The sequence below is a fragment of the Sorex araneus genome, chromosome 5 (genome assembly GCF_027595985.1).
Source record: "Sorex araneus isolate mSorAra2 chromosome 5, mSorAra2.pri, whole genome shotgun sequence".
Classification (NCBI taxonomy): Eukaryota; Metazoa; Chordata; class Mammalia; order Eulipotyphla; family Soricidae; genus Sorex; species Sorex araneus.
In genome coordinates this window covers 1,929,643-2,059,626 of record NC_073306.1, presented here as the reverse complement: position 1 = coordinate 2,059,626, position 129,984 = coordinate 1,929,643, and the positions used below count along the sequence as shown (strand labels likewise).

Below are 129,984 nucleotides of genomic sequence, written 5' to 3'. Positions count from 1 at the left end.
GTGAAGCCCTCCACAGCATACAGGGGGCGCCCCCACGACATCACGCGGCTTCTTGAAACACACCGGGGACAGCTGACCAAGGCTTCACAGGAGAAAAAGAAAGAAAACCACGGGGAAGCCGGGCTACTCTCAGCGCGAGCAGCGGCACGGGCAAATCTTTGGCAAACTCCTCTCCAACTTCTCCCAGGGGCTGTCGCTCCCAGCCTCCCCCGAGCTCGCTCAAGGGGGTCCCACAATGCAAGAGGCCTCAGGGACGATTTTCGTGTTAATATGACCGGAATTAAAACCAGAATCGAAGAAGGGCAGCTGGCCGGCCACGCCAGGATGACAGAGGCCCGGACTGGGCTGTCCCGGGCCAGAAGGCAGGTCCATTTCCAGTGCGCTGGTGAGGGGGCGCCCAGCACCGGTGCCTCAGGGAGAAGCCCCCACCCCCGCGGGGGAGGCCTGGGGGGGTCCCTTGGGCTTTCTTCCCTTCCCACGCGATACAAAGAACAGTGTCGAGAAAAACACACCTACTGATTCTACAATAAAAATACTTCTGAGAACAGGATTCTCGCCACTGGAGAGCGCGGCTTGAGGAACCAGGAACCCCAACACCCTCCAGGCCCCAGAACCACCTGTGTCCTGGGGCACCCTGCAGGGGAGAGGAGGGCGGGGGCTTCACAAGCAGCCCCCGAGACCTGTCTGGGTTAGGAAAAGTACGACCCAGCCCAGCGGCCCCCACCAAGGCCAAGGCGCCCCCAAACTCACCGGCTCCAACCAGGGCTCAGCTTGTGCCGCGGGTGTCTGGCTGAAGGGAGCAGACCCCCCCCCCCAGCAGAGGCCTGACCTCCTGGGCGGAAGGGGGGAGGCCAAGGGGCGCTAAAGTGCTCCTCTCGCTTGCAAACCGCCTGCCGGGCCCCGCCCGCCCTCCTCGGCCACCGGGGAGAAGGGGCACCGGGCAGAAATCTGCCAATACTTTTGGCTGTATCGTGCAAAAAAGACAGGTTTTATACATCGTGCAAAACAGGAAACTGAGTTATGAACAACACGGGGCCCCTCCGCCCTCCCTCCCCAACAACCCCCTTCTCCCAGAGCAGCGGCCAGCCGGTCCCGTCACTCTCACCGAGGGGGAAGCCGGGGCATCTGGGCGCGTCCCCGGGTGGGGGGCAGGCCGGGGAGGGGGGAGGTGCTCAGGGCAGCCCTGCGGCCGCGGCACAGACACTTATGGCAAAGACTGACACTCGAGAAAAAGCTCACAGGTATGGCTGTTCGTGGACGGGCCAGGGACACGGGACAGGGCCGTCCCCAACGACACGGCAGAAGCAGGAGTGACGACGAGCACTGGTTCCCCCCGGCAGGAATCTCACCACGAGCCAGAATGCGGACCGCCGCCGGCCCTCGCCGCACGGAAAGCGAGTGGCCGCTGCCCGGAGCGGCCCCGGCCGAGGAAGGTTTATTCAGTCGGTGGCGCGGACGGCCCGTCGCGTAGGCACCTGAAGGCAGGGTGGGCCCGCGGCCTGGCTGAGTCCGGCCGGCGCGGGGGCCCCCCCGAGCTCCCCGCCGCCGCGTCAGTCCAGGAAGAGCTTCCGGGAGCCCATGCGGGAGCGGCTGGAGCGGCGGATGTCGAACTTGGAGTCCCGGCACTTCTGGCACACAAACACTTCGGGCACGTTGGACTTGCGGATCTTGGCGCAGGACAGGTGGATCCAGGTGTGGCACTCGTTGCACTCGATCATGGGCCGGCCGGCGAAAGGCTTCATGCAGAAGCAGGTGACCAGGTCCCAGGAGTCGTCGTCTGCACGGGGAGGAGACCGTCAGCGGGGGAGTGGCCGCGGGACGACCCCCCGTGCCCCGCCCCGCCCCGGCCCGCGCACGCACCTGAGTCCACCATGATGTCCTCGTCGTTGCCGGTGCTGTCTTCGTCCCGGAACACCACCTGCTTGCCCTGCCGGACGATCGTCCGCTTGCCTTCCGTCTTGATCTCTTTGGCCTGGTCAGGGGACACGGCGACACCGGAGCCGCTGGAGGGCGTGTCCGAGTCCCAGCCCGAGCAGGGGTCGCCGGGGGCTGGGGGGCTGTCCTGGGGGGTCCGGGGGGGCTCCACGTAGGGGTCGGCGGCCTCCAGGTTCAGCAGGCCCTCCATGTACCCCTCCTGCACGGCCACGTCGCCCGCGCGGCGCTTCCTCTTCTTCTTCTTCAGCTTGTCCGGCTTCTTTCTGTCCAGCAAGAAGTCGCCGGGCTTGGCGCGAGGCAGGTGCCCAAAGCAGCGGTCCGAGACGGGCAGGGACACGGCGGCGGGGATGTCGGGGAAGCCCGGGTCCCAGCTGTCGCTGTCGACGGTGCCCGCGGTGCTGGTGGCGGGGCTGGGGCTGCTCCGCAGAGGCAGCTCCTGCAAGAACGGGGACGCCCAGCGTCAGGACGGGGTCACGGCCGGGCCAGAGCGACAGGGCAGCGGCGGAGGCACCTGCGCTGCACCGGGCCGACCCGGCTTCCGTCCCCAAACGGCCCCAAGCACCACTACGAGGAACTCCTGAGTGAAGGCAGGAGTAAGCCCTGAGCACCGCCAGGTGTGGCCCCAAAACCACACCTGGGAGGCGGGAAAGAAAGGGCCTGGGGTCACCAGGCCTCTAGCAGGCCTGCAGCCAGGAGCCTGAGCGGCGCTGGCCCCGCTCTGGAACCCGCTTCTCTCCAGGTCCTCCGAGGGGAGCTGTGGCCTTAATTAAGCAAACGTGAATCACTTGGAGAATTTCCTGCGGCTCTTTTAAAAACTCAGCAAGTGGGGGCCGGAGCGATAGCACAACGGGTAGGGCGTTTGCCTTGCACGCGGCCGACCCGGGTTCGATCCCTGGCATCCCATATGGTCCCCCAAGCACTGCCAGGAGTAATTCCTGAGTGCAGAGCCAGGAGTAACCCCTGAGCATCGCCAGGTGTGACTCAAAAAGCAAAAAAAAAAAAAAATTCAACATGTGGCCAGGGCGACCATACAGCGGTAGGGCGCCTGCTTGCTCGCGGCCACCCGGGCTCACTCGCCGGCATCCCGTATGGTCCCACCTCCCTGCCAGGAGTGACTCCTGAGCTCAAGCCAGGTGTGGTCCCCGCAAAAAAATAATTAACTAATTAAAAACCCCAGCGCATCCCCAAGTATTAGGAAGCCCAGGCCTCAGGGGCGGCCAGGCACGTGCCGGTGGCCACACTGTCAACAGCAGCAAGGACAGAGGCGGGCTGCGAGCTGCTCCCCGGAGCACTGGGCTCCTGAAGGCCCCGGGGCCTGCTCCGAGAAGAGCGTGGACGCTGCTGCACGGGCAAGCAGAAGGCCGCGGGCACGCAGGCCCGGCGCGGCCACGCTGACCCCAGAGCCCGGGCCGGCACGTCCCCTGTCCCCTGTCCCAACGGGAAGGCCCCGTGCAGACGGCCTGAGGGGGCACACGCAACATGAGGCCGAGCACTGCTGGGTGGAGGCCACCCCCAAAAACAAACACTCAGTCTCCACTGGGGACGGGGCCGGAGAGGGCGGGCACCCGGCCAGGCCTCTGAGCAGGCGCCGGGGCACCCTCACACACAGCCGGATGCAGCCCAAAACCCAGGAAGAAAAGTTAAAAAATGAAGTGGCGGGTCCAGGCGCAGGACACCAGGGCAGGTAGAGCGTCAGGGATCCGCCCTGCACAAGGCCCACCCGGGTTCAACCCCGGCTGCCCAGATGGTCCCCCAAGCCCCCGAGGAGTGACCCCTGAGTTCAGAGCCAAGAGTAAGCCCTGAACACGGCCAGATGTGGCCCCCAAACAGGAAAAATGTAAACGGAAACACGTAAGAGCACCAGCCCGAGGCCAGAAGGGCCAGGAAGGGGGCAGGAGGCAGCAGGCGGGGGCCACGCCTGCCCACGCCAAGGCCACCCTGACACGCAGATACACCGCGTCTGCCCCCACAGTGCTCACGGGCTACTCAGGCTACTTCACAGGCACCTGGACCCGTCCTTCGGCCCCAGCCCTTTCCTGGCCCGCCTGCCCCACCGCCCTCCTGCTTTAGAAGCCGCTCCCCAAGGGGCGCCCTGCCTAGCCCGACTCGCACCCCCCCCCACCCCGGCAGGCACCCCGAGACGCATTACCTCCTTCGGATAGGGGATGTAGCCGGCGTAGGCCAAGACGAAAGTGCAGAACTTGTTGAAATCCTCCACGGTCCTGCGCCTCTTGTACCCTGGGGAGTACTCCTGCGAGGGCAGAGACCGGGCGGTCGGCGGGCGCTCGCCCTTGGGTCCTCCTCCCCGCCCAAACTCCTCCCCGCAACACCCTGCAGGACTTCCATCCGCGCCCGAGATAAGGGCGCTGGGTCAGAAATCGGCCTCCAGAAGACAAAGAGGAGGAGGAGGAGGAGGAGGAGGAGGAGGAGGGGGGGGGCAAAGCCGAAAACGCTGGGCAGCAGCTGCCAGATGAGAGCCGGGACAGAAACTTGCCCCCGAGCTGCGGGAGCGGCCCCGGGCGCCGGCGCCGCGGGCCTCCCGGGGCTCCCAGCACCTTTGCAACAGATTTGCCATTTCGAAAACAAACCCCTGCACCGGCGCGGGCCGCAGATTGGAAGCGATTTCCCAAGCCTGGGGCCGCGCAGGGCTGCGCCGGGCCCCTCCTCCGCGCGCCGCCCCCCACTCGGGCCGGCGGACTGCCCCGGCCCGGCCCGGCCGCAGAGGGGCTGCTCCCCTGCCCGAGCCCCCGCGCGGCCGCCGCGCCCCTCGGCCTCGCAGCGAGCGGGCGGGAGGGGCTCGGCGGACACCCGGACCGAGTTTCCTTTAAGCGCGATCGCCCCACCCCCCCGCGGCCCCGAGGGGCGCCGCTACCCCCGGAACCCCGCGGCGGGGCCCGGCGGGGGGCGAGCGAGGGGCGGGCGGGTCGGGGCCGGCCCCCGCCGCCTTCCCCCTCGGGGCTCCGCTCCCCGCGCTCCCCGCGCGGGGTCCCGCGCCCCCGCCGACCCCCGCGCGCGCGAGACCCCGCGTGGCACGCAGGTGGCCGGGCGGCGGCGGCGGGGGCCCCGGGGACGGGGGCGCGGGCCTCGGCCTCCAACTCTCCCGCACAACTTTTCCGTGGGCGGCGGAGGCGCGGGGGCGGGGGTCGCGGCGGCGCCCGGGCCCGAGACCCCCCGCGCCGCGCCCCGCCCGGCCCCGCGCCCGCCCGGAAGGTGCGCGCCCGGCCCGCGGGGAGGGGGCGCGGGGCCCGGCGCTGCCCGAGACCCCGGGGGCCGGTCGGGAGGCCCCGGGGCCGATCCCCGGAAACGGGCGGAGGCGGGGCGGGCGCGGTGACCGGAGCCGCGGGCGGCGGGCGGGGGGCGGGGGCCCTGCGGGGGAGCGGAGCCCCCCGGGACCCGCCGGAGGGGGCGGGGGCCGCGCGGCCGGCGCGGGAGCTGGGGGGCGGGGCGCGGGATTCGGGGGGCCGAGTCCGGGTCCGAGGGGGGTCGCGAGCGCCCGGGGGGGAGGGGACGGCGACTCGGCCCGGGGGCGGGGAGCGGCCGAGCGCGCAGACAGGTCCCGGGGCGACCCGGGGCCAGGGGCCGGTGGGCGCGGCGGCCGGGGCCGGGGGTCCGGGTGGGCGCGGACGACCACGGGAGCGGCGGCGGGGCGCGGGCCCGGGTGGGGGGCGGGGTTGGGCTGGGGGAGGGGCAGGGCGGGGAGGCCGGCGCCGGGCCGCGGGGGTCCGGCCGCCGGGGGGTGGGGGGAGCGCCGGGCCGGGGGGCGATCGGGGCGCAGCCCCCACTCACCTCGGGGTGGAAGGCGGCGGCGCAGGAGTCGGAGTCCATGTTCGGGCGGGGGGCGGCGGCCGCGGGAGTGCAGGCGGCGGGCCGCGGCCGCGGGGCCGCTCGGGGCTGCGGGCGCCGGCGGCCGCGCAGGGGCGAGGGCGGACCCGGGAGGGGTCGCCCCGGCTGGAGGTGATGGGGGGCTCGGCGTGTCGCGTCCCGGCTCTCCGTCCCCGGGCCGGCGGCGCCGCGGCCGAGCGGAGTTGGCGATGCAGCTGCCGCGGCCGGCGCGGCGGGAGAGGCGGGAGAGTCGCTGCGGGGGGCGGCGGCGGCGGCGGCGAGCGGGAACCCGACCGGCTCCCCGACCTGACGCCCAGTTCGGCTCGTGTCTCGGGAGGGAGGGCGGGAGCGCCGCGAGGGCTGCCGGGAGATGTAGTCTGGGGGCGACGGGCGCCTACGGCGCGGGGGCGTGGCGCGGGGCATTGTGGGATTGGTAGTTCCCCGCTCCGCGGCCGGCGCGCGCGGAGGCCCCGCGAGGACTACAATTCCCAGAGGGCGCTGGGGCCGGCCGCCCGGTGTGCGGGGGCTGCGTCTCGGGGACCCAAGGCCGCGGGCGCGGGGGAGGTGCGGAGGCTCGCGCTGGCTGGGCGGTGGGGGAGGGGCGGCCCGGGCGGTCGGGGCGGGGGCGGGGCGGCCGGCGCGGGCGGCGGGGGCGCGCGGCGCCCTCCCTTTCTCCTTCGGAACCGGGGGCTCCGCGCCCCTTTGTGGGCCTGGCGAGGCGGTCCCCGCGGCCCGCGCGGGCGCGGGGGCGGCGGGTTCCACTGGCCTTGACGTCGCGGCCGCGCCCCCCGCCCCCGGCTCGGCTTCCCGCGCCTCGGGCCGGGCGGAGCGAACTTGTCCCGGCGGCCGCGGGTTTTCGGGCCGGCGGGCCGGGGCGGCGGGGCCCGCTGAGCCGGAGCCGGAGCCGGGGGTCGCGTCGCCCGCTCGCCGGCCCCGCCCCGGCGGCCGTCCCGCCTTGAATTCTTACCGGGAAGCGCGCCCGGCCGGCTGGGGCGGGGCGGGGCGGGGGCGACCCCCGACGGGGCGGCCCCGGCGCCGACGCGGCCCGGCGGGGTGGCTGTTGGGGCGAGGGGCGCGCGGCGGCTCCCGGCGACCCCGCGTTGCTCCGGCGCGGCGCGCGGTGTGCGGGCGAGCCGCGGGGGCGAGGCCGGCCGGGCCGCGCAGGGGGGACGCGGGGGGCGGCCAGCACCCCCGCGGCCGCGAGGACAAAGGAGCCGGCGGGCCGGGACGCGAGGGTCCCGCTCCGAGCCCGGCGTCCACGCCGCGCCCCCCGGAGCGCCGGCGCGCTGCGTCCGGGGCGGATGCCGCGTCCCGCCGCCGGGTGGGCGCCGCGCGGGGGGCTCCGGCCGCCGCCGCGCGGCCCCGAGAGGTGGGCAAACGGGACTTTTCTCAGCAACGCGTCTCTGGCCTCCGGAAAAGCAGTTTGCCGTTGCCGTTCCTTTTCCGGGTACTGTCTCGGGGGCGCGGGGGGTCCCCGTGGGTCTCGGCGTCTGGAACCACCCGGGCAGGTGCTTCACCCGGCTGGGTCCAGAGGTCAGACAGGAGGGACTCCCGTAGGTGCTCGGCCGAAGGGGAACCCGGCGAGGCAAGCGGAGGAAGAGGGCTTTCCTGGGCTTTTTTCTGGGCCTTTACTTCTTTATTACTCCCCGTGGTATGCCGTTCCCATAATAAAGGCCGATTTCCCTGCCCCGGTTACAACGGACTCACGTTGCAAATAAAGAACGTGCTCCCGTGCTCCCAGTACTGGACTTGGTGACAAATAGCTGAGCGTTCAGAGCTAGGGTAGGGGGTCTCCAAACCGTCTTCAGGGGGCCCTCCGCAGGCTCGTGCCCACCGTGCTGGTGGCTCTGGACGTGGTGTTGGGGACTAGCTGACGCCCCCGCAAGTGCCCAGGGGCCTGGGGGGCTCGAGCAATCGACCAGTGCCAGGTATTGAGCCTGGGCCGCCTTGCCTGGGCCCCCGGGCCTCGCGGGGACCGTGATCAATGCAGTCACCGTCCCGGGAAACTCTGGTTCCACCAGGCAGGACCCTTGTCTCCCTTCTCAGCAGTGCTCAGGACGCCGTACTGCGGAGCTGCTGGCCTGTCACTCCCGGGACACAGGAGACCTCTGTCCGTCCGTCCTTTGATTTCCTTTAGGGAACAAATCAAAAAGTCAGTCGGGGGGAATAAGAAGACAGGGAGACGTCAATGTTTGCCAGCCCTTTCTCTGGTCTCAAAAAGGCCAGCCGGGGCCCAAGGGACAGGACAGCCTTGCAGTGCACCCCTTTCCGCCCCCCACGCCCCTTAGAAGTGACTCTTGACTGCAGAGCCAGGGGTAATCCTTGAGCACTGCAAGGTGCCGCCCAACACAAAAAGCAACAGCCCGCAAAGTCACTGGCCTGCAGGCATGAGCGGTGCGGAGGAGGGGCAGGAGGAGGGGCAGGGCGCTGGGCTTTCGGGTGAACCTCCTCCTGGGCCCCTCAGCCCGCTGGGCTCCTCTGTGGCCTCTGATCCCAGGATTAAGGCCTCGACCATAGGAAAGTCTCGGAGTCTGTGATTCTTTGTTTTCTGCTTAAAAGGGAAAAAAAAAACCAACAACCTGCTGCTGGATGTTAATTCACAATTATAGTTTAACTAAGAAAGAGGTAAAAAAAAAAAAAACACCAGCACAGGTTGTGACAAGTCTAAAAATACTAAGAATACCATGGTTTCCCAGTAAGTAACTTGAGAATGTAGTTATTTTAATTGCGTTACCAAATATAGCTTCACCTTCCTAAATCTCACTGGCTACCCTCCATTCATGCAGAGAACATTCAGGAAAATCTGTCCCCTGTGCTAACTCTGCCTTGAAGTGTGTACAAACAGAACCAAAAAGTTCATTTTTCCTACAGCTGTGATCTGGTGTTTCAGCTTCAGCCTTTTTTTTTTTTTTAAGTTTTGGGGCCATGCCTGGCAATGTTCAGGGGTTCCTCCTGCCTCTGCACTCAGGAGCCACTCCTGGTGGTGCTCCGGGGACGGTGTGGGATGCGGGGGATCAAACCCAGGTCGGCCGCATGCAACGCAAGCACCCTCCCCACTGTACTACCGTCCCGGCCCTCAGCTTTATGTTATGACTTTTTCTTATCCTCAGTTGTTTTTTTTTTTTCGCTTCCATTTCCAGGAGCTGGGGTGGGGGGGCCGCGGGGAGTGAAAATTCCACAATATTCTATTCCTGTGTTAGAGGGTCTGGCCCACAACTGGTGGTGCTCAGGCTCTGCAGCCAGCTCTGCGTCTAGGTCACTCTCGGAGGTGCTCAGGAAACCGTATGCGGTGCCAGGGATCAAACTATGGTTGGCCGAGTGCACGGCCAGCACCCTACCGCCTGGACTCTCTGGCCCAACACCTTGTGTTCTTTTAAACTTTCAACATCTGACAACTGAATATGTGTGTGAATAGTTGTGAGGTATTAAGAATCTTTTATAAGAGGGCCAGCGTGTGGGGCTGGAGCAATAGCACAGCGGGGAGGGCATTTGCCTTGCACGCGGCCGACTCGGGTTCGATTCCCAGCATCCCATATGGTCCCCTGAGCACCGCCAGGAGTAATTCCTGAGTGCAGAGCCAGGAGGTAACCCCTGAGCATCACCGGGTATGACCCAAAAAGCAAAAAAAAAAAAAAAAAAAAAGGCCAGCATGATCATCCAGTGGGTAAATCTTTTGCACACAGCTGACCCGGGGTCGAGACCGGGCACTCCATCTGGTCCCCGAGCCCATCAGGAGTGATCCCTGAGCACAGAGGCAGGAGTAAGGCCTAAGCAGCACCAGGTGTGGCCCCAGGAGGGAGACGGAGTCTCATAGGGCCCAGAGAGCACAGCGGCTCGGGGGCTGTTTGCACACGGCTGACCCGGACTCAGGCTCTGGCACCACATACGGTCTCCTGAACATGGCAGAAGTGATCCTTGAGCACAGAGCCGGGAGTAAGACCTAAGCTTACTCCCAGCTCTGTGAGCCAAAAGTTTCCTAAGTTGGGTATCGTCGACTGTTCACCTGGTGAGGAAAGTAACCTATGGCTAGATGAACCAGGTAAATTCCTTATGTAGTGCTTTACATAGGTTAAAGAAAAATAGATTAAGGGGGGCGGGAGCGGTAGCACAGCGGGGAGGGCGCTTGCCTTGCACACAGCTGACCCAGGTTCGATTCCCAGCATCCCATATGGTCCCCGAGCATTGCCAGGAATAATTCCTGAGCACATGAGCCAGGAGTAACCCCTGTGCATTGCCAGGTGTGACCCAAAAAGCAAAAAAATAAAAAAGAGATTAGGGGTATTAGGGGCCAGAGAGCTTACAGTGGGTAGGGAGCTTGCCTGGCACACGGCAATCGAGGGCTTGATCGCCGGCATCCCGTTTGGTACTAGAGTACCACCAGGCGTGACCCCTGAGCGTTGCCAGGTGTGGCCCAAAAAGCAAAATAAAATTAAACTTTTGAAATTTCTTAATGTCATAATCTTGGACAAATCAAAAGATTTTGAGTGACAGCACAGCAGGTAGGGCTTCTGCCTTGCGCACGGCCCACCCGGGTTCGATCCCCGGCATCCCCTATGGTCCCAACACCTGAGTGCAGAGGCCAGAGTACCCCCTGCACATCATTGGGTGTGACCCAAAAAGCAAAAAGACAAGTTACATCAAGGACCCAGAGATAAGATGGGACAAGGAGACACAGCGGAGAGGCGCTGCCTCCACACAGCCAGGCCTGGGCTCAGTCGCCGAGTATATGGCCTAGGTGTGGCCCCAAAGCCAAAAACGTAAAGACTGATAGCTAACACTATGCAGTTTTTACTTTCAGCATGCCATTTACATGTAACCCTGCACTTCATGAGAATACTGGAACATCCCAAGGGGAAAAAGTTTGTACTTTTTTTTTTTCTTTTTGGGTTACACCCAGCAATGCACAAGGGTTATTCCTGGCTCTGCATTCATGAATTACTCCTGGGGTGTACATAATAATTAAAAAATATATAGTGCCAGGGAGATAGTACAGACAGTTGGCCCTTCTTGAGTATACTGACCCACATTCGATCCTGATACACTTAAGCCCCCTGAGCACCTTCAAGGGTTCGAGCACTGCCAGGTGTAGCCCAAAAAAACAAAAAGAAAAAAGAAATGTTTACATAGAGTGCATTACAGCCATACCTTAAACTGCCCGGCATCATTTCAAAAAAGAAAAAAAAAATCAGTGTGTTACAGGACAATAAAAATGCTTTATTTTGGACAGGACTGGGATTAAGGTAGGTGTTACGAAAAGGTTCTCAAAGAAAAGAAAAAGTATTAACAACAGCTTAATTACCTCGCTATCTCATACTTTCTACCTGAAACTCAAATCAAGATTAAGTATATTGAAGTGACTACTAGCCTTAGTCATCCTGCGATCGTAAAGCACTTTAGGAAAGGGCCACTTTTGTGACTTAAAAAAAATTTTTTTTCTTAGGGGCTGGAGCGATAGCACAGTGGATAGGGCGTTTGCCTTGCACCTAGCCGACCCGGGTTCGATTCCCAGCATCCCACATGGTCCCCCAGCACTGCCAGGAGTAATTCCTGAGTGCTGATCCCTGTAACCCCTGTGCATCACTGGGTATGACCCCCCAAAAAAAGCCAAAACAATTTTTTTTTCTTGGGTCACACCCGGTGGTGCTCAGTGGTTACTTACGTCAGGGCTCGGGGGACCGTATGGGATGCCCGGGATAGAACCCGGGGATAGAACCCGGGTGATTTTAGATGAGGTGAACCTGGGACCGGGGCCGTAATCGTCCAGCAGGTACTGCGTTTGCTTTGCACATGGGGACCAGATTTAATCCCTGGCACCCCTTGTGGTCTCCCAAACTCTCCAGGAGTGAACCCCGAGCACAGCGCCGGGAGTACTGAGCACTGCTAGGTGTGGCCCACAAATCAATCTCTGAAAAATGTAAGAAGTAGAAGAGGTGAGCCTGGAAGATCGCCCTGGCAGAGGCTGCCTGAAAGGACAGACCCCTGGCAAGGCTTCTGGCCGCTTGGCCACAGTTAACACCTTCCTGCCTGAACACCAGCTCCCGCCCTGAGGTGTGCGAGCAGTCCCCGAGCCCGGGGCCTCCCACTGACACAGTGAGCGGACACGGGTCCCGTGGCCCCTGGAGGGTGGATGAGTTCCACTGAGTCTGAAGTCCGGACACTGAATGGAAAAGAAAACGCCCGCTGGGTCGGGTCGGGAAGGCATCCCGAACTCAGAGCGCCTGACAGGCCTGAATTGGCTCTTTCTGACCACATTCCTTTACCAACTCCGGTGTGGACACGTGGTCTTCAGCACTGCCCTGTCGGGTCCGGGAGCTGGAGCTGCCAAAGGAACCTTCTCCGCAGAACCGGACCCTCCATTTTATTCGGATCATGCTTTTGTTTTCTTGTTTGGGGCCACACCCGGCAGTGCCCCGGGCTTACTCCTGGCTCCGCGCTCAGGCAGGCGCTCTGCTCAGGGGACTCGGGGGGTGGCAAACCCAGAAGGGTCACACGCAAGGCAAGCACCCTGGCCCCTGTCCGATCCCTCTGCGCCCCGGGTTGTGCATTGTTCAATGCACCGGTTTTGTAGGTTTAGTATGGAATGCAGGAAACACGGGCCAGCAGACAAAGCCAGCCTAACCACCTCGGGGGGAAAAAAAATGCCAACCTCATGCTTTTTTTCTGACACAAAAACACATCTAACAAATTGGGTCATACTACAGATAATCCAATTTTTTGCTTGCCACCGTAGGAGGACCCCTTCTGTTCTAGTAAACATTCTTCAGGCCGAAACTCCCGGTTTTTTCAAATAAAGCCTCATCGTTGTTAAGATAACTCAAAACTGGACTCTGGGGCCCGAGTGACAGGAGGGCAGGGGAGGTGCCTGCCTTGCATGCTGCCGCCGACGAGCGCTCCGTCCGCAGACCTCATGGGGCCCCTGAGCCTGCGAGGAGTGACCCCCGAGCACTGCTGCGTAGAGCCAAACAACAAAACTGGATTCCAAGTCTCACCACCACGTTGGCGTTTGAGTGACGCCGGCTGGGCGCTCAGCGGTCCCTGGAGGCTGGAGCAGAGCAGGGGACGGTGCCCTGGCCTGCGTGCGCCCCTTGAGCTACTCCCGGCCGGGACTCTGCGGCACTGAGAAACACGGGTGACTTAAAGAACTGTTCCTGCAAGGTGGCCGAAGGTTCCAGTGAGACCTTTCCCTACCCACATTCCACTTCCGGGCTGCTCAGGCCTTCCTGTCACTCAGCCTGTGCAAGGAAGCTATTGGCCCGGCTCCTGGGCCCAGGAATGCCGCCTCTGCCCTCGGCAGCTGCGCGAACAGTCCATCTATGGGCAACAGGCGGCTGCCCGGCACCTGCGCGTCCTCCTCCTTCTCCTCCTCCTCCTCGCGGGCTCCCTGCTGCAGGCCGGCTGCTGGACCGCGGGGTCTCGGGGAGGGACCCCCTGCAGCTCATTCCTGTGCAGAGCACGCTCCCCGGCAGCGCCGCCCCTCCAGTGCCCCGGGGACACACCACGTGCGTGCCAGGGTGCCAGGCAGGCATGCCCGTCACCCCGGCCGGGCCCCGCTGCCCAGGTTTCATCTGCAAAAGCCAAGCGCACTGGAGGTGCGGGGAGAAGGGCCTGGCCCGAAACCGCACAGTAATAAAGCCAACACGGGGAGACCAGCTTCCGGCGGGGTTTGACAGGGCCGCTGACATCACCGCTGGGCCTCGCTGCCTCCCTCCCCGCCAGGGCCTTGAAGGGCCATCTGGCCTGGCGCTGCAGGGGTCGGGCCTGACCTTGAGCCCGAGGCGCGTCCCCAGAGTGCCTCTCACGGAATAGGGACGAGGCTCTACCTCCAAATGCTTTTTTTTTTTTTTTTGCGTGGGGGTTGGGAGTGGGGCGAGCCCAGCTGAACCCTGCCTCCTGGCGGGGCCGGGGTACCCTCCCGGCGGGGGGGGCGGGCCGGGGACCGAACCTTGTGCAAGGCGCGCGCCCCGGCCGGTCTGCGATGGCCCGGGCCCCCTGCTAGGGTTCCTTCCCAAGTGCCGGGGGCCCTGCTCTCGGCCCTTCGCGTTTCCCCGGCCCGGGCGAGGAGGCGGAGAAGCCCCCCCGGGACGGGCGGGTGGAGGGGGGACCCGCGCCGTCGGTGAATCAGCCGCGACGCAGCGCCGCGCCCGGAGCGCTGAGTCAAGTTCACGCGCGCCCGAGTCTGGGGCCCAGGCCGGGGGGCGGGGACAGGACGCACCCGCCGAGCCCCGCGGCGTCCGAGCCCGTCCCGGGAGACCCCAGGGCGTCAGCGCCGAGCCCCCCGGGCCGGGCCCCTCGCCGCGCCGGGCGCCGGGCGGGGGACGCGGGCGCGGGGCCCGGGCGGCCCCGGAAGGGCGGGCGGTGACTCAGCCGCGGGGGCGGGCGCGCCGGGCCCGCGCGGGTTAAGTGGGCGGCGCCGCGGGGCCCGTCCCCCCGCCGCGCCCGCCCCCCGGAGGCCGCGGCGCGGCGCGGCCGTATTTAGCGCGGCGGGGCCGGGCGCGCCGCGTCTGTCCCGCCGGCCCCGGCCGCGGCGTCCCCGCCCCGCTCGCCCGGCGCCATGGAGCGGCCGGCGCCCCTGGCCGTGCTGCCCTTCTCGGACCCCGCGCACGCGCTGAGCCTGCTGCGCGGCCTGAGCCAGCTGCGCGCCGAGCGCAAGTTCCTCGACGTGACGCTGGAGGCGGCGGGCGGGCGCGACTTCCCCGCGCACCGCGCCGTGCTGGCGGCCGCCAGCCCCTACTTCCGCGCCATGTTCGCGGGGCAGCTGCGCGAGAGCCGCGCCGAGCGGGTGCGCCTGCACGGGGTGCCGCCCGACATGCTGCAGCTGCTGCTCGACTTCAGCTACACGGGCCGCGTGGCCGTGAGCGGCGACAACGCCGAGCCGCTGCTGCGCGCCGCCGACCTGCTGCAGTTCCCGGCCGTGAAGGAGGCGTGCGGCGCCTTCCTGCAGCAGCAGCTCGACCTGGCCAACTGCCTGGACATGCAGGACTTCGCCGAGGCCTTCAGCTGCGCGGGGCTGGCGAGCGCGGCGCAGCGCTTCATCCTGCGCCACGTGGGCGAGCTGGGCGCCGAGCAGCTGGAGCGCCTGCCGCTGGCGCGCCTGCTGCGCTACCTGCGCGACGACGGGCTGTGCGTGCCCAAGGAGGAGGCCGCCTACCAGCTGGCGCTGCGCTGGGTGCGCGCCGACCCGCCGCGCCGCGCCGCGCACTGGCCGCAGCTGCTGGAGGCCGTGCGCCTGCCCTTCGTGCGCCGCTTCTACCTGCTGGCGCACGTCGAGGCCGAGCCGCTCGTGGCGCGCTGCCCGCCCTGCCTGCGCCTGCTGCGCGAGGCGCGCGACTTCCAGGCGGCGCGCTACGACCGCCACGACCGCGGCCCGTGCCCCCGCATGCGCCCGCGGCCCTCCACCGGCCTGGCCGAGATCCTGGTGCTGGTGGGCGGCTGCGACCAGGACTGCGACGAGCTGGTCACCGTCGACTGCTACAACCCGCAGACGGGCCAGTGGCGCTACCTGGCCGAGTTCCCCGACCACCTGGGCGGCGGGTACAGCATCGCGGCGCTGGGCAACGACATCTACGTGACGGGTGAGTGCGGCGGGCGGGCGGGGGGCCCTCTGGGCCGGGCCGCGCCGAACCTGCCCGGGCACCGGCGCCCAGCGGGGGCGGGCGGGTGGCGGCGCCAGCCCAGGGACAGTCACACAATGGGCACTTTTCATCCCGGAGGAATCCAGGGGCCGCCCCGGAGGTGGCCGCCCCGTGAGCCATCAGCCCACTCTCCTTTTTGCCATCCTCCGCCGGTGACAGGCTGCTGGGGGGGGGGTCACATGGCTGCGGGTCTGCTGCCCCTGGCGGTATTGTAAACAGAGTCACATGCTGAGGTTTTCTTCCCGGCTTGGCCCCAGCCCCCAAACACTGCCGAGTCACGCAGGGCGGGCCCCACACCCGGCTTCTCCCACATTTTTGATTGCACAGAGATCCCCCTTGGGGGCTGGCGGCCGCCGCCTTGCGCGGGCGCCGGGGCGGGCGCTGCGGCTATATAAGGAGAGAACTGCACGAGCAGCTCCTGGCCCTGGCGGGCTCTTATCTGCAGGGGTGCCCCCGGCGCCCTCTCTCGGGCCGGTTCCGGAGATGCTCTGGGCTCCCCGGGGGCTCCTGGGAGCTGGCCAGGGCCTGGCTGGGCCCCGGGGGCCCGCAGTCAGAGCTGAACACCCCAGACTGGGGTCTCGGCAGCTGAGCTCCGCGGGTGGACAGGTGCTTTCGGGGAGGACAGGCGGCCCCAGGGCTTTGCCGCGACTCGGAGACGAGAGCGTGTCCAGTCTGCTCTGGCCTGTGGCGCCAGCCCCGGGGCTGGGAATGCGGCCCCGGATCCTTGGGGTTCCGACGCCCTGGCTAAGCCTGGCGCCGTTTACACTCACAGCTCTCAGCCGCGGCCCCCCCCCTCTCGCCCCTCCCCCGGAGGGCCAGGAGGGGTGGTCCCCTCCCCCACCCCTCCCCGCGGGTTCTCGGTTTCTAAACCAGGCTGGAAGGTGAGCGGCGGCTAGTGGCCAAGGCAAAGTGCTGACCACAGGCCCGGCCAGAGGCTGAGCGAGTGTGGCTCCCTGCGGCCCTTCTTGGTGTGACGTCTTCAGGGAGGTGACCGAGTGTCCCTCGTCCGGGGCCAGCTGGCATCTTTCCGAACTGAGCTGAGGCGGCCGGCGGCCGGTGGCTGGATCCCAGAGCAGACCCCTGGTGGCGCGGCCTGGCCCATGTCCCTCTCCCTACAGGCTCTCTTTGGCAGGGGGCCGCGCGCATGCGCGCGCGCGCGCGTGTGTGTGTGTGTGTGTGTGTGTGTGTGTGTGTGTGTGTGTCCGTCCTTGTTCTTTGACGTTGGCTGGGACCTGCTGTCCTCATGGACACTGGTCAGCGTGTGCAGGGTCCTTGCTCCAGGTTGCTGTTTGCCTAGATCTGGCCCCAGGGCCTTAGCTCCGCCGCAGAGATGGGGTATTCCTCCTGTGGCCCGCAGCCCCCGTCCGGAAGCCCCCCCAGATGTTTCCTGAGAACCTGAAGCCAGTGACTTTCCGGGGGTGCGGGTGCGGGGCGCCGCGGGGGACGTGAGCGGACGCATTTCCTTCCCGCAGGCGGGTCCGACGGCTCCCGGCTCTATGACTGCACGTGGCGGTACAACTCGAGCGTGAACGAGTGGACGGAGGTGGCGCCCATGCTGAAGGCCCGCGAGTACCACAGCTCGGCCGTGCTGGACGGGCTGCTGTATGTGGTGGCCGCCGACAGCACCGAGCGCTACGACCACGCCACCGACTCGTGGGAGGCACTGCGGCCCATGGCCTGCCCGCTGGACAACTGCTCCACCACGGCCTGCCGCGGCCGCCTCTACGCCATCGGCTCGCTGGCCGGCAAGGAGGCCATGGTGATGCAGTGCTACGACCCCGACGCCGACCTCTGGTCCCTGGTGGACTGCGGCCCGCTGCCGCCCTGGTCCTTCGCCCCAAAGACGGTGACACTCAACGGACTCATGTACTTCATCAGGTGAGTCCCGGCGACACGCGGCCCTGGCCCCCGGCTGCACGGGAGAGGCGCCGGGGTCCGGAACGCACGGCCTTGGCGGGCCTGGGGGGCTTCCTGCACCCCCGTTTTTGCTCTTTGCGTCATACCCGGCGATGCTCGGGAATCACCCCTGGTGGTGCTCGGGGGACCCTATGGGATGCCGGGGACTGAACCCGGGTCGACCGCGTGCCAGGCAAACGCCCTCCCCGCTGTGCGATCTCTCCGGACCCCCATTTCTCTTGTTGTGTTTGCGCCACACCCAGCGGTGTTCAGGAGCCACTCCAGGCTCTGTGCTCGCTGGCAGTGGTGGGGGACCCTCCGGGGACCAAACCCAGCTCGCGTCGTGCAGGGTGAGCCCCCACCACTAGGCCATCGCTCTGGCCCACTCCCGCTCTCTTCCGGGAGGTCGAGCCCACAGTGGTGCTTGGAGCTGCTCTCATGCTGAGGGGGGCGTGGGTGTGCCCCAGTAGTTCCCAGGGGTGGGTGCTCAGTGTAGCCCAGACCTGGCAGGCAGGGCCGCTGCAGCCTGACTGTGCCGGGGCAGCACCTGAGGGTGGGGGGTTGGAGCACACCCAGCAGTGCTCGGGGATCACCACTCCTGGTGGTGCCTGGGATCGAGCCTGGGTGCGCCCGAGGGTTGGGCCGGCTGTTGGCAGCCCCGGGGCCTGCTGAGTGCTGGCCTGGCTCTCGCTTGCTTTGGGCGTGGGTTCGGTTTGGTTTCGTTCATTCGAAGGTGCCGGGCTGCCCTTCTCGGCGTCACTTAGGGGATCAAGCCTGGGGCTCAGCGTGGCCCCCGGCTGAGCCTGGACACGCGCTGGGAGGGGCCTGCCCACGCGGACCCCTGCCGGGTGGCGCTTCCTGTGGACAGACCTTGGCAAGAGGGCCCCTCCGTAGCACACCTGTGCCCTGGCCAGCTGGGGCGGGGTCAGCAGCCTTTCTGAATGAATCCAGGGCCGGTGGACAGGGCCTGTAGCACGCGCTGCCCGTCCGGGACGGAACCAGGACAACCGCCCGGCCCCCTGCACAGGCTCACTCTGTCCCTAGGCGGCTCCGTGACCTGGGTGGGTCTGCTTGGGCATCCGAGGAACTCGGAGTGCTCTGTACAGAGCCTGCATGTGTGTGCGTGCATGTCTGTATGCATGTATGTTACATGTATGCACGTGTGCATGCACACACATGCATGTGTCTACCTGCATTTCCTCCCGTGTGTGTGTGTGTTTTGGGTTTGGGGCCACACCTGACGGGTTACTCCTGACTCTACGCCCGGGAGTTAGTCCTGGCAGAACTTGGGGGCCCTGTGGGATGGTGGGGGTGGAACAAGCGCCGTCCCCCCTGGCCATCTGAGCCTGCCCGAGGCGGTCCAGGAGGGCACTGTGTTGGTTCTGCGGCTGAGTCTCTGCCCCACGCGCCCAGTGCTCGGTCCCGGGGCTGGGGGGGGCTGGAACAGAGGGACTCAGTCCCGAGGGTCTGTTCCTAGGCTTGCCGAACTGCCCAACCACGCACGCCCCGCCCCCAGGCGCTGGGTGTCTCCTGCAGGGCCCCCACCCCCTCCCGCTATAAATAGCACTGGGGGGGGCTGGAGCGATAGCACAGCGGGTAGGGCGTTTGCCTTGCACGCGCCCAACCCGGGTTCAAATCCCAGCATCCCATATGGTCCCCTGAGCACGGCCAGGGGTGGTTCCTGAGTGCAGAGCCAGGAGTAACCCCTGTGCATCGCCAGGTGTGACCCAAAAAGCAAAAAAAAAAAAAAAAAAAAATAGCACTCGGCTCCCGTGTCCCTCCTGCCCCTGCGAGAAGGCCCCTGGCCTGCTCCCTTGTCTCCGGCCGGGCTGCCCCCAGGACCACCTACTGGATCTGCCCTCCCCGCCCTCCCACGCGGCCGGGCAGAGGGGCAGGCAGCGTGGGCCTCCTCTGACAGGTGCTGTGGTGGTGCCTCTTCCTGGCTCTGGGCTCAGGAGCAGCCTCTCTGGGGGCTTGGGGGGGCTTGGGGGGGCCTGTGCAGTGTAGACTGGGTGGGCTGTGTACAAGGCAGCTTCCTCGCCCACCGTCTCCGGCCCTTTGGGGAGGGGTGGGTTGACACATCCGGCCGTGCCCAGGACTGCCTCCGGGCCCTTGGGTCAGGCGTCACTCCCCGGGGGCTCGGAGACCGTCTGGGATGCTGGGGTCGAACCTGTGTCAGCCACGTGCCAGGCAAGCACCTTGCCCACCGTACTGTCTCCAGCCCCCGCTTTTTAAGGTCTCTGGCTCGGGTTTGGTTTGAGTGCCCCTGGGGGGGTGTCAGCGTGAGAGCCCCAGGGGGTTCACTGCCCCCCTCAGCGGCCTGACCCTCTCACCGGGCCAGGCTCGCTTCTTGGGGGACAGGTTTTGGAGCGACAGGGTGGGGTTCTGTTTCCTGGCACATGGGTGTTTCGGTGAGCCCCCATTTCTGCAGGGACGGCGGGCGCTGTCTGGGACCCCGTTCCCTCTCTCTTCTCTGGCACTTTGCGGGGTGCTGGGGGCCATGGTTGAACTCAGGGCCCAGCCACGCTGCACCCCTGGCCCAGCTGCAGTTTTGGGGTGCTGTCCTCCTTTGCAGGTGAGGCCTGCGCCCGGAGGGAGGGTCACGCCCAGCGATGCTCAGGGGTTACTCCTGGCTCTGCACTCAGGAGTTACCCTGGCAGCGCTGGGGACCATACGGGATGCTGGGGATTGAACCCGGGTCAGCCGCGTGCAAGGCAGGTGCCCTCCTGCTGCACCTCGCTCCAGCCCCAACTGATGGCTTTTCTGCCAGTGACCAAGGACAAAGACGTGGGTGGGACAGGAAGTAGGGGCAGGGACCCCCGGGACAGGAGCACGTGCGCCTGGGAGGGGCAGTAGGGCAGGACACTGCCCAGCCAGCTACGGGAGGGGCCGGAGCGATAGCACAGTGGGGAGGGCGTTTGCCTTGCATGAGGCCAACCTGGGTTCGATTCCCAGCATCCCATAGGGTCCCCCGAGCATCGCCAGGAGTAACCCCTGTGCAACACCGAGTGTGACCCCAAAAAGCAAAAAAAAAAAAAAAAATCAACCAGCTACGGGGGGCCATAGGGGTCCTGGTCGGATTTCCAGGGCACGAGTGTGGCCCCTGCGTGGGGTTGAAGGACCCAGGGAGCGAGGCCTGGGGCTGGCGGCTGGCGGGGGGCATCAGGAGAGGGGCGCTGCCCGGTACCCACTCTGCCTATTCCCCACCCCCAGGGATGACTCAGCCGAGGTGGACGTGTACAGCCCTGCCAAGAACGAGTGGAGCACCATCCCAGCCATGAACCAGGTGAGCACTGGGCAGCCACGGCTGTCCAGGGACAGTCCTTGAGGGAGGGCCACAGACAGACCCGTGTGTCCCTGGGGCACCTAGTGTGGCGGCCACAGCCCAGGCTTTGTGAGCTTCTTTGTGAGCCACGTTACACTGAGCATGTTGGCAGGTGCAAAGGGCCTGGGGCAGGGATGTGGTCAGCCCAGCTCACAGATGGTCCTGGGGAATATAGGCTCGGTGAGCACCTACCTTGCTCCGAACAGGAGCCCCACCCCCGGACAGTGGCCCTCCCACGGCCCACCAGGAGTGATCCCTGAGGATCACAGCCAGTGTGGCTCCAAAACAAATCGAAGAACACCCCGACTTGAGTCAGGGCCTGTTCAACTCCCTGTCGCCTTACGGAGACCTGTGGTGCTTAGGGGGGCGCCCGGGGCTGCCCCTGGCCTGCCCAGCCTGACACCCCCGAAGAAACCTCGAGCTCAGGCCACAGCCCTGCCCCCAGGAAGCACTTCGGGCCGTCCCTCTGGGGCTGGCAGGGCTGACTCCGGGGGTGGGGGTCCCTGGCCGCCCGCTCACGCTCTGTCCCCGGCCCACAGGTGCACGTGGGGGGCAGCCTGGCCGTGCTCGGGGGGAAGCTGTACGTGTCGGGCGGCTACGACAACACCTTCGAGCTCTCGGACGTGGTGGAGGCCTACGACCCCGAGGCGCGGGCCTGGAGCGTGGTGGGCCGCCTCCCGGAGCCCACCTTCTGGCACGGCAGCGTCAGCATCTTCCGCCAGTTCATGCCCCAGACGCCGCTGGGCGGACGCGGCTTCGAGCTGGACAGCGGCCGCAGTGACCTGGACCCTGGCCGGCCAGGGCTGCCCCGAGACCCACGCGAGCTGCACTAGCCCCGGCCCGGCCCGGGGAGGGCCTTGAGCAGGCGACGGGCGCCCCGGGGGCACCGCGAGCCCCTTCTCGGTGCGCGAGGCTGGGGGCGGCCGTGGGCCGGCCGCGCCTGGCGTTCCTGTAGCGCCCTCCCTGGGCCGAGGAGGAGCTGGATCCTGTGCTGGCCGGGAGCCCTCCTCAGCTCCGCTGCGGCCGGAGGGGCCCGCCCGGCCCCCCCTGGCCTCTGAGCCAGGACACGGCCCTCGGGCCACAAGGACCCGCTGTGAGATTCTGGCCCGGAGACCGGCTGAGCCCCAGGGACCCGCTGTGGCCGGCTCCACCCGGGCACTCGGGGCTCCTGCTGGTGGAGACCCCGGGTGGAGGCCGCCCACGACCCCCCAGCTCCCGGAGGCCTGCATGTTCTCTGGGAGGTGCAGGCATTTCTGTGGTTCGGGGGGTCTTACTCCCCCAAAGTCGCCTTTGCCCGAGCGGTGAGGGCGTCTTCACCAGGCGGCAGGAAACGGGGCCGAGCTGACCCCGCCGGGAGTGAGCAGAGTTTGCGGCCAGGACATTTTGGTGCCACCTCGAGATTGGCACTTGGGAGCCGCGGAGCGCATAAACGAAGACGCTTGCATGCAGCTGGCCCGGGAAGGAGAATCTCGCCCTAGGCGCGGTCCTCGCCGTCGACGAGGCGGTTGTGGGGAATCCGAGCTGCCCATCCCCCAGGATGCCCAGCTGTGGGGTAGTTCTGTCCCCTGGGGTGGCGTATCTATATCCAGGCCCCCTGCCCTCAGCCGCCGCGGCCCTGCTTTCTTCCCAGCCGGCTGGGCCAGCTGCGGGGTGACCAGGAGGCTCCCCTGTGGGCAGAGGTTCCGTGGGTGTGGATGGGACTCGGCCGGTGACCAGCACCTGGGTCCGGGTGGGGGCTCCTCCCCGCGGGCCGGCTGGCCACAGTCCGAGGCAGGACAAGCCCCGGGACGTCCCGTGGGAAGTGGGCTCCAGGGCTGAGGCCGGACCCAGTAAGTTATGAAGCGACGGCGCGTATTTAAGTGGCCTCTAGTGGATTCTGTATTTATGTGCCGGCCCAGGGCGGCATCCGCGCCCTGCTCGAGGCCACGGGCACCTTAGACACTTTTTGAAATAAAGCAATTTCCTAGACACGGGGTCGGCTTGCCTGCCTTCCTGCACAGTCGGGGGCCCTCAGAGGAGACTCGGAACGACACAGCTGCCCTGGTTGGCTGCAGGGGGCTACTCCGGGCAGGGCGCTAGGGGGCATACGGGGGTCTTCTGTCATCTAACCCGGGAATGCTCAGGAGGCACCTGGCCAAGTGCACACGAGGGGGGTTGCCCCTTGGCCCGAGAGCCCCTGCAGCTGCCCTGGGGGGTGGCAGCAGCTGCTGCTCACGGCCCCCCCTGCTCCCCGTTTCCCAGGAGGGATGGAGCAGCTGTCCTGGGCCTGCCAGCCCAGGGGAAGCTGCCCAGGCCGTGCCCAAGCCCCCAGAGGGAGCCGGCCGTGGGCCCTGGGCGGCAGCGGTGAGTTTCCCCTTAGTCCGGGTCTGTGCAGAAAGGTGCCCACCAACGCGCCCGAGACGAGGCGGCAAGACCCCCTTGGGGGAGCCCGGGTCTGGGGGTGGGGGCACTGCTGAGCGGAAGCCACAGGTTTATTGGGGGCGGGCTACGTGTCACAGTCCTCGGGGATGGTGGCCGTGATGAGGAGCGGGGGCACGGGGACACCGGGCTCCGGGAGCTGGGCCAGGCCGCCCTGCGCCAGGGACTCCACGATGACCTCGGCCGAGCCCACATCCAGCTCCGCGGGCGGCTGCAGCGCCACCACCACCTTCTCGTCCTCGATGACCAGGTTCCGGAGCTTGCGCTGGCGCGGGTTGTAGTTCTCCACGCGGTCGTGGATCTCCATGTGCCTCCGCAGGTGCGCCTGGCGGGGGTGGGGGGGGCAGGGGTGAGGGGCTGCGGGGCCCGCGGGGGCCGCGGGGAGGGCGCCGGAGAACACGGGGCTGCAGGGGTACCTGGCGGGTGAACTTGTAGCCACACTCGGTGCACTCGAACTTCCTGACCCCTTTGTGCCGCCGGACGTGGACGCGCAGCTGCTCCACCGCTGGGGGGGAAGCGCCCGTGTGAGGCAGGGGGGCGGGGGTCCCGAGTCCAGGGCTGGCCACGCCACCAGGCTGTCCGGCCCCCGCGAGCCCCCCGGGAGCCCCCCGCAGCGGCCACGGCAGCAGCCCGGCGGTGCAGCCCGCACAGAGCAAGGGCCTCACCTTTGAAGGTCTTGCCGCAGATCTGGCAGAAGTGGGGGCGGCCCTCCTGGTGGCGGCTGGCCACGTGCCGCAGCAGCGGCCCCTTCTCGGTGAAGCGCTGCTCACAGAACTCGCAGCCGAACGGCCGCTCGCCCGTGTGGGTGCGGTTGTGCTTGTCCAGGCTGGCTGCGGGGCGGGGCGGGGCGGGCGCTCAGCCTGGGTCCCGGGGGACCCCTGGGAGGGGGGACACGGCGGGGCCTGGCTCACCTTGGGTGCGGAAGGTCTTGCCGCACAGGTGGCACTGGAAGGGCTTCTCGCCCGTGTGCGTGCGCAGGTGCATGTTGAGGTTGGCCTTCTGCGTGAACGCGTGGCTGCAGAACTCGCACACGTACGGCCTCTCGTTCCTGCCCGGCGGGGAGCGAGATGCGGGCAGGGGCGTCACCCGGCGAGGCGGCCGGGAGCACCCCAGGAAGCCCCCCCCCCCTCCCGAGTACCACGTCCGGGGCTGTGCCAGCCGCCTGTCGGGGCCAAGGACTGGACAGGGCGAAGATCACCGGGGGGTCCCGGGGAGCAAAGCTCGTCCCGAGGTGCGGGAGCCACGGTGCAGCGGGGAGGGCGCGTGCCCCGCGTGCAGCCAGCCCAGGTCAGGTCCCTGTGCCCCTGGGCATCCCGAGTCCCCCGAGTGCTCTCCAAGCACAGAGCCAGGAGTCAGCCCTGAGCACCACCGGGCACGGCCCCGAAACAAAACCCAAAGTCCTCCCGGGAGACCCGAGCTGGCGCCAGCCCCGCCGCCCGCCGGCCACCTGTGCTTGGCCTTGATGTGCATCTGCAGGCCGTTGCGGCTCGAGGCCCGGTGCCCGCACTCCTCACACACGAACAGCTTCTCCCCGCGGTGCTTGAAGGCCTCGTGCAGCTGCAGCTCCGTGCGCGACAGGAAGCACTTGGCACAGGCGGGACACTGCGGCACAGCGGGCCGTGAGCGCGGGGCGGGGGGCGGGGAGGGCCCGGGACCCCTACCCTGGGCGGCCGGCGCTTACGGCGTGGGGCTTGGGCGCGCCGTGCAGCTTGATCATGTGGCTCTGCAGGTCCTTCTTCTGCATGAACTGCTGGGAGCAGGAGGAGCACTGCAGGACAGAGCCCGCCCGTCAGCCCCGGCCCCGCCCCGCCCCGCCCAGCCCCACGCCGGACAGCAGGCCCGGCCCGACCTTGTAGGGCATCTCGCCCGTGTGTGACACCATGTGCAGCCGCAACTCCATCCGGCGGCGGAAGGACTCCTGGCACACGGAGCAGGAGAAGACCTGGGGGGACACAGGGTGTGGGGGTGGGGGTGGGGGCGCCTCCAGCCAGTTCCTGGCTTCCCCACCAGCCCCAAGGCACCGGCCCGGGGGCGGCGGGAGGAACCCCCCGCCCGACCAGGCCCGCTCCGGCTGCCCGGCAGGAGGGGGTCCCACCGGGGCCCGCCCCTCCGCGCTGGGGCCCGAGTCCCCACCGGCCATGGCGTGAGCGGACTCTCGGACCCACCCCGGGACGGGCCTGGCCCACAGCGGTTCCCCCCGTACCTGTTCCGAGCGGTTCACGCAGTTCCGGGCCTCGTGTTCCAGGAGGTTCTCCTTCCGGAAGTAGCACTTGCCGCACTTGGGGCACTCGAAGGGCTTCTCCCCGGTGTGTTTCCTGCGGAGCCACAGGCAGTCTGGGGGCTGCAGAGAACCCGCTGCCCCCCACTCACTGCCCCCCATCCCGAGGGACGCAACACTGCCCAGGCCAGGAAGGTGGGGCGCGCGCGCACACACACACACACACACACACACACACACACGCACACACACAGAGCCCGGCCTCCTGCAGGACCCCGTGAGAGCCAGGGCAGCACACAGGGCCAAGGGCCGGGGCAACGGCACAGCGGGGCGGGCGCCTGCTTTACACACGGCCAGCCTGGGTCCCCGCACCCCAAAGGGTCCCCGAGTCTGGCGGGCGTGATCCCTGAGCACGGGGCCAGGAGGAGGGCCTGAGCACCGCCAGGTGTGGCCCCAAGAGCAAAACAGTAAGACAGTAGAGAGACACACTCTAGAGGCACGTGTGGCTTTATCTTACGCGGGGGCGGGCACACCAGCACCCGGCGGGACTCGAGGACTCTGTGGGGTGCCAGGGTGGGCCCTATGAGAGCCAAGTGCCCCCACGCCAGACAGGGCACCTGCCTCCGACAAGCTGACCCAGGTTCCACCGCGGCCCCTAATGTGCTCCCCGGGCACTAAGTGTGGCCCCTAAGCCACAAACTAAACGAGTGCACCAGGCCCCACCTGCCGGACCACACGCTCCCCTGCACCCCGAGGACGCAGGGCCCCTGCCCCGCTTGCCCCGCTCCAGGCCTCCCCCCGCCACACGGCCACCAGCTGCCCCGTGTCGGCCTGCACAGCCCAGGGCCCCGGCCAGCACCGCTCTGCCCATTGCCGCATCTCCGTGGAACCGCAGCCAGCTGGCAGGCAGCTCACGGCAAACAGACCCGGCGGCCCGACGGCGGCTCTTACCCACAGTGCAGCCTCGGCCGCTGCAGCAAGCACCCACCCCCCGGCCCAGGCGGCCACACACAGGCCCCGTCGGCCGGTGACCCGCGGCCAGGGCAGCCTGGAGCAGCGGTGCCCCGAGACGAGCATGCCCGGCGCGTCCAGGCCTGCCCCCCTCGGGGGCCAACACGCCGGACCCCAGCCCCTGGTCTCAGGAACCGTCTGTGTCTGCCGTCCCCCGCACGGGAGGCCCGAGCCTCAGCCCCGCCACCTTACAGGCAAGTGCCCGCAGCGGCCGGGAGACGCCGCCGGGAGACGCCGGGCCCGGCTGCAGCTCAGGCTCTGCAGGGGGCGGGTCCACGCCAGCACCGCCTGGTCTCCGGCTCACCCCAGAGAGTGGCTCTCTCGGCCGCTGAGCTAGGAGCAGCCCCAGGACAGCGACACGGAGGCTTCCGGGGCATCTGCTGCTTGGCCCAAACACTGGCCTCCGTGGGGCCAGACACAGCAGGGCGGGCGAGGAGCGCGCCTGGCGCACAGCTGACCCGGGTTCCATCCCTGGCACCCGATTTGGCTGCCAAGCTAACAGGAGTGATCCCTGGGCACCAGTGGGTGCCCCTCCAGCAGAAGGAAAGGCTGCACCTTGCAACTCTGAACAAACGATTTTTTCCCTTCTGAAGGGGCACACGTGGGTGTGCAGGGCTGAGGCCAAGCCCCCGCCCAGGGGCCATGCAACCGCACCCCTCCCAGCCACTGAGAGCAGCCGAGCAGCCGAGCCGCCACGCTCCGCCCTCCGCCTGCCCCTCCCACAAACACGGGTGGCACCAACCAAAAGTCGGCTCGGACCCTGCACCCAAGGCACCGCTCAGGGTTTAGGAAGTGCCAACGTCACGGCTGGCCCCACACGGGCCCCCGGGCCTCACGCCACCCACAGGCACAGAAGGCGGCAGAGGCCAAGGTCCCCGGGGGTGGAGCCGGCCAGCCTGACCGTGTCAGACCCACTCGCGCCAGCAGGTCCCGGCCACCCGCCGCCCCTGTGGGGACACAGCGAACAGGGCAGGGTTACCTGTTGTGGACCTTCAGGTAGTACTTGCTGAGGAACTTTTTATGGCACGTGGGGCACTCGACCGGCACGGCCGCGCCTCTGCCGCTGTCCCCGGGCTGGCAGAAGGCGTCTGCCTTCCTCCGGGCGGGCACCATCTCGGGCTCCGTCTCGGACACATAGTCCCCATCGTCGTCCTCCACCTGGACCACCACTTCCCACTAAGGCACAAGAGTCGGGGCAGGGGAAGCGCGAGGCCACCCGGTCACTGGCAGGCGGAGGACGTGCATTTCCCCAGCCCGTCCATCGGGGATCACGGCCCGGGTTTGACTGAAGGGGGCAAGTCTGGCCGGCTTCCATGCCCCAGGGGAACACCCACTTGCAGGGGGCTGAGCCGCAGGAAGGCTGGCCTAAGGCCCCAAATACTGCGGAAACCCCCTTCCAAGCCCACCGGCAGGGTTCTACCGAGGGCTGGAGCATCTCAGCAGTCCAGTGACCCTGCGGCAGGCAGGTTCCATCCCTGGCAGCCCACATGGTCCCCCGAGCGCAGAGCCAGGAGCAAGCCCTGAGCACTGCGGGGCGTGGCCCCAAACCAACCAACCCCAGGACCACCTAGCCAGCGGCACCCTGGCCCGTCACCTCGTTGCTCCCCCCCTGCAGCTGGGCATCTTCTGCCCCGAAGGGCCTCGGGGCCACTTTGCAATCCTCGGGCTCCTTGTCGCCATCGGGGGGACACAGCTTCAGGGCCTGCTTGAGCTTCCCGCGGAGGAAGGGGGGGTTCTCGCTCTGCACGGAGACGCCAGGCGGAGCCCGACCGCCACCCAGCTCCTGCTCCTTGGGGACGTGACCCAGAGTCCTGGCCACTTCCTCCTCCTCCAGGCCTGCCGGCTCCTGGAGGTGGCCGTGCCCGCCACCACGGGGCACAGGTCTGCCCAGCCCGCTCTGGCCGCCCGCTGCCTGGCCCGCGGGCGCGTGGGGCTTGAAGCTCTGACACAGTTCCACGACCTCGGGCACACGCAGCTCCCGGGCCGCCAGCAGCACCTGGTCCCGGTTCCCGGAGGTGAGGGCCAGGTGGCCCGTGTAGAAAAAGTCCAACAGGAGGCCGAAGATCTCGGCGAAGACGGCCGGGAGCACAACGCTGCCCCCCGCGCCCTCCCCGGACAGGCTCTGGAAGAAGTGGCTGCAGCAGGCAAGCACGCTCCAGTGGGCCTTGAACACCAGGCCCCCCACGTCCAGGGTGGCGTCGCAGTACTGGCCCTTCTCCCGCTGTTTGTTGAGCTCCTGCAGGACCCTCACGCTGTGCTGCACGAAGGAGCCGTCCATGGTCCCGGGGGGCGGCAGGCGAGGAGGCAGCAGCGGCAAGTCCTGCAAGGAGAGCAGAGGGAAAAGGTGCGTCCTTTGCACCGTCACACCGGGCTGGACAAGGGCTCGGGTCAAGGTTGGAGCGTGCACCAGGCGGCGGCCAGCATGGGGTGCAAGGCCCCTGGAGGAGGGGGCGGGAGGCGCAACCCCTCCCCCCCCCCGAAGATTTGGCGAGGGGCACGGGGAGCACGCAGGGCGCAAGCGCAGGCGGATTGGCAGGGAGCAACGGGGCCAGCGGGGCAGGGCAGGGCAGGCTGCATGGACGGCCAGCATGGGAGAGGACGGCGAAGGGACGCAGGGCTGGGAACCCGAGCACGGGAGGAGGGGCGAGCATGCACTGAGCGGGCCGGCGCGCCCCGGCCCGGCGGCCGACAGGTGAGCGAAGGGGCGGCGGGCACGCCGCTGTCAGCCGCCGCAGCACTCGCCGCTCCCCCTCCCCTCCCCTGCCCGCGCCCCCCGCGCCGCTCCTGCCCGCGGCGGCCCCGCGAACCCCGGGCCGCGCCCCCGGCACCTCCCCCCACCTAACTGCCCGGGCCGGACGCGCCCGCCGTCCGCGGCCAAGACGCCTTCGCGGCCGCCGCCGGACGTGACGTCAGGGCGCCCGGCGGGGCGGGGCGCCGCCGAGGCCGGAGGCTTCTGGGGCGGGGCCACAGAGACAATGGCCAATAGCGTGTAGGATCCAGTGGGTGGGCGTGGCCATTCCTCGCGCCGCGGGCCCGCCCTCTTTGGTTGCCTAGCGACGCCAAAGTGGACGCCGCATCTCCGCCGCGCTCGGCTCTGCGCCCTAGCCAGGAGGCTAGCGGCGCCGAGGCCCACAGTTCGCTTCTTTATTGGCAACCGGGAGCCCGGGTGGGCCCTCGTGAGCTTTCCCTTCCCACGCCTGAGGCAGTGTAAGCGCCACATAGGCCTCCCCAGCCCCTACCAACACCGCCCGGCCTTTGACCATCGAGGCCCAGAAAGCTTCCAGCCCGCCCAGTCTCGGTTTGGCGCTGCAGACCAGGGGTCAGGCAGAGCAGGAGAGGCACATGTGGCCCTGAGCGGGGGCCTGAGCACTCCGCCCGCACTGGTCGCGGGGGCGGAGCATCACCAGGCGATGGATTTACAGAGCCACTCTCTGCCCAGCGCTGCCCACACGTGGACCGCCCTGGTGGGCATCTAGGACTCAAGCAGGGAGCAGGCTGCAGGGGATGTTCCAGGCTAGGCCAGCATCCTTCCAGTGTTGGAGTCAGTTTTGTTTCAAATGGAGGAGTCATTCGCTGGCCAGCGACAGCTCTCAAGCCCAGCCAGACGAGAGAGGCAGTATCGAGAGCAACATCGAAGGCAAAATTGTATCCTGGGGTTTCACTTCAGTACACAAGTTGCAAGAAGCAAGCAAGGAAGTGGAGCAGTTGCTGAAGCTGCATCCTCCACGCCAACCCAGCCACAGCTAATTCCTGGGCCTGTCCTGAAAGCAGGCGCTGCAAGGCCTTAGTTGTGGGAATAGGGCCCCGTGTGTTAGTTTCCCCGCTTGTGTTTTTGTGTTAATTTCCTGTGCCTGCCATGAGACCATGAGGTCCCTAGACCGCAGCTGCAGACCGAGGTGTTTGCTGAGAGGGAGGCCTGGTGGTCTCAGGGGACCTGTAGGCCCGCATCCCACTCTGTTAGACAAACACCTGGGCCTCAGACACCCGGCGCCTGAGCGTGCACCCAGGCCCCAGAGTGTGGACACTCCGGCAGAAAGACAAGTGGTTGGAAGGAGCCGTTGCCATCAGGACAGATGCCAGCCCCAGGGCAAAGCTGCCCCCTCGGCAGCTGTGCACAGCAGCTGGGCTACCCAAACACACCCAGGACGTTGCAACCCAGTACGGGGTGCCAGCTGTCCCCAGGCGCCTCGGGTGTATTCAGACGGGCCGCGCCTAGGCAGAGAGCCTCAGAGTGGGGGAGGGGGCCTGGCTGCTCCCCTCTGCTTTCCAAGGCACCCCCAATGCTGGTGGCAGTGGAGCTGCCAGAGGGGTGCAGGCAAATGAGAAGGCTGTGCTGTGCAAGTGGGGGGGCACGGACTGGGCTCTGCCAGGTGGGGGGCCTCCCCGTGCTAAGCGCTTGCGCCCCACGCCCGTGTGTGTGAATCACAGGCACTGAGACACAGCAGCCTTTCCAGAACCTTCCTCCTGGTGGCCAGGGTGGAACTGGGCTCTCCCCAGACGAGGGGTACTCCACATGCTGCTTTCTCCCCGTGCCCGTGTGCGTGAACCACAGATACTGGGACGCAGCAGCCTTTCCAGAACCTTCCTCCTGGTGGCCAGGAATGAAGCTCAGTCACTTTGCATGCAGGGGATTTGGATAGGATGTCCCAACATGGCCCCCCAAATTTTATCTTTTTTTTTTTCTTTTTGGGTCACACCCAGCACTGCACAGGAGTTACTCCTGGCTCTGCACTCAGGAATTACCCCTGGCTGTGCTCAGGGGACCATATGGGATGCTGGGAATCGAACCCAGGTCAGCCGTGTGCAAGGCAAATGCCCTCCCCGCTGTGCTATTGCTCCAGCCCCGGCCCCCCAAATTTTAATGATAATAAAATAAAATCCAGAACTTTCCTCCTGGACCCACTGTCGTTATGTGCTTTATGATGGGGGTGGGACTGCCAAGTGGTGCTTGGGGGCCCAGGGATCACCCCAGTGATGACATGGGGGCTCAGTTCGAGGTCCAAGGACGAAGCCCATCCGCGTCCTGCAGGGCCAAGGACTACCTGCAGGTACTTGGGGGCTGCTCAGTTGGTCCTGTTTGGTTGGGGCCAAGGATGAACCCAGGTAGGGGGCGTGCAGCGCTGACCCCCTGACCGCTGGACCATCTCCTGGCCCCATCTCCCTCAGAGGGGACGCAATCACATCTCCCCAGGGTGGGCCTTCCAGGACCACAGCTCCGTCGCCGTCTGGGAGCTCGGGACTCTGCAGGAGAAAGGCCAGGCTTGCTAGATCCTGCGCTCCTCAGCAGCCAAGATGCAACTGTGTTATTTTTGTTGTTTTCCTTTTAGGACCTCGCAGACCGACCGGCTGGAAAAGGATCCGAGTCGGCAGCAGGAGCAGGGCAGGAAGGGCAGTGCCCTGGTGAGGGCAGTGATTCTGCTCAGTGTCAGTCTCAAAAGGGGGATCCTGGGGGGGACGGGGAAACAGCCCCCCAGATAATCCCCAGGGAGACTCGCAACGAACAGATCACAGATCGGGTCGTGGAGGCTACTAGCGGGCTGCACGGAGAGATTGTCCAGGTGGGCGGAGCTGCCCGCCCGCACTCAAGCTCCTGCGCACTGAAGGGCAAGGGGTGGCCTGCAGGGAGGGGGATTTAGGACTGGCCTTGGCCTCTGGGGCCTGTGGACTTAGGACCCAGGCAGGGGGGCAGAGATGCACACCAGGCCCTTCCTCTGCCCTGGCGCCTTCCACCTTCTTTGGTGCCTACTGCTTTAACTGGCACAGGCAGAGGAGCCCGGGCATTGATGGTGGAGGGAGAGGAAGGCAAGGACACCTCCTCCTCCTCCTCTTCTTCCTCCTCCTCCTCTTCCTCTTCCCCCTCCTCCTTCTGTTCTCTTTGTTTTGGCGCCACACCCCGAAGTGCTCAGCGCCGACTCCTGATCACTCCTGGCAGGGCCCGGGGGACCCGTATACCGGGCACTGGAGACAGCACCCAGGTATGCTGCGTGCCAAGTAAGCACCGCAATATCCCTACTAGCTGTCCAGCCTGGCCCGCGGGACAGTTCCTAGGCGGCCCCGAGGGGCGGCGGTGCCGAGGGGTGCTGGCTGCTCGGTCATTTCCTGGGCCTCTCTCGGCCGGGGCGAAGGCTGTGAGTCACACTCTCCCCCTGTCCTTGGCTTCCGACACTGACGCTCTTAGGCGACCCCCGCGGAGCCACACTGCCCGGGGTCGCCCCGCGCCCAGGCCGGGAGCTGCAGGCCGGCAGGTGCGGAGTCTGGGTCGCTTCGGCCGCGACCCCGGCGCCACCACCCCAGCGCGCGTGCTCAGAGCGGCGCGGTGGCCGCGCCTGGCGTGTCGGCGTCCTTCTCGGGGGGGGGGGGCTCGGCGGGGTCTTGCACCCACGGGCGCAGCGGGACTCCCGGGAAAGGCCGACTCCACCGCGCCCCGCCGCCAGGCGCCGGCAGGGGGCGCCCGCGCGCGCCGCTGTGGGCGGGGCGCCAGGGGCGGGGGCGCGCGCCGCTGTGGGCGGGGCGCCGCGATCTCGCGAGAGTCGGCCGGACGGCGCGGGGCGGCATGGCGGACTCTCCGCGGCGCGCGAAGCGGGGCTCGTGGGTGCGGGCGCGCAAGGCGCGACCCCAGCCGGCGCTGGGCCGCCGGCGCCGCCGCCGCCTCGAGGCGGGCCGCGGGGGGGGCCGGAAGCGCCTGCGGCGGCGGGTGCTGCAGGCGCGCGCGGCGGGCGCCGACTGGCGGGAGGGCGCGTGCGAGGGGCCGCGCGGCGCCGAGCCCGGCCCGGCCGCGGCCCCCGCCCCCGCCCCGGCCCCCGCCCCCGCCGCGGCCCCCGACCCCGCCCCGGCCCCCCGGACCCGCAGCCGCCACCCGTGCATCCCCGTGCCGCGCGCCCTGGGCCCGGACCGCGTCCTGCTGCTGCTGCCGCTCGAGCAGGTGGGCGGGGCGGGGGCGGGGCGGGGCGGGGGGCGCGGGCGCGGGCCCGAGCGCCTGACCGAGCCGCCCCCCCACCTCCCCGCAGGGCTACACGTTCAGCGGCACCTGCAGGCTCACCTGCGTCCTGGGGCAGGTGCAGGTGCTGGGCTGCACCCTGGGCCGCGGCCACGCCCGCGACCTGTTCTCCACCTACACGCACGTGCGCCTGACCATCAACGCCGTCCACTACCCGGCGCCCGAGCGCAGCGACAAGGAGATCAGGAAGGACGTGCACGCCGCGCTGAGGCCCTACTGCAGGCTGGGTGAGCGGGCACGGGGTCCCCCGAGCCCCGGCCCGGGGAGACCCGCCCCCGCTCCCGAGGGCCCGCCGGCGTCACCCCTTTGCTTATGACTAATCTTTGGGGCCGGCTGGTTCCGGGGCCACGCTCAGGGTTTACTCCTGGCTCTGTGCTCGCGGGACCCTTGAAAGTGCTGGGGGTTGAACCCCAGTCGCCCTCTCTGGCCCCTGAATTGCGTATTGTGGGGATTCTTGTGCCCGGGGGCGCTTGCTGGCTCTGTGCCCAGGAGTGACCCCTGTCTAGCTCAGGGGGGCATCCAGAGTGGCAGGCTTTTGAGCCCAGCCGTCACCATTTACACACGAGCAAAACTGTCCAGACAGTGGGTTTCTGGCCTGTGTGTGCTCCTGTTTCAGGGTCACCTCCTCCAGGAGGCCCCCGGGGAGTGTTCCTATGCTGACGCTCGCAGGTTGCTGGGCACGGCAGCGCAGGAGTGGGGTTGGTTGGCGGTGCCGCCTCTAAGGCGCATCTTTGTCTGTGCAGAGGACCGGAACTGGGTGGTACAGAAGTACTCCCCTCTGTGCTCCGTGGTCTTGCTGGAGCGCGTGAAGAGCACCGTGATGAACTACATAGCCAGCCACCCGGGCCTGTCCACCGTCTTCGTCCAGGAGGTAGGCCAGCACGGCCCAGTGACGCTCACCCCCGCCCCCCAGCCGGCTCGCTCTGCCCCCGGGACCTTGGTGGCTGTCCTGTTGGATCCTGTGCCGGGCTGGGGCCCACGAGGACAGCAGGGCTCCGGGTGCCGGAGATGGGGCTTGTGTGTGCACGGGGCATGTGCTCTGCCACGCCACCAGCTGCAGGGGTGATGCGGCTCTTTGGGGTGGGGGGGCGGGAGGGGGTGGTTTCCAGGGTGACACAGGACGTGTCCAGAGCCCACAGTCTGTATCCCGGCAGGCACCCCGACGCCTGCTGTCTCTGGGCCAGGGGACGGCTGTCCGTGAGCGGGGGGAGCCCGCGGCTGCGTGTGGTGGGCGCGGGACGGCAGGTCTGACTTGGCGCTGTCAGTCCCACAGCCAAGTCTCCGCGAGCACCAAAAAGACAATTCGAGAGCTGCAGAACATCGGGATCAAGAAGGAGAAGGTGAAGAGTGGCCTGGAGATGTCCGAGAGTGCCCTCTCGGCCCTGGAGGAGCTGGTCAGCCTGTCCTGCGGTGAGCCGGGGCCCGGGTGTGCGGGGGGGGGCGGGGGGCGCCCAGGGACGGGCCTCACCGGGTGCTGTCTGTCCCCCCAGAGGAGGTGGACGGCTGCCCTATCATCATGGTGTGCGGGCAGCAGGACATTGGGAAGTCGACGTTCAACAGATACCTCATCAACCAGCTCCTGAACAGGTGCGGGGAGCCGGGGCCCCGCGGCCGGCTGGGTGGGGTGGGGGGGGGGTGGGGCGCCGTCTCGTCTCAGCGCGGCCTCTGTTGGTTCAGCACCAGAGGTTCAGGGAAAGGAAAACTTGGGTTTTGTTTGAGTTGTCTCACTTTGGGGGTGCCGGGAGCTCGGGCTCAGGGTCTTACACGCGCAAGGCCCCAATCGCCTGTTCTCAAGGGGCCTTTCAGGACAGAGCCGTCCGCCCCGTAAGCTTGCCGCCTCCTTCCCTCCCCGTGTCGCCCTCGGTCTTTTCCCGTCTTCCCTCTCGTGTTGGTGGGACCCTGCAGCTCTGAGGGCCCCCTTATGGACTTGATACAATGAGGCTTTGGGGGGGGGTCCCTACTCTGCTCGTGGCTGCGTCAGGGGCCACCCGGCCTAGTGACGGCTCTCCTGTCTCCTCGGGTGGTCTGGGGGGCCACACCCAGCAGTGCTCAGGGCTTCCTCCTGGCTCTGGGCCGTCTGTGGTGTGGGGGTCAGACCTGGGTGGGCACGCGCAGGGCACACATCCCCCTCTCTCCGCCCGCCACGTCCTGACGAGCGTCGTCTCGGGGCTGGAGAGGCAGCGCAGTGGGCGCGGCGTCTGCCTCGCACGTGGCACGCCTGTTTGTTGCTCGCCCGTCACTGCGGGAGCGTGGCCCCTGAGCACCGCGGGCCGTGACCCCAGACCCCGCCGTAGCCCCCAAGAGCAGCCCTGTCCTCAGAGCACCGCCTCACAGCCTGCCTCAGCCGTGGCGCCAAAGGCCGACGCCCTGGGCCCTGCGGGCTGATGCCCACTGCGCGGGACCCCAGGGCCACCCTCTTTCCCCTCCGCCTCCCCAGCCTCCCGTGCGTGGACTACCTGGAGTGTGACCTCGGACAGACGGAGTTCACCCCTCCCGGCTGCATTTCCCTCCTTAACATCACGGAGCCGGTCCTTGGTGCGTACCCCGCGTTTCCTCGAGCCTCGCTCCGCCCCCTGCACTTGAAAGCGCGTGTCAGCGCCCCCGGCCCGCCCCCTTGCCCGGTGCAGCCTTCTGGGGGCCGCCGCTGGTCCTGGGGGGAACAGCGAAGGGATGGCGTCTCGTTCCTGTCCATAATTCTTATCTCGGGGCACACTCAGCAGTGCTCAGGCCTTACTCCTGGCTGTGCACTCGGGGATCCCTCCTGGCATTCTCGGGGGACACTGTGGGGTGCTGGGGTCGAGCCGGGGTCAGCCACGTGTGAAGCTGGTGACCTCCCTGCTCACCTGGCTCCAGGCCCGGGGGGACAGTCCCAGTTCCACTCGGGTTTCAGTTGGTTCGGTTCGGGGGCGTGGCTGACTCGGGCTCCGGTGTGGCCGGGGAAGGGCCCGCTGTGGCCGTGCCGGAGGCCGGTGCCATGGGTCCTGGTCGACCCAGCCTGCCGAACAGCCGCTGCCGTCTGCCAGCTCGTGGCTAGGGGACGCGCCGGGGTCCGCTCCTGCTCCTGCGCTGAGAGCTCACTCCGGGCGGGCTCGGGCTCCGTGGGGCGGCCACACGTGAGGCTGACCTGCTGCCCACTGTCCTGTCACCCTGGCGTCTTGCTTTTCAGAGCGTTTCAGGTGCCGAGTGCTCGGAGATGGATGGGGCGGGGCGGGGCCTGCACTTGGCCTCTTTGTTTCGCCTTGTATCGGGGCCCAGCCGTGCCCCGCAGTGCCTTAACCTTCCCCCGTGCCGCGCCTCGGGACCCTGTGCGCTGTGGGGGTTCAACGGGGCTGGGCCCTTCAGCCTGTGCTCCGAAGTGCCGTCTGCCCAGCCCGGTCCATCTTGGGACCCCTCGTTGCTGCGCGCTCCGCTTCCCTCTCAGCCTCAGCACCCCCGCGCCCTGGGAGAGCTGGACTCCCTGGTCTGTCTCCCCAGGGCCCCCCTACACCCACCAGAGGACGCCCCAGAAGATGGTGTACTTCGGGAGGACCTCGTGCCACAACAACTACGAGGGCTACATCGAGGCGGTGAAGTACGTGTTCGCCACCTACAAGCGGGAGGCCCCCCTGGTCGTCAACACCATGGGCTGGATGACAGGTAGGCCCCGAGCCGGGCGGCGGGGGGGCCCGGGCGCGCCTCTGGGCAGCCTGGACCCGCCGTGCCTCCTCGCCCGCAGACAAGGGCCCGCTGCTGCTCGTCGACCTCATCCGCATCCTGGCGCCCAGCCACGTGCTCCAGTTCTCCTTCGAGAGTCGCAGCAAGCACATTCCGGACATCACGGCCAGCTACGTGGACGCCACGGACGGGCTGTACACCAGGAGCACGGCCCGGGCGCGCAGCCGGGGCTCGAGCTTCCTGCCCGAGCTGCCCGAGCCGGAGCTGGCCGAGGACGAGAGGGCGGGCCCTGCCATGACCGCCTCACACAAGCTCATCCACATCCGATCCGAGTTCACCATCCGGAGATTCGGACGCAACAGGTGACGCCCGGCCGGCCAGCCCGGCACGCTGCCCCCGGGGCTCTTGTTGGCATCGTGTGCTGTGCCCCCTGGAGCTGAGGGGCTTTGCCTGCCGGGGGGGCCACACCCAGCAGTGTCGGGGCTCCCTGTCCTCTGGACGGCGCTGTACCGTGCCTGTGGGCCTCCAGGGAGCCCCTGTTCCTTCGGGTTACTCGGAGCTGTCACCTGCCCGCTGCAGGTGTCCAGGTGTGGCTGCAGGACTCGGGGCCTCTGGGGGTCTCGCACCCAGCAGCCAGGCCTCGGGCGTGGAGAAGTGCCCTGCGGGGACCCGGCCAGCCCGGGTGCTGCTCCCGGGGGCGCCACAGTCTGCTGACGCTTCTCCCCCCTCGCTCACTCGGCAGGGATCCGTTCAACAAGGTCCTGCGGGACCTGGCCGTGCTGGGCTACCTGAGCCTTCTGCAGCCGCCCGCGCCCCAGCCCCTGCGGCCTCTGCAGGCCCTGACGCCCTACCAGGTACCCTGGGCTCCGGGCCGGGGGAGGGGGCCCCCGTTCTCCTTTGCTGAGATACGGCACACGCACTCGCCCGTTGTACACTCAGACCACCTGGCCTGGTGCGGGGGCACAGCCGGCGTCGCACTAGGAGCCCGGCCCGCCCAGCCCCCATGGGCCCCGGTGTTCTCAGCATTGTGCCTCAGGGTCCGAGTCTCCGCTCCGCTCGTGGCCCCACGCCTTCACTCTCTCTACCTCCCGGTGGGCGTCGGTGCCGTCGGGCCTGGCCCGGCCTCACGGGCCCGCTGTCTTCCAGGTCCCTTTCAACGCCGTGGCGCTGCGGGTCCTGCATTCCGACGTGGCCCCCACCCACATCATGTACGCGCTGAACGCCAGCTGGCTGGGCCTGTGCCGGATAGCGGATGAAGTGCGTGGGTACAAGGACGGGCCCGTCCTGCTGGCCCAGAGCCCGCTGTGCGACTGCCTGGGCTTCGGTGAGTGGCGGGGGCGCGCCTGCCTCCCTCGGGCCTGCCTTCTTCCTTTCTGCCCGTGTTCTGTTTTGGGGGGCCTGCGGTGCCAGGCTCAGCCCCGGCTCCCACTGGCCCTCCACCACCTCCGCCCCTCCTCACCGTCTCTTCTTGGGGCTCCTCCGTTCGCCCAGCACCCCTGGGGCCCAGCCCGGCCCTGCCCCCATGGCACACGCGTGTGTCCCCGTCCCCGTGTCTGGCCCCAGAGGGCGTCAGGGCTGGGCTGGCTTCTGCTCCGCGCTTGAGCTGTGTCTGCTCGGAAACTCTTCGGGGGGCGGGGTGGCAGTGCTGGGGCTCAGGCTGGGCCCCGCCTCCCGCTCGCGGAGCCTGGGCTCACCCGCAGGGCCCCTTGGCTGGGGGCTGGGGCTGGGGGCTGGGCTTGGGCCTGGGCCCTGCTTCTTGCACGTCTGTTTCCTTCCACGGGGCACAGCCCGGGCCCCAGACTCTACATGGTTAGTGTGTGTGAGGCCCCCTGGGTATGTTTCGAAACCATGAAATGAGAGCAAAGTCAGAGTATCGGCTAGGGTCAGGGCGATAGGACAGCAGGGTCCTTTGCCTTGCTCATGGCTGACCTGGGTTCTGTCCCTGACACCCCATACGGTCCCCCGCGCACCGCCAGGAGTGATTCCTGAGTGCAGAGCCAGGGGTCAGCCCTGGGCTTCGGCTGGTGAGGCCCAAAAGCAAAAGAGGGAAAGTAAAATCAGCCAAATACGAGGGACTGGAGAGAGCGGGAGGAGGGGGAGCCGGCCTTGCACAGGGTGACCCGTTCCTGGTCCCACGCGATTCCCCGAGCCGGCCGTAGTGGTCCCTGAGCACCGCTGGCTGGGGACACAGGGCCGGGTGCGTGAGCGGCTCCTGTGTGTGCAGGCATCTGCCGGGGCGTCGACATGGAGAAGAAGCTCTACCTCATCCTCACGCCCGTGCCCCCGGAGCAGCTGCGCACCGTCAACTGCCTGCTGCTCGGCGCCGTCTCCATCCCCAGCTGCGTCATCAAGAACCAGGTGCGGGGCGGCCCCGGGGCTCCGGGGGGAAGGTCCGGCCTGCCAGATGCCCGCGAGCGTGTCCCCGGGCTGACTGTCGTCTGTCGTCCGTTGCAGAGTGGCCCGGAAGGGACCATCCCCTACACCACCACCGACTACAACTACAAGCTCCCGGGCGCCTCGGAGAAGATCGGGGCCAGGGAGCTGGAGGAGGGGGTGGAAGAGAGGCTGCCGCCCAGAGAGAGGCCGCGCAGGAAGAAGTCGGAGCAGGGACTCTTGTGAGGGGCCGCGGGGGCCCCCGAGCAGTGCCCGCCGCTGTCCTCCGGAGGGGGCGTGGCCAGGACGTCGTGGACTGGAGCGCTCCGTGCGTTACACAGGCCCGAAGCTGTCGGGGCCGGCTCCCGGGTCGCACGGCGAGGGCAGGTGGCCTCGGGCCTCCGGAGGGAGCCGTGTGTGCTGGCAGACGCCCCGTGGAGGGCATGGGACCAAGGTGGGCCCGCCTGCGGGCCAGGCCGCGCCCAGCACCCCGGGACATCTCCAAGGCGCTCTCGGGTTTTTTTGTTTTACTTCCAAGCCGCACCCAGTGACGCTGAGGGCGACTCCTGGCCCCGCGCTCACGTCACTCCTGGTGACAGGACATGCGGGGTGCCGGGGACTGAGGGGCCTGCTGCATGCCAGGCCGGCCCTTTCCCCGCCGCCCCCTCCCCAGCCCCGTCTGTGTATCTGGGTTAATGCTGAAAAAGTCGCTCGTCAGTTCTGAGCCTTCTGGAGTCTCTGTCCTCGTCAGCCGGGACTGTTCTCGGCTGGGTCGGGTGGCCCCGGCCCCGGGAGCACCTGTGGGGCTGGGCCCGGCCGTGCACGTGCGGGCCGCCTGGACAGGGCCCTCGGGCTCGGGAACCAGGGCGGTGTTCTCTGAGGTCAGTTCACAGCCAGTGGCGCGTGTGCGGCAGCCCAGACTGGGGGCAGGGCTGGGCTCCATCCCCATCACCCCACAGCCGAGCACAGACAGGAGCCCCTCCACGTGTCCCAACAAAATAGCAAAAAAATATACCAAAAATTTTGAGTTTTGGGCCACGCCCGGCAATGGTCAGGGCACTCCTGGGTCAGTGTTGCAGAGTCCCGCCTGGCGGGGTTCGGGGACTGGACCCAGTCAAGCCCAACCCACTGGACTCACTTCAGTTAAACAAGTAGATTCGGGCAGTAAAGGGACTCGGGGGTGAGCACGTGCCCCAGAGAGCCTGTCCCCGGGTGCGCCCCGGAGCAGGGGAGTGTGTTGGGCAGATGTGGAGCAGAGGCGCAGCTGAGGGTGCTGGGGCGGGTGGGGGGGTTCCCTGGCGATGCCCGTTGCTCCAGGCTCTGCGCTCGGTCACCCCTGGGGGTGCTCAGGGGCCGTGTGCCCGGCACACGCCCTGCCCGCGCTGTTCTGCTGCTCTGAGCCCCAGGCTGAGCTGCGGCTGAACGTTTCTGGGGGTGTGACGTTACGGCCGAGTGCTCTGGGCCCACGGGCAGGACGCGGCAGGCCAGGGGACCCCAGTGGCCTCACACGCCCTTAGGGATGCTGGTTCCAGACTGTCCAGGGCCGGTTCTGCTGCTTTTTCCGTCTGGGAGCCCCGGGAGTGCGCAGGGCCCCGGAGCTCTGGACGGTGTCTCCTTCCCCTTACCGCTGGGGCGGCGCTGAGGTAAGGGCCTGTGTATGCCCCGTGTAGCTTGCCCACGCTCTGTTGGCGTGACCCTGATGGGCTTCTCCCTGGCCGGCACCACCTTCCCCACTGGGCCCCCTGGTACGTCATGGGCCCCGGCGGTGCTGCTGGGCCGTCTGGCTGCAGCCTGAGTCCGTCCTTGTCAGGAGACAGGCCCGGTCACCAGGGGGCGCTGCGGGCTCTGCGGTGACGCCTGGGGGTGCCTGCCCCTCCCCCCGCACAGCTGGCGTTGGTGCCCGCCTGCAGGCGTGCAGTCCCGAGTGGGCACACAGAGCCCCCAGACAGGCTCCTGCAAACCTCTCTGTCCTGGCGTGTGACTTCTAAAGTGGCCCCCGTGCATTTTAGAGAAGTTGGAGAGGTGACTTGGGAAGCTCAGACCCCTTGCTGCCGGCTTTCGTGCTTGAACGTCACTTCCTTTGGGTCCGCTCGGAGGAAGAGCAGATATAGAAATAAATGACAGGATCCTCAAATGATAGCGTCTGCCTCCTGTTCCGTAAACAGGCATTACTCCCGTCTGTCCCCGCTGCGCCCTGTGGGGGACCGCCTGGCCGGGGGCGGGAGCTGGCCAGGGGGGCCGGGCCGGCCCGTGGGGCCCCGCAGGTACTCGCCGAGCCAGTCAGCTGCCAGGGTGGCAGGGCGGCGGCCAGGTGTGGAGGCGCCACACCCAGTGGTGCTCAGCCGACTCCTGACTCTGCATCAGGAACTCCTCGCGGCTCGGGGACCCCTCAGGATGCTGGGGGTCGAACCCTGGTGGGTGATGTGCAAGGGCGACGCCTTACCTGTCCTGCTAACTCTCCCGCCTCCTAATGTGACCTTTCTAAAAGTGTCCTGGGGACCAGAGAGAGGGTCCAGGCGCTTGCCTTGGATGCGGACCCCCAGCTCAGCCCCAGGCGCTGTGTCTCCTTCCCTGAAGCCCCCCGCCCCGCCCCGCCTCGCGTGAGCCAGTGGCCCAGCACTTGGCTTGCGTGTGGGAGCCCCGGGCCCAGCCCTGGTGCTACACCTGACCCGGCTGGGCGTGACTCCCCCGTGCCGCCAGGTACGGCACCACCGAAAGGACAAGGAACTGGACGCTGGCGTTTGGGAGGGGGGCGCGTCTGGGGGCGGGGCGGCTGTTGGTTAGAATGCCCAAGGGGCCCAAGGTGGATAAAGTCACGCCTTCGTCTCTTTCCCGCCCACCTTCCCACCTCGGAAGAGCCAACGCACACGTCGCCCTCCACCCCGTCCTGCCTTGTACGGCGCGACTGGCCGTGCGGGCGTGCTGGCTGCCCGGAGGACGCCGACGCCTTGGGGTCCCTCGGGTGCCAGTGACGCCCGACCGTCCGGCAGGTCAAGCCCCTGCGGCTGGCCCATCCAGGATGATGGGGTGACAGTTCTTCCCGTGCGTGAGGGCACCCCAAGGCCCCTCCGTCACAGGCGCGCAGCCGCCACTGGGCTGGCGGGGCACCTTGTCCTGGGAGGCCAGCGGCACCCACTGGGCAGTACAGGACCCACAGCCAGGCCAGACACAATGGCCAGGTAAGGCGCTTGCTTTGCCCGCAGCCGGCCTGGGTCCAGGCCCTGGGACCCCGTACGGTCGGCCTGTCCCCTCCAGGAGTGGTTCCCGAGCACCGCCTGGCGTGACCCCCGCAAAACCACAGCCTTCCTTGCCTGCCCCAAGCACCCCCGGAGGGCTGAGAATCACCCGGTCACTGCCCGCCCCAACAGGGTCCCACTGGTCTGACCTGATGCTGCCTCTGGGGGTTGGGCCCCTCGGTGCTCAGAGGACCATGGGGTGTGGGCAGAGCCATCTCCTGCCCCCCACACTGAAGTGGCCGAGATGCTTCACCACGGAGAGCCCCTGGCAGCCGCCACACCGTCATGCCAGCACTTTGCCCGGACCCCGGAGCTGAGGCTGCGGCTCTCGCGGGCACGGGGTGCTTCGGGCAGCCCAGTTTGACGGCCGGACAGTCGGAGCCCTCCCCGCCCAGGACAGGGCCAGCCGGCAGGGGTGCCCCGCCCCGTTGAAGCGGAGCGAGCCCTGGACTGGCACTTGGTAGAGGTCGCGCGGGTGCCCCAGCCCAGGGTCCAGGCCCGAGGCCCGTCCTGACGTATCCAGGGCTGTGCTATTGCACCCCGCCCGCCATCAAAGCGTTTTGTTCCTGTGCAAGCACCACTGTGATTCCGCACACCCGTGGTTGTGGTTTTCCGTGGCCATGGCGGGATTCCGTGTCAATCTCATTTCTTCCCGATCCTCCTCATAAAGCTTCCAAGTGAACAAATGCCCAGAAAGGGTCCTTCAGACCAACGCGTCGGAGCAGCGGGCGGCTCCCTGCACGGCTCTGTGCACCCAGAGCTGAGGGAAACGGGTGTCCTGACGCCGCTGGCACCCGCGTTGGCTTGAGTCGAGCCGCCTCAGAGCCTCGCCCCCGGCCCGGGAACTACTGACACACGTTTATCTCGTCTGCTTGATTTTCCTCTGGGGGCCCCTCAGTTCCACGGCTCCAGGGGGCACGCCAGGGACACTGAGCGCTCCCGCCCGCTGGGGGTGCCCCTGCAAGGGTGCGCCTCCGTTCAACCCACACCTGCTGCCTGGTGGCGGGGGCTGAGGGGCGGCTGCAGCGCCCTTTGAGGGTCCCCCTACACCCCCGCAGGGGACGGCAGGCATATTTCCTGTGCGTACCTGACTGGGCTTGCTCTCGTTTGGGGCCACACCTGGGGTGCACAGGGCTCACTCCTGATGAGTTTGGGGGACAGTATCGGGTGCCAGGAATTGAGTCTGGGTCCGTTGCGTGGAAGGCAGGCGCCCGGCCCGCCACGCTGTCTTTCCGGCCTTCCTTTTCGTTCTTTCACACCCCAGAGATGGAGAGCGTCGATCGCCTTCACTCCGGCCACGGTCCCTCCTGATGGACTCACGCTCACCACTGATCAGCAGCCTCCTGCCTGCAGCCGAAGAACATTCCAGTGTGTTTGAGCCTCTGTGTGTGCACGTGTGTGACTGGGCGTGTGTGCACAGTGCCTTTGTAAGGGTGCAGGCGTGAGCGCACATGTGGGTGTGTGCACAGTCCATGTGACCGGGGGGTGTGCATGGATGCGTGTGTGTCTACCTGTGTGCGTGCGTGTCACGGATAATGCTGCTACAGCCAGGGCATAAATGGAGTTTTTAGGTGTTTTTTTTTTTAATTCTGGAGGTTTTGGGCCACACCTGGTGTGCTCAGGGTTCACTCGTGGGTCTCCTCGGAGGTCACGCCTGGTGGCGCCAAGCCGGGCAGCCATGGACAAGGCAGTGCTTCCACCCTGTGCCAGCTCTGCAGCCGCTGGGGTCTCTGTGAGGCCGCAGAGGGTGCTCAGAGCTGGAGCCGCGTGTTCTCGCCCGTCTACTCCGCCTTCGCTCTCCGCCCCCCCCCCCCCCGCCTTCTCCTGCGCTGGCGGGAACCCGGGTCTCCCACACACAAGGCAGGTGCTTTGTCGGGGCCACATCCCCGCCCCGATTTTTTTTTCCTTTTTGTGCCACACCCTGGCGGTACAGGAGGGGACCATAAGGGATGCCGGGAACCGAGCCCGGGTTGGCCCGTGCAAGGCACACCCTCCCCTCCCCCGCTGTCCCGTCGGTCCAGCCCCTCCCGCGCCCACGCTTTCCTTTCCTAGGAAACCTCCATCCTATCCTCCACACGGCCCTGCTGAGTCTTATTCCCAGCCGCGCACACGGTCGCCTTTCTGGAGTCTTTTCAGGGGCTGGAGTGACAGCACAGCGGGGAGGGCGTTTGCCTTGCACAAGGCCGACCGGGGTTCGATTCCCAGCATCCCTTAAGGTCCCCTGAGCACCGCCAGGAGTAACACCTGAGTGAAAACCCAGGAGGTAACCCCTGTGCATTGTCGGGTGTGACCCAAAAAGAAAAAAAAAAAGAAAAGAAAAGAAAAATGTCTTTTCAGATGCTCCGTCGGTTTTTTTCTCGGGTGGCGGGCACGGCTTGTCTCGCAGCTGGGCCGCATGGGTTCATCTGTTTCCAAGGGCAACTCCTTATCGGGTGTTTGATTTGCAAATATTCTCTCTTCGCTGGCCTGGCCGGTGGCTTCCCGTGCTGTGAGAAGCTTCTGGGATCAGATTGTGTTCCATTTGCTTATTTTTGCTTTTGTCGCTTCCCGTGTCAATTCTAAAATGTCACTACCCAGTCCAGCGTCCCGTAGCTCACTGCTAGGTCTCTACTGGGACGTGTATGGCCTCGGTCTCACCTTCAAGTTTAATCCCGAGACTGGAGCAGAAGTGCAGCTGGGAGGGCTCTTGCCTTGCACGCGGCTATTCTGGGTTCAACCCCCCCCCACTCCAGATGGTCTCCCATGTCCCGCCAGGGGTAATTCCCAAATGCAGAGCCAGGAGTAACCCCTGAGCATCACCGGGTGTGACCCAAAAACTAAAGAAAGAAGGAAAACAGTTTAATTTCTCTGGAGCTGCAGAGAGAGTACACGGTAAGGGCATTTGCCCCACATGTGGCCAACCTGAGTTTACATCCCTGGCTATGACCCATGAGCACAGAGCCAGGAGTAGACCCTCTGCACAGCCACGTGTAATCCCAAACAAAAAAGAGTTTAATTTTTCTGCTTTGGTTTGAGTCGGACGAGCTTCTTGCATGGGGGAGCTGGCCGAGGAACCCAGGTGTGTGGGACCCGGGGCCGATATCTCCAAGGCTGCTTGGATCCGGACTGGGCCTATTCCACCCAGATCCCCCATTTTCCAGGAGGTTGGAAGTCACACCCAGAAACTGCCCCCGGCGCCGTGTAATCTCATCAACAGCCAACATCCAGAGACTATAAAACCAAGCTCCAGAATCTAATAGCCTAGTTCTCGCTCTTGGAGATCCTGACAAGCTACCGAGAGTCTATTGCCCTATTGCCCACTCGGGAGGGCCTGGCAAGCTCCCCGGGGCATATTCATATCCCAAATACAGTAACAGATATATAAATACCTCTTGGAGAGCCTGGCAAGCTACCAAGAGCATCTCGCCTGCACGGCAGAGCCTGGCAAACTACCCGTGGCGTATTCGATATGCCAAAAACAGTAACGATGGGTCTCATTCCCCTGACCCTGAAAGAGCCTCCAGTCGTTGGGGAAGACGAATAAGGAGAGGCTGCTAAGTTCTCAGGGCTGAGTGTAATAGAGACATTACTGGTGCCCGCTCGAGGAAATCGACGAACAACAGAATGACAGTGATACAGCGGTTTGAGATGACTGTGTGTGTGTGTGTGTGTGTGTGTGTGTGTGTGTGTGTGTGTGTGTGTGTAGCTGGGAACGGGGCCAGCACACACAAGACAGGCTCCCTGCCACTGAGCTGGGTCCCTAACTCAGGTATTTTGCTTTGCAGCCACACCTGGTGTAGCTCAGGGCTTACTCCTGGCCCGGCCCTCAGGCATCACTCCTGGGGGCTCCCGGGAATCAAGTCGGGGTCAGCTGTGTGCAAGGCTGGTGCCCTCCCCGCCGTACTGCCTCTACAGCCCCGTTTCTCATTTCTTTTCCTAGTTGGTGCCCCCCTCTCTCTCCCTCCTCCCTTCTCTCTCTCATACTTCCTCCCTCTCCTTCCCTCTCTCCCTCTCTCTCTCTCTCTCTCTCTCTCTCTCTCTCCCTCTCTCTCTCTCTCTCTCTCCTTTCTCTCTTTCTCTCTCCCCTTACCGCTTGCACTGGACAGCAAGCACGTTGAACACAGATGGCGAGCGGGGGCGCCTTTGCCTCCCGGTCTCCGAGGGGAGGCTTTGGGTTCCTACCCCCAGGCTTTGGGTTCCTACCCCCAGGTGTTAGCGTGACCCTGTGGGCCTCACGCTGCCCTGCGGCCTCTCTCCCGCCTGGTCACGGGCCCTGATGGTCAGCAGGCACTGCGTGCGTCAAACATTCCCCTGCATCCATGCCATGGCCCCTGCCCTCCACCCCGCTCTCTCTTCCTATAGCCCGACTAGAGCCCCCCCTGCATTGTGGCGGTGCCCGCACACTCCGCCGGGCCTCACTCATCCGTGGCCACGCCCTGGCCCGGCACGGCACTGCCGGCTGTTGTGCTCACCCGTCTGTCTTTGCGGCACTCATCCCACCTGCAGGGCACAGCACACTCCGTTGTGGGGCAGTGGGCCCCAGAGAGCAGAGCCCCAGGGCCACCGCCCGCCCGTGTGGGGCCCCTGGGGCTCGCAGCCCAGAGCCGCACGGGGGAGCCGCCCGAGCCTTTCTATCTTGTCCCTGCAAGGTGCGAGGCGCCCCAGCCCCCACTGCGCCTGTGCGGGGATTGCGCCGTCCTTGCCTGTCCGGGGCGGGCATGTGCCGGCCTGACTCTGGTGTCTGAGCCGTCTTGGTTTGGGTGTTGGTTCTGGTCCACACACAGTGATGCTCAGGGGATGCTCAGCGGTCACTTCTGGCGTGGCTGGGGATGGAACCTGAGTCAGCCCTGTGCAAGGCAAACGCCCTCGCCCTGGACGGTCGCTCCGGCCCCGTCCGAGGCTTTGGGCATGGCGTGGAATTGGCTGTGGACGTCGCATCTCTGTCCATCAGACACGGTGAGCGTCTCAGCACAGATTACAGGCTCAGCCACCGGCGAATTACAGCTCTCGCCGCCGTGTGACCCAGGCAAAGCACCAGCTTTCCGTGATCTTTTCTGTGAAGATAATAGCTGTGCCCACACCAGCGCGGGGCCGAGGGAGGGGTTTCCAATCTCCCTCTCTGTTGGGTGTGGTCTTGGGTCACACCCAGTGGTGCTCAGGGCTCTCTTGCGGCTCTCTGCTCGGAAACACTCTTGCCGGGGCTGGGAGACCGTCTGGGGAGCTGGGAATTGAACCTGGGTCAGCTGCAGGCAAAGTGCCCTTCCTGCTGCACGATCAGAGCCTCTGTGTGTGTGTGTGTGTGTGTGTGTGTGTGTGTGTGGTGTTGTCGTGATTTCTATAGGTGTTCATTCCCGGGCTCCTTGTTACTTGGCTCCGTACTGAGCGTGGGTGTAATCACGCCCTGCGGAGCCTTTGGTGCCAGCCTTTGGTGCCAGCCTTTGGTGCCAGCCTTTGGTCCAGCCTTTGCGCTTCGTTCCCGTCGCCCGTAGCCCGTCAGACTGAAGAGTGAAAAGGAGGCTGAGTGGGCCCGGGAGACCCCCGGGCTGCAGTGGAGGCTCTGCACGTAGGAGCCCAGCTCTGTCCCCCAGACCTCACGGTCTTGACCCCCTTGACCCCCCCCAGCCCCCTCCAGCAGCACCAGGTGTGGTGCAAAAGCAAACGGGCCGGGGCTGTCCCACAGGAAGGCACTTGCCCAGCACAGACTGCCCTGGGGTCATCCCCAGCGCCCTGTCACCACCCGGAGCCACCGCTGGGCACAGAGCCAGCAGGAAGCCCTGAACTCTGGGGTGTGGCCCCCAGATTAACAACAAAACAGACCTGGGGAGACTTTCCCAGCTCTCTCTCTGGGGATCGTAAATACCCGGGAGCAAGAGCTTCTGTGCTCAGCTCCTCAAACACTCCTCAGGGCTGACTCCCGGCTCTGTGCTCGGGGCTGACTCCCGGCTCTGTGCTCAGGGCTGACTCTTGGCTCTGTGCTCGGGGCTCACTCCTGGCTCTGTGCTTAGGGGCACTCCTGGCTCTGTGCTTAGGGATTACTCCTGGCTCTGTGCTCGGGGCTGACTCCTGGCTCTGTGCTCGGGGCTCACTCCTGGCTCTGTGCTTAGGGGCACTCCCGGCTCTGTGCTCAGGGATTACTCCTGGCTCTGTGCTCAGGGCTGACTCCTGGCTCTGTGCTCAGGGATTACTCCTGGCTCTGTGCTCGGGGCTGACTCCTGGCTCTGTGCTCAGGGGCTCTCCTGGCTCTGTGCTCAGGGGACCCTATGGCGTGCCGGGGACCGCTTGAACCCAGGTGGGAGTGTGCAATGCGAGCGCCCTCCCCGCTGTCTCTCCGGCCCCCTCCTGATACCACCGGCCTCAGCGCCGGGACGTCTCCTTGGGGGCGACACGGTCAGGGGTCTCCGCGAGCCCGCGTGGCTCCGCCGCCTTGTTTTCTGGGAAGCTGGTTGTTTCTCAGGCAAGACGCCGCAGGCCGCCGGCAGCCTCAGAGCAGCGCTGGCAGCTTCTGGGCAGGGCCCGCGGGGCCGCGGGCCCCAGGGCGAGTTCGGGACAGCCTGGGCTCCTGCGGGCCTGTCCCCGATGGGACAGTCTCGGTAGCCCCGGCCCCCTGCTCGGTGCCCCCGCTGGCCGGCGGCTGCCCTCCCTAGGGTGCAGGCTTGGCGCGGCAGCCGCTGTCCCTGGACAGACTCAGCCCCTGGCAGGCCCAGCCCCTCGGCCTGTCTGGCCAGGGTTAGAGGCCCGCGGTGGGCGGCGGCCAGCGGGGAGACGGGACCGTGCCCACAGACAGCCCCACACAAAGGCCCGCGCTCCCCCACTCCCCGCCCCGGGCAAGTGGGGCCTCAGCTCCAGCTGCGGGTGCCGGCTGGGCGGGGGGGCGCCCCGGAGCTCTGTCTGAGACGGGGCCACGCGGGCCCTCGAGCCCGGCCAGCGGGGGTTTGACCCACGCTCAGGCCCTGTCCTCGCAGGCCCGCCCAGTCTGTGCAGAGAGAGACTCACCACTGCCCACTGGGTGTCCCAGTCAGGAAGGGGCCGGGGCCGGAGAGAGCAGTGAGGGGGTACTGCCGGGGGTGCGTCCCTGAGCACAGAGCCAGGAGCACCCCAACACCGCCAGGGGTGGGCCACAACCCCCACTCCCCACCGCCCGCTGCAGGGAGAGCTGAGGGGTGACCTGTCCCTGGCAGCAGCGTGTGGGGCTGGCCCCGGGGTCTGGTGGCCCTGGCAGGGCCTGCCGCGGGCAGGGGCCGTCCTCAGAATAGGGAAGGATCTGCATGTCAGCCATTGTCTGGGTGCCCGCCCATGCCCACCCAGCTCTCGCTGAAGAAACGACCCCAAGAGGGGCTGGAGCAATAGCTCAGTGGGGAGGGCGCTTGCCTTGCATGTGGCTGACCCGGGTTCGATTCCCAGCATCCCATATGGTCCCCCCCCCAGCACTGCCAGGGGTGATTCCCGAGTGCAGAGCCAGGAGGAACCCCTGAGCCCTGAGTATCGCTGGGTGTGACCCCAAAAAGGAAAAGAAAATGTCCCCAAGAGGCCGGGCTGCTTGGCTGGGGCAGCAGGGCAGGGGACCGGAACGCAGGGAACCAGGCTACATCCTGGAGGCCACCCAGGAGGAGACATCCAGGGGCCAGACGTGGCTGGGAGGGGCCGAGGCATAGGACAGGCCGAGCTTAGGACGGCGTGGGCGGCTGGTCAGCGGCCAGCAGGCCCCAGGCCATGCTGTCCCCTAGCGGAGGTGGGTGGATGGTGGGTGACAATGGTCAGGCCAGACAGTGACTGGGCTCTCCTACCCCCTGGGCAGCTGCCCAGGCCTGCGGGCTGCTGTCCACCCTACAGGGACCAGGAGGGGACCAGCGTCCCCCACAGCCAGCAGCCAGTGTCTCAGAGGGCAGAGGGGCCGGAGAGAGAGCACGGCGGGAGGGCGCTGGCCTTGCACACGGCCAACCCGGGTTCGACCCCCGGCCCCCCATCTGGTCCCCTGAGCACCGCCAGGAGTAATTCCTGATGCAGAGCGGGGAGGCAGCCCCGAGCTTCGACGGCTGGGACCCCAGAACAAAACCAACCCCCAAGTCAAAGATCAGAGTGGTTTGACCGAACAGGGAAGGGGCTGGCGTGGCCCCTGTGTCCCTGCAGGAGGGACCCTCTGTGTCCTGTCCTCCTGTTGGCCCCCCAGCCCCCCCGCCATGCAGGGTCCTTGCCAGCGGCCCCGCGTGGCTGCTGGGCTCCCGGCGGGCCCTGGCCGCTGCCGGCACTCTGTCCCAGACGGCTGCAGTCTGCCGGCCAGGCGGGCGGGCGGGCACGTGAGCTGGGCAGCTGCTGGGAGCTGTCCTGGCAGTGCCAACCTGGTTCCTGGCTGCTCCCCCGAGTGCTCACACGGCCCAGTGGAGGGGGGTGTGGCTGCCTCCTCCCCAGGGCGCGGGGCCGAGAGCCAGAACCACACGTGAGGTGTGTGTGGGGGGGCACCGGGCAGGGAACGGGGACCCCAGGCCTCCGTCCCAGGCCTTGCCGCGGCCCTCCCAGGGTGGGGTGCAGGCTTACTGCCGTACCCGCTCCACAGAGGCAGACCCCAGAGCCAGAGCCGCCCCCTAGGGCAGGAGCACTGGAGAGGGAGCCAGGGGAGGGCAGGGTAGGGACTCAGTGGAGTTGGCACGGCCTGTGGGACTCAGGGTCTAGCAGAGGGCCCAGCCCCCTCCCGCCCCCCCTCCCCATGTCAGGCACAGGTCAGAGTCTCCCGCCATTGCGGCTCTGTCAGCCCCTGCCTGGCTCGGAGCTCGGGGGTCACAGGGCAGACTGTCACCAGGCCAGGCTCTGGGACAGTCCCAGGGGGGTGCTGGTCTCTGCCCTGGGGGCGGGGGGAACAGGCTTTCTGTGCAAACTCACTTTCCCGGTCTCACGGCCGATGGGTGGTGCACACAGCAAGGCAGTGTGGTGCAGTGGTGAGAGCAGGCTCCGGGGCTCAGCCTTCGCAGCCCCGGGCAGGCTGTGGTCAGCCAAGGTGAGGCGAGAGGGCCCTGAAGAGGTGCTCTCTAGAGTACACCCAGCGCAGCCCCTGCAATTCCCCCCTCCCCCTCCCCCTCGACTGTGCCCACCCAGGCAGCGAGCCCTGGCTGTGCCTCCCGCGGCCCCTCTGGCCCAGCAGGGACAGGGCCGCTCCCTTGGGGTGGGGGAGCCGGGGGGCCCAGGGCAGGCAGCGTGGGGGCGGGCGGGAGCACGGGGCACCTCTGGGGCCTTGGGGAGGGGCCGCGCGTGCCCCCGGCCCACCCTCCTGTGGGGCTCAGATTCCGAAAGCTCAGCCCAAGGCGGGCACAGAGGCCCTCATGCCGCGTGGACACACACCTGCCTCGGCGCAGGGGCGGGGGTCTCACAGAACACGAGCGGGGCACCCCTGAGTCCCGTGGGCTCAGGTCCGGGTCACGTGGTGCCCAGGCTGACGCTGCAGCGGCTGGGCCCGAGCCCGGGAGGGCGGGCGGGCATCTGGTTTGAGTTACTCCAGCCGCCTCTTGGCACCTCAGCCCTCAGCTGGGGGCGCGCGAGCTGCCCGGACCACCCCGACCACCCTCCCCGCCACAGCCCGGGGTGACCCCCGCCCTCGGAAAGCCGAGCCCTCTGCTGCCAGCCTCGGCGGGGGGCTCTGGCTCTGCCCGGCCCTGCCCCCACCCAGGCTGGCTCCGCTGGGCCCTGGCAGGCTGCGGGGGGCACACAAGGCCAGACCCGGGGCAGAGGGTGGCTGGGAGCCCCTGCACGACCTCGGGCGCCTCTGCCCCAGCCCTCTGCCCCTGTGGCTGTCCAGAGCCCTCCTTGACTTTGAAGCTGGTGGCCTGGTGTCTAATCCAATTTTTCTTTTTTTTTTTTTTGCAGGGGGTGGGGTGTGGGTCACACCTGGGTGGTGCTCAGGAATTACTCCTGGTTCAGTGCTCAGGGATCATTCCCGGAGAGCTCAGAGGACCCTGTGGAATGCAGAGGATCCAATGTGAGTTGGCGTGTGCAAGGCCAGCACCCAACCTGCCACACCGCCGTTCCAGCCCCTATCAGTGGTTTGTACTTCAGGGTCGGGGGGGATAGTTTGGGTCACACCAGCAGTGCTCAGGGGCCGCTCCGGGCTCTGTTCGAGAGTGACCCCTGGTAGGGCTGGGGGGGCCACACGCAGTGCAGGGGATTGAACCCTCGCTGCAAAATAGTTGCTTTCCCCTCTGTGCTATTTATCTAATTCTGCTCCTTTTTTTTGGTGGGGGGGTGGCCACACCAGGCAATGCTCAGGGGTTACTCCTGGCTCTGCGCTCAGAAATCACTCCTGGCGGTGCTCAGAGGGACCCTGTGGGAACTCGGGGATCGAACCCAGGTTGGCTGCGTGCAAGACAAACACCCTCCTGCTGTGCTGTGTCCCCAGCACTAATTCCACTGCTTCTCAGTGCTGGGCTGACCCCCTGACCCCACAGTGCAGGAGCACAGCTGTGGTCTGAGCCCTGCTGGAGACGGGCCTCAGTCTCCCTGAGGGCCTCAAGAGGTGCCCGTCCAGCTCCCCCGACTCAGCCTCACCCACCGCCCACAGTGCCCACCAGGTAGGGGCCAGGAAACTCCGATGTGGAGCCGGAACAACAGCACAGCGGGGAGGGCATTTGCCTTGCACATGGTCAACCCAGGTTCGATTCCCAGCATCCCATATGGTCCCCTGAGCACCGCCAGGAGTAATTCCTGAGTGCATGAGCCAGGAGTAAAGAACTTGATTGAAGGGATCTTTCTGTTCATGTTTGTTTGCTTGCAGTTTCTTATAAATTTGTGATTATTTCGGGGCTGGAGCAATAGCACAGAGGGTAGGGTGTTTGCCTTGCACATGGCCGACCCGGGTTCTAATCCCAGCATCCCATATGGTCCCCTGAGCAACGCCAGGAGTAACCCGAGCATCGCTGGGAATGACCCTAAAAAGCAAAAAACCCAGAAACTCCTGGATGCATCTGGCAGGGCGTCGTCATGTTCTGGGCCAGGGGCGCCGCGGGGGAGGGCAGGTGAGGAGGCGGCGGGTGGCAGGGGTGAGGCCTGGGCAGGGCAGCTCTGGCCTCATGGCAGCGAGTGCCCTCTGACCCTGGGTCTCGGGAGCTGGCAGACACGCCTCAGCTTCCTGTTGGGGGGCTCGCCCCCACTCCCTGTGGGGGTGCTCCCGTGCCTCATTGAGAACTCGTGTCGGCCGAGGAGGGCCGGCCCGGGCGGAGGTCAGGGCCGGGGGCTGGATGGTCCCGGGCTGCACATTTTTCTCCTCTGAAAACTTATCTTAGCCGGGAGACAGCGGAACAATCGCGCTCTTTCCGGGCCGCTGTGGTCCCCAGACGCCGGCCCAGCCCTTCGGTGGGGGCTCCGAGGGGCCGGGAAGTCGAAATTTGTAAAATGTCTGTAGGAGGGGAAGAAAGGCGCTTTGTGTGGGGCCGGGGCCCCGCCATTGGCCAGCGCGCGGGCCCCCGGTGCTCCCAGCATGCTCCCCTCCCGGGGGGGCCGAGCTGGCTGGGCCGGGCCCGGGGCCCCTCGCCACCCTCCGCGCTCTGGGCCTCGGGGAGCTGGCTCCCCGGGGCCACCCAGCCTCCGCAGACCCCCGGCCTCGAACATGTTCCTGTACTGGAGGAAGCGGGGTGCCTACGAGCTGGGGTCCCTGCCCGGGGCCCTGGCCGAGCTGGAGCTGGGGGCAGCGGAGCGCTTCTCCTGGAGCTCCAGCCTGGACATCGTCGGGGACCCGGGGGGTAGGTCCTGCCTCCCCTCTGCCCACACGCCCAGCGGGGCGGCCGGACATCTGGTCTACCTGCCACCGCCCTCGGGCCGGACCCCTCACCTGCGCCGCTCCCCTCCGTCTGCACGGGGGTACGGGGTGCGGGGGGCAGGTGGCGAGCCTCACCTCCCACGGGGTCCCCTGGCTCCGGGCCTGCCCTGGCCTCTGACCCGCCAGCCTCCGGGAGCTGGGCCCGGCTTCTCAGGACCATGGGATGGGCTGGCCCTTCCAGACCATGCTGTGTGGACGGGGCAGAGGCTTCTTCCGCCCCAGAGGCAGGTCGGATTCGAGAGGCACCTGGCCCTTGGGCCGGGCTGGGGGGGTTGGAAGCATTTCCTGGGCGCGAGTGGCGGGAGCTGTTGGGTGCTCGGTTAGCCCCTGCCGTGGGCACGCGCGGCCGTTCATGGCGGGGGGGCTTGTGTCTGGGGGAGGCCGTTCCTTGCGGTACTCAGAGCACACTCCTGGCGGCCCCTGGGGCCCGTGCGGCGTGGGGGTGGGCCGGGGGCCCCCCGTACCCGCGCCCGCACGCAGCACGTCGGGCTGACTCCCCCGCGAGGCCGCTGCTCTGTTGCTGCTTTGTCTCTGCTCCCGAGGTGCCGGGCTCAGCACCGGGGCTCACGCGCCAGGGACCTTCTTTACAGCGGGAACGTCCTTCGCGTTTGGTTGGTGGGTTTGGGCTGGGGGGGCCACACCTGCGCTGCTCAGGGCTTTCTCCCGGCTCTGCACCCAGGAATCCCTCCCGGCTGTGGGGGGGGCCGGGGGGACGGAGCTGGGGTCGGCCCTGGGCGAGGCGGGTGCCGTGTCTCACTCCAGCTGTTGCTCTGTCTCGAGTGTCTGTTCTGGAGCCTCGGCTGGCGATGCTCAGGGTCACTCCTGGCGATGCTCAGCGGACCCTGTGGAGCACCAGGATCGAGCCCAGGCCGGCCCCGGGCGAGGCAGACGCCCTCCCTGCCAGGCTCTCAGTCCAACCCCAAACGACTGTTCTTCTTCCTAGTTTCTTGCTTTGTTTTGGGGGCGGGAGCCCACGGGTGGTGCTCAGGCCTTACCCCTGGCTCTGCACTCAGGACTCACTCCTGGTGGGCCCAGGGACTATGTGGGATGCCGGGGGTCGAACCCGGTCAGCCCCGTGTGAGGCAAACGCCTGCCCTGCTGGACTATCCTCCGGCCCCGTCCAGCTGTCGTTCTCGCCTTGACCCTCTGCCCTGTGACTCAGCCGCGGGTGGGCCCCCATCCTGCCAGGACAGGGAATTCTGTGCGCCGAGGGGCTGAATAATCATGGGAGACCCCTCAGGGGCGCAGGCACCGGGTGGGTGCTGGGGACCGGGGTCCCGTGGGTGACGATCGCCCTCCTGCTTCCTGCCCCAGCTTTGGGTGGAAGGTGGGAGCTGCATGGGCGGGAGGAGCATGAGCACTGGAGAGGAGCACGGCTTGTGAGGAGGAGGCCAGGCCGGAGGGCGGCGGCTGGGCAGGGCCACGCCAGGCGGGCAGCTGGGCACACGTGGGAGGCAGAGGGTGGTTGGGGGCGCAGGGCGGGGACGCTGAGCCACACTGTCCTGCTGGTCAGGGGCTCCCCGAGGGAGGCAGGGCCTGTGGCCCTGGCCCTGCACACAGTCGGGCCTGATGCCCCTTGCCAGGGACTCGACTCCCGGGCCGCTGCCCAGGGGCCACCCGGAGCCGACTCCGAGAGGGCCGCGCCATGCCGTGCCCAGCGCCGTCCCCAGCCGCAGCTCCGGTCACTGCGTGTCCCCACCACCGACAGGCCCCTGGGAGGGAGGGCCAGGGAGGGTGTGGGTGGCGGTGCCCGCCTCGGACCCCAGCCCCCAGCCGCGCGCCCTGGCCCTGCCAAGCTGAGGGGGAGGGAGGCACGGGGCAGCGGGCATGCGGCTGGCTGTGCAGGCTCGGCCGGGCCCCCTGGCAGGGCAGCACTCCCGAGGGGCCTGTCTCTGCGGCCCCCCCGCCTTTGGTCGCTCTCAGTGCTCCCGAGGGCCCGGGGAGGAGCTTGTGCTGGCCCAGGGGCACGTGCCCGCTGCAGCCCCTGCCGGCTCCAGGCCTGGTGCCCGGGAAGGTGCCGGACGTGTCCTCTGCCTATTGAGCAGAGCCGGGGTGCAGGCAGGGCCTCGGCCGGGGCCCCAGGCCTCACGGGCAGGAGCCTCGGGGGAGACGTTCCGGACGGGGGTGGGGGTCAGAGACCCTCGTCCGTGGCCTGCTCCTCCGCCTGCCTCTGCCCAGAGCCAGGGCCTGGGGACAGGGTCCGCGAGTGCCTCTGGCCGTGTCCAGCGTGAGTTGGGGTGGGGGTGACGGGGGTCCATGCTTCCCGGGCCTTGAGCCAGAACTGGCCGCGTTCGGGCCAAATGCCCCTGGTGAGGGCGGGCGCGCTGGCCGGGCGGGCGCACACGGGGCCGCCTCTCGGGCGCTGGCCTGCGTGGGAGAGGGCATCTGAGGCCACAGCTGCTTCCCGGGACGGGCGCGGGCGGCCGCCACCGCCAGCCTGGGCGCCTCGCCTTCTGGGGGCATAAGCGTTCCCCGAAGCGGGGGGCTCCCCCGCTCCCCTCAGGAATGAAGAGGGTTTGGGGCCCCTCCCGGCAGTGCTCAGGGCTTCCTCCGGGCCCTGTGCTCGGACACCGCATGGGCCTGTGGCTGGCTGCGTGCAAGGCAGGCGTCCTCCCTGCCGTCGGGTCACTCTGGCCCGCCAGTTGCACGTAGGGGGTGCGAGTCTGAGGCTGGGGCTTCGGTGCACGTTGCCCAGCCCTTGGCTGTGAGTGCGGGGTGCCCACGCCTGGCAGGGAGATGCACAGACGGGCCAGGGCCAGGGCCGGCCCCGGGTCCGAGCACTACTGAACAGCGCATCAGCCGGGAAGGAACGCTCAAGGCCGCCGCTTCCTCCACTGACAATGGGCACGGGGGAAGTTCATCTTAATAACGCTGCTGATGAGGTCGGAGGATAGTCCAGCGGGCGACGTGCTTGCTCGGCTCACAGCCGACCGGTGTCGTCCCCGGTACCTCACAGGGTGTCCCAGTGCAGCAGTGTCAGCAGTTGCTAACCGTCCTCTTTACTCACACAGTCTATTCGCACGTTGCCATTTCGGAGGGTGTCCCTGCTGCAGGCATCCCTGCCAGTTTTTCTTTCTTTTCGCACCGCCTGTAGGACCCAGCGATCGTTCCCCTGCTGATGTCTCAGTGGGACGTCTCCTCCGCGCCTGGCTGTCCCCGGCGGGGGGGCTGCAGCGGGGACACCGGGAAACAGCGTGTGTGGACAGTGAGACGCCTGGCCTGGGGCCGGGAGCCAGGGGGCAGTTGGCAGTTGCTCCCAGGGGTCAGGGAAGAGAGACCAGAAACACGGTCATTTTCAGGGCCCAGAACAGCGGCAGTCTGCGGCCAGCAAGTTCTCTCCGGCTGGGATGCCCAGAGCAGGGGCACTTCCGGGAGTGTGACTGGGGTCTGGGACAGAGGGCGGGACGAGGGGATAGTCCTGTGCAGAGGAACGAGCCCAGGGGGCGTTGTCCAGGGCCGAGCCGAGTCCCTCAGGGGGCAGGTGGGGACGGGAAGGCGAAGGGCGGAGGCCCAGCTGCGGGGCCTGGGGTCTGAGGCGGGCTAGGGGAACCCGGGCCGTCGGCAGCGCTGGCTCAGAATTGCCAGGCACCTCGGGTTTGTCCAGAGAAGCCAGAAATCTGGATTTTTATGTGAAATTTGACTTTTGAAAGTTGGCAACAGCTTCAAATTCTTTTGAAGCGCAGTGCCTGGCCAAACACAACATGTCCACTGGCGGCTTCTGCCCGGGCGCCCATCAACTGGGGCAGGGGGCTGAAACGGGGACCCATGACGGGGTGGGGGGCGGAGGAGGGGGTCATCGAGAGAGCTGGTTCCCAGGGGAGCTGGGATCCGCAGCGGGAAAGGCCCTGGGCGGCCGTCCCCACGGGGTCAGAGAACTTGACCCTGGAACGGCGGCTGGAAGGAACAGGACCAAGACATCCAGAGCAGCAGGTCAACAGCTCGGGCCGCCCGGGGCCTGGGACAGACGCTGACCAGAGGCTGAGGGGGAGGAGCACGTGGGGGCCTGGGCGACGGCTCGGCCATCGGGCACCAGGTACACACGCGTGAGGCCGCTTCGATTCCCAGCCTCGAAACTACCCACAAGAAAGAAGCTGGGGGGGCTGGAGCAATAGCACAGCGGGTAGGGCGTTTGCCTTGCATGCGGCCGACCCGGGTTCGATTCTTCAGCATCCCATATGGTCCCCTGAGCACCGCCAGGAGTAATTCCTGAGTGCAGAGCCAGGAGTAACCCCTGTGCATTGCCAGGTGTGACCCAAAAAGAAAAAAAAAAAAAAGAAAGAAGCTGGGCTGGAGAGAGGACAGCTGGCCTTGAACGTGGCCAAATTGGGTTCGATTCGCAGCACCCCAGAGGCTCCCCCAGGCCTGGCCAGGAATGATTCATGAGCACAGAGCCAGGAGTCAGCCCTGAGCACTGTGGGGTGTTACTCAAAAAATAAATAAAAGGAAAGAAAAAAAGGAATTTTGAGCCAGCTGGATGGGGGTGGGGGATATTTAACTTAAACCCTGTCTTAGACCAGAGTGTCAGGAATGGACCCAAGAGCGGGTTTCATCTAGTTGAGTCCCCTAGGAGCCCCTGGACTCCCTCAAACACTGTCCCTGCTCCAGCTGTCCCAGGGAAGACGGATGCCAAGGGCCCCTCCGACTGCACCCCCCCCCCAGGGCTGCTGAGCCCCCCGGTGAGCTCTTCGAGGCTTGGTCCATTCACCAGGGGTCTCCAGCGCACCCAGACTTGGGGGACCCTTGATGTGTGTCTGCTGAATGAGGGTAGAGAGTGGGGTGACCCGGGACCACCACAGTCCCCCCAGCCCAGGGGCCTCACGCAGACTCCGGGTCCTGGGCACGGGCAGGTCTTCAGGCTGCATGCGTGGGGGCACGTGCAGGAAGGGGCAGTGGGCACTTGGCAGAGGGCCCTGACCCCTGCCACTGGCTCATCTGTTCCTGAGTGGGCCCGAAGCCCCTGTGTGGGCCCCAACTGTGAGTGGGGGGGAGTGGTCAGGCTCGGGAACGCCGAGTGGGCGTTCCTGGGCAGACGGGGCCAGCTGTCCTTCCCCCAGAGAAGTGGGTCCAGACCCTGTAGAGGCAGCAGAAGTCAGGAGCGTACCCCTGGCAGTGAGGGGGCTGGGCGGGGTGCGGGGAGGTGGAGGGTCCTGCAGAGGGCCTGGTGACGCTGCTTCTGGAGCTGGTTAAACTCGTGGTTCCAAGTGTCTTTGCCATCTTGGTGCCAGCTGTTAGGAAAAAGACTGTAGAGGGGCTGGAGTGCCAGGGCGGGCAGGAGTCTGCCTTGCACACGGTGGACCCGGGCTCGATCCCCCCATCCCACCTGGTCCCCGGGCACCGCCAGGAGTGACTCCTGAGTGCAGAGCCAGGAGTCACCACTGAGCATGGTTCGCCAGGTGTGGTCCAAAAAGAAAAAATTTAAATGCCGATACAGGAGGCTGGAGCTATAGCACAGCGGGGAGGGCGTTTGCTTTGCACATGCGGACCCAGGTTTGATTCCCAGCATCCCATAGGGTCCCCTGAGCACTGCCAGGAGTGATTCCTGAGTGCAGAGCCAGGAGTGACCCCTGAGCATTGCTGGGTGTGACCCAAAAAGCTGAGAAAAAAAAAAAAGCCGATACAGTAGCGCTCAGCTTCTCCGCTCAGGGAACCTCCGAAGCTGGACCGCCAGGGTAGGAGGTCGGCGCGGAGGCCAGCCGTCCCGCTGGGGGTCGCGCCCACAGCGCCGGCACCCCAGAGGCCCCCAGCTGTTAAGGATCCCCCCTTTCCCGGAGCAAAGAGACGGACCACATCCCCTCACGGGAGGCGGCTGGAAGGCGCGGTGCGCAGGGATGAGCCCCACCCGCATCCGCAACTTGGCAGGGACGGGTCGGGTAAGGTCTGGAGGGGGGCTCTCGGGCAGGGTCTCCCTCCGCGGGGTGGCGGCGGGGCGAGCCGGCCACAGCTCCGCGGGGCTGGGGAGACGGGTCCCGGAGTGGGGGCGTGGCGCGGCGTGGGGGCGTGGCTTGGCCCGGACGGGGCGTGGCTTGGTTGGGGGCGTGGCTTGACGCCGGGCGGGAGCCTGGCGCGGGTTAGGGGCAAGGCGCAGCGGCAGGGTGGGGGCGTGGCCAACGGCCGGGCGGGGTGGAGCGCGGCCTATGGGCGGGGCGCGGCCTGGGGGCGTGGCGCGGCGGGAGACGGGGCTCGGAGGCCTGGCGGGGGCGTGCCCGACCTGGGGGCGGGGCGAGGCCTATGGGCGGGTCATGGGGCAGTCTGTGGGCGTGTCGTGTCGGGGGCGTGGCTCGACGACCTGGCGGGGGCGGGGCGCGGCCGGGGGCGGGGCGCGGCGGGGGGCGGGCCGCGTTGTGGAGGCGCCCGCCGCCCAGGCCGCCCCTCGGGCTCCTCCCGCCGCCCACCTGCCCCGCCCCGCCTCCCGCCGCCTCGGCGCTCGGGCCTCCCCGCCGCCCCCCACGGCGCCCCCGTCCCGGCCGCGGCGGCCGCCCCATGGGTGAGTGGGGGTCCCGGCGCCCCGCCGTGCAGGCCCCGGGAGGGCGGGGGCGCGGGTCCTGCAGCTTCCCCCGCTCGGGGAGGCCCCGGGCGCCCCCTCCGCGGGCGCGGACCCGCGCGGGGTGCGGGGCGGCCGCCGGGGGTCCACACTGGGGCTCAGGAGACCCCGCGCCCCGGGCCCCGCCGCCCCCGCGGCTGCTGCCCCGCCTCGGAAGCGAGGCCGCGAATTCCAGGTCCGAGCGAGGCGGCGGGCGAGGCCCCTCCCCGCCGGGGGGACCCAGCCCTAGGGGTGATGTGGAGGGAGGGGCAGCCGAGGAGCTGGACCCCTCCCCGCAGCCCTGCAGGGGGTCCCCAGGAACTCGGGGTCCCCCCAAGGTCACGGTCTCGTCTCCACCGCCCCCACAAGTGGACAAAGGGGGGCAGCCTGTACCCAGAGCCGTTTGGAATCTGTGGTTCCCCTGGGGAACCCAGCCCTGGGCAAACAGATCCGAGCAGATAAGTTGGCATTTGAAAGAGAAAGGGACACTGACCTCCTTTGAAGGCCGCCCAGGAGCTGCCCCACCTCTCGGCGTCCCCTGAGCCCGGCCCCACCCGCTGATAACCCTTTCCTTTGCAGACGCTGGGAGCCTGGCCGAGGAGCCGGGACTGGGCAGCGAGGACCCCGGCTGCGCAGAGAAGGGGCAGGTGGCCAAGGTAGGCGTGGGGCGGGGGCACCCAGTCCAAATGCCCCTTCATCTGGGCACTGGCAGGCGCCAGGCAGGGTTCAAGGGGCAAGGGGCTGCCCTGGTTGGGGGCACGGGGCCGGGCTGGCAGAACCCTGCCCTCCCCTGGAGCAGCCCCGTCATGGATGGGCCGGGACCCCCCCCCCATACACACACATAGGCTGTGCCAGGGTCCAGCTGGTCACCGTGCCCAGTGCCAGCCCCCAGTTCAGGTCCAGACAGGGACCAGGCACGCTTTGGGGAGAGAGGCAGGCCCTGAGGGTGCCACACATGGGTGGGTCCTGGGTGCCAGGCTCAGCCCTGGGCTGGGCATCCTGCCTCGGGGGCTGAGCTCAGGCCGGGCGCTGCTGGGAAGACCCCTGTGCTGAAGGGCCGAGAGGGCGAGAGGGTCCTGAGGCCTGGCCTGGCCTGTGACTGCCGAGGCCGGCCCTCCCGGCGTGTATCACGGCCCCACCTAGCCCCAGCACTTGGGCCTCCGCCCTCGGGCCTTCGGGTCTGCCCTGTCCTGTCCCTCCCGCCTCGGACAGCTCAGGTGGGACGCGGCCAGCCGGGCGCCCAGCCCCAGCCCTTCGCTTCCCAGAGTTTCTTTCCTTAAGCTTTGGTGCCGGCACGTCGGCATTGCACTGCGGGGGGCAGGGGGGCACCACTCCTGGCAGTTCCCAGGGGCTGTCCCTGGCTCTGTGCTCAGGACTGACCCCTGGCTGGGGAGGCCTTGTGTGTGGCCGGGAGGACCCCGCCGGGGTCGGCTGCACGTAGGGCAGGCGCCCTGCCCTGTCCTGTCTGTCTGTGCCCCTTCCCGCTCTTGTTGTTGTTTTATTTATTTATTTTTAATTTTCATTGTTTTGTTTGGAGGTCACACCCAGCAGTGCTCAGGACTTACTCCTGGCTCTGTGCTCAGGGATCACTCCTGGCGGGGCTCGGGGGACCCTTGGGTGCTGGGGCTGGAGCCTGGGTCAGGCAGTCATGTTACCTGCTGGACTGCCGCTCAGCCTCTTGCTCCTTGGGTGGTTATTCTGTCATTTGGGAGGGCAGGGGGGTGCACAGGTCCCCTCTGTGCAAGGCTGCCCTGTCCAAGCGGGGGCTCTTGTTCTCGGGCTTGGTTCCTTGGCGGGGGCGGGGACCAGGAGGGGTCCCTGGCGGTGCCCGGTGGCCGTGCACTGTCTGGAATGCGACCTGCCCAACAGCCCTTCGCGGCATCTCCTGGGCCGGAGCAGGTTTTGTGTGTGTGTGTGTGTGTGTGTGTGTGTGTGTGTGTGTGTGTGTGTCGGGTTTGTGTCACTCCTAGCACCGTTCAGGGGCCACTTCTGGCCCTGTGCTCTGGGGTCGCAGCCTGCAGTGCTTTGGGGGGTTGCCCAGTGCCCGCCGCTGTTCCCTCCTCCCCCCGGGGCTCCGCTCTTGCCCCCCCAGCCCCCAGCTGGGGCCTTACTCATCGCCCTGCACAGGAAGTCGGCAGTGTGGAGGGAACTGTTCTGGGGGTGGCCGCGGAGCCGGAGGCGCCCAGCTGCCGTGGTCACCTGGTGAGGGGGCGGCTGTGATGTCACACGAGCTTCTGGCGTGGACGGCGCCAGCGTGGGGGTTTGCTGCTGGCTGGCTGCCGCGTGCCCAGATGGGGGCTGGTGGCATCCGCCTGGCCTCAGCCTCAGCTGTACAGGCCGTGGACACCTGCGGAGCCCTGGGCCCTGGCTTTTCTCGGTCACTGTCTCCGCCGCTCCGGGCGCCCATCCCTGGGGAACCCCCCTCACGCGGCTGCAGTCACGAGGAGGTGGGGGGGCCACGAGACAACCACGGACCCCCCCTCGAGCGCCAGCTCCGATGGCCTGAACATCAGCAGCCGGGGGGCCCCCGCCTACAGCTGGGCGCTGAGGACCCGACTGTGCAGGAAAGGGGTGGGCGGTCCCGTGGGAGCGCGGGCAGGGCAGCCGGCGAGTGGCGCACACTCACAGCATGGGAGAGACGCATCAGGGAGCATCCCTGGAGGAGGTGACTTCTGGGGCAAGGGAAAGCCTGGAGGGGCAGTAGGAGTCGGGGCGGCCCAGAAAGGGGGAGTGCCACGCAGGGGACAGGGCCGGCCTGCCCAGGGGTGAGCAGGCCGGGCGGAGAGCACCGAGAGCTGCCGAGGCGGGTCCTGAGGGAGCACCTTCCTGTTGGGGTGCCCCTCCCCCGGGACCCCACGGAGGGAAGCTGAGGCCCAGAGAGTGTCCGTGGCGAGCCTGGCAGGGGGCCTGGTGGGCTGGGGCTCGCCTCTGGGGATGACGTCACTGGCCCAGCACCCAATCAGCCGCGAGCGTCTGGCCTGCGTCTGGGGTGCGGGGGCCCTCCAGGAAGCTGGCGGGGGTCGGTCCCCCAGACGGCATCTGGTGGCCTGCCCTGGGTCAGCTTCCAGCAGCGCTGGGCACCTCCCCTCCGGGCCAACTGGAGGTTTTTCGGGAGTCTCTCCCGGAGCCGGAGCCGGGGCTTCTGGAATGACTCAGCCCCCCTCCTTCCTCCTTCCTCTTGCCCTTGGCATTCACTTGGGGGGGGGAGGAGGATAACCACGGCAGACTTCCTGAAGGAGGCAGCTGGCGTCCTGAAGGGTGAGGAGGTACTGAGGCAGGCACTGCCGAGTGAACGGAGAGGGAGGTGTTGGGGCCACAGGGGTGGGGAGGGGAGAGGGAGCCCGAGCTGAATGGACCGGGGCGGGGTGGGGTGCGGCTGGGCCGCTGTTGCCCCCTGGCCACTCTGCGGTAGCCCTCGGGGCCTCAGTTTCCCCGTCTGGAGTTCTGGAGAGGATTTTGGGCGTTACCGCCCCAGCTGGCCTGGGGTTCCTGACCCGCCCACCGGCCGGGTCTGCAGCCTGAGTCCGGGGTGCTGGCTGGCGTGAGGTCCCTGGGGGCGTGCCACCTCCCTGGGGACAGCCGGGGGCGGAGGTTGTGTCTGGGCTCCCCAGCTCCGAGCCCCGAGCTTGCTCAGTCTGCGCGGGCACCGGGTTTGGCTGTGGGGTTTGTTTCTTGGGCCACACCTGGCAGTGCTCGGGGCTTACTCCTGGCTCTGTGCTCAGGGACCACCCCTGGTGAGCTTGGGGGTGGGGGGGGCTGGGCGGGGGTCGGCGGCGTGCAAGGTGAACGCCCTCCCCTCCCCGCTGTGCCGTGCTCAGGGCTTGCCCCTGGCGGGGGCCCGGCACCCTGCAGGGAGCCAGGCGCGCCCCCGCCTCCGGGCTGTCTCTCTGGCCTCGTGTTTGCTGTCCTCGCGTGCTGGGGACCAAACCCAGGACCTCAGACCCGGGGCTCAGCACCGCGCCCTGCCTGGGCATCACTGTACCCCGGGGTGGGGGCAAAAGGGGTCCGAGTCTGCCCTAGAGAGCTGCCCCCCTCCAGGGGCCCAAGGAGCCAGGAAAGCCGCGAGAGCCGGGCAGGGAGCGCCCTGTCCCCGAAGCACTCGAGCCCGTCCAGCTGGCGAGTGGACAGGAGGGCAGAGCTGGAGTGAGGCTGAGGTCCAGGTGTGACCGAGAAGGCGACACCTTTGTCTGGGCAGTTTTGGACTCTGGGGGGACCTTGAGAAGGGCAGACTCGGGGGCTCCCGGGGTGACTGGCCTTCCAGCCGCTGGCCAGCTGTGGACAGATGCTGTAGCCGGACAGAGGGGACAGGCCAGAGCAGCAGTGTGGGGGGTCCCGGACACAGGCCGAGTCATGGGCGCGGGGGGAGGCCCCGGCAGCAGCCTCCCTGGTGCGTGGGCGCTGCCCAGTGAGGGGGAGGGGCGCCGGGGGTCTCCCAGGGGGACACGCAGGTGGGTCTGGACCCCCAGGCCTCTGGCTCTCGGGGGCTCCCGCACCCCCAGACAGTGGGGGTTTGGCCGTTGCTCAGGAGTTGTTTTAGGGCGAACCCCAGTATCCTCACACGCTGCCTGTCCCCCAGTCCTGAGCACAGGGGCGGCCCGAGGGGCCCTTGTTTCAGCCCTGCCAGGTGCGGGCAGAGAAAGAGGGGCTCCCCGGGCTGGGTGCAGTGCGGGACCCAGCCCCTGGTGTTTAGGGCAAACGGAGGGGAAGAGGAGGGGAGGTGGGGCGCGGAGGGGCCGAGAGGGGGTTAGGGGAGAGGCCCGTCCCAGTGGTAGGGCATGCCCACCCTGCTATTCCCCCAGGGCCCGCTGCCCGGGGGCGTCGTGGGGAGCAGCGTGTGGAGCTGGGTGCGGACCCTCGGGTGTGGGGCGCGGGGGTCCTGGAGCGGACAGGGCGCGCCGGGCAGGCCAGGCTCGGGGCACTGCCTGGGGAGGGGGCGGGGGCGGGGTGGGTTTGAGAGGGTGGTTCTGGTCTTACTGTGCCTTTGAGGGTCTCCTGAGAACCCCCCGGCTCCCTGTTCAGAAAACTCTAGAGAACCACCCGCAGCCTCCCTGGGCCGGGGGAGACTGAGGCCCAGAGGCCTGCCCCTCCCCCCCTCCTGGGACCCTCCCCCAGCGGGAGGCAGGGGCTCCAGGGTGGAGGGCCAGCGGCGGGAGAGGCGCCTCCATCCTCCATTCCCACGCGGGCAGGACCCCCGGGCGCGGGAGGGCGGTGGAGCCATGGGCCTGGGGGAGGCTCCGCCCACCCGGCAGAGCAGCCGCGCCCGCCCGCCGCCTGCCCACGCTCGCCCGCCCGCCGCGCCCTGCCGCGCCAAGGTGCCAGGTGGAGCCTCGGGGCCGGCCAGCTCCGGGGTGTGGAGCTGGGTGGGGGTGCCCTGGGCGGGTGCCCTCCAGCCAGGGAACCCCGACGCCAGGCTCCGGGGCCCCGAGGTGGGTGCTCCCCGTGCAGGGCCCGGCCGGCGCCTGGCAGGGGTGTCTGCACACGCTCCCACGTGTGGGGCGCTGGGGGGAGCCCCAGGGGTCCTGCTCGGAGACTCCCATTATTCATCTCTCCCAGCGTCTGGTTTCCGGGAATCCGTCTCAACAGGCCGGTCCTGACTCACGGGCCCGGGGCCGGGCTGGGAGGGGCCGTGCCCCACCCTGCCCTAGACAGGGCAGAGCCCCCCTCCCCCGGTCCAGGGACCACCGGGTGGGTCTGGGCTCTGCCCTCACATCCTGGGCACCAGCCCCCTGCCAGGCCTTGTCATTCCTTGCCACACCTGCCGTGGCCCACCCGGCCCAGCCCCGGTGGTCTCGAGGTGACCTGGATACCCCAGGCGGGTGGAACCCCTGTAAGCCAACTTCGGGATCTTCCCCGACCCCAAGTCTTGCTCCCCAGACCACCACTGAGCTGGCCTTTGTGCCCCCGGCCCCCCAAAGCACACTGGGAGATGTCCAGAGCCCACGCCTCCATCCCACCAACTCCTCCTGAGCCTCAGTTTCTCTGTCTCTTCACTGGGGCTAGTAACAGTTCCCCAGGGAGTACAAAGCTGGGCCCAGGCGGGTTTGGGGGAGCTGCCGGGACACGGGTCATCCAGCCCCTCCCCCCTCCAGACTGGAGGTGGACACTGCTTGGGGACAGCAGGCCCTGCCCCAGGCGGCTCCGAGGGAGCAGAGGACCTTTGGGGATGTGGCCTGCGGGCCACGGGGTCACGTGCTGGGTCAGGGGGACACCCCTTCCCCTGCCGAGGAGCGTCCCTTCACCCTGCGGTGGGCACAGAGCGCCACGGCGAGCAGGGACACGGCCTGCCAGGCTCCAGGGACAGCCCAGACTGAAGTCATCTCTGGCACCAGTTGAAGGGGACCTAGCACTCCTGGCCCTGCACTCAGGAATCGCTCCTGGCGGTGCTCAGGGGACAATATGGGACCCGACCCAGGTGGGCTGTGTGCCAGGCAGGTGCCCTCCCTGCTGTACTGTCTCTCTGGCCCCAGGAGGTAGCTTTTGTTTATTACTACTTGTTATTTATTGGGGCCAGAGCGATAGCCAGTGGGTAGGGCGTTTGCCTCCGTCCCTTTCGGAGAGCCTGGCAAGCTCCCCGTGGCGTATGCCAAAAACAGTAACACGTCTCACAATGGAGACGTTACTGGTGCCCGCTCAAGCAAATCGATGAGCAACAGGATGACAGTGACAGTGACAGTTTATTGGTGTTTGGGGCTTACCCCTGGCTCTGTGCTCAGGGATCACTCCTGGCGGTGCTCGGGGGACCCTTTGTGATGCTGAGGGTCGGACCTGTGTTCGCTGGGTGCAAGACCTGTGCCTTCCCCTGCCCTCTCAGCCCAGGGAGGTAGCTGTGGCTCCGAACTTGCCAAACCTTGGGGGACCGGAGAGTCCTGGGGTTCCAGGCGGGGCGTCCAGAGATGCAGGGGTGAGGTCCCGCTGCCGAGTGGGCTTCGGGGCCGGGCTGTGGGGCTGGAGGCCAGCTTTCCAGCCAGGAGGCAGCCCTGGTGGGAGTCTGTTCTAAGCAAGGGGTTGCTGCTAAAGGGTTTTATTTTTATAGAGGGGCACGCGCAGCAGTGTCGGGGACCACCTGGGGCTGGCACAACCCCGGCTGCACAGTCTGGGCCCCAGTGAGCCGCCTCCTGCCTTGCTCTGGGCTTTTAGGTGACCAATGGCGCCACGGTCACTTTTTTAAAAAATTCGAGTCGTGGGGCTGGAGCAATAGCATAGCGGGTAGGGCGTTTGCCTTGCACGCGGCTGACCCGGGTTCAAATCCCAGCATCCCATGTGGTCCCCCGAGCACCGCCAGGAGTGATTCCTGAGTGCATGAGCCAGGAATAACCCCTGTGCATCGCCGGGTGTGACCCCAAAAACCAAAAAAAATAATTTGAGTCATATTAGGTGATGCTCAGGGCTTAGTCCTGGCTCTGCTCACAGGCCTCACTCCTGGAGGTGCTCCGGGGAGCCGTGGGGTCCCGCGTGCGAGGCAAGTGCCCTTGCTGCCCAGCTGTCCTTCTGTCCTTCCAGCTCTTACGGGTTTGCTTTCCAAGGATCTGCAGGTGGACAGTGGATGTGCCCTAACTGACCGCTGCCCTTACCCCCACGGCCCTGCAACCCGCTTGGGGGAGTGGCTGATGGCCGCCTGTTCCCTCTCTCCCTGCGAGTGGCCAGGTCAGGTGGCTGGGTCTCGGTCCTGCCTGTCACTGCACCCCCACGCCCTGGGTGGGGACGCAGCACCCCCTCTCTGAGGGGGGTTAGGGGAACGCCCCCAGCTGCCAGCCCCGTGGCCTCTCTCCGGCGCCCCCTGGCGGCAGCCGCAGCTTGCGCACTGGCGCTCTGAAGTGGACCTGAACTTGGAGCGTCCGGCTCGCAGGCAGGGGACAGGGAGGCTGCTCGGGGGTGTGTCTCCCGTCCCGGGAGGCGGGGGAGGGCCCGGGCTGGACTGTGTGGGGGTGGCTGGCGGGGCTAGACTGTGCGTGTGTGCGTCAGTGTGCGGGTGACAGGGGTCCCGAGTGCTCCCGTTAGACTGTGTGTGCGCGTGTGCGCGCATGTGTGCACGTGTGCGCGCGTGCGTGTGTACGTGTGCGTGTGTCCGCTGTGTGCGTGCATGTGTGTGCGTGCGTGTGCGTGTGCGCCCGGCGCCGGATGTGCGGCGGGGGTGGGGGAGGCGCGGGTGGCAGCGGGGGGCGCGTCCCCTCCCCGCCCTGGGGGCCCCTCCCGCGGGGCGGGCGGGGTGGGGCGGGGGTCCGTCCCGGGGGAGGGTCTGGGATGCGGCGCTGCGGGCGGCGGCGGGGGCGGGGCGCCCCCCGGGGTCCCGGTGTCCGGCGGGCGCGGCCGCACAATGGCAGGAAGCGGCCGGCGCGGTGTCCGCGGGCGGCGTGGCCGGCCCCTTCCTCCGGCCGCCATGGGCACCGGCCCCGGCGTGTCCAGGCCCGGCCCCGCGCCGCCGCCCCGGGACGCCCAGCAGCGCTGCGCCGGGGGTCGCGCCCGCCGCGGGCCAGGCCAGGTAGGCGGAGGGGCGCCGCGGGCAGGGACCCCGGCCCTCCCGCTGGAGCCGGGCGCCCCCGGCGGGTGCCGTGCCCTGGAGGGCGCAGGGGGCCGGCGAAGGGGGCCGCCCGCCCCCCACCCAGCGGCGACGCCCGGCCCTCGGGAGAAAGGCTGAGGGTGGGGGCGGAGGGCACGGGGTTCTGGAACGTTCTCAAACAGGCCTGCTGCATCCAGTGAGTAGACCCCGGCCGCCTGGTGTCGTGAGGCGGGGCGGGGGCAGGGGGTGGCCGGAGCGGAGGTCAGCCGGGCCCTGGGCAGCGGCAGCGGCAGTGGCCGGGGCGGCGGGGCCTGGGGCTGTGAGTGGCGCTGGCCCGGCCGGGCCCCCTCGCCTGCACGGGGGTCCCGAGGGCCCTCCCGTCGCCACCCGTCTGGGCTCCTGGGGACAGGTGTGGGCCGAGTGTCGCACCCTGCGTATGCCGCGGCCGGGTTCCGTCCCTGGCACCATCCGGCCTCCGCGCGCTGCTGGTGTGTCCTGGCGACCCCCAACCCGGTGGACCCGGTGCTCACCGGCCGGCTGGAGTGGCCCCGGGGCCCCACTCGCTGCCCGTGGGACCCCCCAGTGACTAGCAAGACTCCCCTAGCCCCTGACCCTGCTGCCCCGGGCCCCTGAGCCCTGGCACCCAGCAGGCTCCCTGTGTGTGCCCTCCGCGCAGCCCTGGCACACGGCGCTGGCCCAGGGGACAGGAGGGACAGGGGGGTGGGCCGGGCCACCCCGGGACCCGATGAGATCACCCCACACCGCGGTCGGCAGCCCAGCGCCCAGCGCCTGCCTGGCACCGCCTCTGAGGCTCCTGGGGACATCCTGAGGCGCCTGACGGGGGAGGGGCCGGGGCCACGAGGGCTGCCAGCCTGGGGGAGGGGCGGGCCACGAGGTGGAGCCGGCAGAGGGGCTGGACTTCCCCGGGCACTGCAGGGCCAGACCCTCTGTGGGCAGCATGACGGGGTGGACAGAGCCCCTGTCGGCCTTTAAAGGGGTCCCCTGCCCTCCCCACCTGCCCCCACCCCTGGGCACAGTGCCGGCACCCTGGAGTCAGGTGTGCAGGCTGAGATGCCCACGGTGGCCTGCCCGGACGCCCCTGGCCACCTCTAATTCACCCCCATTCTGTCTGCTGGGGCCACAGGGATCCACGCGTGGAGCGTGAAACGAGTTGGTTTCCTCCTCTCCGCGCTGCCAAGTAACGGGGAGAACGTGGTGAGGGTCTGGGGCCCGACAGCCCTGGATGGCCACTGGCTGTGTGGTCTTAAACAAATCACTCAGCCTCTCGGAGCCTCACGTCCTCTGGAAGGCCGGGATGACCCGACTCCTCGCCTCCTAGGAGGAGCCCGTGGTCCTGGCTGGGGTCCTCAGCCCTCCGGAGACAGGGAGGCGGGAGGTGCCCTTCCAGGTGCCGGGGTACGCAGGGGACAGCCCGAGAGCACAGGGCGGTGATGGACGGAGTCAGGGCCGCAGAGAGGCACCGCGGCCCACCGTGGGGGTCACCCACCTCCCCCCCTCCTTCCTTCAGCCCCCTGCTCCGCCGTGCCCGCACCTGTGCCATCCGGAGACCCGCCCGAACCCCGCAGGGACCCTCCTTGCGGGGTGGTGGTGGGCGGGGCTGAGCTAGCCAGGGGGCGGGACAGGAGGCGGGTGGGCGGGACTGAACGGAAGGGGCGGGGTCTGGTGGCTGGGGCAGAGCGGATCAGGGGGCGGGGCGGGAGGTGAGGGGCGGGGCCTAATGAGTCCGAGGCGGGGTCTGGTGGCTGGTGGGTGGGGCAGGCGGTGAGTTGGGGGTCTAATGAGTCAGGGCGGGTCTGGTGGCTGGTGTTGAGTCAATCGGGGGGCGGGGCAGGCGGTGAGTGGGCGAGGCCTGATGGCCGGTGCTGAATGGAAGGGGCGGGGCCTGGGGTAGGGGGTGGGGGGGAGCTGAGTGAATCGGGCGGACAGGAGGTGAGTGGGTGAGGCCAGGTGAGTCAGAAGTGGGGGCGGGCCTGCAGCCGTTGGGATGCACGGAGCTTCCGGGTGGGAGCCGCCAGCCAGCGGGTGGAGGTGTGAGTCCTAGCAGGGTCCCCAGTGCCGGTAGGGTGGGGACAGCCCGTTCTGAGTCACTGATTGAGCTGGCAGGAGGGCTGGGAAGAGCGACAGAGATGGAAGTGGGGCGGGGCGGCAGGAAGAGTCACACGGTGACCCACAGGGCCGGGCATGGGGCTCGGGGAGACCCCAAGCTCTGCACCAAGACTGAACCTCATCGACTTCCGGGAGTGACAGAAATGACACATTGTTTGTGTCTTTTTTAGGGGGATGTGGCCACACCCGGTGATGCTCAGGGTTACTCCTGCCTCTGCACTCAGGAATTATTCCTGGCCGTGCTCTGGGGACCATATGGGGTGCCAGTGACCGAACCTGGGTCGGCCGACCGCATGCAAAGCAAATGCCCTCCCCGCTAGCCTATTCCTCGGCACCCTTTGTGTCATTTTTGCCTGGGGTGGGGTGTGACCAGCACACATCTGTCCCTCTCGGGGCACTGGGAGTCTTCCCTGTCACCGCCCAAGCCCGTGCCCATGGGTGCTCGTCACCTCCCCGGCTTGGGGGTGGGCACTGCCACCCGCCTCTGGGAACAGGGCTCTGCCCGGGGGCGCTGCCTCTGGCCGTGGTTCCCTGTGCCGGCTGCCCGTGGCTTCACCCTCTGCTGGCCCTTTGTGCAGTTCCACCCCAGGCCCTGAGCGAGCCTCGCCATCAGCCTGGGAAGTCAGAGCTTCTCCTCGTAGTCGGGACAGCCTGCGGGGGAGGCCCCCGGGCCACGTCCCTGCCGAAGGCCACATCGCGGGGCCCTTGGCACGGAGTGGGGCGATGTGGGTGAGAGCGGCAGTGGGGGCTGGAGCCAGAGCTAGAGTCCGGCACGGGGACAGGAGGCGAAACTCCTCTGGGCCAGGCCGGCAGCAGCCGCGCCAGCCCGGGGGCGCCTGGGGCCGGCAGCACCCCCCGCCGCTCACACGCCCCAGCTCTCTCCCCGTGACCTCCTCACGGTGCCCCTCGGGCAGGGCCCGGCTTCACTCCGTGTCCCGCTAGGGACACGCTGACCTGGTGCGTGGCTGGGCCCCGGGCACCCGGAGAGGGGCATGGATGGGGGGGCGGCGCCCCCCAGTGGGCCCAGCCCGACCCCCGCTCCCCCACCCGCAGGAATGCCCCCACGCCGACTGCCAGCAGCTGCACCGCCAGGGCCCCCTGAGCCTCGGCCAGGCCTGTGACGACAAGCTCCACAGCGCCATGCATTATGACGGCCGCGTCCGCTTCGACCTGCCCCCCCAAGGTGAGCGCGGGGCCTCCTGGCCCCTCCCGGCCCACCCTTTGCTTATTTAAGAAGAAGTTACCATTAGGGCGATTCTAATGGTCCCCAAGCCCCACCAGGAGTGATCCCGGAGCACTGGGCCAGGAGTAAGTCCTGAGCACTGCTGGGCACGGCCCCCAAACCAAACCAACCACAGTGTGCGGTTTTGGCAGGGCTGGAGGGGCAGGGCTGGCCGGCTCTCCGGCCCCGGCCCCTGCACCACCAGGAGTGACCCCGAGCACAGAGCCACGGGGGAGCCAAGCCAGACTGACGGTCGAGGTCGCGTGGGTGTGGCCCTTGGCACCGATGGCTAATTGCTCCACCTGCCGCCAAAAGCGCCTCAGCCATTGTCCCCACGTCACCTCCATCCGCCTCTTCCTTCCCCTGCCCTCCCCCGCCCCCTAATCAGTTCTTGCACCCAGCGCCGTCCTGCCCCGCACTGTCCAGTCGCCTGCCTTCTGACCTGTCCTTTGCTTTTAATTATCTGTTTGTTGTTTTCCTGAGCCGCACCCAGCAGTGCTGGGGCTTCCTTCTGGCTCTGCACCCAGAGGTCACTGCTGACGGGCCGGGGCGGGGGAGGGGGACGGCGGGTGCGGGTCAGCCGTGCAAGGTGGGCCCCCTCCCGGCCTCCCCGCTCTGGACCTTCGCTCAGGGTCTGGGACACCCGTCCCTGTGGGCTGCTGCCTGCGGGAGGGCTCTGCGGGTCCCCAGGGCAGGGGCAGAGGAGGCCCTGCCATGGGGGCGGGGCAGAGGGAGCCCTTCCTGGCCAGTGGGGGCCTGACCCAGGCCCGCCTCCCAGGACCCCGGGCTCGGCAGGAAACGTGAGTTTTGGGCTCCTTCCCAGCCGGTCAGAGGGACAAAAGGACTGTCGCCTCTGACGGGGGAGGGGAGCAGGGGAGGGGAGCGTGGGACACTGGGTGTGGCGGCAGCGTGGGGGCGGGGGGGGGAGCTGAGGACTCGGGGCCCTTCCCCCACAGGCCCGGGGGGGCGTTCTGGTCCCAGGGAGAGGCCCCCTGGAACTGGGGCGGGGTTGGACACCCCCTGGGCCTTTTCCCGCCCCTCCCCTACTCGGGGTCACGCAAGGCAGTGCTCAGGGACTACCCCTGGCTCTGGAGTGGCCCCTGGGGGTGCCTTGGGGACCGTTGGCGGTGCCAGGGTTGGCCCTGCTAGAAAGCTAGAACGGGCTGAAGGAGACGGACGGGGACCCTCCCTCCTGCTTCACCCCGTAGGCTCCGTCCTGGCCCGGAACGTGTCCACACGCTCGTGCCCCCCACGCACCAGCCCTGCAGTGGACTTGGAGGAGGAGGAAGAAGTCTGCGTGGACGGCAGAGGGTGGGTGGCTGCTAAGGGGGGGTGGCGGCAGGGCGGGCGTGGCGCCGTGGAGTGCGGCTCCCGTGCCCCCTGCCAGGCGCCCACCTCTGCCCGCTCTGACTGGCAGGGATCGGAGGGGCACGGGCCTGAAGCTGCCCAAGAAGAAGGCGAGGAGGAGACACACGGACGTAAGGCTCCTCTCGGGCCTGCGGGCAGGTTCTCCGGAAGGCGGGGGGGCCCTCGGGGGCGCCCTCCCCGCCTTGGGGAGACCCTGCGTCCACTCCCCTGCGGGGGTCCTGCGGGCGGCCGGGCGGGGGGACGCAGCTGAGAGCCCCGTTGCCCAGGACCCGAGCAAGGAGTGCTTCACCCTGAAGTTTGACCTGAGCGTGGACGTGGAGATGGAGATCGTGCCGGCCATGAGGAAGAAGTCTCTGGGGTAGGGGCTCTGGGGGGGCCGGGGGCTGCCGGGGCCACGGGGGTCCCCCAGCCGCCTCACCCGTGTCCGGGGCCAGGGAGGTGCTGCAGCCGGTGTTTGAGAGGAAGGGCCTCGCGCTGGGCAGGACGGACATCTACCTGGACCAGTCCCACACCCCACTGTCCCTCACCTTCGAGGCCTACAGATTCGGGGGGCACTACCTGCGGGTCAGAGGTGAGCCGCTGGCCGGGAGGGCAGGACGGGCACTGGGCGGCCTCGTCACCTGCGGGTGTGGGGGCGCGGCGGGCGGGGCTGCCGCCCGAGGACAGAGGACCAGGGTCCTCCAGCCTCTCCTTGTTTCTCCTGCTGACCCAGCCAAGCCCGGGGACGAGGGGAAGGTGGACCAGGGCGTGAAGGACGCCAAGTCCCTGAGCCTGCCAATCCTGCGGCCAGCTGGCGCTGGGCCCCCCGCCCCAGAGCGCGTGGACCCCCAGAGCCGCCGGGAGAACCTGGACATTCTGGTGAGGAGGGGCTGCGAGGGGGAGTCAGCCCCTGGCCATCCGCTCCTGGGGGTGCTGGTCTCCCCCTCTGGGCATGGGGCCAGTTTGGGGAGCCAGGGACCGTCTCTGGAACCATCTGGACTCAAGAGTGGGTCTGGCCTTGGAACCTCCCAGTGCCCCGGGAATGTGTAGGAGAGTGTGTGTGTGTGTGTGTGTGTGTGTGTGTGAGAGAGAGAGAGAGAGAGAGAGAGAGAGAGAGAGAGAGAGAGAGAGAGCATGTGAATGTGTGTGCATTAGTATGTGTGTGTGTGTGAGCACTTCATCTTGGGGACACTGGGTCCCTTGCTGCGTAAGTGCCCCCGTGTCACTTGAAAGCCATCACCCCCTGGGCAGTTTGGGCTGTGTGCTGAGAGCCGGCTTTGCAGGGTCTGGCGCCAGAAACAGTCCCGTCCCCCAGGCTGGCCGAGCTCCCCGAGACCACCAGAGGGCGCTGTGAGGCCTTGACCGTGCCCACCCTCTGCCCAGGCTGGCCGAGCTCCCGGGGCCCACTGAGGGGCGCTGTGAGGCCTTGACCGTGCCCACCCTCTGCCCAGGCTGGCCGAGCTCCCTGGGCCCACTGGGGGGCGCTGTGAGGCCTTGACCGTGCCCACCCTCTGCCCAGGTTGGCCAAGCTCCCGGGGCCCACCGGGGGGCGCTGTGAGGCCCTGACCATGCCCACCCTCTGCCCAGGCTCCGGGCCGCCGCCGCAAGAACATGTCCGAGTTCCTGGGGGAGGCGAGCATCCCTGGGCAGGAGCCCCCCGTGCCGTCCAGCTGCTCTCTGCCCAGTGACAGCTGGAAGAACCGGGCGGCCAGTCGCTTCAGCGGCTTCTTCAGCTCCAGCCCCAGCACCAGCGCCTTCGGCCGGGTACACGCTGCCGTGGGCCGTGGGGGTGGGTGGGCAGCTGGCTCCCGACCGGGACCTGACCCCTGGCCCCTGACCCGGCCTCTGGGCAGGAGGTGGACAAGCTGGAGCAGCTGGAGGGCAAGCTGCATGCCTACGGGCTCTTCGGGCTGCCGCGGCTGCCACGGCGACTGCGCTTCGACCACGACTCGTGGGAGGAGGAGGGGGACGAGGACGAGGACGAGGACGAGGCCTGCCTGTGGCTGGAGGACAGCTGGCGGGAGCTCATCGACGGGCACGAGGTGGGTGCTGCCTGCGCCGCCCTGCCCCGCCTCCTCACTGACCCTGGCCTTGGGGAGCAGGCCGGCTGAAACGATGTACGGCATTTCAGTTTCAGTTCTTTACTTACTTGGGTTTGGGGCGACACCTGGCGGTGCCCAGAGGTACTCCTGGCTAGGCGCTCAGGGACCCTTGTGGGATGCTGGGAACCGAACCCGGGTTGGTCACGTGCAAGGCAAATGCCCTCCCCGCTGGACTATCGCTCCCGCCCTCGTTGAGCAGTTTTGGTGGGAAAGGCAGGGCCAGGACTTGGGGGGCCTCTGGGTCCCCGCCAGATGCAAGGTCCAGAGTGGGCTGCTCCCCTGCCTTGCACCCACGCGGGGCGCCCGTTCTGCAGAAGCTGAGCCGGCGGCAGAGCCACCAGCAGGAGGCCGTCTGGGAGCTCCTGCACACCGAAGCCTCCTACATCAAGAAACTGCGGGTCATCACCAACGTGAGTGCCCCGGCCGCAGCGCCCAGGGCCGCGGGGCGGGCCCCGAAGGAGCTCAGGCTCAGGCTTTGGCGCATCCACTCGGCAGTGAGGCCCGACGCCTGCTGGGCACTGGACCTCGTGTCCCGGGAGAACCTGTCCCCGGCCCGGGAGATCGGGGAAAGTGCCCCCTTAGATGAAAACCTGGAGAGAGGACAGGCCGAGGTGGGGGGAGTGTGCCATGAGAGGGCGGCGCCCGCACAGCCCCGCGGGCGAACACCGGCCCTGCCAATGAGGTGCTGAGCTCTGGCATGGCAGGAAAGACAGGTGGCACCAAATCCGGGCAGGACTGCTAGACGTGCGGGCCCCCAGAGCGTCCTCCTGGGTGAGGCAAGGCGGTGGGCTCGCCCTTCAGGGGGGCTTCAGGAGGCTTGGCTCTCTCCAGCGCCTCCTGGGAGCCGGAGGGAGGACAAGGGGGTCTGGGCTCGGGTGGGCTTGGGGCCAGCGCCCCCATGCACACTGCAGCTCTCCGCGCCCCACAGCTGTTCCTGTGCTGCCTTCTGAACCTGCAAGAGTCCGGGCTGCTGTGCGAGGTGCCCAGGGCCGGGGGGCCGGGCGGAGTGGGCAGAGCGGGGCTGCGGGAGGGAGGGGCTCATGGTACCTACCGCCCCAGGTGGAGGCGGAGCGGCTGTTCAGCAACATCCCCGAGATTGCGAGGCTGCACCGGCGGCTGTGGGCCAGCGTGATGGCACCGGTGCTGGAGAAGGCGCGGCGCACGCGGGCCTTGATGCAGCCCGGCGACTTCCTCAAGGGCTTCAAAATGGTATGGTGGCCCCGGGACGCGGGGGCATCGGTCTGAGCTTGGTGGACCGGTACCTGGGTGGGGCCGTGCAGGAGGAAGGGCGGCGCCGCAGCGAGCCCGCATGCTGTGCCCGCGCAGTTCGGCTCGCTCTTCAAGCCCTACACCCGGTACTGCATGGAGGAGGAAGGCTGCATGGAGTACATGCGGGGCCTGCTGCGGGACAACGACCTGTTCCGGGCCTACGTCACGGTGAGGGCCCCGCCCACACGCCCTGCAGGGGCGGGGCCTATCGCGAGCCCGCCCATTCCCCTGCTCTGTAGGGCGGGGCCTATCGTGAGCCCGCCCATTCCCCTACCGCGTGGGGCGGGGCCTATCGTGAGCCCGCCTGTTCCCCTGCTGCATGGGGCGGGGCTTGTCGCGAACCCGCCCATTCCCCTGCTCTGTAGGGCGGGGCTTGTCGCGAGCCCGCCCATTCCCCTGCTGCGTGGGGCGGGGCCTATCGCGAGCCCGCCCATTCCCTTGCTGCCCTGGGCGGGATACATGGGGGTGGGGCCTATTGTCCCCCACATTCCCCTGCTCCCTTGGGTGGGACAGACGTGGGGCGGGGTCTATTGCGAGGTTTCCCATCCCCTGTTGTGGGCGTGGTGCATGGGGCGGGGCCTATTGTGAGACTGCCCACAGCCGTGGTGGGTGTGGCACATCGGGGCGGGGCTTATTGTGAGTCCGCCCATCCCTCCTTGTGAGGCGGTGGGGGCGGGGTCTATCATGAGCCCACCCACTCCCCTGCTGTGAGTGGGTATGGCATGTTGAGCAAGGGCCTATGGGGAGCCTGGCCGTATCCCCCGCCCTGGGCGTGGTCTGTTAGGGGCGTGGCCTTTCCTGAGCCCCGCCTACCTCCCCTCTCCCGCCAGTGGGCTGAGAAGCATCAGCAGTGCCAGCGGCTGAAACTGAGCGACATGCTGGCCAAGCCCCACCAGCGGCTCACCAAGTACCCGCTGCTGCTCAAGTCGGTGCTGAGGAAGACGGATGAGCCGCGCACCAAGGAGGCTGTGGTCACCATGGTAATCAGGGCAGCGGGTAGCCGGCGGGGCCCCTAAACACAGGCACCGACCTGGGGCCTGAACTCTCCGTGGCCCCGTGGCCCGTGCCCAGATCGACTCGGTGGAGCGCTTCATCCACCACGTGAACGCGTGCATGCGGCAGCGCCAGGAGCGCCAGCGGCTGGCGGCTGTGGGGAGCCGCATTGACGCCTACGAGGTGGTGGAGGGCAGCAATGACGAGGTGGACAAGGTGGGTGCCGGCCGCGGCGCAGGGTGACCCCTACCCGGGGGCTCTGGGCAGCCAAGGGGGCGCCACTCCTGAGCTCACGGGCCCCATCCCCAGCTCCTGAAGGAATTCCTGCGTCTGGACCTGACGGCGCCCATCCCTGGCGCCTCCCCGGAGGAGACCCGTCAGCTGTTGCTGGAAGGAAGCCTGCGGATGAAGGAGGGCAAGGACAGCAAGGTGGGCCTGGGGACGGGGCCTCCCCTGCTCGGTCTCTGCCCCTCTGCACGTGAGCGTGTGTCGGGCTGAAACGTCTTCGAGGCGGGCGACCTGCTGCTGTGTGCATCTCGCCAGCCCTGATGGCAGAGCTGGGGCACTGCCCGAGAGGCCACCTGTGCTCCCAGAGGGAGGGGCGGGTCCCCGAGCGGGTCGAGGACGGCCAGACCCCCACTCTTGAGCTGCTCGCCCGTCCGCTGCTGCAGGACCCGCTGGGGGCCCCAGAGTCCCCCGCTTTTGTTGTTTTGACTTGGGACTCGCACCGGGTGATGCACAGGGGTTACTCGTGGCTCTGTGCTCAGGTCACGCCGGCTGGCGGTCACCCCTTCTTTTCCCTTGTACGGTGACCCAGTGGCAGTCAGTGAAGCAGCCGTCCCGCTCTCCGTTTCCTTCCGCTCCAGGCAGGGGGCTGGTTTCCAAGTCTGAGTACCCCCAGGGGAAGGCGGGCAGCAGACAGGCTGACGGGCCCGGCCTGAGTCCCCTGGCCCTCACCCCTGGCCTCCCCCCAGATGGACGTGTACTGCTTCCTTTTCACGGACCTGCTCCTGGTGACCAAGGCGGTGAAGAAGGCCGAGAGGACCAAGGTCATCCGGCCACCGCTGCTGGTGGACAGGCTCGTGTGCCGGGAGCTCCGGGACCCTGGTGAGGCGGCTCCGTGCCCGGGCGGGCAGGCGGGCAGGCAGCTCCGGGCTGCTGCGGGCACACTGACGCGGCCGCCTTCCCGACAGGCTCCTTCCTTCTCATCCACCTGAACGAGTTCCACAGCGCCGTGGGGGCCTACACGTTCCAGGCCAGCGGCCAGGCCCTGTGCCGGGGCTGGGTGGATGCCATCCACAACGCCCAGGTGGGAGCGGGGGGGGTGGGGGGGGGCACTGGGCGGGGCCGCTGGCGGCAGCGGTGGCTCACAGCCCGCCCTCCCCCGCGTGCAGAACCAGCTGCAGCAGCTGCGGGCCCAGGAGCAGCCCGGCGGCCAGCCCAGCCTGCAGAGCCTGGAGGAGGAAGAGGAGGAGGAGGAGGAGGAGGAGGAAGGCGGGGAGAGCAGCGCCTCGGCCGCCAGCTCCCCGACCATCCTGCGCAAAAGCACCCACAGCCTGGACTCCCAGCACTGGTACGGCCGCCCCGTGCACCCTCACCCCAGCCCTGCTGCACCCCCAGAATTACACCCACCCAGAAAATTCCCAGCACCCCCAGCGTTGGTCCACCCGCATCCCAGCACGGTGGAGCCTCCCCGAGTTCCCAGCACTGGTACACAGCGCCCCCCGGCACCGGCAACCCCCCCAGTATTATAACCACGCAGGAGTTACCACCGTGCCCAGCACTGCCCACCCGCCCGCCCTCCCCAGCAGGCCCGCCCAGGACCTCTGACTCCGGGGCCACTGACGGGGGCGGGTGTGGCCGTATCCCCTGCGGCCCAGGAAGTAGCGTGGACCTTCGGTGCTTGCCCTGGCCCGCGCCTTCCCAATTGCCCTCATCCCGTACGGCCCTCTGAGCACCCCAGGAGTGAGCCCTGAGCACAGAGCCGGGAGTAAGACCTGAAACCGCCAGGTGTGCCCAGAAACCAAAATCAAGGGTCTCTGGGTGCGACGCACCAGGAGGGGACTTTGCCTCCGGCCCGGGGTGCACAGGCTTCTGAGCATGCGTGCCCTCGCGGCCGCCTCGGTGCCGCCTGTCCCCGCCCTCCCAGGAGAGCCCTCGCGGCCCGTCCCGGTGCCTGCGGCCAGGAGCTGAGAGAACTTTCTTTTACTTATTTTGGTCTTGTTTGCGGGTGCTGGCTTGCTCAGGGGCCACTCCTGGCAGGCTGGGGGACCGTCTGGGGTGCCCTCCCCGCTGTCCTGTCCCTCCTGAACGCAGAGAGCTTGGCCGCCCCGTGCTCCGCCCCCGTGCTCCCCGCCAGCGGCGCTGCCCACCCAGGCTGTGCGGCTTGCCTGGGCCCTGCTCTGACACTCTCCCACCCGCAGTGCCTCCGACGGCTCCACGGAGACCCTGGCCATGGTGGTGGTGGAGCCTGGGGCCACGCCATCCACCCCGGAATTCGAGGGCGGCCCCTTCAGCTCCCAGTCCGACGAGACCTCCCTGGGGACCACAGCCTCATCCGTCACGCCCACCAGCGAGCTGCTGCCTCTGGGCGCCGCGGACGGGCGCTCCTGCTCCATGGACTCGGCCTACGGCACCCTCTCCCCTTCTTCCCTGCAAGACTTTGTGGCCGCAGCCCCTGGGGCGGAGCCAGCCTCCGTGCGCCCCGAGCTGCCCCAGGCCCCTTCCCCGCCCCCCTCGCCCCGCCTCCGCCGCCGCACCCCCGTCCAGTTGCTGCCGCGCCCGCCCCACCTGCTCAAGTCCAAGTCTGAGGCCAGCCTGCTCCAGCTGCTGAGCGGGGCGGCCGCCCGCGGGGCGCCCCCCGGCCCCAGCCGCAGCTTGTCGGAACTGTGCTTGGTGGCCGCCGGCCCTGGCACCAGGACTCAGGGCTCCCCGGGAGCGGGGTCCAGCTGGCACAGCCAGGGGATGCGGAGCCCTGGCGGCGGCACCCCGTTGGCAGCGCTAGAGAGTGGGGCCAGCTGCTCAGATGGACTCGGAGGGCTGCCGCAGGGGGCCCTTCCCCGGGCCCAGCCGGAGCCCCCCGCAGGGATCTCTCCCCAGCACCGGAAGCTGACGCTGACCCAACTCTACCGCATCCGAACCACGCTGCTGCTCAACTCCACGCTCACTGCCTCGTGAGTGGCCGGGCGGGCCGGAGTGGCAGGGCCGGAGGAGTGGGCCGCAGGGACACCGGACGGACCCCAGCTGGGCGGGCGGGAGCTAGCGTGTGGGGGCGGGGCTGAGTCTCAGACCCAAGGTGGGCGGGGCCTGCGGGCGGGGTGGGGGGCTGAGTCGACCCCAGGCGGGGTGCAGGAAGGGGCGGGGCTCAGATCCCAGCGCCTGGGAGCCGGAGCCTGCGGTGGGCGCGGGAGGAAGTCCGCTGGGGGAGAGAGCGGCCCCTGAGCGCCTCCCCCGCCCCTGCAGGGAGGTCTGAGCCTGGGTCCCGAGCAGCCCCCCGGGGAGCCCCCGCCGCCACCTTCCGGCCGGATCGCACTTTGCCAGAGAACGGACGCGGAGGAGGCCCGGCCGCTGACCCCGGCCCCTCCTCCCAGCTGGCCGGCCCCTGACCTCTCCGCCGCGGCCGCCCGCCGGGCCACAGGCAGGAACCCGCGCGCCCTCCGCCCCCGTCCGGCCGGGCGCGCCCCCCGTGCCTGCCCTCCCCTCCGGCCCGCCGCCGGCCGGGCCGCGCTGCGTATTTATTGAGCTTCGTTCTTTTATAAAGATTTGTTCGTACGGCTCCGAGAGTCCTTTGCTGGCGGGCGGGCGGGCGCGCTGCTCCCCGGGATGGGCGCGGGGGCCCGCCGGAGCCCCCCGGGGCTGCCCGGGGCGGGGCCGGGTGGCTGCAGGTGCCGGCGGGCGGGGGTGGGCGCGCTGCCCAGGTGAGCGGCCGAGGAGGCGGGGGTTTCCCGGGGACCCGCGGGGCTCCGCCCCCACGACTCCCCTGCGGGGCGGGGCCGGCGCGCGCGGGCGCGGGACCGGGGCAGGCCCGCGTGTGCGGGTGGCGCGCCCAGGGCCATGGAGCCACCGCCCAGGGTCTGCGCGGCGCTGGCGGCGGTGAGTGAGGGGGTCCCCGCTGGCGGGTTAGCCGGGCCGGGGTCGGGCCGGGCCGTCGCTCCGACCCGCTGGCGGTGCCCGGAGGCTGCGCCCTTCCTGAGAAGCCTCCTGGGCGGGCGGGGCCGCCGCCGCAGCCGAGAGGGGGTGCAGCCCGGAGCCTGGCCTGGGCCTCGGGGGGACCCTCCCGCCCACGGACCCGCGAGCACCGGGGTACAGGTGTGGGCCCTGCGCTGGGGGGGACTTGCAGGGAGAGCCCCCACCTGTCCCCCAGGCCGTGCTGTTGCTGCGTGCCCTGGGTGCTGCCAGCGCCCCCTGCAGCGACTGTGCCCACCAGAGCGGCCCCTTGAGCGAGGGCTGCCCAGCAGGTGCGTGGGGGTCAGGGTACGTGGTGGGGGGCAGGGGAGACTGAAAGGAGAGCCCCCCGGCCAAGCCCGGTGCCGGTTCTCTAGGGCACTTCCTGCAGCGGCCCTGCGCGCCGCCCTGTGACACCCACACCTGCACTCCGTGCCAGCCCGGCACCTACATGGCCCAGGAGAACCACCACTACGAGCGCTGTGCCCGCTGCCGGTTCTGTGATGAGGAAGGTGAGGCAGCGGGCGCCAGGCTGGGGTGCCCTGAGGGCTGCTGAGGCACGAGGGGTGCAGCTCCCCCCCCCAGAGCCTCCTGTGTGTCCACGCCTTAGCCTGGGGCACGGGGACCCCGACCCATCCCTACTCATCCCTACCCATCCCTTCCTTTTTTTTTTCCCTTTGGCTTTTTGGGTCACACCCAGCGATGCTCAGGGGTGACTCCGGGCTCTGCACTCAGGAATTGCTCCTGGCCGTGCTTGGGGGAGCCTATGGGATGCCTGGGATCGAACCCTGGTCGGCCTGGCCTTTGTACTATCACTCCGCCCCCCCCGCAGTCCCTTCCTTTTGAGGAGCCTTTCTGGGCTCCCCTGCCCGCGTCCCCCTCCATAGTGGTCCCTGTCCCCGCCCAGCCTTGCAGATGACTGTGCGGAACTGCTCGGCCGTGGCCAACACCGTCTGTGGCTGTAAACCCGGCTTGTTCCCGAGCTGCTGGGACCATGGCTGTGTTGACCCGGGGGAGCATCTCCTCTGCAGTCCCTGTGCAGACTGTGGGACCCTGAACCGCCGCCCGCTGGCAGCCTGTGAAGACCCCCTGGACGCCGCCCCGCCCCGCTGGCCGCCCCCCACTCCGGGTCCCCCGCGCCATCTGTTGCCTGCAGTCTCCCAAGGACAGGAGGAGTGCGGGGGCTGCCTGGACGGCTTCTACGAACACGATAAGGAATGCGTGTCCTGCCCCAAGTAACTGCCTGGCCGCCCTGGGCCGCGGGGACGAGAGGCTGGGAGCAGCGGAGAGACAGGGAGGGACCGGGGTCCTGCGGGGGAGAGGGGGCTCAACACTCTTGAACCGGAAGAGGAAGCCGGGGTGCCTCTGCTTACAGCTCCAGGTTGGAGCCGAGCCGCTGACTGTCTTGCTTCTCTCCCGGGGGATCCTGGCATCACCTGGGTGGGGGGTCCCCTCTCATGAAATGCGGGGCCTTAGTTCTTCCGGTCCTTTGCTGGCCCAGGAATGTGCCACGGGCAGCCGCACCGTTTCAGGTGCTGTTCTGCAGGAGCAGCAGGACCCCGGAGCCAGGGTGTGGTCCGGTGGGGAGCACTTGCCTCACTCGTGCGAGGGGCCGGATCATTTCCAGCCCTTTTTTCTTTTTTTGCGGGGGGGGGTCACACCTGGTGATGTATAGGGCTTACTCCTGGCTGCACTCAGGAATCACCCCTGGTGGTGCTCAGGGGACCATCTGGGATGTTGGGAATCAAACCCGGGTCTCCCCACTGTGCTGGGCTCCAGCCGCTCCAGGGCTGACCCAGCGGCTCTCACTGGCAGCCGCAGAGTGTTTGATGCCGTGTTTTCGGACTCCAGGCACATGTCCGCACTATCGGGAACTTCCTGGGGGGAGTGAGGGCCCCAGGGAGAGACCCAGTGCGTGCCCCCTGCCCACCCCTCCCGCTCCCCTTGCAGGATCACCCTGGGGAGCTGTCCCAAACCCTGTGCGTCGGTGTGTGGCTGGAGGCAGAGTAGGTGGTGCTGGCCGGGGCGCGGGGGGGTGGTCGGGGGCGTCCACCGCCCACCCACCTGCTGCTCCCTTTAGTGTTCTGGGTCCAGGTGCTCCTGGCAGTGCTGGTGGTCCCACTCCTGCTTGGCGCCCCCTTGATCTACACGTACCATCGCTGCCACGCTGCCGGCCGCGTGGAGTCCGGTGAGTGTGTGCAGGTCCACGCCCACGTGCACGGCCAGGCCTGGGGCCCCGGCGAAGAAGGGGGCGTGGGGGCAGGGGTTGCAGGGGCTGTGCAGAGGGGCCCGTGGAGCCCGGCGGCTCTCACTGGACTCGGTCTCTCAGCAGAGGAAGCCCGGACGGAGGCGCTGCTGCCCCCCCAGGTAAGACTCTCGGCTGGACGGCAGCCTCGGCCGCTGGGAGGTTGGCCTGCCTGGAGCTCCGGCGCTCAGGGGCGCCCCGGCTGCACGCAGCTCTGCCCTGGTACCAGACCCGGCCCAGCTGAGTTGGGTGGGCGACCCAGGGGGCACGACAGAGGGACCCGCCAGAGACCCCAGGCCGGGCCTTGCTGAGCAGTGGCGGGCCGGCCGGACTCTCTCCCGCTTCCAGGACAGTGCCCACTCCCTCCCGCCGCTCCCCAGCGGCCCCCTGGCCGCCAACAGCTGGATGCCCGGCCCCTTCCAGGCCCCGGAGGCGCCCTGCCCTGCCGACCCTTGGGTCAAGAACTGGCTGCCCAGCCCGGCTCTCGGTAAGGGGCCTGCGTGACCTGGGGCCTGAACCCTCGGCCCCCGGGTCTGAGGCCAGGGGTGGGGCTTCCTTGGGGGAAGCCACTTCCTGTCCTCGGCCCTGACCAAGGCCGGGGCCTTGGGTCCATCCGCCCTAGCGCTGCTCTCCTCTCCGTACGGCCCCCAGGCCCGCCGCCCGCGCCCGCCGCGGGCCGGGAGGCCGCCGTGCTCCAGCCGGGCCCGCAGCTGTACGACGTGATCGACGCGGTGCCCGCGCGTTGCTGGAAGGAGTTCGTGCGCACGCTGGGGCTGCGCGAGGCCGAGATCGAGGCGGTGGAGGTGGAGGTGGACCGCTTCCGCGACCAGCAGTATGAGATGCTCAAGCGCTGGCGCCAGCAGGAGTCGGCGGGGCTGGACGCCGTGTACCGGGCGCTGGAGCGCATGGGGCTGCACGGCTGCGCCGAGAGCCTGCGCGAGCGCCTGCAGCGCGGCGCGTGACCCGGGTGCCGGGTGGGCGGCCCGGCAGAGCCTTAAGTACCGTTACTTACGCACGTAGACATGTTATGTCGCTTAGGAAGCCCCCGGCACTGCCCTGCGTAGCAGCGGCCCGCCAGCCCCAGCCCCAGCCCCGCCCCCGCTGGGGTGCATGGGGGCGGCGGCGCGGGGGTAGGGCGCGAGCCCCGCGCCCCTCTAGGTCCCACCGAGGCCATATTAAAACATATGAAGTTTTTTATATGCTGTTTGCGCTTCTGTGGGACGGGAAGGCGAGCGTTGGCCCAGCTTCGGTGTCCGTGGAGAGGGCCGGGCGTCTCGCTAGCCCGGGTCGGCGGCGCGCGTGGATCTTAGCTCCCCGAGCGGCCTCCCGCTGTGCCACGGAGGCCCAGGGAGGCCCGGGGGTTCCCGGGACCCCGCGCGGGGAGAGGGGAAGTCAGAGGCCACGCTAGTGGTTGTCCGTATATAGGAGCCCCGGGTGAGCGAGGGTTTTAATAGAGGTGTGAGCTGGCGGGCGGGTCTGCGGGGCAGGGGGGCAGCGGCAGGGGGACAGGTCGGCACCTCCGTCTTCCATCCCCCGCACCAGGGTGTGACAATGCCCGGGGCGGGGAGCCTGGCGTAGGGAGGTGGGGGCAGCTGGCCCCGACGGGCAGTTTGCGTCGTTTCTGGTAAACAAATGACTGAGAGGAAACCCCAGGCGAGGGTGGGAAATGCGGCCGGGGCGGGCGCAGATCTGGGTCAGGGAGGCGGGAAAGCCCCATCCCGAGCGCGGGGCCTCCGGCCCGGCCCAGGATGCGGCCGCCTCGCGGGTTCCGGGGTGCGGGGGAGGCGGCCCCGCCCACGGGCGTCCCGGGAGCGTGCGCGCGGGGAGGGGCGTGCGCCCAGGGCGCGGGGTGCGGCGGGTGGGGGCCGGGGGGGGGTTCCGCCCAGGACCGAGGGACCCCCAGCTCCGGCGCCTAGTACTTAGCGATGTCCCCCTTCTTCAGGATGAGCTGCCGCTGCCAGGGCGCCAGCTTGCTCTCGTCGTAGCCCAGCGTCCGCAGCCGCTCGGACTGCTCCTTCTGCCGCTTCAGCACCTCCTGCTTCTGGCGCTCCTCCTCTCTCCTGGGGAGCGGGCGGGAGTTGGGGGGACCGGGGGACAGGCAGCCGGGCGGCTCCCGAAGGGCGCGCACGACGGGGGCTGAGTAAGGTGGGGTGGGACAAGGAGTGGAATGCGGAGTAGGCTGGGCCCCTTGGCTGGAAACGGGTCATGGGGGCCAGAAGGTGTTACTGGATTTTTTGGGGGGGGGTTTGGTCACACATGGCGATGCTCAGGGGTTGGTTACTCCTGCCCTACACGCTAATTACTCCTGGCGGCGCTCTGGGAGTCATAGGGGATGTCAGTGGCCAAACCCAGGTCGTCCTCGTGCAAGGCAAACGCCGTCCCCGCTGTACTGCGGCCCCAGAGTTATGGGAGCTGCAGCAGCCCCGAGTTCTGGGCACTGGGGAGCAGAGAACGTTCTGGGCAGCAGGTTTTTAGGGGCTTTTTAGAGGCTTTTTAGGGATTTTTAGGGGCTGCTGCCAGCACGCAGGGCCAGGCTGATTGCCCTGGCGAGGTCTCAGCTCAGCCTGAACCATGTGAATCGCGGTGACCAAGGGACCAGCCAAGCGGCAGGAACGGGGGCCTGAGCTCTCACCCAGGCTGCAGCTACGGCACGGGAACTGCTGTACGAATGAAGACAGCAGGAATGCCTGCCCTGCCACTTTCTGGTTTGGTTTTGTTTGGGGGCAGGTGGCACATGCCGCTGTGCTCGGGGCTTACTCCTGGTTCTGTGCTCAGGAATCACTCCTGGTGGGCTTACAGGCCCCTTGGGATCCCAGGACCCCACCCGGGCTGGCTGCAAGGCAAACGCCCTCTCAGCTGTATTATTGTTCTGGCCGCTGCCTCGTCCTTTTTCTTTTTTCTTTTTTTTGCTTTTTGGGTCACACCTGACGATGCACAGGGGTTCCTCCTGGCTCTGCACTCAGGAGTTACTCCTGGCGGTGCTCAGGGGACCATATGGGATGCTGGGAATCGAACCTGGGTCAGCCGCATGTAAGGCAAACGCCCTCCCTGCTGTGCTGTTGCTCCAGCCCCTGCTTCGTATTTTCATCTTGGTTACATATTGGACTCCATCACTGCGTTTTCACAGGGCTGGTTCGGTGAAAGGGCCGGGCGATGGCTGGCCAGGCTGCCGACACGACACTGCCATGTGTGCCCCAGCACAATGCTGTCCTCTGAGCACTGAGGTGGGAGTAGTCCCCAGAGCACTGAGGTGCGAGTAGGCCCCCTAAACATTACAATTTGGAGGAGTAGGCTGTACCCCATGGTGCTCAGGGGATAGTCCTGGCTCCGCTCAAGGTGATCCTTGCAAGGGGGCTGGAGCAATAGCACAGCGGGGAGGGCATTTGCCTTGCACGCAGCCGACCTGGGTTCGATTCCCAGCATCCCATATGGTCCCCTAAGCACTGCCAGGAGTAATTCCTGAGTGCAGAGCCAGGAGTCACCCCTGTGCATCGCTCGATGTGACCAAAAAAAAAAAAAAAGAAGATGATTCTTGCAGGGCTGGAGCGATAGCACAGTAGGCAGGACGTTTGCCTTGCATGCAGCCGACCCAGGTTCGATTCCCAGCATCCCATATGGTCTCCCAAGCACAGCCAAGAGTAATTCCTGAGTGCAGAGCCAGGAGTAACCCCTGTGTATTTGGGTCACTGTTACTGTCACTGTCATCCCGTTGCTCATTGATTTGTTCAAGTGGGCACCAGTAACGTCTCTCATTGACAGACTTATTGTTACTGTTTTTGGCATATCCAATATGCACGGGTAGCTTGCCGGGCTCTCTGAGAGGGGCAGAGGAGTCGAACTCGGGTCGGCCGCGTGAAAGGTGAAAGCCCAACCGCTGTGCTATCGCTCCAGCCCCGTGCATTTTGGTGTGACCCAAAAATAGAAAAAGAGATCACCCCTGCAGTACTCAGGGGACCCGGCACAGTGACGGGGAACTTGTTTCGGCTGCCTGCAAGCTAAGAGCTTTACCTCCAGTCCTACCTCTGTCCCCAAAAGATAAAAATTGAGTTTCTCTAGATATTCTCAGCTTTTCAGTACTGGGTCCTGGCGATGTGCAGGCCAGGATGGCTCTTAATGGAAGGCAGGGCTGGGTGACAGGGACCAGGGCGGCGGGACAGCTAGTACAGCCGCAGGACTCTGGCCTTGGCACATGGCCAACCTGGGTTTGATCCCCCACGCCCCGTGTGGTCCCCCGGGCACCTCCAGGAGTAATTCCCGAGTGCTGAGCCAGGAGTCAGCCCTGAGCATCAACAGGTGCCAACTGCTCCTGCCACCCCCAGTGCTAAGAGCTAGACCCGGGGCCAGGGCCAAGTCCTGGACACTGAGAGGCCGCTACAGGAGCGCTCCAGAGGGGACACGGTGACAGACAGCCCAGCGGCAGGGGGCGGGGGAGGGAGTGCGGCCAGGCCAGCCCCTTACTCACCGCTTCTGCTCCCTGGAAGGGAACAGAGAAAACACTCATTAGTATTCATAACATTCACCAGGGCCCCCAGAGACCCCTGGGAGACCCCGCGCCTCCCAGGCTCACCTTTCCTCTTCCAGCTTCTTCCGCAGGATGTCCCGCCTCCAGGCGGGCATGCTGGCCAGGCGGGCCTCCTCCTCCTCCTCCTGAAACACAGGCAGAGGCTCAGGGCCAGCAGGGGCCGCAGGGGTCTTGCCCAGCCAGGGCCACGCTCTCCGGAGGCCCTTCTGCAGGCCCAGGGGTGTGGTTCGACGCAGCCCCGCCCACTCAGGCCCCTGGTCTTAGGGCTGAGAGCGAGGGTCGCCCGGCGTGGGACTCGGCGGGAGAATTCTCGCTTTGCCCGTGAGACGCACGGGACCGGGTTCCATCCCCGGCACCAACGAAACCAAGAAGGGATGGAGGGGGAGGACAGAGGTTAGAAAAGTAGGTGGGGGGCAGAGGACGAGGCTCTCCACAGGGCGGGCTAGTGGAGGACCCCCAGGCCACGCCCCCGTGTCCCCGTCCTGCTGGGAAGGGTGCTGTGGCCGCGCCCGGGGGCTCCCACGGGTCGGGGCGACTCAGCCCTGCACTCCGAGCACAGCTTTATTACGGCGCCTTACAGATGGGAAAGGGGCGCCTGGCCTCACCCCCAGCCCGGCCTCTGCCAGGCGAGGCCGCAGCGCCGAGGAACACCTGCTCCCCCCCTGCTCGCCCAGGCCAGCCCTGCGGATTCCTGCTCGCCGGCCGCTCAGATGTCGAAGAGCTCCGCTTCCTTCTCCTTCCAGAACGAGAAGCTGCGGTCGATGTACCGGCAGATGTCCTCATTGCTGAACTCGCCCATCTCCGAGAGCAGCTCCAAGGCGTCTTCTGCAGGCGGTTCAGCAGCAGGGGGGTCCTCCGGGGGAGGAGGTGCGGCTGGCGGGGGCGCGGCTGGGGGCGGAGGTTGCAGTGCAGGGTCCCGGCCATCAGGCTGCCCCTCTGGGCTGTCGTCCGTGGGCTCGGGAGAGGCCTCTGCTGCCAGCTCCTTCTGCTGCTCCCGCTCCTCCTCCTGCTCCTCCTCTTTCTCCTGGTGCTCCTCCTCCTGCTCCGGTGCCTTCCAACCCACCAGGTCCGCCACTGGCTCAGCCTCGGGGCTGTCTCCAAAGAACTGGCGCCTGAGGTCGTCGAAGCCGTCGCTCCAGCCGCGCCGGCCGGCCTCCACCTCCTGGAGCACGGCGCGGTGGAAGGCGCGGATCTGCTCCCAGGGGTGGCTTCCCAGCCGGTCGAACATCTCGTAGCACAGCAGGTGGCGGAACTTGCGCTCCTCGCGGCTCAGGCCCATCTCGAGCAGCTGAAAGTAGCCCAGCATGAAGAGGTCGAGCGTGAGGCTGTCGTAGCGCGGCGGCGCGGCGGCGCCGTCCAGGGGCGGCAGGAAGTGCTCGGGCCAGTACAGGCCGTGCGCCAGGCCCGGGCCGCGGGGTGGGCACGCAGCCGCCCGCCGTGCCAGGCGGCGCCAGCGTTCCAGGAGCTGTCCCACCACCTGCCGCTGCTTCAGCAGGCGCCGCAGCCGCTCGTCGGGGTTGGAGCCGGCGGGTTCCGGGGGCGCGTCGCTGCCCTCGGGGTCCGGCGCCGCGCCAGCGGCCAGCACCCGGGGCAGCAGCCTGCGCAGGCGCGCCTGGGCGTGGCGTCCCGCGCCGCCGAAGGTCCACTTGCGCCAGTGCTCCAGGAAGAGGTAAACGATGCGCTCCTTGCGCAGGTCGAGGTAGTCCTGGACGCCGAGCAGCGCGCCCGAGCGCGGCGCCTCCGGCTCCGCCTGCTGCCCCGGCGCTCCGGGGGGGTCCCGGGCGCTCGGCTGGCCGGCGCCGGCCGCCACGTAGTCCTCTTCCAGGACGGGCTCGCGGTCCGGGGCGCCCGCGGGCAGGGAGGAGCGGCGGCGCGGGGCGCGCGGGCCGGGCGCGGGGCCCGGGGCGCGCCGCTCGTAGCAGGCGCGGAGCTGCCGCACCGACACGCCGCACTCCAGGATCTCGCGCGCCACGGCCTCGCGGCACCAGCTCAGCGCGTGGGAGCGGCCCAGGCACAGCGGCCCCGGGCGCCAGGGCGCGTCGGGCAGCGGCGCCAGTGGCTGGCCCGTGTCGGCGGCCAGCAGCTCGGCCAGGTGCGCGGGGCGGCCGCCCAGGGCGGCCAGCAGCGAGGCCATGCTCTTGAGCAGCGCGGCGATCTTGCTGCACCAGGCGGGCAGGCTGGCGGCGCGGCCGTGCATGCGGCGCGGGTCCACGGTGAAGCGCGGCGCCGACAGGGCGGCCGAGACCGGGAGCAGCTGCTCCAGCTCCAGCTCCAGCTGCGCCAGGCGAGCCTCCAGCTTCTGCGCCTTGTGCAGCACCTGTAGGTTCTCGATTTGCTGCTCGATGCGCAGGACGTCGGCCTCGGTCATGAGCTCGCCGAAGGGCCCGAGGATGGCGTCGTGCTGCTGGGAGTACCTCCAGCCCTCGCGCGGGTAGCAGCAGGAGCTGGCGGCCGTCAGCTAAGGCGGGGAAGACAAGACAGGGGAGGGAGGCGGGTCTCCCTCTGGCCCCGCCGCTGCGGCGCAGAGTCCCCGGCGCCCTTTGCACGCCCCGGGTGGTGTAATGGCACCGCAGGGCCCCGGGTGCAGGGCTTGGGCCCGGCCTGGCGGGCGGGGGCCAGTGACGCTGGGAAGAAGCTTCGGCCCGGCCGCTTCTCTGGGCGCTGGGAAGTGTCCACTTGGGTTGCTGGCAGACAGCTGGCTGGTCGTTGGGCGCTGCTGCGCGCCGGAGGGGATGAGCGGCCAGTCTCCACGCCTGATGGCTCATTACACCACCCGAGGGACGTGCAAAAGGTGTGCAGCTGCGGCTCACGGGCCCTCTCCCACCCCAGCCAGAGACTCCGGGCTCCCGGTCACAGGACACCCCTGCCTTCAGCTGCCCTGGTTCAGCCCCATGGCGCTGGTCTGAAAGAGCCTGAGACCTCGTGCATGCAAAGCATGTGCCCTCCTGCGCGCCACACCCCACTCCCGCCTGTTATTTGAGTTTCAGCTCTTCCGGCTGGGTCCCACCAGCTCCTCTCAGCCCCCGGCGGCCCACACATGAGTACCAGGGAGCCGTTCCCTGCTCCGCCCCCTCCCGCGCTGCCCACTGCTGCACCAGAAGGTCTGTTTCCTGTCTCTCTTTCTCTCCTGGAGGTCACCAGGGCTCTACCCAGCTTTGATGTGGTGCCGAGGACCAAACCCAGAGCCCCGTGTCTGCAAGGCAAGTGCTCAGCGTCGGGAGACACGCCCCCGGCTGGGAAGTTCACTTTCTTCTCGAGACTGGCCAGGCCTGTGGCTCTGACCCCTCTGGCTTCACCCCCATCCCTGCCCGAAGCCAGCCCTGCCCCCTGCCTCGCTCATTTCCTCCAGTCCGGTTTTGTGTCCTCTGCCCGACTCATTTTATTTATCAATTTTTTTGGGGTGGGAAACAACCGGTGATGCTCAGGGGTGACTCCTGCCTCTTACTCAGGAATCACTCCTGGTGGTGCTCAGGGGATGTGGGATGCCGGGGATTGAAGCCAGGGCGGCCGTGGACAGGGCAAATGCCAACCTGACGTCCTCTCCCCAATCCCAGTCCAACTCATTTTCTTTCTTTCTTTCTTTCTTTCTTTCTTTCTTTCTTTCTTTCTTTCTTTCTTTCTTTCTTTCTTTCTTTCTTTCTTTCCTTCTTTCTAGGTCACACCCGGCGATGCTCATTGGTCACTCCTTGCTCTGCACCCAGGAATTACTCCTGGTGGTACTCAGGGGACCACATGGGACGCTGGGAATTGAACCCAGGTCGACTTTGTGCAAGGCAAACACCCTCCCCGCTATGCTGTCGCTCCAGCCCCCCAACTCATTTTCCTTTCTTTCTTTTTTTTTTTTTTTTAGTCACACTTGTGGCCTGTGTTTAGGGCTTACTCCTTACTCCTGGCTCAAGAATCACTCCTGCTGGGGCTTGGGGGGACCTTGTGGGGTACTGGGGATCAAACCCAGGTCAGCCATGTGCAAGCAAGCGCCCTTCTCACTATATCACTGTTCAGTCCCAAACTCATTTTCTTTTTTTTTTTCTTTTTGGGTCACACCCGGCGATGCACAGGAGTGACTCCTGGCTCTGCACTCAGGGATTACTCCTGGCTTTGCTCAGGGGACCCTATGGGATGCAATAATAATAATAATCCCCCAAAGCCCAGGAAGCAGTGTTTTCACTTTTTTGGGGGCACACAGCAATGTGTGTTACTCCTGGCTCTGCACCGAGGAGTTAACCTGGGGGGCTCAGGGACCCTATGGGATGCCAGCATGGAGCCCGGGGCTGCCATGTGCGAGGCAGGTGCCCTCCCCGCTGTTCTGTCGCTCCGGCCCCCGGGTTCACTCTTGCTGCCGTCCCGTAGGCCCTCTAGTGCCTGCCCAGTCATCCGGGGGCACTGACCCTGCTGCCAAGGGGCCCCCTCGCCTGCCGGTATCCTGGCCTCTGTGCAGCCGGCTCCAGGGGAGCACAGGCCCGGAGACCTTCAGGGACCCCCGAAAAGCCACAGACACGAGTGGGCACCAAAGACAGTGCCCAGGGACCCCGACAGCGCCCCCTCCTGCTGGCCAGTGCTGTCACCCCACCCGACAGTGGGGGAACCTCAGGCTGGACAGGAACCGTGCGGGGAAGTAACCCAGGCCAGACCTCAGCCTCTCGGGCCCTGCACCCCGCGCCCCTGCCCGGCAGCTCAGCCTCTGCAGAAGCTCGTCGCCCCCGGGAGTCCCGCCCACCCCTGCAGCTCGGGATTCAGAGATGCCGGGCGCTGGGAAGGGCATCGCGCCAGCTAAGCATCGCCCGGGCACCAAGGGCAGGCTGCTGGGCTCCGCCGGGGCGCCCCCACAACGGGGAAGAGGAGCCGCCAAAGCCCCGAGCCCCAGGAACCTGGACAGGGCAGGGCGGCCCAAGGGTTAGCGCGGAGGGCGGTTGGGGGCTGCCGGCCCCGCCCCGGCCCCACCCACCTTCCGCCGCTGCTCCTCCTCCTCCTGCATCTTCAGCTGCAGCTTCCGCACCATCACCTGCCGCTTCCACTCGGGGATGGGCCGGCCCTGCTCGTCGTGGGTGGGGACCAGCGCCTCCACGTCCAGCTGCACCCCGGGCGCTGGGGTGGCGGGCGGCGCCGGCGCCAGGCTGCCGTTGAGCAGGGGCTGGGGCCCCGCGGCCGGCGGGGTGGGGCTCCGCGCCCGCGAGCTGGCGGTCGAGGCCGGGGGCGACGCCGGCTCCGGCGAGTCCGGCTGCGGGGAGAAGCGGCAGGGCTGAGCGCCGGGCCGGGCCGCCGCGCGGGGAGCCGGGCGCGGCCGCCGGGCGGCGTACCTGGAAGGCCGGCAGCCCGCTGCCCGAGAAGACCGTGGTCAGCCCCTTGCTCTGGGGGGTGGGCTTCAGGCTCTTGCCGGCCTTGATCTCGGCCAGCAGCTCCGAGTTATCCCCCGTCGGGGACATCATGTTGAAGGACTTGGTGCCTGCGGGGGGGCGGAGACAGGGGTCGGTCGGGGGCGCCCGGGGCAGGGCCCCACCGCTGCCGGCTCCCTCTGCGTCGGGACCGCCGAGCCGCCGGGTGCCGCGCCCACGGCAGGCGCTGGGGGGCGCCGGCCCCCACCTGCTCCCGGTTCTACTCACGGGGAGGAGTGGAGCCCCCGCCTGGGGGCCCCGGGGAATTCATGCTGGCTCTCGGGTCGCCCCCGGGGACTTAGCGAACGTCCTGCCGGCACACTGACCGGCCAGCTCAGAATACTCCCTGGGGCCGGGCGCCTGACCTTTGTCCCGGGTCCCTGGGCTCTGCCCTGGCGGGGTGGAGTCGGCCGTAGGCCCTTCTCTGCATCAGCACAGCCCAGTGACCCTTGGACCGCGCCGCCTGCAGCCGCCTCGACTCTAGGACCTGGTCCCAGGACCCTGGACGCCAGCCCCCGGCCCCCCAGCCCCCCACACACCCACAGACAGACGCCCGCGCCCGCACACGGCTGCTCGCAAGCCCGGAGAATGCCGGGGGCCCAGGAAGGCGGGGTCCTTTGTAAGCATAGGGGGTGTGTGCCCAGGAAGAGGGGCCAGGCGGGCGGGTCGCATGCAAATATCTGCAGCAAGTTTGCATTTTCCGACCGGACTGGCCGAGAAGCCTGGGCACTGGGGGGGGCCACTGCAGGCCTTGGGGGGAGGGAGCAGAGCCGGGTCCGAGGGCGGGGAGCCCCCAGGCACAGCTGCAGCCAGGGGCCAGGGAAAGAGGGGGTCCGGGCACGTTAGAGCCAGACAGGCGTGCGTGCAGCGCCCCTGGTGTGGTGCGGGCAGGGGGGGGGTGGGGGGAGGCGGGAGCCCCCGACTCTGCCTGGCCCCAGGGCTGGTGTTCCCGAGCGCCCACCCTCGGCAGCAAGCGCGCAGCTACTCACTCTTTCTGTGTCTGAGGACTCTCACTTCTAGGGACCGAGAGCAGAGAAGGGAGGGCAGGGGACAGCGAGGGGCCAGGGCCAGCGGGCAGGAAGAGGCCAGAGGAGAGAGGACAGGAGGAATTTCAGAGCCCGCCCCCCCGCCCCAGGCCGCCTGCCCAGCTCCCCCAGCCTTGGGCTCCCGTGGTGCCCCCAGGCCTGGGCACGGCTGCCACTCGCCCTGGCTGCCCGCACCAAAGCCTCCTTCTCTTGCTTGGGGCCACACCCTGCAGTGCTCGGAGCTTACTCTTGGCTCGGTGCTCCGAGATCACTCCTGGTGGTGCTTGGGGGCCCCTCCTCGTGCTGGGGGCGGAACGGGGTCAGCCGTGTGCAAGGCCAGCACCTTGCCGCCTGCACTGGCCCTGGCCGCGGAGGGTCAGCCTTGGCCTTAGCTGAGGCAGAGCCAACCCAGCCCCGAGCTGTGCTGCAAAGGGGGTGTCTGGGGCGCCCAGCGTCTCATTCTCTTTGGCTCCAACATCTGGCCGGCCATGCGCCACTGCTGACCAGAGCTGCGGGTGCGGGCGAACCCCAGGGGACCCCAACCCTCTGGGACTCTGCCCTCTGAGTCGGGGCGATGGAACTTTGAGGGGGTCAGCGTGCATGGCCCGGGGCCGGGAGGGTGTAGGGAGGGGGTGCAGGAGTGAGTGTCCAGCGGGGGCCGCAGTGGTCAGCAGCCCTGGCCGTAGGCAGGGTGGGGCAGGGCAGCCCTAATGCATCTGGGAAGGGCCCAAGATGGTATAGAGAGGGGAGAGAGAGAGGGAAAGGGAGAGAGAGAGAGGGAGGGAGAGAGGGAGGGAGAGGACAGCAGGAAGGGCGCTTGCCTTGCACGCAGTCGACCAGGGTTCAATCCCGGGCACCCCATGTACTTCCCGAACCCCACCAGGAGTGATCCCTGAACACCAACCGGGTGTGGCCCTCAAATGAAGCAATGAAATACAATTCAAAACAGACAAAGATGACGGTGTGCCAGAGCTGCGGAGACTGGCGCCTGGGGCTGGGGAGCTGGGGGAGGGAGTTGTTGCTCTCAGCCTGGCACCCACCCGCACTCTGGGCCGCCCAGAGACGGCAGGAGTCACACAGCAGGGCGCGTCTGGGTCCTTCTCTCCTGCCGGGGTGGACGGAGGGAGCGCGGGGCCAGGTCCAGCGGCAACGGGGGTGGGGGCGGGGTCTCCGGGGCCCTCCCCGCCCCCCCCCGTGCCCACTCACTGCCGGTGGAGGAGGAGGCGCGGCGCTGCCCGCAGACGGGGCCCTCGGGGGGCAGCGGCGGGGCGGGCGGCGGCGAGCTCAGGGCCTCGGGCAGGGGCGGCGGCGGCGGCGGCGGCGGCGGGGGCAGCTCCCGGGGCGCCTTGGGGTCCGCGGCGCAGCCGTTGTGCACGTGGCTGCGGGGGGGCAGCGCCGCCTGCGGGGACGGGGGCGGGCGGTGAGCGGCGGCGGGCGCGCGCGGGCGGCGGGCCGGGCCGGGCCGGGTGGGCACGCACCTCCCCGCTGTGCGCCATGGGCGGGCGCGCGGCCGGCGGCTGCCCGGGGCCGCGGCCCAGCTGCCGGTAGTAGGAGTCCCCCGTGCTGGGCTGCTTGGCGACGGCGCGCGGCTGGCGGCCCGAGTCCTGCCGAGGCGGCCCGCAGTGGCCGTCGCGGTCGCCCTGCAGCGGGCAGACAGGGGGCCCGTCGGTTCCCCGCGCCCGGGCGCCGCCTCCCCGTCCGCATCCCCGCCGGCCCGGGGCGGGGGCGCGGGGCGCGGGGCCCCCGCCGAGGCTCCGGGGGGGCGGGCCCGGGGGCGGGGTGGCCCGTCCGGACACCAGGGGGAGCCGGAACTGGGGCAGCTCCCGGCTTCGCGCGCGCTAGGGCCGCGCCGCACCCCGCCCGCCCGCCCGGCCCGTCGGCGCCCGGCGCCCCCGCGAACCCTGTCGGGGGCGGGGAGGGTGGGCCCCCGGGGAGCGCTGGAGCCCGGGTCCCGCGGGGTCCTGCGCGCCGGGGACCCTCGCGCGGCCGGCTCTGCTCCTACCTGGCGGATCCCGCGGCCCCGCTGTGCACCTGGCCGCGGGGGCGGCGGGGACCCGACACCTGCCACCCGATCCCGCCGCTCAGGTTACGCGCGCCGCGGCCCGCCCGCGCCCGGAGCCCTGTCGCCTGACATCACCCGGGACCCGCCAATCCCGGCGCGAGCCCCCCGCGGCGGGCGGTGTCCAGGGGCGCGGCCACACCCCACCGCGGGCCCCCGCTCGGCCCGCCGGGCCCCACCCCTGCGCGTCGGGCGGCGGGCGCGCGGGCCTGGGGGCGCGCAGGCCTGGGGCGCGCGGGGGAGACCCCGGCCCGCGGCCCCGCCCGGGCCCAGGGCGGAGGGTCACACCCTTCTGCATCTTCCAAGTAAGCGACACCGCGCCCCAGCCTCGGGTTTCAGGGCCCGAACGGCGGACTCAGGTGACAGTGGCGACCGCCCCACCTCAGCGCCCCACCACAGCGCGGGGCGCGGGGAGCAGGTTGCCCCTCGGGGGGCCGGAGGCCGCGTCACCCGGCCTGTCGCCTGCCCTGCCCCCGACCCCCACCCCCCACTCCGCTGGGCTCACGTTGCGGGGGGAACGGGACACCTCGGGTTTGCTGTCAGGGCCAGCTCACCCCCTGCAGCCCCCGGACACACATGCCAGGACCCTGCGCCCGCAGGCAGGGCGGGGGGCTCGGCAGAAGGACAAAGAGCCCTTTGTGGGGATGGTGCCCGCGGCCGCGCATGGGCACACAGCGGGAGTCGGGCAGGGGAGCAGCTGTGTGGCCCCGGGCTCCGCAGGGACGGGCACAGGAACCACAGGGAGACGGGCGAGAGCGCCTGGCGGGGGGAGGAGCTGCGTGGCCTTGGGGCCGGGTCGCCTCAGGGAACAGCCAGCTCAGGCTGCCCCTTCTGGACCACCTGGCCCCAGCCCCGACTCCAGCCACCCTCCAGCCACCTGCTCCCGGGACTCTGGGTCCCCGGCCCCGAGACACCCCATGTGGACCCGGTGCCTGCCTGCCCAGCGCCCACTGACAAGGCCCCAACGGGGAATGGGTCAGTCCCAGCCCAGCCGCGCCATCCGCAGCCCTGTGGCCAGGCCAGGCCCCCACCTGCCACTTGCTGCCCAGACGGCCCAGCAGGGGCCTGGGGCACGGCCACGCCCGCTCCAGCCTAGGGGGAGGTGGGCTACCCCTGGCACCGCAGGGCAGGCTGGGGCGACGCTGTGCCCCCCTGACCCCCGTCCTGCCCGCCGGCTCCCAGGACCCTCGGCTCTGTACGACCCTCGCCCGCCCCGGGCCCCAGCGCCCAGCCCAGCGGCCCCCATCCGCCGCCCGGACTCTACCTCCTTCCTCGCGGTGTTGGGCTCCACGTGCCGGAGCTTGCTCTTCGTCTGCATGTAGATGTCGGCGGCAGGGAGCCCCCGAGGGGGCCCGGGGGCCGGGTAGCCCGGCGGGGGCGGGGGCGCGTGGGGCAGCTCCGAGGCCTGCAGCATGTCCATGTAGCTCTCTAGCTCCGCAGCACTCGCGCCGGGCAGCCCTGGGCAGGGGGGGATCAGCCCCGGCCGGGGGTGCAGCGTGGGGCCCTCCCCAGCTGTGCACGGCGCAGCGCTCTGGGGTCCAGGCGTGGGGGAGGGGGGCTGAGGGCGGGTCCCCGGGGCAGGGCCGCCGGAGGGCGGAGGGCAGCTGTGTCCGGGCGCCAGGAGGGGCCCTGCCAGCTCTGCAGGTCTCCACCTGGTGGCACGGGGCGGGCACCGCAGGCGCCGGGCACCTGTGCCAGGGCGTGGCACATGGAAACCTGCCTCTGACTTGCTTGCCTGGTGCCTGTAGGGGGCGTGCGTGCGGGGGAAGGGGTCGAGCCTGCGTTTGGTCTGTGTGTCTGTGCCGTGCCCACGTTCGGGTTGGCACTTGCTGTGGGCAAGCATGTGTCCTGGGGTCCACTCAGCGCAGGTGTGAGCAGGTCAGTGAGCCGCGAGCGGGTGCCGGCGGGTTTGGGGGGACCCAGCGGTGCGGGATTCACGTCCACAAGCCTGTGCCCGGCCCCCCCAACTTTCTGGTCAGGACCAGAGCCCCCTTCTGGTGCCCGGGGGAGCTGCAGTGTCAGCTGCGGGCAGAGGGGCCCCTCCTGGGGGCAGCTCTCGCTGTCCACTCACCTCGCTGCGGGCGCGGGTCCTTGACGCTGGAGTGGCCGGAGGAGCCGGAGTCGTAGTTGGAGAGGGTGCTGGTGGGCGAGCCGAGGTCAAAGTTCAGCGGCTGCATGGACGCGGTGGTGTTGGGGGATGACATGCCCGAGTCCAGCTGCTTCGTGTCCATCTCCGCGGACGGGTCCCGGGACAGCACGCGGTGCTCCACGCTCTGAGCGGAAAGCGCGGGGGGGGGGCATGACATCCCCGCCCGCCCTGCCCCGGCTAGTGTCTGATCCCGGTGTCTCTGAGCTGAGTGACCAGGGCCCAGCCACTGGCCCTCCCGGCCCCGCCTGCCCCCACCCAGGCCCCTCCGCATCTCCCAGGCTAAGACCCAAACTCCGTCCCTGGGTCCTGGGATCCAGGGCCCGCCCCACGAGGGGGGCTGGACTCCAGAGGCCCTGGGGGGTCTCGGTGTGGGCCACAGGAGGGGAGCAGCCGAGTCCCTGCGCCTGGCAGCGGCCCATCTCGAAGCCCTGGGGCGGGCGTGTCCTGGGGTGCCCGCTGAGCTGGGATGAGCCTCCTGGCTCGGCCCCGACCTCTCCCCCCACCCCGTCAGCGCCCGCCCGTGGGCCCGACCCTCCGTGTGGGTCCGGGGACCCTGCTTACGTTGCCCATGCTGCCCACTCGCCCGCTCGTGCCGCTGCTCCTGCCCAGGCCTCCGTGCCCCCTCCCGGCTGGAGAAGTGTCACAGGCCCTCGGGGACAGAGAGGGAGGCAGCACCAGGTAACAGCTCGGGCGGCCGCGCTCATTGGCCCTGTAATTAGGGGCTCTGCGGGCCTGTTTGCCTTTCTGGGCCAGCCTCTGCCCGCTTCAGTCTGTGGCTGCCACAGCTGTCGCGTGTGCGTGTGTGTGTGTGTGTGTGTGTGCGGGTGTCCGTGCGTGTTTGCACATGTGTGCATGCGCATGTGCATGCATGCGTGTGGTTGCATGTGTGCATGTGTGTGGGGTGCATGCATGTGCAGGTGCATGCGTGTGCATGCATGTGTGCATGTGTGTGCATGTGTGTGGGGTGCATGCATGTGCAGGTGCATGCGTGTGCATGCATGCACGTGTGAGCATGTGTTTATGTCCGTGCACGTGTGTATGTGTGCATGTGTGTGCACGTGTGTGTGTGCACTTCTGTGTGTGTGTGCGCGTGTGTGCATGCTCCCTAATCCAGGCCTGGGGCACCCACAGGAGCCGGAGGAGCCGGTCTGGGAGGGCGCAGTGGTCAGAGGTCACTCCCCACTGATGCACACACTAGCCCCGTGACCGTGGGAATCGCTCTGCTGAGTCTCCGTGTCATGAAGTGGGGAGACCGTGTCATCAGCCCGCGAGGCGGTGGGGGGGGTGTCAAGCCAGTGTCACTGAGGCGGCACTGCCAGGCCCTGGGCTGGTGCCTCTGGGCCGCAGAGAGCGGGGCTGGGTTTGCTGTGAGTGACCTTGCGGCGGGAGGCTCGGGGTGGACCTCGGACAGTCCCCAGAGCAGCTGGAACCTTCCACAGCCCCTGCCCTGAGCGCCGAGTGCCTGCTGGGCGCCGGGGGGGGGGGGGGGGTTGCCATGGAGACCCGCCCTGGGGGCTCAGCTGCAGGGCCAGCCCCAGGGTGTGTGGGAGCCCGGGGCACCCAACCCTGCTCCCCGCCCGCATCCACAGCCCCCCATGCCAGGCCAGCGTCTGGGGCCAGCAGCCTGGGGCCCCCGAGAGACCTCCCTAACTCCCTCCTGCACCGTCGGCCGAGGCCCCAGACTTGCGCCTTCTCCGGGCTGGGGCGCCCTCTCCACACAGCTCAGGAGGTTGAGTGGCTGAAGAATGAGCGCCACAGGCGCTGTGGCTGTGCATCTCCCCGAGACTCCAGTTACCCACCAGTGAAATGGGTCCCCAGCACCTCATGCCTGAGGGCAGGTGATTTCTTTTGGGGTGTGGGGGCCACACCCGGCTATGGTCAGGGGTTACTCCTGGCTCTGTGCTCTGAGATCACTCCCGGCGATGCTCAGGAGACCATATGGGATGCCGGGGCTCGAACCTGGGTCAGCCTCATGCAAGGCAGGCAACCTCCCCTCCGTGCACCTGCTCTGGCCAGGCGGGGCAGCCGGTGAGTGGACCTGCCGCCTGGGGTATCTCCCGCCCCTTTACTCCTTCCCCCTCTCCTCCCCGGCAGCAGCGGGCGGTGGTCTCCGTGCCTGCGACCTCTCGGACTCCGCCCCGCGGGGCCTACCAGGTTCTCCACCGTGCGCAGGTAGCGGGTGCAGTGGCTGTGGCCGTTGTAGTCCGAGAGGTCGGCGGCCGTGTACCCGTCGCGGTCCCGGACGTCCAGCTCGGCGCCGTTCACCACCAGGATCTGGCAGCACTGCGGGGTGGGCCGTGAGGACCCCGCGGTGAGCCGCGGGGCGCGGCCAGCCCCGCCCCCCGCCCCGGGCCTACCTCCAGCTCCCCGTTCTCGGCCGCGTCGTGCAGCGGGGTCCCGCCCCACAGGTCGGCGGCGATCTCGCCCCCGTGCAGCAGGAGCCAGCTGAGCACCTTGGCGTGGCCGCGGCTGGCCGCGAAGTGCATGGCGGTGGCGCCGTCCTTGTCGCGCTCTGACAGGCTCACGCCGGTGCAGCTCACCTGGGCGGCGGCAGCGGCAGGGACGGGAGGGCGGGGCTGGGCGCGGCCCCTCCCCTGGGACCCCCCACCCGGCCCCCAGCTCACCAGCCACACGATGACCGAGCTGTGGCCCATCTGCGCCGCCGCGTGCAGGGGCGTCATGCCGTCGTGCGCGCACGCGTGCGGGTCCGCGCCGCACTCCTGCACCAGGTACTGCGTCACCTCCAGGTGGCCCTCCTGGCACGCCAGGTACAGGGGCGTGGCACCGTTCTTGGTCTGGGCATTCACCCCTCTGCGGAGAAGCCGCGCCGCGGGCTCTTAGGGCCCCCTGCCCGGGGCTCTCCGCCCCCAGCTCGGGAAGCCCGCTGGGCCCTGGCCCTGACCCCTGCGGACCCCCCGGGCTCCCGGCTCTGTGCCGCCCCAGCAGCCTCCCCCGCCTGCACGTCTGAGAAACTGCCCCCTTGATACCAAAAGCTGCAAAGACGGGCTGGGGGGGGGGGCGCCAGCAGGGGCCATCATGGGAGGGGGCCCGAGCCATACACGGCCGGGGGGCGCTGGCCTTGCTGTGTCCAGTGTGGGCACGATCTCGGGCACCCCGTCTGATTCCCCGGTCGCGCCAGAGGAAGCCGTGAGCGCCGCCGGTGTGGCCCCAGCCATGTAGATAGGCACCGTGCATCATATATTAGTACTACAGAACACGGATCTTCAGGCCGTGACCCCGCGCACGCGCCCTGGCCACAGACAGCCGTCACCGAAGCCCCTGCTCCCCGTGCTGTCACCGCCCCACGTGGGGGGGTCCCACCAACACGGTGCCAGTCCCACGCGGTGCCAGGGATCTAACCCGCGGGGGCGGGGCGGGGCGGCCTCACCGCTGTGGTGCATCTGAGCGCTTCTGTCTGCGTGAAAGCGGGGGAGGGGCCGCCGGTGCCGTCACGCCCTGGGGCTCCCTGGCCCCTCGCTGGCATCTGTCACTGCACACACGCCCCACCGCGCGCAGGCGGTCCCGGGAACGGTGGGTGCAGTTACCAGTGCTGAGCACCAGGTGGCGCCACAACACAGGCGCGGCCGCAGGTAACTGGAAGGGCAGTTACCGGGCACCGTGGCCTCCCTCTCTCCTGTGCCCTCCCTCTCGCTCTGGCTTCCGTCTCAGGCTCCGTCCCAACCAATCCCACAGCCCCTACCCCCACCGCTGCCCAGCTGGCCTGTCCATCAGAGCCATCACGGACCACGCGCCCCTGCCCCCAGGCCCACTCCCCACGCTCCTGCCACCCCCCCAGGTCAAGGTCAAGGGCACCAGGCCCCCTGGGTGGCCGAGCCCGCGGCGTCCCTGACCACTGCACCCCGCGCACTGCGGGGGCGGGGACCTGCCGCGAGCATCCCCGCCCCGGGCTGCGGGAGCCGCTCTGCTCCTGGCCAGGCTGGCCGGCGGCCACCAGCCTCCACGCTCCAGTGCCGGCCGCCCCCACGGCGGTAACAGCTGCTGAATATTTCATGGCCGAGCCATTCACCCGGCACCGCGCCTCGCCGAGCGGGGGTCCTGGGGCCCCAGCTGGGACGCTGTGGCCGGGGGCGAGTTGCAGGGGGGGTCCAGACCCGCTGGAGCCCCCGCCCACCCCAGCCCCGCCCCGTGGCCCCGGGGTGCCCTGGACGCTGAGACCCGGGCACAGGAAGAGCCGAGCGGGTGGACGGCCCTGCCCACGCTGAGCCCCACGGCCCCCCGGCGGGCTGTCAGCCGGGGGAGACGGCAGACGCGCCAGGCACCCCGCCCAGACCCACAGGGGTGGCAGACGGTGCCCTCCTGCTCGCCGGGCGCTGCCAGCCCCGATGGGCCCACACCCGTCACCACGGCCGAGCAGCCATGCCCGACCGCCACCCTCGGAATGACCTCCTGGTGGTGCTGGCACCACCCTTCTATCAGAGAGGATAAACTGAGGCACAGAGGCCAAAGGTCACGGGTGGGACAGGCCATTCTTGCTGCGGCCAGGTGCAGGGCTGTGACACACTTTCCGGTCCGCCTGTCCCTGCCCACGCCCACGACCCTCCTCCCCCAAGGAGCCCCCACTACGGCCCGCGCTTCCTCACGCTGGGACAAACCTGGGAGCACTGTAGGGGGAGCTCACAGCACTGGGGCCGTGGGCTGGAGGGGGCAGGCGGCTCCTGGGGAGGGGCCTGGGTCAGGGACAGCCGGGATACCTCACGCGGCAGCACGGACCAGCCCCTCGGGCCTCTGAGGTCATGCGGGTCTGGGCTCCCATTGACCAGGGTTCTGGACCCTGAGCACGGGTTGGGCCAGCACTGCTCCCGCCTGGGTACTGGTGCCCGGTGGCCGGCCAGGGGTCTCAGGGACGGGGGTGCCCTGCGCAGAGAAAGCCCCCGAGTGTCCCCAGAGGCCGGCTGGTGTCCCAACGTTGGGTAGATGCTCGGCCCCCACATGGCCTCCAAATGCCGGGAGGCCCGGGGGCCTCCTTCCTCAAGGTGCTGCCCTCCCCCCTGCGGTCTCCTTCCGGGCCAAAGGCCAGCTGTCCAGGAAGCAGCTCGCCGCTCGGGTGGACAAGGGCACTGCACTGGGCCGCCTCGGCCGGCTCTGCCCACGCCAGGCCTCCAGAACTCCCACAGGCCAGAAGGCTGGGCTGGGCCTGCAGGGGGTCCAGCCGCCAGGTCACAGGCCCCCGAGGCACCTCCTGGGGGGCCCTTTCCCTGCAGACCCGCCCCAGCCCGATGCTCCGTGAATCTTGGCTGACTCAGGGGACCCTGGAGCCCGAGTCAGCCACCTGAGGCTTTTTTTTTTTTCCTTTTTGGGTCATACCCGGAGATGCTCAGGGGTTCCTCCTGGCTCTGCACTCGGGAATCACTCTTGGCAGTGCTCCGGGGACCACATGGGACGCTGGGAATCGAACCCGGGTCAGCAGCGTGCAAGGCCAACGCCCTCCCGCTGTGCTGTCGCTCCAGCCCCCACCGGAGTCTTGATTTCGTCCCTTTCTCCCGGGAGAGGAGGGTGTGGGCAGAGCAGAACTCTATACCCGGGGAGCTGGAGTGATGGCACGGCGGGGAGGGCGTTTGCCTTGCACGCAGCCAACCCGGGTTCGATTCCCAGCATCCCATATGGTCCCCTGAGCACCACCAGGGGTAATTCCTGAGTGCAGAGCCAGGAGTCAGCCTTGTGCATCGCCGGGTGTGACACCCCCCCCAAAAAAAAGAACTCTATACCAGGATGGCCCAGGGCAGAGGGGGCTGTGGCGGGGGTGGAGCCTCCCGTCAGCTGGTGCCAGCAGAGCTCCAGGCCAGGAGGTGCAGGCCAGCGGCTGCCCACAGAGGCACTCAGGAGCCCACCCCTCCCAGCTCCCTGGTCCCGCCAACAAGGGCTTTGTGGGGCACGGGGGTGCTCTGGGACACCCCTGGCAGTGCTCAGGCTGACTCCTGACTCTGTGCTCAGGACTCCTGGCTCTGTGCTTAGGGATGACTCCTGTATCAGTGCTCAGGGCTCACTCCTGGCTCTGTGCTCAGGGATCACTTCTGATTCTGTGCTCAGGGCTCACTCCTGGCTCTGCTCAAGGCTGACTCCTGGCTCAGTGCTCAGGTCTCACTTCTGGCTCAGTGCTCAGGGTCACTCCTGGCGGGGCTCAGGGAATCGTATGTGGTGCTGGTCATCAAACCTGGGTCACTGCGTGCAAGGCCAGTGCCCTCCCAGCTGTCGTCTCTCCGGCCCCGGAGGCTGACGCCCCAACACCTGGCTCTGTGGCACAGACTCGGGACGACTCGGTGGCCAAGCCCCTCCTTGCAGACGTGAGGCTGCGAGTGGACACTCAGCCCCCGCCCAGGGGGGCCCCCGGCACAGTGAGGGGCGCGTGAGCACCACGGTTGAGGGGCGAGCACGTGACCCAGACGGACGCCAACTGCCATGGCCGCAGTCTCCACAGCCAGACCCAGGCACGGGTGAGGCGGTGCCAGCCGGCGTCCAACCCGGCTCCCGCCCTGCCCGGCACTGATTGGGAGTGACCCCCAAGGACCAGCCTCTCTCCCAGCACCCCTGGGTCCCGTCCCCAAACCCCACAAGAACAGCAGCAACTGCACAAAGAAGGAAGGGGAATAGAAACAAGCGCACAGGCAGGGGGCCGAGCCATGGCGAGGTGGGAGGGCACGCGGCCAGCCCGGGCTTGGAACTCAGCACCCGACTTGGTCCCCTGAGCCAGCCAGGAGTGACCCCTGAGCACAGAGACAGGAGTCAGCCCTGAGCACCGCCGCATGTGGCCCCGAATCAAAACCAAATTGATGGGACTGGAGCGATAGCACAGCGGGGAGGGCGTTTGCCTTGCACGTGGCCGACCCCGGTTCGATTCCCAGCATCCCATAGGGTCCCTGAGCACCGCCAGGGGAGATTCCTGCGTGCAGAGCCAGGAGTACCCCTGAGCATCGCCGGGTGTGACCCAAAAAGCAAAGCAAAACAAAACAAAACAAAAAACGAGTTGATGAACCCCGAGTGACAGTACAGCAAAGAGGACATTTGCCTGGTGCTTGGCCAACACAGGTCCAGTCCCTGATACCCCAGCTGGTCCCCTGACCCCGCCCCACCGCAGTGACCCTGGGCAGGAGGAGCAAACGGTCACCAGTTTCAGTCCCTGGTGTTGCTCATGCGCTGGTCAGGCCCGAGACCGTCTGTGAGCCCCGCTGGCCTCTGGCCTCGCTGCAGCTGGCTCGTGGCCCCTGCTGTCCCCAGCCCCTGTGCCCCGCTAAGAGCAGAGCCCGCGGTGGGTGCGTGCGGCCGTCGCTGCTGTGTGTGAACCCCACGGCCTGGCCAGGTGCGACCCACCCCCAGGTCACTAAAGCCGCAGCTAAGGGCGGAGAGAACGGAAGAAGCTTACGTGAAAGGGCGCCTGGGGGTCCCAGGCTCCGTCCTAGGCGGGGCTTTGCCCACGTCCAATGTGGAATTTCCAGGGTCTCCTCGGACCCCCGTGGCTCCCGTCCTCGACCCGCTCTAGACCCGTCTCCACACAGGCCCCTTCTTCTGCCCCGAAGGCGCCTTCCACATCCACTACGACCTTTAACAGGTTTGTTCTTTGGTTTTGGGCCACACCCAGCTCTGCTCAAGGACTGCTCTGGGGACCGTGTCAGGTGCCAGGGATCGAACCCGGGTCAGCTGCGTGCAAGGCAAATGCCCCACCCACTGTACTATCTCTTTGGCCCCCTATTTTAAAGTCTTTTTGTTTTGCTTTATTTTGTTTTGTGGGGGGGGGTCACACCCAGTGGTGCTCAGGGCTTACTCCTGGCTCTGCACTGAAGAATCACTCCTTGGCGGTGCTCAGGGGACCATATGGGATGCTGGGGATCGAACCCGGGTTGGCCGTGTGCAAGGCAAACGCCCTAACCACTGTACTATTGCTCCGGCCCTATTTTTAATTCTTTTTTTTTTTCCTTTTTGGGTCACTCCCGGCGATGCTCAGGGGTTACTCCTGGCTCTGCACTCAGGAATTACTCCTGGCGGTGCTCGGGGGACCCTATGGGATGGTGGGGATCGAACTCAGGTCAGCCGCGTGCAAGGCAAACGCCCTCCCTGCTGTGCTGTCACTCAGGAGCAGGGGTCAAACCCAGGCCCTCACACAGGCAAGGCTGTGCTCTCCCAGGGAGTGACACCCTTGACCCCTGACTGCAGCGATTAAAGGGCCCACACCCAGCAGTGCCGGGCCCCAGAGTGCCAGGGGCCACACCCAGCAGTGCCGGGGCCCCAGGGTGTCAGAGGTGGAGCTCGTGTCCCCCATCTTCCTGGCCGGGCTCCCCCAGTGTCAAGAACATCCCCACTCCTGACCGCGCTGCCCGCTTGCCGGCCTGTGTCCCGGTCGTCACTGACCACCCGGTGATGCCCCACCCAGAGCCCGTGGGTCGCTCAGGCCGTGCCCGGGCGGCTCAAGCCCAGGAACGCCGCCTCTGGCCTGCTCACTGACCCCCGTGGGGCTCTCCACGGCCAGCGTCCCGGCCCTACCCCCGCTCAAAGGACAGTGCCGGCTTCTAGCCGCGAGCCCGTCCTTGGGAACCGGGGTTCATTTTCTGTGGCGGCAGGAGCAGGGCAGGGAGCGGAGGGGGCTGCCCCTCGGGCCCGGGCGCGGGGGCCCGGGAATCACCGTGCGTGTCCCCAAGGCCGACCTCCTGACCCCAGCACTGGGGCAGAGTGTCCCCGAGGGAGGGCGTGAGGGACAAGGGGGCCAGTGCCTGGGGGCAGGGGAGGCCCGGCCGGGAGTCCGAGGTCACACGGGGGGCTGGGGAAGGGGGCGCAGGCTTGGAGGCTCTGGGGTGTCCTGGGAGGGTGAGGGACAGTCTGAGCGGGGACGCACCAGGCAGAGGCCGAGGGCGCTGGCCGGGCGGGGTGCGGGCAGGTCCAGAGAGGTGAGGGTGGGGGCTTCTCAGAGGCCCCGGGGCCCCAGGGGCCGACAGTCCTCTTGATGACCCTCCACCGAGCGTCTCCAGGGAGGAAGGGCGGGGCCAGCAGGGACCCACCCAGAGCCCCCGCGGGTGACCCTCCGAGATGCTCCAGGCAGGGCCCCGCAGGCCTGGTCACGCCGTGCCCGCACCCAGGCGCTGCCCAGCGCAGGGCAGCCGGGAGGGGCCCTGTGGGGGCCGGCCCCGCCCCCAGAGCCTGCCCGGGGCAGCGGTTTTTGTGTTTTTTTCTGCTTTTGGGTCACACCCGGCGATGCTCAGGGGTCACTCCTGGCTCTGCACTCAGGAATCACTCCTGGCGGTGCTCAGGGGACCATATGGGATGCTGGGAATCGAACCCGGGTCGGCCGCATGCCAGGCAAATGCCCTCCCTGCTGTGCTATTGCTCCAGCCCCCAGGGCACTCTCCAGCGTCTGCCTGGGAGGGGCATCAGTGGCGGTTCGAAGGGAGGGGGGGCCCTGGTTTTCCTGCCTTCTGCCGGCTCAGGCGCCAGAGCCCGCCTGGGAGCCCCAGGTTTGACCCGAGACACCACCTGCTCCGGGGGTCGCCCAGCACTGCCCAGCCTGGGCTTCTCTGGGCGGGCGGGCAGGAAACTCCAAACCTTCTCATGGCCCTAATGGGGGTCAGGGACCCCCGGATCCCTCCCACCAGTCACTGTGGTTCCAACTCTACCTCCCTCAAAAATCCAGCCTGCGGGGCCCGAGCAATAGCACAGCGGGGAGGGCGTTTGCCTTGCACGCGGCCGACCCGGGTTCGATTCCCAGCATCCCATAGGGTCCCCCGAGCACTGCCAGGAGTAATTCCTGAGCATCACTGGGTGTGATCCAAAAAGGAAAAAAAAAATCCAGCCCAGGGGCTGGAGGGATAGTTCAGTGGGGAGGGCGCCTTGCATGTGATGGCTCGGGTTCGAGGGTGCCCGAGCCCCAGCAGGAATGATCCCTGAGCACTGCAGGGTGTGGCCCCCAAACAAACAAAAGCCACAACACAGCTCAGTCCAGATGCCGCCTGCTGGGGGACCCTCCCTCTCCCCCGGGGGCTCCAGGCGGGCCCCCTAAAACAGACGGGGAAGGGGGGCTTGGGCCAGCCGTGCCTGCCATCTTCTGGCCTTTTTCGCTTGTCTTTGGAAGTGCTCAGGGCCGACTCCTGGCTCTGTGTTCGGGGGTCACCCTGGCAGGGCTTGGGGGGCCCTATGTGTTGCCGGGGATGGAACCCGGGTCAGTGCCCACCCTGCAGTGCTCTCTCTCCGGTCCCTGCTGTCTGGTCTCACACCTGGCCCCCCAGCACCCGGCCCTTCCACCCAGCCACGGCCACGGCACCACCTCGCTGCTGGGATTGGGTTTCGCCCGTGGTCCTGGAGCCCGCCCTCTCCTGCCCGCCACCCCAGCTGAGCGGTCGTGAATAATTCAGGGCGCCAGCAGCCGGCCCGGCAGCTCCCGAGCCTCAGGCTGGGCCGTGAGCCCCGACGTCCCCAGGCCCTGCCCACAGCGCCCGTCCTGGGGTCCCTCACCCGGGGCTCCTGCGGCTCCACCCCAAGGGGGGAGGCCAAGGGGCCGTGGGCCGCCACCCCCTGCCCACAGGGACCAGTACCCACCCATTCCCGGCCTCCCCTGGTGCCATGGGCCCGGCCCCCCCCGCCCCCCAAGGTACCTAATGCACGTGGGACAGTCCTGAGGCCCCCCGGCAGCACCTGAGTGGCCTGGGAGGGGCAGGTCCCCGGAGCCTGTGGGGGTCTGGGGAAAGTCCGCCTGAGGCGGCCCACCTACCCCAGCGTCACAGGGAGGAGGGGCTGGGGGACGCCTGGGACACCCCCACTTCCGGAGGCACAGCCTGGCGCTCTGGGGTACAGTACGGGGGGCCAGGCGGGGCCCGTCTAGCTGTGCACTGTCCTCTGGGGGCAGGCACGGACCCCCAGGTGGGCCACGGGGCGGGGTGGGAGTCCGGGGTGCTGGTGGGGTCTCTGGGGACACCACCTGGGACGAGGGTCACAAACAGGTGTTCCTGTGGCCCCCGGCAGGGAGGCGACCCACCAACCCAGCCCCTGACTCCTGCGGGTGCCAGGAGACAGACCCCCCCCCTGCCCGCTCAGAGCCCCCCCCCGGGAACGAGCCTCGGCTGGGGCTTGGCGGCGGCTCTGCCCTCAGGATCCCTGCGCCGGGCCGGGGTCCACCGTCTGTGGGGTCATGTCCGCTCCCTGGACCACCCGGGTGGGGGTGCAGGGAGATGTGGGACCCCGAGAGCAGGGGGCACGGCTGGGCCACAGGCAATGCCAGGCGCCATCCAGATGGCAGGTGGGGGTCGGCCTGGAGTGGCCCCCTCCCCCACGCCACAGCCTCAAGGGTCGCTCAGCCCTGCACAGTGGGGGATCTCGTGGCTCTGACCTGCGAACCCGGCCCCCCCAAATCCAGACGCCAGCCCGGGGACCACCGAGGGGGCTGCGGCTCGGGATGGCGGCGTGGTGGGCGCTTACCCGGGGAAGTGCCTGACGAGGAGCCTCAGCGAAGGGAAGTCTCCTTTGGCAGCGGCGTAGTGGACGGCCAGGGCCCCGGTGTCCGTGGCCAGGGTGGGGTCCCCGCCCCCGAGTCTCAGCAACCAGTCCACGACCTCGGGGTGGCCGAAGCGGGCAGCCAGATGCAGAACTGTGGCACCAGAATTGTCTCTGTCCTGTGGGGGCAGCGGGTCAGGTTCCCAAGGCCCTGGGGTCAGCCCTGTCCCACACACCCACGGGCCTGGCTGCCCTGAGCCCACGCCCGCCAGCTCTCAGGACCCCACGCAGCGGGGACCCTGGACGGCTGAGGGGGACACTCGGGTGGCACAGGTGCCACCAGGGCTGCGGGCACCTCCCAAGCCCAGCGGGCCCCTCCGCTCTGCTCCCGCTCCCCCTGCAAGGGACAGGCCTGAGCCCCCAGCACCGCCCCAGGCTAACACTCCCCACTCCCCCAGACCCCGCCCCCCCAGACCCTGCCCCCCCTGGCCCTGCCCCCCCTGGCCCTGCCCCCCCAGGCCCTGCCCCCCAGACCCCGCCCCCCAGACCCTGCTCCCCCAGGCCCTGCCCCCCAGACCCTGCCCCCCCCGCCCTGCCCCCCAGGTCCCTGCTCCTGGCCACGAGGAAACAGGTTTCTTTTTTTTTTTTTGCTTTTTGAATCACACCCAGCGATGCTCAGGGGTTACTCCTGGCTCATGCACTCAGGAATCACTCCTGCGGTGCTTGGGGGACCATATGGGATGCTGGGGATCGAACCCGGGTTGGCTGCGTGCAAGGCAAACGCCCTCCCCGCTGTGCTATCACTCCAGGCCCAGAAACAGGTTTCTTGCCCCCTGTTCTTGCCCCATGGGGGTGGAAGCTTCTAGTCACCGGGAGGCGGGGTGGGGGCAGCTGGTGAGGGAGGTGGGTGTGGGTGAAGGCCGCCCCCAGGAGACGGGGAGATCCCGGGGGTCTGAGAGCCAGAGAGAGCCAGGCCAGCCCAGCCCCGGGCGGCAGGAGAGGGGTCCGGCCTGCTGGCCCTGCATGGCCTCTGCCCCTGGGCACTCAGGGATGGCGCGAGAGGCTCGGGAAGTGGACGGGCAGCTGGGCCTCGGGGGTGCCTGTAAGATGCAGGAGAGCCGCCGGGATCAGGGGTGGGCGCTGGCCCAGCGGCACACTGAGGGTCACGGGAGGCTCGGGCTGGGGTCGGGGGGAGTCTGAGCCCGGAGCCTGGCGGGCACTCAGGGCCCAGGGGAGTCCGCCCTGGGGTCCCGCCGGCCAGCCTCGGTGGGCTTCCTGTCCCGAGGCAGCTGTGAAGGCCGCGGAGGCGCTTATCTCTGCAGGCTGGTGGCCGGGATCCAGGCGTCCCCCCCCACCCCGCCCCCAGCCCGAGGCGGGACCTGATAACCCGCCGGGCCTCCGGCTCCCCTGCAGGGGCGGGCGGCTTGGCCAAGGCTGGACAGCAGGCCGGGAGGCCGTGGGCGTGTCCAGATAGCGGGGCCTGCGCGCCCAGGGAGGGGGCTGTGATGCGGGGCCCGGGCATCCCTGCTCCCACCCTGCACACTGTGCCCGCCAGCCCTCTCCGTCCCCGCGTGCTGGTCGCCTTGGCAGCCAGGACCCCGCCTCCGGGGGCCCCCATGGCCAGGTCCCCGCCCCCACGGCCGGGTGGGGCGCGTGTCCCCGGTCACCTCTCAGCCGACAAAGAGCTTCTGACCCTGAGCTGCGAGGCCAGCCGGGGGCACTGGGTGAGTGAGCGGGGGTCTCACCCAACAAGACCAGGCGAAGCTGCAGAAGCCGTGGGAACTGGGGGTCCACAAGACGCCCCGCCCAGGGTCAGCTCAGGCCCAGAGGAGCCTCCCCCTGCTCCCCAGATCCTCCAGCCGCCGCCAGCCTGGGCAGCCGCCAGGTGCTCAGGCCCTGCGTATGCCCCACCACCACTTCCGGACTCAATGCGCAGTGCTCCGCTGCTCCCCGGGTTCAGCCCCCTCCCTTCCCCAATCCAGGTCCTCCTGCAGGCACTGGTCAGTCCCCTGAGTACCTTTGCCCCGCCTTGCACAGGCGCCACAAACCCCCAGAGTGGGGGGTGGGGAAGGGGGTGCCCAGCCCCACCAGAGTCGGAAAAGGGGGCTGGGGGCCAGCGCTGTCTCCCGGGAAGGCGAGCGCGGACTCACCTTCACGCAGCAGCGGCCGGCCGAGAGCAGCCACTGCAGACAGGACAGGTGGCCGGTGGCGGCCGCGTCGTGGGCCGGCGTGGCGCCGTTGCGCGCGCGGGCCGCGGCGGGCAGGGCGGCCTCCTCCACCAGGAAGCGCAGGCAGTGGAGTTTGCCGGCGCGGGCCGCGTGGTGCACGGGCAGCGCGTCCAGCGGGTCCCGCAGCGAGGGCGCCAGCAGGCCGGCGGCGTGCAGGGACCGGAGCACGTCCAGCTCGCCCAGCCGCGCCGCCTGCAGCGCCTGCTCCAGGGCCATGGTGCGGCCGGGCGCCGTCCCCGCGCTCAGCGCGTCCCCCGGGGCCCCATGCGCGAGTCCCGGAGCTCCTGCGACCGCGGGCGGCGGGGCCGTCGGGGAGCAGCTCGCCGCCGGGCTCCGCTCCGCGCTCTGGGCTGGGGCGCGCGGGCGCGCGGCTTAACCGTCGGGCCCGCCCCCGGCCCGCCCCGGCCCGCCTCGCCACGCCCCCGGCCCCGGACGTGCCTTGCAGGGGTGCCGCCCTGGCCTGCATCCCAGCCACCCCCTCCCCGAGTAAGAAGGGGGTCTCCAGGCAGGAGCCCCTGCAAGGACAAAAGCTCCACAGCAGAAAGAGGCCCAGCGGGTCCTATTGCCCCCGTGCGCGCCCCCTTCCGGCCTGGGGCCCTCTGGACCCCAAAACCTGCCCTGGGACCTCGAGGGGGGGGCCTGGGGTGCGCGTGTCTCTGCGCGTGGAGGCTGCGGCTCAGCAAGTACCCAGAGAGCCCGGGTAGCGCGTGGATGGGCGCTTGCCTGGACGCGGCTGACCCGGGTTCGAGCCCCCGCACCACAGAGGGTTCCCTGGGGCTCTGAGCAGGGCAGGACTGGCTGGGGGCAGCGGGGATCGTCGGGACCCCTGGTCCAGGCGGCGGGCGGCCCCGGGAAGGCCGCGGACCGGGCACACGCGTGGCCCAAGCCCCCCGAGGGAGGGGGCACCCTCAGAGCCCCGCGGGAGGCGCGCGCCGGATCCCACGGGCGCCTCCGGGGGCGGGCGAGGCTGGGCGCGCCGCCAGCGCCTCCAGCGACCTTGAAGCAGCCGCTCTGTTCCCGCGCCCCCCACGCCCCGTTGCCGCGCTGGGCACACCGTGCTGGCCGGTCCGCCCCGTGCCTCGTCCCGCCCGCCCGCGCAGGGCAGCCACCGAAGCGGCACGAAATTTCTTCCAGAACAGCCAGGCCCCGGGGCGGGAGAGATAGCGCGGCGGGGAAGGCACGTAGACGCGGTCACTCGGCTCGATCCCCCGCGCCCGCGTGTCATCCCCCAGCACACGCTGCCAGGAGGCACTCCTGAGCACTGATCAGGAGCAAGGCCTGAGCACCGCGGCGCCCGGCCCAGCCGGGGCCCTAGGGGCGCCCCCTGGTGGCGCGCGTCTCACACGACATCTCTGCCGGCGGGGACCTGAGGCTACTGGGACCCCCGGGGTCGCCAGCGGAGTGTTGCCCGGTACTTTGGGGCCGCAGCTGTTCCCTACACCCCCTCTCGCGCACCCAGCAGCGTTGGCGGATGCCTGAGCGACAGTGACCCGGAAAAGAGCAAAAGCCCGGCTTTCTCGGAATAAGACACCTGCAGCGGGGGGCTGGGCCACCTCTGCCGCCCCGGACCCCTGACCATCGCCGAGCGTCTCTGGAGCCGGAGCAGAGTGCAGCGGGGAGGGCGTTTGCCTTCGACGAGTTTGATTCCCGGCGTCCCACATGGTCCCCCAAGCACCACCAGGCGTGATTCCTGAGTCTTGCTAGAGCCAGGAGTAGGAGGAACCCCGGAGCATCACCGGTTGTGACCCCGAAACAGAGCGAAACAAACTGAAAACATAGAGAGCCATCTCTCAAAAAAAATCCAAAACTGAAATCCAAAGCTGAAGGGAACAGCTGGTCCTTCACAGCACAGGAGAGTGACAGTCGGGGGTGACCGGTGACGCCAAGGAAGCCAGTTTCCTGAACTTTGAGTCTCCCAAGGGGCGTCCCAAGGCCCAGGGGTGGTCTTGGAGAAGGAGCTGGCGCTGAGGACTCAGCAGGATGCAGAGGCAGGACAGGGGGACCCGTGGGCACACGGCGTTGGCGGGGTGAGTGGGGAAGGACCTCTATGAGTGAACCACAACATTCTTTTCTTTTTGGGTCACATCCGATGATGCTCAGGGGTCCCTCCTGGTTCTGCACTCAGGAATTACTCCTGGCGGTGCTCAGGAGACCATATGGGATGCTGGGAATCGAACCCGGGTCGGCTGCGTGCAAGGCAAACGCCCTCCCCGCTGTGCTATTGCTCCAGCCCCCACAACATTCTTCTCTGAGCCCTAAAAGAAACCGTCACTGGAGGGCTGGGGACGGGTTGAGGAGACCCTCAATCAGGCCATCTGCCCTCACGGGGCTGCTTCATGCCTTAGCACGAGAGTGAGCAAGCCGGAACCGCGGGCTCCGAGCACCGCCAACCCCCCCTTCACCTACTTTGGGTCAGGGGAGGGCTCCATGAGCTGGCATGAAGCTTTGCATCAGGACACCCAGACTCACTCCCTGACATTGCACCCCTCAGAGCGGAGCTGGGAATGACTCCCGAGCACGGCTGGTGGAGCCCCAGGAGCAAACAAAAGAAGAGGAGGCCGAGAGACGGGACAGCCGGAGGGCGCTGGCCTGGCAGGCTGCCTGCCTCCCGCCTGGTTCCCTGAATCTGCCGGGAGTAAGCCCGGAACACAGCGGGACGTGACCTAATGTTTTTCCTGCTTTTTGGGTCACACCGGCGATGCACAGGGGTTACTTCTGTCTCATGCACTCAGGAATTACTCCTGGCAGTGCTCTCCCCGCTGTGCTATCGCTCCAGCCTGACCTAAAATTTTTTAATGCTAATTCCTTTGGCGTAATAGTTGCCCTGGGATTAGCATGTCAAGGGGGCCAGGACACCCCAGGGTCTGCGTCTACATCGCGTGGCATAATTTATCCTCAGAATTAGGACTACTGTGAGGTCTGGGGGGACCCAGCGGCTGTCACGGCTGTCACCGAGGACAGGTCCAGAATCGCCCCCAGGCTGCCCCTTCCTCTTGTTTTTTTTTTTTGTTTGTTTTTTTTGTTTTTGGGTCACACCTGGCGATGCACAGGGGTTACTCCTGGCTCTGCACTCAGGAATCACTCCTGGCGGTGCTCAGGGGACCATATGGGATGCTGGGATTTGAACCTGGGTCGGCCGCGTGCAAGGCAAATGCCCTACCCGCTATGCTATCTCTCCAGCCCCCTACCCCTTCCTCTTGGACCAACTGAGGGGTCCCTGGCCGAGAAGACTGCGGACAAGCAACGCGGGAAGGCCAGGGGAGGGGGTCTGAGGCCTTCCAGCACCCTGGACAGCGTCATCGCGCGCACCCGGCTTCCTCCGCCACTGCTGCGGGGTCCAGTCCTCGCTCCAGGCCGGGGCCTGCTGGCAGTTGCCCCTGTGGTCCTTTGGGGGCGGGAAGCTCCTAGCAGATGGGCGGGGGACGCCCCGCCAGCTTCTCGCAGCAACTGCCACGCGTCGAAGGCGGTCCCAGGGCGCTGGCGCGGGGCGGGCCCGGATGCCGCTTGGTGGCCCGCCCCGCGCCGCCCGCCGGGCCCGGGACTTCCTTACGCGGGAGCTGGGGCTCGGAGGGCGCCAGGCCGGCCTCGGCTTCTCTGGGCCTCAGTTTCCCGGTGCAAAACCCAGACGCGGAGGCCGGAGCGACAGTCCAGTGGGGAGGGCCCTTGCCTACCCGGGGTTCGCCCCCCCCCCCCGCGTTCCACGTGGTGCCCGGCGACCGCCAAACAAAACACGGGCGCAGGGACCGCTGGAGCGCGGGTGTGCGGGGTCCTTCGCGCCCCGGACGACCGGGCCTAGTGCTGCCGTGTCCTGATGGCCAGTGGCGTGGCCGAGGGCCTGAGCCCGCCCGGCGCTGGGCTTCCCCTTCTCAGGGCGACCGTGGGAGGGGCCGCCGCGGGTCCAGCGGCCAGAACCGCAGCGGGGTTCGGAATGAATGAAGGGGGCGGGCCGGAGGCGGGGCCAAGTGTCCACCCACGGCTCTCCTGTCCGTGAGCTCAGGGCACATCCACGGCTCCCACCGCCCCCCCACCCCCGCACTCCCGCAGACGCGGGGCGCCCTGGGCTTGCAGAAGAGAAGCGAAGGCCCGGAGTGGGATTTCGGGGATCCGCGGGCCCCGCCTCGCGCCCCAGCCTGCGCTGGAACAACCTGTGCTCGGCGGGACTCCGAGGGGCTGGACGGGGCTGGACGGGGCTGGACGGGGCGGGGCGGGGCGGGGCGGGGCGGGGCCGGCCACGCCGCGCCTTAAAGCTGGCTGCCCGCGGGGCGCACGGACATCGCCTTCCCGCCGCGCCTGCAGGACCATGGGGCTACCTCAGAGGGCGGGGGACCGGGCGGAGCTGCGCAAGGTAGGAGCCGGGGCCTGGGGCCTGGGGTCCGGGAGGCCTGTCGTGGTGGACGGCGCGTCCCTCGTAACCACGCGCGTCCTCTGCGCCCCCCGCCCCCCAGAGCCTGAAGCCGCTGCTGGAGAGGCGACGGCGCGCGCGCATCAACGAGAGCCTGAGCCGGCTCCGGGGGCTCCTCCTGCCGCGGGAGGTGAGGCCGGCCGGCAGGAACGCCCCCGCGGAAGTCTCCCCGGGACCCGGCCCACGGCACCCCGCCGCCGAGAGGGGCGCCTGGTGCCGGCAGCCTGCGGGGACGCGTCCCAGGCTCTGTCCCTCTCCCTGCGGCCGAGCGCTCGACTCCCGCCCCTCGAAGCTGGACAAGGCCAACGTCCTGGAAATGACCGTGCGCTTCCTGCGGGGGCTGCCCGCGGCCCCTGGCCCCGCTGCGGCGCCCGGTGAGTGACCGCGCCCCGCCCCCCACCCCCGCCCGCGGCGCGGCCCGGCGCTTCACGTCCTTCCCGCCCTTCTCCGCCCCCCGCAGCGTCCCCCGACAGCCACCGCGAGGGCTACCGCGCTTGCCTGGCGCGCCTGAGCCGCGTGCTGCTGGCCCGCCGCGTCCTGGAGCCCGCCGCGAGCGCGCGCCTGCTGGAGCACCTGCAGCGGAGCGCGGCCCGCGCTGCCCCCGACGGCAAGCGCGCGGGGGTCCCCGCTGACGCGCCCGCGCCCTCCCCGCCGCCCGCCCCCGCGCCGCCCGCGCCGCCCGACCAGCCCTGCCTCTGGCGGCCCTGGTAGCTTCGCGACTGGATCACTACCTTGCGCCCTCTCCAGCCCCACGACGGCCCTGGGGACCTGGCCACGAAGGAAGCTGATGGTGGTGGCCAGGCCTGTCCCCAACACCAACGCAGCAACCCAGCTCCGCAGCGAGGCTGGCAGCAGGACGTTGAGGGGGTCTGCGCAGCTGGGCGACAAAGGGAGAGGCCCTGCCTCACCTCCAAGTGGGGTGGCAGAGGGAGCGTGGACAGCAGGGAAGGCCAGGTGGCCCCAGGGTGCAGGGTCAGGACCAGCCCGCGCCCCAGCTGCTGGCAGTGCTGGGGGACTGACCGCACCCAGCTGCCCGGGCCACACGCAGCTCACCTGAGCAGGGGCCGCCACCTGGGGGAAGGGCGCTGCCCGCCTGCCTTGTTCGGGAGCCGCCGGGCACAGGGGCCACAGCCTGATGGCTCTGGCAGGAGTCGGTCCCGTCCACACCGCCTCTCCCGCCACAGGCCTTGCGGGTGTCCGGGTGTGAGGAGGGTGGGGCAGGAGGAGGGGCCTATGGACCCCCCAGGAAGTGTGTTGCTTTGGAGGAGCACAGAGGGGGTGCCCTGGGGGTCCTGGGGTCTTTGGGCTCAGAAGCAGCCCGGACCCCTTTCCTTCTCCCGCCCCAGCTTGGAGACAGAGGGTGGAAGCCTCAGGAGCGAGAGCCGTGCCACTGGCGGCCACGCGGACCCTTTCTGAGGACTCTGGGGGCTCCTCCCCCCAGTTCCCAGCCTCACAGGCTGTGCTCAGCCGAGGGCTCAAGCCACGATGGCTGCGCGGGTCTTATGCCCCCTGAGCCCCTGGACATCGCCCTGACCTGGCAGGCGCGGGGCGTGGCGAGATGGGAGGGGGCCGTGGGGAGACCCCCGCCTGAGTCCGGAAGGGCTTTGCTGTCCGTCCTGCTAGGCGGGCGGAGGGGACAGTCCTGCCCGCATGGCGAGGTCAGTGACCGCGCTGAGCCCCGGACCCCCTGGCTTCACCCCGACTCCCACCCTGAGCGCCCTAAGTCCCTTTGTCTCTCTGTTTCCTGGTAAGGGGGGCGTGGCAAGCAGGGGGCAGACCCCCCCGGCTGTCCCCTATGCGGTGTGCCAGGGGCCCCTTTCTTGGCTTCCTTCTGGCCAGCTCGGGCTCCATTTCCCCGGCGGGCTCCCTCCTCCCTCCTGCGTCTTCACTGGTCAGTTCTCCTGTCCTGAAGGCTGCCCAGTGTCTCCCGCAGAGCAAGGCTGTTGGCAAGTCCTGGACTCCCCGCTCACATCCCCCGACTCCTCCCGACAGCCGCTGGCCCCCCGGCGGCTCCCCCCCCCCGGCCCCTCGTGCCACACTGCGGATTCCCTCTGTGCCAAGAACATTTTCTGCTGTTACCACCCGTGTCTGTCTGTGACTCCACACACAGTGGCCGCGCCCGACGCAGGGATGGTGCTGCCGACAGTGGAGCGTAGCTGTGGTCAGACCGCGGGCATAGTGGGCAGCGCGCGTGGCCCACCCCCCCCCCGCAGGAGGGGCTTTCTGGGCAGTGGCAGGGAGCACCGGCCCACCCGCTGGGAGCTGGAGTCACCCTCCCAGCTACCAGGGTCCCTTCGGCACTTTTTGACAGAGGTGCAATTTAGGGGAGCCCAGCTGGGGTACCCCAGCCTCCAGCTGGGTCTGCCTCTTACTCCAGAGCACTGTGCCCATGGCCAGGGAGTCAGGCCCCGCCAGGGAAGGGGGTGTGCTGCTGGGCGTGACTCTCCGGCCCTGCTCGCGGGAGTCTGAACTGGCAGCCCGCGGTCCTGGCACAGAGCTGGGCAGGGCCTGGCAGGGCAGCGCTGGACGCCAGGCGAGGAGCCAGCTCCCCGGCAGGGCTGTGCCACACTGCCCAAAAGTGTGGGCTGGTCCCAGGAGCTGGGTCTGTGGAACTGAGGCCAGCACCTGCCTCCACAGAGCGTCTGCGGAAACCTCCTGGCTGCTGCCCGCCGGGGTGACCTCAGTGCCCGGTGGCCTGAGCTGAGCACAGGACAGAAGGGGGCTGCGTCACACAGAGGGGTGACTCCTGCCCCTCCCCTGCCAAGGGGCCAGCTGGCGGGGCTGGAGCGATGGCACAGCGGGGAGGGCATGTGCCTTGCATGCGGCCGACCCGGGTTCGATTCCCAGCATCCCATAGGGTCCCCCGAGCACCGCCAGGAGTAATTCCTGAGTGCAGAGCCAGGAGCAACCCCTGAGTATCGCCGGGTGTGTCCCAAAAATAAAAAAACGAATCAAAAAATCAAGGGCCCCGCTGGCCCGTGAGAGTGTCTAGTGGGTGGTCACGGGCACTTCATGACCCCTCCCAGCCTCCAGGACGGCTCCTGCCGAAACAGCCCCAGGGCGTCCAGGCTGACTGGGCCCGCCTGTCCCCGAGAGAGGAGAGCTCCCCTGCGAGCGTGGATAAGACTAGGGCTGGAGACAGAGGCCGGGAGGGCGCTGGCCTTGCACGCGGCTGACCCGGGTTCGACCCCCGGCACCCCCAGCACTGCATGTGGTTCTCTGAGCCCTGCCGGCAGGGGTCCCTGAGCACAGAGCCAGGACTCAGCCCTGAGCACCACTGGGTGTGGCTCCAAGTCCAAAACCAAGAGGAAAGAGCAGGCTGTGGGGCGGGAGCTGGGGTAGAGTCCTGGACACTGCGGGGAGTGACCCCGAGCGCTGCCCTCTGCCCTCCCCCACCCCCCAGTGCTGCCCAGGGAGCCCGCTGGCGGCCTGGTGTCTGCCTCGCCCCTGCAGAGGCAGCCGGCTGCAGCGAGGGGGTGCAGCTTCCTGGGGACGGCCCCAGCGAGCAGCTGTTTCCACCTGGGGTCCAGAGGCGGGGGAGCCCCTGAGCCACTGACTCGGGTTCAAGCCTTGAATGGTTTCAGGGCTGGAGCCGCTCCCAGTAGAGTCTTGACACCCAGAATCCACGAGGGGGCAGCAGAGATCAGGGCCAGGTGGCGGACTCGGCTTTGGGAGTGGGTTTCCCCTCTCTGGGGGCGAGGAAAGGAGACCCCAGCCTGACCTGTGCTCTCCCCACTTTAGAGGCATTAGCGACGCAGGGAGGGCCGAGGAAGGCTCCCCTGCCGGCATGAGGACCTGAGCTTTCGGTTACTGTTTTGGGGGCCACATCTGGGGGTGCTCAGGGCTTACTGGGAGCTCGGGGCTCAGGGGCCCCTAGGAGCGTTGGGTACAAGGCCGGTGGCCACGTGCAAGGCCCCTCCGCTGCTCACCGAACTCTCCCTCCTGCTCCACCCCCTGAGTCTGATTTCCGGGCCCCCTGCAGACCAGTTGTCTGGGACCCCCCTGGAGTCATGGCGCTGCAGATAAGCCTCAGCGGATGGTCCCCGACAGCGCGTGACCCCCGGGTGTGTACACGCGGCCTGGACCCCCGAGGAATACAAGCTCCACCCGTGGCAACTGCTCTCAGCAGCCACTGGTTTCTGAAATTTCCTGATGTCTGTCACCGGGATGTGGACCTGCTACTGTATCAACACCACTGGCCTCTTTCCTGGGTCGTTACAACTCGCCTTCTTACACTGATACGCTTGGAGAGGATTAAAGCTGATACTACACTCCGCAGGCTGTGTAAACAAAACAGTAAAACTAGAATGGCCAAAAGAAACCCAACCTAAAACAACTGTCCCTAAGCAAGAGGGGGGGGGGGGGGGGGGGGAGGGGGCTGGAGTGATAGCACAGCGGGGAGGGCGTTTGCCTTGCACGAGGCCGACCCGGGTTCAAATCCCAGCATCCCATATGGTCCCCTGAGCACCACCAGGGGTGATTCCTGAGTGAAGAGCCAGGAGTGACCCCTGTGCATCGCCGGGTGTCACCCAAAAAGCAAAAAAAAAAAAAAAAAAAAAAAAGCAAGTGCAGGAGCCGGGCGCTCCCTGGCAGAGGGAAAGGACAGAGGAACGCCTCAAACGCCCACCCGAGGGGCCGGAGCGATAGCACAGTGGGAGGGCGTTCACCTTGCACGCAGCCGACCTGGGTTTGATCCCCGGCATCCCCTATGGTCCCCCGAGCACCACCAGGTGCAGAGCCAGGAGTAACCCCTGAGCATCGCCAGGTCTGACCCAAAAAGCAAAACAAAAAACAAAAACCCGCCTATCTGCAGTGCCCGGGGCCTTCCTCTCCGTGCCCACCCCTGGCGCCCCCAGGGCTGGGACCCGCCTTAGCGGCAGAGCTTGGTGGTGTCAGGACGGGCCCAGGTGCCTGGCACGGGCTCTGCCACCGAAGCCACATCCTGGGCTCTGAAGCGAGTGCTCAGAGACCCCCAAATCCCAGAGGCCCCCAGCGCAGGCGGGCCGGGCTCCAGGCCCTCCAGGGTAGCAGGAAGCTGACTGGATTCAGCGTGAGAATCAGGGGATGAAGGGGTCTGACCGACGCTCGCCCTGAGGTGCTCCCTCAGCCTGTGGCTTCTTTTGTGTGTTTGGAGTAGGGGGATGACTCCCTAGTAGTGCTCCAGGCGTGGGGTCACTAGTCTGGAAGGTTCCATGCTCAGACCCGGGGGCATGGGGCTGTTGTGGCCCAGCAGTGGTTTGGTCGTTTTGTTGAATTCTGCATCACACTCACTGATGCTCAGGGCTGACTCCCGGCTCTGTGCTCAGGAGTGATTCCTGACGTTGCTCGGGGGATCCTATGGGATGCCGGGGATCGAACCCAGGTCAGCCGCATGCAAGGCGAACGCCCTCCCCGCTGTGCTAAGGCTGCAGCCCCGGGCCCCGCAGTCCCGGGGGTCACTGGGCCCACTCTCAGCGGTGCCGTGGGGCGGGCGGGGGACTCAAACTTGGCTGCTTGTTCCTGCCCGGCCTCTGCCCTCACTCAAGAGCTTTCTCCCAAATTTTAATTTTCTGGTTTGGAGCCACACCTGGCTGGCTCTCGGGGTCCACCCTGTAGAGCTCTGGGACCCTCCGGGATGCCGGAGCCGGGGTGAGCCGCGTGCAAGGAAGCACCTCCCTGCCCTCGCCTTGTCCCGGTCTTCGGTCTTTCAGCAAAGCCGAGTCCTTGTGGGGGAGAGACAGAGCAGGCACGTGCCCCGCACTGCCGCCCTCGTGGGGGTCTCAGTGCCTGAACTCCTCTGAGCACTGCTGCAACGACCCCCGAGCACTGAGCCAGGAGTCACCCCTGAGCACCCGCAGTGTGTCGCCCGGACCCAAACCCACACCATGCTGACCGTCCCAGCGCGAGACCTCCCCGCACAGACCTTCAGACTCTGGTGACATTATTATTATTATTATTATTATTATTATTATATCATCATCATCATCATTATAGTTTTTCTTTTTGGGTCACACCCAGCGATGCACAGGGGTTACTCCTGGCTCTGCACTCAGGAATTACTCCTGGCGCTGCTCGGGGGACCCTATGAGACGCTGGGGATCAAACCCCGGTTGGCGGCGTGCAAGGCGAACGCCCTCCCTGTGCTCTGGCTCTGCCCCCGCCCCTCGGGGACATTCTGGCTCTGTGCCAAGATCAGATCCCCTGTTCCAGCCACACTCTTGGGGCCCGGACAGGGCCAGAGGTGGCTTGCCCGGGTGCCGTGTGGCAGGTGGGCCTGGCCCCTCTTGCCCTCGCTGGCTCTGCTGGGGGTGGACATGTGAAGCCCCTTCGGAGCCCTGAGGAACAGAGTGAACCCAGAGCCCCCACGGCCCCCCCAGAGTCCCACGCGTCTGCACCCCCCACTGCTGGGCAGACTCCAGACACACCCGCGGCTCCTAACGGGACCCTTGGGCGTCCCTTGGAGCGTGTTGCTTCTGCCTGTCTGCAGGGGACCCAGCGGCGCCCTTGCAGGCTGCCCTGACAGGCGCCGAGGGGGTGGGCTTCCTGGCCGCTCCCAGCGGGAGTGCTGCCTCGGTGTCTCTGCCTGTCGCCCAGGGCTGCCCGGGACCCCCTGCCAGGCGCCGTGGCCGTGCCTCCCCCTGCTGCCTGCGGCTCCCGCCTCCTCCAGCTTGTCACCGGCCCCGAGAAGCCCCGGCAGCTCCATGGCCACCTGTGGCATCCCCAGGGCCGGAGCCCGCCTCAGCAGCGGGTTTGTGCCATGTCCGTGCCCTGCCCGTGCCCAAGGCACTGAGATAAGGTTCCCCGGGCCCTGGGTACTTTATTCTACTTCCCTTTCCTGCTGTGGGGTGCCTGGGGGCCGTGCGGGGCGGGGGGGGGTCCATCTGCTCCTGTTACTCCACACTCGACCAAGGTGCCCTGGGGGGTCGCCGTGCCGGCCTGCACACTCACTGGGGTCCACACTTGCACAGGTTACTGGGAGCTGACTCCTGACTGCAGTGCTCACACCTCTACTCGGGCTGCTCTGGGGGCTTGTACACCCCACTTGCGATGCTAGTGCGTGCTCGGCTGTGTGCCGGAGACGTCGGGCTGGGCGCACCGGACGTCCCACACAGCCGCCGGGATCATGCTTGGTGCACGCGGGCAGCCCTGGGGCTCAAGCTCATGACCTCATGCTTGTGAGGCAGGCAGGTGCCTTCTGGAGCGTGGGGACGTCACACCGTGATGCTCGGGGCTCCTCCTGACTCTGCACTCAGGAGTTACTCCCAGTGCTGCTCAGAGGGACCTATGGGGTGCCGGGGATCGAACCCGTGCTGGCCTCCTGCAAGACAAGCGCCCTCCCCACTGTCCCGTGGCCCCGGCCCCAGTGTCCCCTCCTCACCCTGCAGTCCCTCCTGCTGTGTCTCTGACCTCAGCTACAAGGCCAGCGTGCCCTGCCGGGCCAAGTTGGGCCTGGGCCCTGGTGTCAGGCAGAGGTGAGCAGGGGCGGGGCCCGCAGTCTCAGCCCCTGCGGCCTGTTCCTCGGGCCTCGCTCCTCTGTCCTATTCCATGCTCTCGGCGGGGCGTTTCCTTCTACCAAAGGCAGGTGGAGAGGCCGCGTGAGTGTCCTGAGAAGCTCGTCCAGTTTGGGGGAGGAAACTGTGAGCGTGTCCGGATGTTCCCATCGGAATCGTCCGCCTGAGACTGGCATCCTTCTCGACAAGACTCGGGGGTCTAGGAGATAGGGCAGGTGTGCCAGGGTCAGCCCTGAGCACTGCCAAGTGAGGCCAAGACGTGGGGCTGGAGAGAAAGCACAGCAGGTGGGTGTTTGCCTTGCACGTGGCCAACCCGGGTTCGATCCCTGGCACCCCAGAGAGTCCCCTGAGCACCGCCAGCAGTGATTCCTGAGTGCGGAGCCAGGGGTAACCCCTGAGCATCACTAGATGTGGCCTTAAAAAAAGAAAGAAAGAGGGGCGAGAGAGATAGCACAGTGGTACGGTGGGAAGGGTGTTTGCCTTGCACCTCACTGACCTGGGCTCGAGTCCCAGCACCCCAGGTGGTCCCCCACGCCCAACCAGGAGTGATCCCTGAGCTCAGATACAGGAGTAAGACCCGGGCACTGCCAGGTGTGACCCGAACAAAGCAGTAACACCACCAACAGGACCCAAAGCAACAACAACACAAAGAAACAGGGGCTGAAGCCACAGAGCAGCGGGTGGGACATTTGCCTTGCACGTGGCTGACGCAGGTTCGACGGGGTTCAAAACTCAAATGGTCCCCTGAGCACTGCAGGGCCAGGGGTCATCCCTGAACATCACCGGGTGTGGCCTGAAAACCAAAACTAAAAAAGTAAACACATCCCCCCCCCCCCAGGAGTTCCTGGTGGGTGCCCTGGTCATTCAGATATTCACTGTTTATCCCGTTTCCTTCCTTCGGTGGCTTGGCTGCTTCCTGCTGGCACTTGCATGTTTGCTGAGGGACTGAGCAAGGGTCCCTGTGCTGGGGGCCCCTGGGTGGGCAGCGCAGGGCATCAAAGTCAGGGCCTCAAGCGTGGAAAGCTCCGAGCTCGCCCCGACCTGCACTGGTCATTTGGGAGGAGCTGGGCCCGCCCGCGCTGCCCTGGGGAGCCACACCCCGTGCTGGGAAGGCAGCCCCTCACTGGAGGATTCTAATCTAAGGTTTCAGAACTGAGTGATGCCAACCTGGGGGTTAGGGCTCAAGTGCAGCAGTAAGGGGGCTGCTTATGTGGCCAGCCCTGTACCAGCCACCTCAGGCTGACACTCCATAGCTGCTACTGTTACTGCCACTAAAATTGCTACTATTACTACTCCCGTCCGGCTACTGTTGCTATTACTATTAATCCTATATTGCGTCTTTCAGCAGAGAAACATTTTGAGGCCTGCTTTGACCTGACAGGGGAAAATGATAAGAAAATAAAACTACGCATCGGGTATTTCTCTTGAACACAGATGATTCTTTTTTTTGTGGGGTCCTCAGGGTTGACTCCTGGATCTGTGCTCAGGGATCACTCCTGGCAGGACTTGGGGGCCCTTATAGGATGCCGGGGATCAAAGCGGGTCAGCCACATCGCAGACAAATGCCCTCCCCACTGTCCTGTCTCTCTGGCTACAGATGCAGATTTTTTTTTTTTTTTATAAACTAGTAAAATCCAAGAACATGCAGAAATGATGCTCTTTCACGGCCAGTGGGGTTTGGATCAGGAATGCAGGATCGCTCGCTTCTGTAGTCTGTTTGGTTTCGGCTACAGCTGGCTGTGCCCAGGGGCTACTCCCAGCCCAGTGCTCAGGGACTCTGTGTAGGCATTAAACACGGGTTCCCAGCACGCTCTTCTGGCCCTTTGACCTGCCCCTCCGGTCAAGGAATGCAAAACTCGCATTAATATGTAAAACTCAGGCTGTGGGCGCGGGAGCGATAGTGCAGCAGGGAGGGCGTTTGTCTTGTATGCGGCCGACCTGGGTTTGGTCACCGGCACCGACACAGTCCCTGAGCCCGCCAGAAGTGAGCCCTAAACGCAGTGCCAGGAATCAGCCCTGGCTACCGCCGGCGATGGCCCTCAAATCAAAACCTTAAATTAAATAAAAATTCAGGCTTTTTTTTTTTTTTTTGCTTTTTGGGTCACACCCAGCAATGCACAGGGGTCACTCCTGGCTCTGCACTCAGGAATTACCCCTGGCGGTGCTCAGGGATCAAGCAAGGCAAACGCCCTCCCCGCTGTGCTATGGCTCCAGCCCCTCAGGCTTGTTCCTTAGTGGGCCAGTAGGACCCGCCCCACTCTAATCTGTGTGCTCGTGGGCTCAGGCTCGCTCCCGGCTCCAGCCCACAGGCCCGTGTGCAGGTCGGCCCGCGTGCAGGTCGTACGCTAATTCTCTGGCTCCAAGCTGGGGTTTTGCTGCGGCCAGGGTGCTAGTGGCTTGCAAGGACACTCTTTGGAGACACAGTGCACTGGACGCACGAAGAAGGGGACGCTTGTAGTTGGGTTTTGTTTGTTTGGGTTTTTGGGGGTCACACCCAGCAATGCTCAGGGTCACTCCTGGCTCTGCACTCAGGAATCTCTCCTGGCGGTGCTCGGTGCTTGGGGGCTGGGTGCAAACGCCCTCCCCTTCCCTCCGGCCCTTGTTGTTGGTTTTAATTTTGGAGCCACACCCGGCAGTGCTCAGGGCTGACTCCCGGCTGATCGCTCAGGAATCACTCCTGGCGGGCTCAGGGGATCATATGGGTTGCCAGGGATCTAACGAGGGTCAGCCACATGCAAGGCACACGTCTTTTTTTTTTTTTCACACGTCTTTTTTGTTGGTTTGTTTTTCAAGATTCTGTCATTGAATCACTGTGAGATGCATCTTCACAGAGCTGTTCCTGACTGGGTTTCAGCCACACAGTGCTCCAACACCCGTCCCTCCACCAGGGCACATTTCCCAGCACCCGTGTCCCCAGGGTCCCTCCCCCAACTCCCACCTGCCAGCCTGCCCCTACGGCAGGCAATTCTCTCTCTCCCTCCCTCTCTCCCTATCCCTGTCTCTCCTGTCTGTCCTTTCTGTCTTCTCCCTCCCTCCCTCTCTCTCCCCCCCTCTCTCCCCTCCCTCTCTCCCTCCCTCCCTCCCTTCCTCTCTCCTCCCTCCCTCTCTCCCTCCTTTCGGCCATTGTGGTTTGCAGTACAGAGAGCGAAAGGTTGTTGTGAATATCCCCACACTGACACTCCGGACTCGTCCGTGATCGTCCTAATCCCCGTCCTGTCGCTCTGACCCGGGAGGGCTGGACGCTGAGGAACCTTTCACACCGCCTGCCCAGGTGTCTCTGCTGGGCCTGGCCCTCGGTGGGCTCACGCAGGGCCGAGCGCGTGCTGCCCCGGACTGTGCGTCCTGCCGTGTCGCCGTCCCCAATGCTCCGTCCGTCCCGTCTCCATGCTTCTGTGTCCAGCCCCGTGGCCGGGGTGGGCGCACCCGCACTTGGCCTGGCCCCTGTCCAGATCTGGGGGCACTCCTGGGGCGAGTGTGGGCAGGATTGAGTCACTCTCAGTGTTGGCATCTCCCCCCACCCCGCGCTCGGCCCAGGGCGGGGCGTGGGGGCCGGTGACCGCATGGGGGGCTAACGAGGTCCTGCCAGACGCTGGGGGTCGGCGGCGGGGGCCTCCCTCGGGGGCTGACTCCTGGCTCTGAGATAGCCGCACGCGAGGCTGCAGCCCGGGTGGTCTCCCCGGCCCAGAGCCTCACTCTGGACAAGGAAACCGGGGCTCTGAGGGCTCCAGGAGGCGATCTCGGGCCCGGGGCAGCCGGCTCTGAGGACGCAGGAAGCCCTGACCACACGCACACACCCGCGCTGGCCCCTCCCACTGGGACCCGCTGGGGAGAGGGGACGGGGGGGGGGGGGACGGGGGGCTCAGAGTTCTGGGGGTGCCACCCGCCACCCCACCCACGTCCTTCCTCTGGGTGGCCCGCGGGCCAGCCGGGGACAGAGTGGCTTTCGAGCAGGTTCCTGGGGCATCCGGCACTCAGGCCGGGCCGTCGAGCATCCATGGAAGCCGGCAGCCGCCGCCGAAGGCTCTTTGGCGCTTCCAAGAGCTTGTCCGGGCACGAACCCCACCTTGGTCTCCGGCCCGCTCTCCGAGGCGACCTGTAATTATGCTTTCGATTGTTCTGTGTGAGAAAAATGCACGGCCCTGTCCGCCTGGCTTGGGTTGTCATCATGGGGCTGCCGGTGTGCCAGGGGACCGGACAGTTCACTGTGTGTTCCAGTGGGCTCGGGACCAGGGTGGGGAGGGAGGGAGGGAGGGAGGGGGGCTGGCGCAGCTGGGAGCTCGCTGGGCCACCAGGTGGCGCCCCTGAGCCACAGACTCGGGCTCCGCGTTTGCTCTGCGGGCGGGAGGCTCGGGTGCTCGCTGCGGAACCCCGTTAAGGTCAGGCAAGGGGGTTCCGGAGCATTAGGACAGAGGGGGAGGACGCTGGTCTTGCAGGCAGCTGACCCGGCTTCTATCCCCTGCACCCCGCAAGGCCGCTGAGCCCCGGAGAAAGCCGTGAGCACTGCCAGGAGTAGCCCAAAAAACAGAAGGAA

At 68.0% G+C, this 129,984-nt stretch overlaps 8 protein-coding genes across 16 annotated transcripts in view; 5 read left to right on the top strand and 3 right to left on the bottom strand.

Moving 5' to 3' along the window:
- Positions 1 to 6,073, bottom strand: part of PHF13 (PHD finger protein 13) — a 6,456-nt gene extending 383 nt beyond the window's left edge. The window contains exons 1-4 of the mRNA XM_055137594.1: positions 5,722 to 6,073; positions 4,085 to 4,186; positions 1,861 to 2,371; positions 1 to 1,777 (exon numbers count right to left, since the gene is read on the bottom strand). The exon at positions 1 to 1,777 is cut by the window's left edge and continues 383 nt beyond it. Coding sequence (XP_054993569.1) covers positions 1,551 to 1,777; positions 1,861 to 2,371; positions 4,085 to 4,186; positions 5,722 to 5,760 — 879 coding nt within the window. The 5' untranslated portion in view covers positions 5,761 to 6,073 and the 3' untranslated portion in view covers positions 1 to 1,550. The remainder of the gene's footprint in view (positions 1,778 to 1,860; positions 2,372 to 4,084; positions 4,187 to 5,721) is intronic.
- An 8,149-nt stretch (positions 6,074 to 14,222) lies between these two features.
- On the top strand, positions 14,223 to 22,578 carry KLHL21 (kelch like family member 21). Its single transcript, XM_004607054.2, has 4 exons — positions 14,223 to 15,329; positions 16,862 to 17,267; positions 20,499 to 20,571; positions 21,150 to 22,578. The coding sequence occupies exons 1-4, from the start codon at positions 14,309 to 14,311 to the stop codon at positions 21,441 to 21,443; spliced, it is 1,794 nt and encodes a 597-aa protein (XP_004607111.2). The 5' UTR covers positions 14,223 to 14,308; the 3' UTR covers positions 21,444 to 22,578.
- A 485-nt stretch (positions 22,579 to 23,063) lies between these two features.
- Positions 23,064 to 29,194, bottom strand: ZBTB48 (zinc finger and BTB domain containing 48). The gene is made up of 11 exons (XM_055137571.1): positions 29,096 to 29,194; positions 27,852 to 28,577; positions 27,237 to 27,433; positions 25,232 to 25,343; positions 24,878 to 24,970; positions 24,710 to 24,796; positions 24,476 to 24,630; positions 23,940 to 24,076; positions 23,694 to 23,858; positions 23,445 to 23,533; positions 23,064 to 23,353 (listed from the first exon to the last, which is right to left on the bottom strand). The coding sequence occupies exons 2-11, from the start codon at positions 28,533 to 28,535 to the stop codon at positions 23,096 to 23,098; spliced, it is 1,977 nt and encodes a 658-aa protein (XP_054993546.1). The 5' UTR covers positions 28,536 to 28,577; positions 29,096 to 29,194; the 3' UTR covers positions 23,064 to 23,095.
- A 3,594-nt stretch (positions 29,195 to 32,788) lies between these two features.
- Positions 32,789 to 40,005, top strand: NOL9 (nucleolar protein 9). The gene is made up of 12 exons (XM_055137570.1): positions 32,789 to 33,179; positions 33,265 to 33,481; positions 33,998 to 34,125; positions 34,520 to 34,664; positions 34,745 to 34,841; positions 35,692 to 35,789; positions 36,729 to 36,890; positions 36,970 to 37,270; positions 37,651 to 37,762; positions 38,055 to 38,232; positions 39,133 to 39,266; positions 39,363 to 40,005. Exons 1-12 carry the CDS (start codon positions 32,811 to 32,813, stop codon positions 39,525 to 39,527), a joined length of 2,106 nt encoding a protein of 701 aa, XP_054993545.1. The 5' UTR covers positions 32,789 to 32,810; the 3' UTR covers positions 39,528 to 40,005.
- A 20,642-nt stretch (positions 40,006 to 60,647) lies between these two features.
- Positions 60,648 to 82,144, top strand: PLEKHG5 (pleckstrin homology and RhoGEF domain containing G5). 5 transcript variants are annotated; one of them, XM_055137563.1, is made up of 22 exons: positions 60,648 to 60,777; positions 61,393 to 61,469; positions 72,491 to 72,620; positions 73,868 to 73,970; positions 74,077 to 74,137; positions 74,294 to 74,385; positions 74,462 to 74,598; positions 74,740 to 74,885; positions 75,594 to 75,770; positions 75,860 to 76,048; positions 76,423 to 76,518; positions 77,037 to 77,087; positions 77,168 to 77,317; positions 77,435 to 77,545; positions 78,208 to 78,357; positions 78,449 to 78,586; positions 78,680 to 78,799; positions 79,345 to 79,477; positions 79,564 to 79,679; positions 79,765 to 79,943; positions 80,794 to 81,543; positions 81,833 to 82,144. In XM_055137563.1, the coding sequence occupies exons 1-22, from the start codon at positions 60,774 to 60,776 to the stop codon at positions 81,840 to 81,842; spliced, it is 3,120 nt and encodes a 1,039-aa protein (XP_054993538.1). In that variant the 5' UTR covers positions 60,648 to 60,773; the 3' UTR covers positions 81,843 to 82,144. The 5 variants fall into 5 exon arrangements, with proteins under 5 accessions (XP_054993538.1, XP_054993541.1, XP_054993540.1 ...); XM_055137566.1 differs by lacking the exons at positions 60,648 to 60,777; positions 61,393 to 61,469 and adding an exon at positions 63,810 to 64,079; XM_055137565.1 differs by lacking the exons at positions 60,648 to 60,777; positions 61,393 to 61,469 and adding an exon at positions 64,052 to 64,071.
- A 145-nt stretch (positions 82,145 to 82,289) lies between these two features.
- Positions 82,290 to 85,967, top strand: TNFRSF25 (TNF receptor superfamily member 25). 5 transcript variants are annotated; one of them, XM_055137586.1, is made up of 8 exons: positions 82,290 to 82,827; positions 82,912 to 83,046; positions 83,442 to 83,769; positions 84,485 to 84,540; positions 84,615 to 84,722; positions 84,867 to 84,901; positions 85,203 to 85,266; positions 85,431 to 85,967. In XM_055137586.1, exons 2-8 carry the CDS (start codon positions 82,986 to 82,988, stop codon positions 85,739 to 85,741), a joined length of 963 nt encoding a protein of 320 aa, XP_054993561.1. In that variant the 5' UTR covers positions 82,290 to 82,827; positions 82,912 to 82,985; the 3' UTR covers positions 85,742 to 85,967. The 5 variants fall into 5 exon arrangements, with proteins under 5 accessions (XP_054993561.1, XP_054993559.1, XP_054993560.1 ...); XM_055137584.1 differs by having other exon boundaries at positions 85,128 to 85,266; XM_055137585.1 differs by having other exon boundaries at positions 84,864 to 84,901.
- Positions 85,968 to 86,261: 294 nt separating this feature from the next.
- On the bottom strand, positions 86,262 to 113,777 carry ESPN (espin). The gene is made up of 15 exons (XM_055137602.1): positions 113,484 to 113,777; positions 111,319 to 111,512; positions 102,531 to 102,717; positions 102,264 to 102,446; positions 102,058 to 102,189; positions 99,829 to 100,030; positions 99,022 to 99,215; positions 97,177 to 97,338; positions 96,905 to 97,097; positions 95,663 to 95,689; positions 94,599 to 94,744; positions 94,247 to 94,519; positions 89,347 to 89,426; positions 89,242 to 89,253; positions 86,262 to 86,839 (listed from the first exon to the last, which is right to left on the bottom strand). Exons 1-15 carry the CDS (start codon positions 113,775 to 113,777, stop codon positions 86,692 to 86,694), a joined length of 2,427 nt encoding a protein of 808 aa, XP_054993577.1. The 3' UTR covers positions 86,262 to 86,691.
- Positions 113,778 to 117,861: 4,084 nt separating this feature from the next.
- On the top strand, positions 117,862 to 118,674 carry HES2 (hes family bHLH transcription factor 2). Its single transcript, XM_055137600.1, has 4 exons — positions 117,862 to 117,906; positions 118,007 to 118,086; positions 118,207 to 118,337; positions 118,424 to 118,674. The coding sequence occupies exons 1-4, from the start codon at positions 117,862 to 117,864 to the stop codon at positions 118,672 to 118,674; spliced, it is 507 nt and encodes a 168-aa protein (XP_054993575.1).
- Positions 118,675 to 129,984: the final 11,310 nt, after the last annotated feature.

What these genes read in the sequence shown, in the direction of transcription:
- KLHL21 (XM_004607054.2), top strand. Translation starts at nt 14,309, where the DNA reads ATGGAGCGGCCGGCGCCCCTGGCCGTGCTGCCCTTCTCGGACCCCGCG. An exon ending in GGACTCATGTACTTCATCAG is followed by an intron (nt 17,268 to 20,498) that starts GTGAGTCCCGGC and finishes CCCCACCCCCAG; the next exon opens with GGATGACTCAGCCGAGGTGG. An exon ending in CCATCCCAGCCATGAACCAG is followed by an intron (nt 20,572 to 21,149) that starts GTGAGCACTGGG and finishes CCCGGCCCACAG; the next exon opens with GTGCACGTGGGGGGCAGCCT.
- ZBTB48 (XM_055137571.1), bottom strand. Translation starts at nt 28,535, where the DNA reads ATGGACGGCTCCTTCGTGCAGCACAGCGTGAGGGTCCTGCAGGAGCTC. An exon ending in GCGTGAACCGCTCGGAACAG is followed by an intron (nt 24,971 to 25,231) that starts GTACGGGGGGAA and finishes GTGTCCCCCCAG; the next exon opens with GTCTTCTCCTGCTCCGTGTG. An exon ending in CACATCAAGGCCAAGCACAG is followed by an intron (nt 24,077 to 24,475) that starts GTGGCCGGCGGG and finishes CCCGCCGGGCAG; the next exon opens with GAACGAGAGGCCGTACGTGT.
- NOL9 (XM_055137570.1), top strand. Translation starts at nt 32,811, where the DNA reads ATGGCGGACTCTCCGCGGCGCGCGAAGCGGGGCTCGTGGGTGCGGGCG. An exon ending in GAGGCCCTACTGCAGGCTGG is followed by an intron (nt 33,482 to 33,997) that starts GTGAGCGGGCAC and finishes TTGTCTGTGCAG; the next exon opens with AGGACCGGAACTGGGTGGTA. An exon ending in AGGCCCTGACGCCCTACCAG is followed by an intron (nt 37,763 to 38,054) that starts GTACCCTGGGCT and finishes GCTGTCTTCCAG; the next exon opens with GTCCCTTTCAACGCCGTGGC.
- PLEKHG5 (XM_055137562.1), top strand. Translation starts at nt 69,128, where the DNA reads ATGGCAGGAAGCGGCCGGCGCGGTGTCCGCGGGCGGCGTGGCCGGCCC. An exon ending in ATGAGGAAGAAGTCTCTGGG is followed by an intron (nt 74,386 to 74,461) that starts GTAGGGGCTCTG and finishes GTCCGGGGCCAG; the next exon opens with GGAGGTGCTGCAGCCGGTGT. An exon ending in CCGGGAGCTCCGGGACCCTG is followed by an intron (nt 79,478 to 79,563) that starts GTGAGGCGGCTC and finishes CCTTCCCGACAG; the next exon opens with GCTCCTTCCTTCTCATCCAC.
- TNFRSF25 (XM_055137583.1), top strand. Translation starts at nt 82,986, where the DNA reads ATGGCCCAGGAGAACCACCACTACGAGCGCTGTGCCCGCTGCCGGTTC. An exon ending in GGTGTGTGGCTGGAGGCAGA is followed by an intron (nt 84,541 to 84,614) that starts GTAGGTGGTGCT and finishes TGCTCCCTTTAG; the next exon opens with TGTTCTGGGTCCAGGTGCTC. An exon ending in TGCCGGCCGCGTGGAGTCCG is followed by an intron (nt 84,723 to 84,863) that starts GTGAGTGTGTGC and finishes TCGGTCTCTCAG; the next exon opens with CAGAGGAAGCCCGGACGGAG.
- ESPN (XM_055137602.1), bottom strand. Translation starts at nt 113,777, where the DNA reads ATGGCCCTGGAGCAGGCGCTGCAGGCGGCGCGGCTGGGCGAGCTGGAC. An exon ending in CCGAGAACGGGGAGCTGGAG is followed by an intron (nt 102,190 to 102,263) that starts GTAGGCCCGGGG and finishes CCCACCCCGCAG; the next exon opens with TGCTGCCAGATCCTGGTGGT. An exon ending in GCGGGCTGCCGGCCTTCCAG is followed by an intron (nt 94,520 to 94,598) that starts GTACGCCGCCCG and finishes TTCTCCCCGCAG; the next exon opens with CCGGACTCGCCGGAGCCGGC.
- HES2 (XM_055137600.1), top strand. Translation starts at nt 117,862, where the DNA reads ATGGGGCTACCTCAGAGGGCGGGGGACCGGGCGGAGCTGCGCAAG. An exon ending in CTCCGGGGGCTCCTCCTGCC is followed by an intron (nt 118,087 to 118,206) that starts GCGGGAGGTGAG and finishes GACGCGTCCCAG; the next exon opens with GCTCTGTCCCTCTCCCTGCG. An exon ending in TGGCCCCGCTGCGGCGCCCG is followed by an intron (nt 118,338 to 118,423) that starts GTGAGTGACCGC and finishes CGCCCCCCGCAG; the next exon opens with CGTCCCCCGACAGCCACCGC.